At 36.7% G+C, this 101462-nt stretch overlaps 1 protein-coding gene across 4 annotated transcripts; it reads right to left on the minus strand.

Annotated features, from left to right (window-relative positions):
* Positions 1-28914: 28914 nt before the first annotated feature.
* On the minus strand, positions 28915-93325 carry r (carbamoyl-phosphate synthetase 2, aspartate transcarbamylase, and dihydroorotase rudimentary). Of its 4 annotated transcripts, none has more exons than XM_089234876.1 (46): positions 93258-93325; positions 90317-90434; positions 87983-88252; positions 86714-86775; positions 85421-85501; positions 84393-84534; positions 83254-83425; positions 81516-81701; positions 78143-78244; positions 77801-77954; positions 77574-77705; positions 74460-74693; positions 73101-73322; positions 72665-72853; positions 71790-72020; positions 71522-71659; positions 71209-71376; positions 67951-68048; positions 67438-67687; positions 67196-67294; positions 65913-66011; positions 65571-65693; positions 65220-65396; positions 64604-64822; positions 64200-64367; positions 63234-63416; positions 62657-62761; positions 60409-60654; positions 58494-58742; positions 56600-56764; positions 55923-56054; positions 54714-54918; positions 53476-53591; positions 52512-52727; positions 51002-51121; positions 48319-48427; positions 47357-47512; positions 44027-44244; positions 43307-43384; positions 41522-41663; positions 41306-41376; positions 38523-38648; positions 36687-36842; positions 35238-35339; positions 33827-33921; positions 29469-29707 (listed from the first exon to the last, which is right to left on the minus strand). In XM_089234876.1, the coding sequence occupies exons 2-46, from the start codon at positions 90399-90401 to the stop codon at positions 29611-29613; spliced, it is 6888 nt and encodes a 2295-aa protein (XP_089091002.1). In that variant the 5' UTR covers positions 90402-90434; positions 93258-93325; the 3' UTR covers positions 29469-29610. The 4 variants fall into 4 exon arrangements, with proteins under 4 accessions (XP_089091005.1, XP_089091002.1, XP_089091004.1 ...); XM_089234878.1 differs by lacking the exon at positions 93258-93325 and adding an exon at positions 92777-92896; XM_089234877.1 differs by lacking the exon at positions 93258-93325 and adding an exon at positions 92774-92879.
* Positions 93326-101462: the final 8137 nt, after the last annotated feature.

Consider the following 101462-nt stretch of genomic DNA (forward strand, 5'->3'; position numbering starts at 1 on the left):
TTAGTGCGCCACCCGGTTAATACGTCACTCCGCTTACCGGATCACTTTTTGGAAGTCCCTATTATCTTCAGACAGGAAATGGCACAGCTACGACTTACTCCGTTTAATGAGTCACTCCGCATATCAAGTCATATTTTTGCTCTCCCAAGAGTGACTCATTAACGAGGTTTGACTGTATATATGTTACCGTAAATGTGTGATAGTTGTAGAAAAAAATGCGAAAGAGAAGTATGTGTGTGACGTCATATCCGCTGTAAAAGGCAACGTGTGCAGTCAGCCATTCCACGGCGCGCATGCATGCCTCGATATGCGCGGGGGACATTTTGAACATGTTCCCATCCTGGTTGTCCAGGCTTTCGTACTTTTCGTATCTTCCCATGTAAATAAACATATGCAAATACCGATGTTCATGATATGACGCCATACTTTTCTCTCGCAATTTTCTCGAAACCTATGGGTCGTAGAGATACAGTTCTTTGAGCATTCTTTATGTATTCCAAGCGAGGAATCTGGCTGAGCAGAACTATATTCTTAATGGCAGTTTACTCGATGCGCCAAAAACGAGAAAAATCTCTCTAGTTTGTGAGCACCTGCACAAACATTCTCGATAATGATAAATCCCTCATATCCACTTCAGCTATCTCTAAATGTTTAACAGATCCTTCAAGTGCTCAGGAAATGTGTCCGGGACGCTTAAGTGCTCTGGAAATGTGCAACGCATCGCTCAGGTGATCCTTAATTATGCCACGGATCACGTAAGTAATCTGGGAATGTTCCGCGGGTAACTTGAGTGATGTAGAACCGTACTGAGGGCCGCTTAAGTGCTCTAAAATTGTGCCAAATGTCACTCAAGGGATCTCTAAATGTGCCACGGATCGTTTAAGTGTTCTGGAACTGTGTCGCGGGTTACTTAAATGATCTTTGAATGTGTCACGGGCCTACTTCAGTGATCTGAAAATATGCCACGGGCCATTTAAATGGTCTGGAATTGTGCCACGGGTCTTTTAAGCGATCTGTAAATGCGCCGCTTAGTTCATTTTTACAAATTTAGGTTTGAGGGGAATTGTTTGATTTGAATATTCAAATATTGATATTGTTTGTGGCAAGAAACTCGTGGTTTTTTAAACAAGTAATAACATTGAAGAGCTCATATACAGTGAATCCCACTTATAGCGTTTTCCAAAAAACTCATGGAAAAACGTTGTTGGCGGGAAAACGTTTTAAACGGGAAATTTCAATAAGTGTTAGTAAAAAGTTAGGATCACGAAAATAAGTCGTACTAAGCGAGAAAACTTTTTAAATGGGAACGTGTGTTAAGCGGAATATGCTCTGTAGTAATTTAAAATTAATCTACATTTCAAATGTAGTTCTAACGTGTTTCAAAATGTTTTTCTTTATTTTTGTGAATTGCACATCCCCCTCCCCACATCCTGGAGCAGGGCCCCTAGGCTGAGATCTTTAACGGGCCCTAAGCCAGACTTTTCACGGGCCCTTCTGTAATGAATTTATTGCGTGAAAAAGAAATGATGGTTATTGTCCCGGATCCCAAGGCTGGAGCCCTGTCAGCAGTGCCGTCTTAACGTATGGGCCCACCAGGGCAGGGCCTCAGAAAAATGAGAAGTAGTTGAATTTTTCGAGAATTTGCAGGTAGGGCCTCAGAAAAATTACTTGGCCGGGGGCCCGTGATGCTCTTAAGACGGCAGTGCGGCCTCACAAAAATGATATAGTTTGAAAAATGATAAATTTTCGAGGAGCATACATGTATATTTGCCTGGAAGGGCCTCAGAAAAATCACTTGGCTCGGGGGTCCATGGTGCTCTTAAGACGGCCCTGGCACCCGAATTGGTTGGAAATTCTCACCTAATAATTTGTATGAAAAATGCTCCGAAAAAAGTTCACCAAATCTTATTATTCTGAGCTCCCCCCGGGTGGACCCTGACCCGTAAAAGGGCTGGGGCAACCAGTCCTGCCTCGAGCAAATAGGAGGGGGCTTAAAAAAATATACACTTATTTTGCATGATAATAAATCTTTTCAATAGGTTCCAAGGAAGTCTGCCCCGGGGCACCGAGAAGGCACGCTACGTCCTGGGTGGACGTACCGTGCCCCTCCCCCCATAAGCTCCTTCCTACAAGCAGGGTCGATGCTTGGTCAGCCGGGCAAGAGCACATTTTGGCGCCCTTTGCCACGGATCAATGGTTGGTGCCCTCTCTGGTCCGGTGCCATAGGCACTGGAAACGCTTGCCCACCCGCATCAGTTGAGGCCCTTCCCACAAGAGTAAGCATGACTGCAACTAAATGTGTGTGTGCTTAGTCAGCCGGAGCAAGGACGCATTTTAGTGCCCAACCCTCTGATCCGACGCCCGGGTCACAAGACACGCTGCTCCCGAGAGCCGCAACTAGAGGGCAGCAGACCTGGGACGATAATTATCTTTTTTCGTGTGTATTTTCCCACATTATAAACTTACTACAGAGGGGAGGGCATGAAAAGATATCCGGTAAAAAAATCTGACGCAGCGGCCCTGCTTCTGGGGGGGGGGGGGGGCTGATGCACCAATATGCGTTAAGAACAGGGGTGGGTGACTCGAGAAGAAATCTGTACTTGTGCGGAACCTATTTTTGGTGTCCCCTGCCCCCGTTTTCTTGTTTTTTTTTTGACAAAGCTTCCCACTTTTTCTACTCGAATTTCGTACTCCTCTTATGGCCGTATTCACCGACAGAGTTTAAACTACAATCGCAGGTTAAAGGATTAGCGATCGACACGGATTGGTTAAAATCCTCAGTTTAACCAATCCGTGTGTTTCGATCTTCAATCTTTTCACCTGCGCGCTCCCCGTCTGGATCCGGACAATATGGGAGAAATATGTCTGTCCCGTGAAATACGGATGATTCAATGCACCTACACAGGAAATCGTTTCTCCGACACATAGCTCTGGATCCGCCTGCCTTCACTCCATTCGCAGCTAAAGATATGTCTCGGCTTCATTAGCAGCTGAAGATACCTGCCTCGGCTTTATTCGCAGCTAAGCGGATGCCTGTACCTCCGCTCTATTTGGAGCTGAATATTTCTGCCTCCACTCATTTCGCAATTTAAGATGTCTGTCTCAGCTTCTTTCCCAGCTGAATATTTCTGCCTCTGCTCCATTCGCAGCTGCTGAAGATGTCTGCTTTTGCTCAGGAACGGATCCAGGGCTGGGGGTGATAGGTAAGAACCGAATAATATTGGAAAATTTTTCCGTCCCGTAAGATACGGAACGATCCAACGAACTTACACAATTCGCTTCTCCCGACACATCCACCTGGTACGGGGCACCGCCAGGTGCGGTACCCCATACAGCCACGCAGGTCGCACAGCCAATGAACCGTCCCTAGTGAAGAACAACGATTATGGTTTCTTTTCGGAATTGTTTCCAACTCTGCTTCAACATCACAAGAGGATGCAAAAATGCTTGCTTGACACAGCTGACCAAACATCTAGTTGTGGCCCCGGGTGTACGATGGTCTTAAGGTGGCCTTGATGTGCCAATGGGTAGGGGCAGAAAAGGGAAAGGAATCTCTGCCCGTGCGGGATCTATTTTTGGTACCCCAAATGACGTTTGTCAACTCAACAATTTTTTTTTTACCTTCCAACTCGGATTTGGCACCCTTTCCTAGAGAGGTGCCCCATATGGCTGCACAGGTCGCACGGCCTCTGTTTGGGCTGAAAGGCTTCGGCCTAGTTTCTTATAAAATATTTGTTTTTTTACTACTATATAAATTCTTTATCGAGGGCCCGGTGAAAAATCTGACCTCTAAGGCCTTGGTCTGACCTCTAAGGTCATCAACAACCATCTTTTATGAAAATATGAAACATTTTTAATGGCATCTTAGGGGCTGTTCAAGTATTACGTAAACAAAGCCCTGCTGCAGGACGTGGGTGAGATAAATGCATACAGTCTTCCCGACTAGGCCAGTACGTCCTATACATATTATATCTAGAAAGTAATGAGTCCCGTATATATATACCGGGTGACTCGAAACGTTACGCCGTCCACCAATAGCAGTTTTCTTCCCTTGTAGCATTTGTCGCGAATTCACAATGGCACTAACAGATTTAAGGGAATTAAATTTAATTTAATACTCTACAATACTTTAAGACATTCATTTTTAAAAATATTGTTGGTGCTGCTACCTACTTTCAAAATCAGAAGTTCCTTATGTGGTGATGACGAGAGAGAAGCTCAAGTATAAAAAACTAAATTCTTCATTCAGCTTTGCTCCTTATAAACAAAGCTTATAAACTGACCTGAAAGATCAAACTTCCAGTTCAGTATTTTTTTTTTCAAGACCCAAGGAGGCATGCAATACAAAGGACCTCCACACAAGCAGACGACAGGTAAGGGGCCGTTCACGGGGCTAACGTAATCATCGATGGGGGGGGGGGGGGTCCGATTTGCTGACTTTTGATGACAAGGGGGGAGGGATGGGGGTGATAATGCTTACGTCATCAACAACCACCTTTTATGAAAATATGAAATATTTTTAATGGCATCTTAGGGGCTGTTCAAGTATTACGTAAGCAAATTTTTGCCATTTTTGCCTCCCCCCCCCCTTGTCAGCAAAATTTCCTCATCAGCTCTGTCCCTCTGAATCCAACTCATATTTTCATAAAGGGTGGTTGGTGACGTAAGCATTATCCAAACCCCCCCCCCTCCATCCTTGTCATCAAAAGTCAGCAAATCGGGAAACCCCCCCCCCCCCATCGATGATGACGTAATACTTGAACGGCCCTCACTCGGTGCGCCAAAAACGAGAAAAAAACTTTCGATAGTTTGTGGGCACTTGAAGTAACACCCCCCCCCCCCTATTGATAAGTGCCCTACAGAGCCACTTTAGTGATCTCTAAATGTTTCCAAGTGATCTGGAAATGTGTCCAGGCCGCTTAAGTGCTCTGGAACTGCGCCACGCATCACTTGAATAATCTGAGAACGTGCCGCGGGTAATTTGAGTGATGTAGAACCGCACTGGGGCCACTTAAGTGCTCTAAAACTACGTCACGTGTCACTCGAGGGATCTCTAAATGTGTCACGGATGACTTAAGTGTTCTGGAACTGTGTCTCGGGTCATTTACGTGATCTGAAAATATGCCACGGGCCACTTAAATGTTCTGGAATTGTACCACGGGACACTTAAGCGATTTGTAAATGTGCCGCTTAGTTCATTTTTACAAAATTAGGTTTGAGGAGGGCAGGCTGCATCAGATAACCCCCAGGGCCATATTTCGTCCGCGGGCCCATATGCGATTTATTATTATATGGCTTAAATATATATAGAGGGTGGGTCGCAATGAATTTATTAAAGATAAATTTTGAGTTCGTAACCTTCAAATAACATTTAAATTAACAGAAATTGATTGTAATAACATATAAAGGTATTTTCTTCCAAAATTTCAATTTTAAAAAAAAATATTTTTTTTGCATTAAAAAAATAAATTTTTGATCGTGGGAAGGGGGCACGAGAGAGCCCACCCCCCGTGTACATCTCTGATCCCACCAATATGCGTTAGGTTTCAGAGGGGCAGAGCTGATGACGAAATTTTGCTGACGAGGGGGGAAGGAGGTCAAAAATGGCTAAAAATTTGCTTAAGTAATACTTGAACGGCCCCCTAAGATCGTTAAAAGTGAATTTTTCCAAACTCCATTTTATAGTAATGTGCTGCCATCTAATATTAAATTTAAAAGGGACTCATGTGGTGATGATGAAGTAAAAAGTAAAAAAACTATATCATTTATTCCGCTTAGTTCCTCACAAACAAAGCTCGTGAACTGAACTGGAAATTTGAACTATAAGTTCGGTTATTTTATTTGAGCATAAGGAGACGTCCGAAACAAACAGCCTCTTAATGAGCAGACGACAGAGAAGAAGTCGGTTTGTTCGGTTCCCTACAAGCTTAAGCTCACAAACAGAACTGGAAGTTCGAACTACCAGTTCAGTAATTTTTTCGGGACACAAGGAGACGTCCAAAACAAGGAACCTGGAGAGAAGCAGACGACAGAGATTATATTACCGGAGGGAGCATCTCTATAGCCACCGCGACTGCAGCGACATCAAATGCAAGGGAATCACTTGCCTCGGTGAAAACAAACTTCCCGCCTGGCAATTCGGCCATAGAAATGTACAGTTCGGTCTCTAAATATTGGGTTTTAAAGATGGAAAAAAAGATAGAGAACTCATCTAAAAGGTGAAAAAGGATTAAGTTATTTCTTTCATTAATACTGGAATCATTCCTTTCATTAATGTGTGGAATAATTTCTTTCATCAATTCTGGATTTTCCTTCATTATTTCTTGAATATTCTTTCATCAATTCTAGAATTATTTCCTTTATTAGTTATTATTTCTTTCATTACTTCTGAAATAATTGCTTTCATCAATTCTGGATTTGTTTCTTTCATTAATGCTGAAATTATTTCTTCCATTAATGCTGAAATTATTTCTTCCATTAATGCTGAAATTATTTCTTTTATTAATGCAGAAATTATTTCTTTTATTAATGCTGAAATTATTTCTTTTATTAATGCTGAAATTATTTCTTTTATTAATGCTGAAATTATTTCTTTCATTGATTCTGAAATTATATCTCATTAATTCTAAAATTGTCTCTTTCATTAATTTTGGAATTATCTCTTTCCTTCATTCTGGAATTATCTTTCAATAATTTTATTATTATCGCTTTCATTAATGCTGAAATTATTTCTTTTATTAATGCTGGAATTATTTCTTTTATTAATGCTGGAATTATTTCTTTTATTAATGCTGGAATTATTTCTTTTATTAATGCTGGAATTATTTCTTTCATTGACTCTGAAATTATATCTCATTGATTCTGAAATTATATCTCATTGATTCTGAAATTATATCTCATTAATTCTAAAATTGTCTCTTTCATTAATTTTGGAATTATCTCTTTCCTTCATTCTGGAATTATCTTTCAATAATTTTATTATTATCGCTTTCATTAATGCTGAAATTATTTCTTTTATTAATGCTGGAATTATTTCTTTTATTAATGCTGGAATTATTTCTTTTATTAATGCTGGAATTATTTCTTTTATTAATGCTGGAATTATTTCTTTTATTAATGCTGGAATTATTTCTTTCATTGACTCTGAAATTATATCTCATTAATTCTAAAATTGTCTCTTTCATTAATTTTGGAATTGTCTCTTTCATTAATTTTGGAATTATCTCTTTCCTTCATTCTGGAATTATCTTTCAATAATTTTATTATTATCTTTTTCCTTCATTCTGGAATTATCTTTCAATAATTTTATTATTATCACTTTCATTAATTCTAAAATTATCTCTTTCATTAATTTTGGAATTATCTCACCGATGCTGAAATTATTTTTTCGTTTATTGTTTTAAACTCCTATTTATGCCATAAGAAAATAACGGGGGATTGTGTTTGTTTTCACCGAGTCACGTGGTCTTCCGACGAAAGATGGTTTCTCAGCACTGCCAAGGCGGAGACCGCTGATGTCATACTCTCTCCAGTAATATAAGCTCGATGGAGGAGCGATTTGTGATTTATATACTATAGGTGCTGCCATCTAATCTCGAAATTTCACGCAACTCATGCAATGATTGAAAAAAGGGAGAGATAGATAGATAGATAGATAGATATAGAGTTATTTGTTATTTTCTCCCCTGTTCAAACAAATTTCCCCTGTTCGTAACTCGAAAAGTTTGTAATTCGAGGAGCAACTAAATAAAAATTTTTTAGAGGGGCCGCAAAACTTTTTTTGCACTGGGCCGCGAAATTCTCCTAAGCCCGGACCTGTCTCCGATTTTTGAATTTAAATATTTCGGGGAATAATGCAGTTAAAAAGAAGTATTTGTGATCAGAAGAGAGAAAGAGCAACAACTGTCTAATTGGAAGCTACAGGACAGGGGGGGGGGGGGAAGAATGATTATATAAAATTTACATTTTTATTTTGCGTGCACTGTATTTTCATCCTCAAAACTCGTACAGGGTGATTTCTGGTCACATTTTGAGAATTTTTAAAATTAGAACCATACCACCACTACGACGACCGGTTGATGAGATAAAGGCCGTAACAAAACTCAAAGGAGAAACCATTGAAACTTAGAGAATGGCCATAATATTACCAATATAGGCAGGCGGTGCCCCGGACGCATCACAAAAAGGGAAGTGCAAATTTAACCATTTAACCTATCCTTCAGCATTACGAGGGGGGGGGGGGGTGCCTAAATGAGTAGTTGCCCCGGTTAACCAAGTATCCAGTTGCGGCCCTGCCAATAGGTATCTTATTTCACAGGTTATATAATATTGGGTATTTTTTCTTTTAGATACATTCTCAAGTTTGTGATTTACACCTGGTAGCATTTCTTTTACTTCTATAGATCAAACTACATAGTTGATCCACTATATTGACCCACAAAAATCATGTCCTCATTCTGTAGAACTTGGTTTACTGCATGGGCCCCATCTGGGCACTTCTCCGTGGTGTCAAATGACAATTAGATCTGGTTCCGATTTTCAAGAGTAAATATGTAAATAGGTAGGTAGGAATTTTTGGCTAGGTAGTAGTACCTCTCTCAGAAAAATCGCTTTGCATGTGGGCGTATGATAATGATAAGACAGCCCTGGGCGTACTTTATGAAAATTGTGAAAAACTAATCGAAAAACTCAGCAATAATAATGTGAAGTCTAGTTCGCAATATTATTAGTTTCTCATCTTTTGTGCCATCCTTGTGATAACGATCTTCAACTATACAATCAAGGGCTCTTGAAAAAAAAAATATCATTTGATATCTTTTTGTGGTGCCCCTTTTGTACTGATGTCCTAAGCACGTGCTTATTTTGCTTAATGGTTAATCCGGCCCTGGTGGTACGTAGAGAAGTCGTTGCTGGAATTTCCGAGCCTCTGGTCCGTCCTGATCAAAGCTGCATTAAGAGTTAACTTACAAGCGGCTTTGGTCCTGATGCAATGCCTGATGGCGAACCCCTTGGCGAAAAGAGAAATAAGACATCTCTTTCCCAGGAGGAGAAGAAAAGAGAGCCGAACTTGCCAAAGAGAGGGAAAAACAGGCAAAGAATAGCTCGCTCCCGAGCACAATAGGAGCAGGGATTACGGAGGCGGAGACCGCGAGAGCAGCAACAAAAAGGGCTGCCACGACGGTTAATCCCTCTAATCCAGCGGTTCTCAACCGGTGCTCCGTGTGCACTTCTTAGGGTCTCCGCGGTGACTTAAGGAAAATAAAATAAATAAGTAAATTTGATAGATATATATAAAATGCAAAAAAGAGGCCTACAGGGTTCCACCATAAAAATTATATACAAAAAGGGCTCCTCGAGTCAAACAGGGCTCCGATATAATAGTTATGTACTGAAAAGGGCTCCGCGAGTCAAAAAAGTTTGAGAACCGCTGGTCTATTCTATCTAAGTTGTTCCTGAAACGCGGATGTGTATCCCTTTCGAAGCACACGTTACAAAACATCTTAGGAAAAATAGCTTCCATAGAGTAATATGGCTAGAGAATCCATTCAAATGTCATTTCCCACGTTCTTTTTTGTTTTTTGCTAGGACATTGCACATTTGTGATTCTGGCATGACGTGGCCGATATATTGGTTATTGTACAAGCAGAATTTGACAAAATTACGTTACAAAACAAATTACAGTATGATACATGGTAATTAGCTCAGCTGAATAAAGGCATTCTTTAGTTCTGACATATTTTTTAATAAAAATTTCTTATTTGTAAGTTTTTATTTTGGAGAATCTCTCATGACCCCCGCCTCAGTTCATTCACACGGCCCACGGTTTGCACACCACTGTGATTCGCTCTTACCATAGTTGAATAACAATGTGTTCCAACAAATGAATTACTTTCTCGCTCATTATTGAGTAACGGAATCTCCTAAAAATACATTTTGGAGGTGTTGAAACGTCTGTTGAAAATCATTCGTGTTGGAGATTCCATTCCGGTAAGACGTGTTTGTGTCTAACCTCCAAGGAAGGCCTCTGTATTATGAGGCTTAATCTAGATTCAGGTAAGAATCACAGTTTTTAGGGCTTCGGTCGTGGGCATTGACACGGTTAGGTAGCTCTGGGAAGGGTTCCCAATGTCTTCGTTTGATGTTTTTGTGGTTCGTTGTTCTTTCTCCCCTGTTAGTTTGGCTTAGCTCTGTGGACCAGAGAGGTACCGGGCATCGTGACCCCCGGCAGTTTGAGTGAGCGAACCCTTTGCGTTCGTCCTCTCTGCATTTGGAGGTCAGTTGCTCAGCCACTTACACTGAACATCGTCGTGGCAATGGTATCACTGGCTCGTTGTTTCGAGTCACTGTGCCAATGGTGCCGGGTTTTGAGGTGGTGGGCTAAGGGTTCGCAGAGCTGAGCAGAAACCGTTTCATTCAAGACTACTGCAGTCAAACGTAGGTATGTACACTAAACCACTGTGGTGGTCGAATGCGAGAACCCGGGTTCAAACTCTACCGTCACCACAGTGGTGGTGAAGTTGGTTTTCTGTGGTTCCCGTAAAATTTTCATCGGGATGGATAGGATTGTCCACATGAGTTATCAATACACCGTCAATTGACTGCTTCGACAAGAGGACACTAGTACCGTTTGAATTGTCTGAGCGGAATGGGGTGCTCCACCCCTCTGTCATGTAATCCTTGATCGATCAAACTTCTGATTGCTCCTGTGATATGATTTTACACAACTTTCTATAATTTATTATTGGTGCCCGTTGCACTTTGACTTTCACTTGATTCTTCGATTAACATAATTATTACGATGCACTACTTTTAATCTTTGGCATATCCATAAATTCTGGTTTTACCTGAGATACCCGGTTTCCCCCTCCCCCTCGTGGGGGGGGGGGGAGTGCTTACGTTGATTTTTGCGTCAGTCTGGGGGTCTCTCTCGCGGTTTCTTCAGTTATAACCGAAGTGACTCCACGCTGATCCAAGGAAAGCCGCCCATTTGCTTAGCTTAAGAGATTTAGAAAGTATTAATTTGTTTACTAGTGTAATTAATGAGATGATTAAGTACAGTAAAACCTCTCTTTTGCGGTCACTGGTGGGACGAAAATAAAATTCGTCCGTAAAAAATGGGGATTTCAATGGTATACTTTTATTACACCAAGGTGAAAATATTATTTGGCCGTAAAAGAGGAGTGACTCCATCAGTGGAGTGTCCCCGTTAAGAGGGGTTTTACCGTACTACTTAACCGCACATGCATCTCGTAAACATTTCTCTGGGAAATTTCTAAGGAATTTGCGCATGCAGAACGTGTTGTGTGTGTATATGCGTGACTCCCAACGTACAGTCAAACTCGGTTATAACGACTTCGGTTGTAACGACACCTCGGCTGTAATTATTGACTGTTCGTACTCATTCCCATAAAGAATAATGTTAATGAACATTGCTTATAGCGTCGATAAAATGCAACCACCTCGGAGACAACGACGAATTAAATTATTAAATTAAATTTGCGATCCTTACGTATTCCCAAGGGATCAGCATGATCCGTCCAGGGACTTTGTTAGTAAACATTCATGCCCGAACCGGGATTCGAACCCAGACCTTGCACAGTGAGGGGCTAGCTTCCTAACGGCTCAAGTGCCAGGCGGCAAGCGTCACCATGTTTGTTTCCATGCTGATGACGTTTTCTCAAGAAATTGTTGAGATCAGAGCTGATTACATCCAGGGAATGTCCGTCTGTTTTTTATACCTAACGTAGGGGAAAAAGATCCATTGCATGCAAATCGTAAAATTTGTCAAACAGGCGTTTGTTATATCAAGGTCAGGTTTCAGAAATCGTCAAGTATGAGCTAATTATAATTGTTATTTCGAAGATGTTCGGAAAAATTCGCTAAATCAGAGTTTCTGATTCCGTTAGTCATCTGGATAATAAAATGTTATCACGGAAATGGGACCGATTTATCCCACTTACCAATACGAAATGTCGATTATGCATAATAACCGGCAAATGTGATGAATTTAGTATGATTCATCCTCTCATGGACGACGCTTGGGTATTATGCATAATCGACGGTAAAAGTGATAAATTTAGGGAAGTTTATCAAACTTACAAAAATGGTAGGTGATTACGCAAAATAAACGGATTTATCACATTTACCGTAACATGATCACCCTAATTATTATAAAGAACACTGATTAACGGGGGGGGGGGGAAAAACGAGTCGCTATAACCGCGGGGTCGTTGCATTTTCATTGACAATAATGTGGGATGGATATATTTATGTGATTATAATTAATTGTAGTCATACTGAGTCATAATTATCATGATATAATTTATAAGACATGTAAATAATCTTAATTATTGATTTCAAAACTTCAACTAAGCCTTGTTGAAAATAGAGAAAAATAAAAGGGGCAAGGTTCGGTAACATTATTCTTTATGAGAATTAGTTACAACCGCCACTTATTGACGTTATAACCGAGTTGTCGTAACAACCGTGGTCGTTCTAAGAAGGTCGTTGAGCGAAAATATTGAAGTAATATTGAAAAATTATGCAAATCAGTCATTATTGAAGAATATCTTATATCCTCGATTCATAGGAAAATTCGCCGACAGCAATTCATCTCGCCACGCAATTCACCAATTGGAAAATTTCAGTGAGTGAGTGAGTGAGTGATTGAGCGAGCGAGTGAATGTGTGATTGAGCGATTGAGCAAGTAAGTGAATATGTGAGCCAGTGAATGAATGTGTGAGCGAGTGATTGAGCAAGTGAGTGAATATGTGAGCGAGTGAGGGACCGAATGAGTTGGTGAATCAGCCAGTGAACAAGCTAGTAAGTCACTAAAGTGTTCATGTGCTCACCAGCTCACTCACTTGCTCACCTGCTCTTTCACACGCTCATCTATTTACTTACTTGCTCACCCACCCACTAACTCTCACTCACTCACCTACTTATTTTTCCACTCACTTGCTCAGCACTCCTTCACTTACTCTTATTTCTCATTAACCGTCACTCGCTCAACCGTCAGTTTATGTCATCCGTCATCGTTTTAAAAAAAAATGCGTGAGTATCAACACAAACATACATCTTTAAAATTGTTCACGGATTACTTTTACACTACTTTAACCCTACTGCAGCGGTTCTCAACCGGTGCTCCGCGGAAAATATAAAAAAACAGATATTTGGAAAAAAAAAATTACAATTACTTTAGAATAATAAAAATAAATCAGTAATTTTGCTAAATAAGTAAAAAATAGGTCTACGGGGGCTCCGCCATAGAAATTGTATGCCAAAAAGGGCTCCGCGAGTCAAAAAAGGTTGAGAACCGCTGCTCTAATCCTTTCTCCTCTCTTCTTTCCCTTCTCTCCCTTCGATCGCTCCCAGAGCATCTCCATGGCAACAGCCACGAAGCTCTGCGCTCCCAGTCGACCAATCAATCACAGGACAGCCCAGTCGTCGGAAATACCGACAGCGACGACGCAGCGACGTTTGTTGGCAAACAGACGAAAGGGGGTAACGCCCACCTCAACAACAACAACAGTAGCGGCGATGATTACTTCCCTCTGGGGGAACTTATGTCAATCGTTTCTGACTGCATTAACAAGATCATCCTTGCCAAAACAAGAGAAAAGAAGATAAATATCTTCTTTAATATCTTCATGAAGAAAATCCAAAACATTCTCATTAATGGCCAGTAATCGTCAACATTAAAAACTTGAGGATAATGTATTGGAATGCTAGAAGTATTTTTAGAGATCTAGCTGAACTAGCTGAGACGATAGAGGAGTCCTGTATTGACGTTCTTCTGGTTAATGAGACCTGGCTTAAGCCCTTCAGCACGCTTAGAATAGCTAATTCCGATGTTATCAAGAAAGATAGACTCTTCAGCCATGGGGGCGGGGTCCTGATTATCGTTAAGAGGCACCTTGCCTACAAAATTGTAGACTTGCCGGATTCGAGAGAGACGGAGGCAGTAGCAATTGATCTTTATTGCCGCAACAGCAAGGTGATACGACTAGAGGCTATCTATAAACCCCCACGTAACTGTATTGACTCCACACTACTCGATCGATTTTTCAACTGTAGGCACCCTGCCATTTTAGCTGGAGACTACAATTGTAAATCGCCACTCTGACACAGCCACTCATATAACAAAAACGGTAGACTCCTAGAGGCCAACTTCAATCTGGAGGACCCCCGTAAAAGAGCAGATACCATTGACATCGCTCTAACCAAAAACTGCTTTGTCGCGATGTCCCTGGAAGTGAAGCAAATATTAACTTCTGACCATGACCCAGTCTTCCTCGACGTTGACTTCACGATTCCGGACGGTCAAAAGCCGAAGAAGAATCGTGAATTGGGAAATTTTTAAGCACACACTTGCTGAATTCCCCACCCCGGATTGTTACTTTACCAACACAGATGACATTGACACAGCCATTGAGTCAGTTACCGAAAAGGTGCTGCCGAAATCTCCTCTCGGGTCGCGACCAATAGCAAAAATTCGCTCTCTCTTCCGAATTGGCTAAAGGCTAAAATCAGAGAGAAGAATAAAGTTAGAAGGACATGGCAGAGAACCAGAAATAGAAACATGTATGTAAATTACAAAAACATGAAAAACAGGGTATCAGCTGAAATCAGAAACTTCATTCAGGACAGGTATGAGAGACTCATTTATGACGCTAGCTGCGAAGATGGGTCACTCTACAAGATTTACAAGATGACAAAACCCAGGGCTGAAAACATGAGGGCTATTCACGGACCCAACGGAACCGTGGTCACTGACGAGGATAGAGCCGAGGTATTTGCAGACTCTCTGGAGCAGCAATTCTGTCCGAATGATAACACGCCGGCTCAACGAATAAACTACATTGACAGGAAAGCAGCCAGATACTTTTCGTCAACTCATTTCGAGTATTATACAACACTTGTGCCAACAGACGAAACTGAAGTGACGTCCATCATAAAGAAGCTGAAGAAGAACAAGGCACCCCGGCTTTGATGAAATGAACAACAGAGCAATAAAAGAGATGCCGCCCAACATGATCAAAATTCTAACAAGACTTTTTAAAGAGCTTATGAGACACCGAAAGATACCCAGGCCACATCGCCATATGGCAATATCGGCTCGATGACTTATGAGACACCAATACTTCCCAAAAATCTAGAAATTTGCTCATAAGGCTTCCAAAGGCTAGCCAGGATTAATCAATTGCCTCTAATTTGAGCCCGATCTCTCGCTGGGGGAAAGCTCTTAGCTCGCTGGGGGAAAGTATTTGAACGTGTGGTGGTCAAAAGAGTCCATGACTATAATGACTACCACCGAGTACTGATACCTGAACAACACGGCTTCGGAAATGGACATTCTACGACAACACAACTCCTGAGGGGTGATTGAATACTTTCAATGGGCTAGAGCCAACCGCGTAACAGTTGCAATGGTCCTCTACGATTTATCCAAAAGTTTCGATAAGGTCTGGCATAACGGGCTGTTGCATAAGCTAATTAGCATGAACTTGTCACACAGCTTAATAAATTTTGAAAAAAATTACCTTGAGGGCAGATCCTTGAGTCAAAATTAACGATACATTGTCTTCCGAGTGGCCCATAAGGGCCTCAATAGCCAAGGGAAGCGTTCTCGGACCGGCACTTCATAATTATCATGTGAACGACATCCCCGTGAGCCCTACAGGACTCGCGGCTCTTTACGCTGATGACAGCGCGGTAGCCCAGTGCCATCATAGCCCATTGCGCGCATTGGAGCGCCTTCAGGAAAATGCCAGAGATATAGAAAGATGGTGCCTTGACAGTAGAACGAGATTAGAACCGTATTTCTGTGGATTACTGGAGTTAGACCCTCCAACCTCCCTCCCCAGGCCTGCCTTGAGGTGGGGGGGATTTAGGATCGCACCAACCGACAGAGCCAAATACCTCGGCGTTATCCTCGACAAGCGACTCACGTTCACTCTACACTGCAAAGAAGTAGTAAGACGTATGGTGATAGCCGCCAACAACATGAGAAAATGTAGCCAGTACAGGACATCTCTCTCTGTCAAGAATAAAATTATCCTATACAAGCTTGTGCTCCGGCCCACACTAATGTATGGCGCCGTCACATGGTTCTACAGCAGAGACACGATAATCGTACGGCTCGAACGCGAGCGAAACAAATACATCAGAAGAGTTCTACGGGCTCCATGGTTCCTAAGGAACAGAAGTCCGAGACAAGATACAGGGGTCGAAACACTGTTTGCATTTAACCAACGGATCACAAGCAACTTCTATGTATGCATATATAGAAGACACGATCACCTCCGGCAAATCTCTAATTACGAGAGTGATGACTATTTATTCCGGAGGCGCCCCAAAAATATTCTGCATTTACAAACGCCCAACTTGCCAGGAACGCCTCACACACAAAACATCACATCACAACACAAGACAACACGCGCACCGCAAAACGAAACCACTTACACTAAACACCGAACTATGACGTCATAGTTACCTCTGGCCTATCAGTCGAGGGAAAGAAAAGATCAGCTGATGTCAACGGAGAAGGAGAAACTTTCTCCCCCTCCTAAGAGAGAGCAAAACCTACAATAGCCCTCCCTCCCTTCACAATAGGTAAAAGGGGGGGGAAAAAAGGAAGGACCGCAGCAGGTTACCATGGTAACACAGACGGAGGAAAAGAGATGGCAACAGTGGAGATTACGAGCCGTTGCCTAGCAACACGCAGCAGAGCGAAACAACCGCCCAGCTGATGTAAATAATTGTAAATAATCCCCTGATTTCCCCCTCCCCCCTTTTCTTTCTGGTGGTGATATTACTTATCGTTATATATTATTGTACAGATTATCTCTTGAATTCATAAGCACATGACTTCAGCATAAATATATGCTGACGGCCCTTAAGCCGGGTTTTCCTAGAAATAGGTGTTTTGCGCCGCGTGAACCAAACAGTATAAATTTACGTCGGCAGCAACGTGTTACATAATCACGCTACGCGTTTGTGTTTTTTTTACAGTGGCGCATCAGATCCAGGCAGCTATATTATAGTGTATGGCCCTGGCTTCAGCTGCTCTGTCGTATGCATGCTCCGGTTTGAAGGGAAGGAAAAGAAAACACACGAGAGTATATATAGCAGCAAAACCGCGGCGCTCGACGCATTTGACTCCTCCAGAAGCAGTCGGCCAATCAAGCCCGACGTAAAACGCTGTCGTGAGGCGTATTGCGCTCTGTAGGAAAACAGCCATGCTGCTTTACTTATTGGTGAGTGGACGGCGTGTCGCGCTGGGCGAATCACGTTGCGCGTGGCACAGGAAACCTGCTCTTGGGAAAACCCGGCTTTAGAAGATTCCGTTTTGACAATCCCCCTGCTCCTTCACGCCCTGGGCTCGCGCTTCCCCCCACCCCCCCCCCCCCCCACGAAAAGCTCAGCTCCAGGCAATCGATCGAAATCTGAAAAAAGGTGGCAAAACAAACTCCGATTTAGGCAGTCCGCGTTCTACACTATCCTCCGAATTAATGATTGATGAATGTAATATGAGTAGCACTTGACCATTAAAGTTTAACTTCTTATGCCCTCTGGGCGCTAGAGCTTTTAACGAAAAGCACTCTTGATTTTAATAAATCTGCACAACTGTCATATGGCTTCACGCAACTCGCAAAGCAGATGGCGAAAATAGATGAAGGGGGGTATGGGCCGCTAACACAGCGACGATTGAGACCCCGGCACACCAATTATGGTCATGCGATGCCCACGTTGACACCGGTGTCGATGACCATCTCGCCTCTGACGTGGAGTCCGTGGTCTCCTCCTAGCAGGTTTTTTTTTTTTTCAAACCGAGCACGACTCAGGTGTATTGCCATAGGCAATTTACTATATGTTGATGGCTTTACTACGATTGAAAAATGATCATTACCTTTTCAATTTGCGAATTACAATTTAACTTTATTCATTCATTGAAATTACTTCGACACTGTGAATTACACTAAACTCGATACAATTTATATGAAACATTGGACACACTCACTCCACCAAATTAAACACACAATAATTATTTATATAATTTGAATCACTCACCGTCATCTCGGGGCAAGGTTTCTTGCGTCCCCTACATTGAGGGATCTCGACCCGGGGTTAGGATAAATTCAGGACTCTTCAAGCGCGACATGTTGGACGTACAACCTTCAGCAATACCTCTCTGTCTCTCTGGCTAAAGCCTCGTGTGTTCCCAAACCAAGTTGGTGAAGACCACTGCTATTGGTCAAAGGCAATCGCCTGATTTCTGTGAGGGGTTTCATTGGCCCAGAGGCACAATGTCTGTCTGCAGAGTTGTGATGATGTTATGTAATACATACTTATTCGGTGCTCAAGTGCGTCTTAGAAATACCTGGTGAGGGAAAGGAGAGCACACGTGTTGCATCCCATGTATGTATGTATGATGTGTGGTTTCTCTATGAGAAGACGAGAGGGTGAGAGAGTGTGTGTGTAAGATGCAATCGTAACATATTGCCATAGGCAATTTACTACCTAGTGAGTTGTGCCGGAAATGTAAGTGCGTGTACGTGCGTGTACCTGACAGTCTGAGTGCGTATCTAGTGTTGTGTATGATTTTTCAATGCTGCCATCTATATCTCGGAAGTGAAGTGAGGGATGTGTAGTGACTGAATATTTGTACTGTTTGTAGGACTGTTGCTCTCTGTGGCGAGGCTTTTTAACGGGGAGATCGGCTCGCATTTGCGCCTCGAAGTTGGGAACCACAGAAAACCAACTTCAGCCGACCACCACTGTGGTGACGGTGGGGCTCGAACCCGGGTCTCCGAGATGCGAGTCCGTCACTATGACCACTCGACCACCACAGCGGCGACTCCTCCTAGCAGCTGTGAGACGTGGTACACTCAGCATGGCGCATCTTCCGTAACGGTAGCTGAGACTGAGCATGCGCTCTGCAGGTGGCCTTTTTCGTGGCGTTTCCAGCTTCTCAACTACTTGTCTTTCTGGGTCCCACGATTGCTCTTGACACTCCTCAGAAGTTCAGCTCTATCATGATTTCCGCCATAGCGTCCTTTGCAGCAGCGCCGCGGACCACTCGTCGCTCTCGTCTCGCAGCTTGATGGGCTGCTTCGAACTTCATATATAACTTCATTCTTCGAAACCCGTAGACGAGGGCACTTTTCACGTCGTTGTATACGCCCAGACGCAGCGCCTGCCGGATGTCGGGGTCCATGACGGAATCGACGAAGGCTTGTAGGGTCAATCCGTTCCAGATGTCCGGCGGGCAATCGGGATATGCCAGCTGCGAGAGTCTTGCGATGTCCATGGCCAGTTCTTGTAATGTCTCTCCCGCTTTCTGCTGCAGGGTCTTCAGTTGCAGCCTGTGGAAGTCCTTGAGGTAATTTTCTCCGAACCTCGGGTCGAGTGCGATCGTCAGAGCTTCATAGCTGGTCGGTCCTCGGCGGCGAGTGTCTGGAGCACTTCTTCAGCTTCACCTCGGAGAGTGACGGCTAGGTGGCAGGCCTTGAGTACACAGTCCCATACGTTCGCTGAGGCGATCATCTCGAACTGGGTCCTGAAGATCGACCACGATGTCCTTCCGTCATATGTCGAGGGCTCGATGTTCGGCCGACTGACATCAGCTATGTCTGGCAGAACCTAGTGAGCGTACACGGAGAACGAAGGCTCCTGAATTTTCTTTTCAAGGTCCTTGTATTCTCTTTGAGAGAGCTTCTCATCGATAGCAATCACTTGTTCCGTGATGGAACTTATTTCTTGAGAGAGTTCTTTTACTCCAGTGACAGTAGTGACGATGTCATGCTTCACTCCAGCTATGGCAATGCGATGTCTCGCTTCACAGTGGTCACATCCTCTCTAATTTCAGCGATGGAGGAGTTGACGACGGTAACATCCTCTTTGACATCGGCGATACAGGAGTTGACGGCAGCGATGGACATGTTTATCTCGTTCAAAATGCCCATTTTCATCTGTCAAATCACAGACATCAGTTATTTTAGATGTTCTCGCATCTCGTCCATGTCCGTCATTCCCTTTTCCACCATTCACGTCCTTGAATGATCCCTCTTCTGACACCAAATTGTTCCGAAGAATTTCCACAAGACTTCGAAATTGCAAAACAAGAAGCGATTCAACGGACAAACACAGATTTATTTACAGAACATCAATTTACACGTATTTACAAGCTAATCAGAGAGCTAACAAATTTCTCGCTAAGTTCAATCACAACTGAACTGTTCATAGAGTATCTCCTCTTGTGACCGCCTCACTATTTATAGCTCTGGTCGAGAAAAAGAATATTCCACAAATTTCTATTTCATAGTACCAGGTTTGTGGCGACACTGTCTGGAGGGGGCGGAACCTTCCGCCAATCGCACGTCTTTGCGCTAAACCGAAACCGGTATCAACTGCTGTTGCCAACACATTTCGATATTTTTGAGAGCCATCGGACAAATCGTGCCATCTGCCATCTTATAGATAGTAACAATATGGATCTACCGCCAACAGAATGGGGTTGGAAGCTAGATAAAATGGTAAATTTCTCCCTGTTCCAACAACGAGAGAGGTTGTTCCAGAAAACATTCTGAAATTGGTTACGTGTAACTGCAACACTTCATGTGAAAAAACTGTGAATGCAAAAAAAAAGTGGGCTTGAATGTTCATCTATGTGTGATAAATCTGATGGTTCCGGGTGCAGTTATAGCTTACGAACAATTGATGAGTACGAATATGTTGCTGATGAACCAACTTGCGATGCTCCCGACATAACAGATCTCGAATATATCACTATATGCATCGCAAGCGCTCATTTTTTGTTAGTAGAAGTATCAGTTTATGCCAGTTCTGTTATACTTTTCATACTCTATACAAGTTTTGTTTTATATGAGTTTTTTAAAACATTTCGTGGTTTAAATGTTATTGAAGAACAACTTTGCTTTCAGAACCAAATAAAGTAGCAAAATTACAATTTCAGCTCCAAAAAGTTACAAACCAAAACTTGTCACAATGCATTTAAAACACATCATTTTACAAGCATTTTAATAAAAGGGCCTTCGCCTGTAGGAGCAGTTTTTGTTGACCGTGGCAAAAATGCAATATGGCCGACTTCTTTTCAAAATGGCGGAAAACCCGCAATAGGACTTTGTGGGATTTTTATGTTAGACCTCCATAAACACAGGCACGGGCTTAAGTATTTTGCGGTCCGGTGCAAGAAAAAAATTGTGGCCCCCCTGTGAACAGGGATTTTCCAATACTCCAGTGTGTCCATGGGTACTCTGGTGCTCGAGAATGACTGTAAAACTCCTTCGTAGTCATAAAAAATCCCGTTTGGCAATAAATATGGACATGGTGTCCGCTTCCCCAGTGAAAAAAATTGCAAGTGCGACCCCAAGCACTTGAAGATTTGGGGCTCTCAGAGCTAGAAAACCTATTATTTACCCAGGCCCTCAACTTTAGAGGTTCTCTATCTTGGACTGAATTTTAAACTATTGCTTTGTTAAGAAGTCCAAATGTAATCAAAACATTTTTATCCCCTTTTGCGACCCCCAAAAAGTTAGCGGCCTGGTGCGGCCGCATCCTTCGCACCTGCTTAAGTCCAGACCTGCATAAACACATCCCATTTCGGTCCCGGCTTGTTATTTTGAATGTATACCTCAAACCCTATTTGACTGTACTAATAACAAACATTAATACAGTGTTCCACAATCGACTCCACAATCATCTTTCAAAATGGGCATATAGCAAGAAAATGGTGACAGATATTAAAGTCATTGTTGCGGAATATAAATGTGTGAACTCAAAAACTTAAGATACGTCATTCATGTTGCAAGGATTGTAAAGTTATTAAAATTAAAATAAAAAAATTACTTCTTTTAATACAGACACCCTGCGCCCAAACACCCAATTAGAAATTTGATGTCCTGTCTCTATCGATGCCAACAAAAAATTTCCGTTTTTATAATATTGCGGTATATATATATATATATATATATATATATATATATATATATATATATATATATATATTCGTGAGATATTTAAATTCATAAATTCGAAGGAAAGTTGGGAAAGAACAACAAAAACTAATGGCAACGCTTCTCTACAAGAACAACTTTCTAATTAGGTTTTTGGACTTATAAAATGTTAATTTTTAATAACTATGCAAACCCCTTGCAACATGAATGACGTATCTGAAATTCCTGACTTCGCACATTCGTGTTCCGCAAGAATTATTTTAATAGCTGTCACCGTTTCCTTGTTATCCCATTTTGAGGGCAGTCGATTATGGGACACTATGTACTTCACGTTAAGTTCACAACACACTCACGCACAACTTCCGTCATAGCCCAGGTATTCTTCGACCACCTGCTTGTATCCTCTTCATTGAGACAGAGCGGCAATCCCGTTAGGAGGAGGAGGAGGTGGTTTATAATGATGTGCAAAATGGCGATGTTAGTAGCCGCTCTTAGAAGAATGAAAATAAGTAACGTAGTTGAGAGAGAGAGAAATTAAATTCAAGACGATTTTTTTGAGAGAAATACAGTCGATGTCCGCTATAACGTCCCCAAGTAATAGAGACCATTCCATTACAACGACCGGTAGGATGAGTCCAAAATGTTTTCATAGAACGAGTATCACGTTTTATTTCCGATATAACGACCCTCCCAATATAACGTCCATTTTCGGTGGGACGAAGAGGGGGTCGTTATATCGAGCGTCAACTGTATAAAAAAAATCGTTGTAGCACTTTCAAAATCCCTTAAAAAATATCGTTATAGAGGTATTACAATAATACTCAATATAACGACTTTTTTTTCAAATCTTGTTTGGAATTGGCGATAGTCTAATGCAGTGTTTCCCAAAATGGGCAATATCGCCCTCGGTGGGCGATGGAATGGTCCAGGGCGGCGATAGAAGAAGCTAGGATCCTATGGGTTCACTTGAGTTGGGGGGCGATGAGAGGAAAAAATTGCTGATGAAAGGGGCGATGGAATGCAAAGTTTGGGAATCTATGGTCTAATGTGTGTGTGTGTGTTGAACACCTCGATATATACAACGATATTCTTACTACGTTATAGAGGTATTATTCTAATACCTCATAGTAGGGTATTACCTCTATATACATATACTTACTTTGAAAAAAAAAGTCGTTATATCGAATATCGATGTTTCACGGTATTTTGCCTCCTCAATGGTCGTGACATTAAAGGAACGAGATGATTTGAAACATCTCGCGAACTTTTAGGGTGCAACTAATGTAGAGCGACATTTCGCTTGGAGATCACTGTCGTGATTGCCCATTGGATATAATTTTCATTCCCAAAATACATAGCAGCTAACAGACTGGTCACGAAGCAAAAGTTTTTAACAGCTGGCTGATGCGAAGATATATTTTGGAAAGAGAAAATTCAACTGCCCCTGCGGCGAATCGAATATATACGTCCTTTCATTTTCCGGGTGAACGCACTAGACCACTAGATGCAACGACAATCTGGTGGCATCGTCAGCAATTGTGTGCCTTGGCCAGAGTTAGGTCCGACCGTCCATGTACGGTCCCGTTCAGTGCACACGAGCTCCAAGGAAAGATTGTGATATTCGTTGCCTCTATAGTCTAGTGCAGTGGTCGGCAAACTCATTAGTCAACAGAGCCAAATATCAACAGTGCAACGATTGAAATTTGTTTTGAGAGCCAAATTTTTCAAACTTAAACTATATAGGTAGGTAGGTACATTGTTATTAACTTAATTAGAGTACTCCTAAGCTGGCCTTTGCTAAAAACGCCCTCGATCTGATTGAGATACCTTCGCTGAGGTCGACCCCTTTCGAACTCTCCCATCCACACTCGTCTTTTATACTTGTTTCGCCTATCTCGTTTCGTTCATCCTCTCCGTATATCCAAACCATCTCAACATACCCTTTTCAATCCTCGACATTACATCTTCTTTCACTCCACAACGCTCCCTCTACAATTAACTTAATAAACTTTACTTAAGGTTTATTAAGTTATTATTTTACTTGTTGTCTTACGGATATCTGGCTCCCTTCTCTGGGAAATGTGCGGAAGACGGGTTCACTGTAAGCTCGTCCGACGAGATGTTAGCCGGAGGACGTCTTCGATGAAAGCCCAAGGCGGGCCGTCTTGTGGGGCAGAGGAACCAGGAGCATCGTCTTCGGATGGTCGCCCCTGGTGGATTGCTTCAGCAGTGTTGGCCGATGTTGGATGAGGATGGAAACAAGTGGCCACGGGAGAGGTGGTAAGGTGGTGGTCCAGGAGCGTCGTCTTCGGATATGTGGCCTCTGGTGGATCGCTTCTAGCAGTGTTGACCGATGTTGGATGGAGAGAGGAAGCCTCGGGAGAGCCGTCATGAGAGGTGGTGCTGGGCCACCCAGGAGCCCTGGGCCTTCTACGATCTGGCAGGGTAGAGGTTGACGTTCCTTAGTATGGAAAACATTGCATGTTCCCCATGTTCTGAGAGGAGACGCGTCTATCTACCCCGAGTACCTTAGGAGAAAAAAAAGCCTCGTTTTCGACAACTTTTTCCCGAACTTCCCAGTTTCGACCCAAAATCCAGTTTTGATTGGTCGCGGAAGTGTCGCGTGATAGCAGCGTTTCACTGTTTTTTTTTTCGGCAAAAACCCGTGAAAAAGATGACTCAATTGGGAGGGGAAGAACGGAGAACAAAATGACTAAAATGCGTGTCTAAACATGATTTTGCAAGAAGCTGGAATTTTTGTGCGCCCGCACGTGGTATTTTGTGGAAGAGCCACACTCAAGGGGCCAAAGATCCGCTTGTGGCTCGGGAGCCGCGGTTTGCCGACCACTGGTCTAGTGCGTCCGTTTACCCGGAAAGTTAAAGGATATGGGTTCGATTCTTCGCAGGGGCAGTTGAATTTTCTTTCCAAAATATATCTTTGCATCAGCCAGCTGTTAAAAACCTTTGTATGGATAATGGAGAGTGACATTATCCTTGGTCACGAAGCACCTAAAGTGCACAGGCACACAGTATGGGAATAACTGGAAGAAACCCACTGAAACCAAATCAACAATTATGTGCATTCATTTCTATCGTGAGCAGTTTCGGGTTTAAAATCAGTTAACTCTGGTTGATTTACAATCAGAGCGGTTTCAACGCATGGGCATCCTCTATGATTGTTAACCATACTGACATCAAGCTGCCCTGTGTTACTCAATTTTATAACAGCACTACAATATTCTAAATTATCGGCATATTCTGAATCATCGGTTCGCTCTAAATTATCGTTGACTGGCAATTCAAGTCCCCTAGTGGAGATGCTTGAAAATAAAAAAACTAATTGGAATCTCAGTCAAATGGCTCTCTCAGAGCTATCTTTAACTCGGTCGGGAGGGAGGGGGGGGGGGTTCTCGAGCATTTCCCCCACGAAGATGGGGGCTGGCTCAGGGGCCCAGGACAATTTTTATCTTTTTTTCACATAAATTCACCATGGAAATGCCCTTGAAAAGTCTAGCTTAAGCCAGGGCCGTGTACAGGGCCGTTATTTCAACGTTTTCGGGGGGGGGGGGGGAAATGTACTCAATGTACACTGCTGGCCACCGTAAATGCAACACCCTGAAGGAAGCATGCAAATAATATGAAATTTACAACATGCATTAGCGGAGGTGAGATATGCAAATGATTAGAATTTCAGCGCAGACGCACATCACGCGCGCCTGTGGCGCCACTTCAAAGCGCTATTTAAGGCTTGGAGATTTGGACGATTTGAAGTACGGCAATTGTGTTTTTCTTGTGGTTTTTTCAAAAAAACGATCAATTATGCCTCGTAGAAAACAGCGATCATCTTTTGATCAAGTATCCGAGTTCGACAGAGGAAGGATAGTGGCCTACCGAGATTGTGGATTATCTTTCAGGGAAATCGGTAGTCGTGTTGGACGAAACCAAACAACTGTAATGCGGATATGTGATCGTTGGATGCAGGAGGGTACGACGTGTTCGATCGCATCCACCTCAGTGCACCACTTCTCGTGATGACAGGCGTATTGTGCGTGTGGCAATGACGGATCGCTCAGCCACATCACGAACCATAGCACAGCACATTCAGTCTGTACCGCATCATCCAGTGTCTGTGCGTACCATTCGACGCCGTTTACAGCAGAGTGGTCTGTCCGCAAGACGTCCATTGCTTCGTCTACCCTTGACGCAGAACCACAGACGTCTCCGCCGCCAATGGTGCGATGAAAGAAGGATGTGGACGGCACAATGGAATGAAATTGTCTTTACTGACGAGTCACGCTTCTGTCTGCAACACCTCGATGGTCGGATTCGAGTCTGGAGACACCGTGGAGAGAGGATGCTGAACAGCTGCGTTATGCACCGCCACACTGGTCCTGCACCGGGTATCATGGTATGGGGCGGTATTGGATATCACTCTCGCACTCCTATAGTACGTATTGCCGGTACTTTAAAAAGCCAGCGCTACATCTCCGAGGTGTTGGAGCCAGTTGTCCTCCTTACCTTCAGGGCTTGCCCACAGCCATATTTCAACAGGATAATGCGCGACCACACGTGGCACGCATTGTCCAAAGGTTCTTCGTCAATCGCCAGATTGAATTGCTTCCCTGGCCAGCTCGCTCTCCGGATCTTTCGCCGATAGAAAACATGTGGTCCATGGTTGCTCAACGATTGACCCAGATTACATCCCCAGCTGCCACACCAGATCAACTTTGGCAACGCGTGGAAGCTGCTTGGTCTGCTGTACCCCAAGAACACATCCAAAGTCTCTTTGAAACAATGCCGAGGCGTGTGGCAGCGGTGATCTCCAACAATGGCGGCTACTCTGGCTACTGATTTTGGCAGGAACCACACTTCACAGAAGTCTATAAATTTAATCATTTGATGTTTGGTCAACATGTTATCTACAAAATAAATATTGTTGCGATATCTCGTCTTTCTTGGTGTTGCAATTTGGGTGGCCAGCAGTGTATATATGCCATTTTTAGTGTATTTTCAAAAGCCGGGGGCCTTGGTCCAGTAATCGAGTGACGTGGTGGTAAAATGCTCGTCTACCGCCGTCAAGGTTGCCGTAAGGTCTCAGGTTCGAACCGGGGAGATAAATATAGATAACAAGCATGGGTCCAAGCACCAGAATATTTTTCTTAGAAAACAGGGTTGCATTCATTTTGACCAGGGGTGGTTTTAGCCATGCGTGGATCCTGTTTCAACTGCTCTGGTCGATATCAGTTTCGATCATTTTGAATGGTTTACCATAGGCGTGTTCAAATGCACAAAAAAACAGCAACCAATTTTTCTATTATATATTTAACATTTCTTTATAATTTCACTGTATTTTTTATCTATACTATTTTAGCTTAACATGTTATATTTTATGTATAGTTACGATTAGGTTTTTGACAGCTTAGGATACAAGGGGTTTGGGCAATATGGTGAAAACATGGTAAATACTCTGGTTTTTACTGTAATGTAAGAAACCTTGCCAACCCTGATTTGCGCATTGACTATACTCCGATTTTTCACAGGTTTTTTTTTATGGCTTGAATTCAATTTTATTCAAGTCAAAAGTAACAAAGTGGAATTGAGGAGTATCTCGCCCTTACTCTAGCATTGACAAGCCCAGATATTTTGCAAACCCTATTTTTCTATGAAACACTTTTCCCTGTACTCTTAGTTCACACCTGCTGAAAACCGGAAGTCAACTTCATTAAAAAAAGTAAAGCATTTTAGATTAGACATTAAGGGGAGTTTAGTGATTTTATACTCTGCCTTTTAAAGAGGCTTAAATTTGGTTATTAAGGCAGTCTTGTATACCTACTTTTTAAGAATTAATAAGAAAAAATTTGAAGCTTGAGTTTTGATTGGTTGAAACTGTTCAACCGGTTAAGACCATCCCTGGTCAAAACTGATATACTGTTATCCTGATTGCATTGATACACTAGCTATTAAAGGCGACGACAATGAGAAGATGTAAATTTCATTTTTAAAGACATGAACATTTTATTTACACACACGGACAAGTTATACACGACATCCATACTCTACGACGAAATACAACCAACTCACTAAAACGTTCGAAAACTCTGTGGCGATCCGTTGCTAGGTTACCATTGTAAGGTGAAAAATGCTACAACCGGAAAACGTGACATCGTGACGTCACAGAGCATCATTTATGATCGGTCACTACACTATAATGCCCAGCGCTGCCTTGGTATCACTTCATATACTGACAGAATTGAAGAAATGGCAAACCATTATGGGATAAATATACCTCAACAGCATTCGGGCGCATTTTCTTCAATTTCGGGCATTGGCCCAGCTCGGACAAACTTTTAACCTCTTTATGATCACAGGCATAATATTACGTCCAAACGCGAGTTGAATGAATTCACACAAGTTCTCTGTGTTTTCTTTCCTCTCTTCGCTATCAGGAAGCTATATAGTAACCCTATCAACTGAAGTTGCTTTTTAATTTCCTTCTTTTTTTTCTATACAATGATTTTTTTCCCCCACACATAATGTATCTTTCTACTGTATACATGTAAAAGAAGAGCGAAAGAGAACTCTTATCTACCTTATCTTTATAATTTTTTCTTCTTCCCCCCCCCCCTTCTTTTTCTTATATGCAGTTAGGTTAGGACGAACTAACCAATCCATCAAATAGAGATGATCCGAATTTCTTGACAAAAGTGTGTATGTGAATTGGTTAAAGTAGCCTATCATTTAATCTGGGTCCTGTTTGATACAAATGCAAAATTTGGCGACAATCAGTCTAAAATTGTAGCGGTTGTGGTGGCCGAAGATTCACTATACACACATTCCAACATGTACCGATTCGTTAGAAGTTCCGCAGAGGAATATGGACGAGGTGCATGTCTGGTTTATTAGAAACAAAAATTTTAACATAATAAAACACAAAACATTGTAATTTGTATTCAAAGAATTTATTGATCATTCAAATACCGTATTTTTTTGCATTAAAAAAATACACATGCAATGCCTACATCTCTAAAACCCTTTATTCCATATATTTCTTCCCCCTTATTATTATCACAGTTTGAGATTCGAGACCAAAATATACATTTAGTTTGATTCTTGAAAACCAAAATATACAAATACTGAAATCATAAATGAGAAACATGGAATAAAAAAAATATATTTTGATAACATCATAAAAATCTGGATTATGATCAAGTTTGATAATTGTTGGATCAATATTACACTTTACTAATCAATACTGATTAAAATAACTCAATTTGACAAATTTGTGATATTTTCACAAAAATTAATGCTGTTGCATCTGCAATAACCTTTTTACTAATTTCGCACCGAGGAACAATTTTATTGAGATTCTCCAATTGTGTTATTATAGAATCCTGATGCATCAAATGAACGAGTGTGAGAAATTTCCGTTTGTCAGAAAAAATTATGCTCTATGAAATTATAATAATCAGGCAGAAAAATCAAATATAATATTGGCACTAAAGAACTAAATATTTCATGATATAACACAAATCTCTCGATTGTGGTTATTATATATATATATTTTTTAAAGAGAACTTTAGCACTCTCTGTTTTGCAAGTCACTCTTAAATTATCACAGATCTTTCCCGCAGTGTTACAGAACAACAGATGCGAGCAATGCCATCCTTATGTACATGCCATATTCCGCCTGCCTGAAATATGCAGCTCTGGGATCATCATCAAACTCTGGGCTATAACAAAACAAAAGCAACATTTTTTTTTTTTTTTTTGTAATTACTTATAGCAATGACTTATGCCAGGGGTTCTCAAACCGTGAACCAAGGCGCTGCACCTTCAACCGTTTTTAGGGGTGCCCCGGAGCGGCGCCTCTGACAAAAGTTCCTCAAAGAGATTCTTTGTTGTACAACTCTGGGGAGCCGGCAGATCTCGTGGATAAGCATTTAGTAGGGGAAAATGCCACAGAGGGTGGAAAATATTTGAGAACCCCTGACTTCTGCTATAGACACAAGGTATGTTTGTGAAATAAGCAGTATTTTGGTATAAAACATTAGGCACAAAATAAGCTTATTTTCAAAAGGGAACATTTCCACTTTTCCATAATTTGTAGCAGAAGAATAAATTTTTTCTTTGGAATGGACTGCTTTACAAAAGTAGAAAATAGCCCAACAGGTAGCATAAGGGAGTTTTATAAGAATATTTAAATATGTTACGTTTCTTGATAAACATTCAAGGGAATTGTCTACATTCAAATTTTTGGAAATGAAATTTTGAAAGAAAATTAGTGGAAATGTTAAATTTTGATCAAAATTAGAAATTTCCAGGCCACCTGTTGATTCCAAAAGGTTTCATCTAGCCAAGTAAGGTGCCCTTACTTCTCTCTTGTGAATATAAACATAAAAAAACACAATCATTCTACAATGGAACCTCCTATAACAGACTTTCCCGTTAGTGAACAAATGACACATTTTTGAATTACATCGATAGAGGTCAATGTATTTTGCTATCCAATAACACACACTCCTCATTAGCGAACAAAATTTTCTGTCCTATGGGTATCTGAGAGGTTCTACTATAGAATGTGACTTTGAAAGTGCTTCTGAAAAATGTGCTGTTTTGAAAAAAAAAATCCCTTAACCCTAATAGGACAACCACTCTTACAGTACAGTGTTTGAATTTTCAGTGCTGCCTGCCATCTATATTTCAAATTGTAAGCAAAAGGTAATGATTGTTAAGTGTACCGTTGTAAGTCTGCTGCTCTCTGTGACAAGACTTTACAACAGGGAGATTGGCTTGCATTCGCTCTCGAAGTTGAAAAACACAGAAAACAAACTTCAGCTGACCACCTCACGATGCAGATCACTTTGGTGACCACTACAGTGGCAGGGATTTTGAGCTATGGCTGATGACTCAAACTTGATTCTCAGGGACTTCCGACATGGGTCATACAAATACACTTACAGTCCTGTTATAAATGCACTTATTGCATCACTGGTTCCACTAATTTCAAAAGACAAACTCTCCCACAGGTCACGAAGGTAATCTTTTTGATGATTTTTGGTCACAAATGTGAGAAAGGTTAATAACCCTTCATAGAGCAGTGATAACACTTGGTTTTAGCAAAATCTGCGAAACCCTGACTAAAACTTCAGAACAAAAAAAATATAATCCAAAATCTCAACCTTTTAAATTAAAAATTTTCGTTCTCGAGTTTGTTTTCTTTCCTTTCACAAGAACTTTCCCATGACTTTTATCAAATATTTGCACATTTTCCTGACTTTTGCCAAATATTTTACATTTTCCTTGACCAATTTTTATTTCTAACTTTTCCAGATTTGCCTTTACTTTCTAAGTCACTAGGAACCCTGTAATAACAGGTGATACACATCATCTTTGTCACATCAAAGTGCTGACCAGCCAGAATTTCTACATGTGGAGGAATAAGAGGTGGCGCCAGTCTGGGCAGTGATTTTGCAGCTTTGAGGCAACAACTTATCCCTATGTCTTGTTTGAGTTTTGATGATGCCAAAAAGTTGTGTTTTGCTTTCCATCACTCTAACAGCAAAAATATAACTACTGAAGCCCTGTTTAGACCAGTCGACACATAGAGAACAATCAGTAGAAGCAACAGATACACATGACCTAACCTGTCTCTCAAATGACCAGGTGATAAAAGATTTAAATGTGTCACATCTATGCTCATATAAGGGTACTGCCAAATTACGTTGGAAGAGGCCTGTATCACTGGTGTCCTCCTAGAGATTTCCATCACAATACACAATTTTTTGAGGGGGGGGGGGGGCAACCTCAAACACTGACAGCACTGCTCTATGAGGAGAGAATTGATAATTTAATTTCTGATGTAGCAAGTGCTTATATAGAATATTTTACTTTCAGTTTTTGCACCAAATCGGTACTTACTTTCTAAACACACTTCAAATAATATATATATATATATATATATTTTAATTAATCATTGTTACACAAGTTGATTCCATAATTCCCTTTACAACCCATGACTGACAAACCATCCATCCTAGAGGCATATCTCCAATTAGGAAAAGCATCCAAATAAAGTATAGACCTCAGATATGTCATTCATGTTGCACAGGGGGTGTTGTATAGTTATTAAAACAAAAAAGTCAACATTTTAATATGGACACCTTGTTCACAAAACCCTATTAGAAAGTTGTTCCAAAGTCTTTCTTGCAGCCAGCAAATAAAATTCCACATTTCTAAGTGCAATATTCACTGAAATATTTGAATTAAAAAATTGGAGGAAGTTGGGAAAGGACAGCTTAAATAAGGGAAAGAAGTATCTGTTAGTTTTTGCTGTTTCTTCCAATTTTTTTCTCCAATTTTCAATTCAAATATCTCAGCAAATATTGCACTTAGAAACATAGAATTTTTTTTGTTCGTATCAGGAGAGGACACAAGGCTACAACTTTCTAGTTGGGTTTGTGGCGACAGGGTGCCTGTATAAAAAGTTAATTTTTGCATTTTAATAACTATGCAGCCCCTTGCAACATGAATGCCGTATTCAAGTTCTATATGTTACCTGTAAACTTTTTTCTAATTTGGAGTATGCCTCTGGCATGGGCGGAGATAGGTGTGGGTACCCTCTCCCCAGCGTCAAAGGTGGAGTTGACTGATCTAACGTATATGTGTATATATGAATTGAGATTATCTCCACATAGCTGCCAACTTTTGAAAATGAAAATTCAGGAGATTTTCGCATGGACCCATATTTTATAGTAAAACCACTCCCTAATAAATACAAAAGGGATTTTCCCAAATAAAATAGGGATTTTCCACACATGGAAGTTAAACCCTCTGGAATAAAATTCCTAAGCAAAAAACAAGTGAAATTGGAGGCCAAAACTTCAATTGTGATTTAAAATATTTATATATTGTGTTCAATCAGAAACGATGTGAACAAACATTCTGCGCGAATGACTCCAAAATCATCGGAAGATGAAGGGAAAAAGCGTCAATTTTTGAAGAACACTGACTTTTTGTGATGCTTGATGTTTTTTTGATTTCACATGGGTGATGATGGCAATCTTTCCACCATGGCCGATGTTTACATCCTTAACACAACACAGCTTGTACAAAAAGAAAAAGTCTGCCTTTTTCTGGAACGTTTGATGAAAGGAAATTCATCGGTATAAGTATCTTTAAAATTGATAAAATATTTTTTTTGCTTACCGATATTCATATGTTTTGTTATTGCACGTACGTTACTTGCTTACTCTTAACAAAAGAGGAAATTTTGACTGCATGCATGTCACTATAACCTTTAATTATTATCCAGGACTATCGGCTGCTAAGCTATTTCCCTGCACGATAAGACAAACAACTTTTCTTGTTACCATCAGAGGGTTTGTAAAACTTCCTTAAAATAAGGAATTTCCTACAATTCCCCCATTTACGACGCATGACATTTCGAAAGGGAAAAAAAGAGGCAAAAGACTTTTTGCCCCACAAAAAATTAAAAAGCTGGGATTCTTTTTAAATGAAGTACAGAATTTTTAGGGACAATTAGGGATTTTTTGTGATTTTCGTAAAAATTTGGGAGATTTAAGAACTTGTCGAGAGATGAAGATAAAATTTGGGAGACTTGGCAGCTATAGCTATGTCTTCCTTGTGCCCCCCCCCCACCCTCCCGACTTTCAAGTCTATCTCCACCTATGGCCTTAAAAACTTACTAATAAAGGTTCAGCAAGGGGAATTATAAAATCTCCTTGTATATTAATTAATAGCTATATTGCTGGGAAGCTTTTAAAAGAAAATATGATGTATATAAAACAAAGGTAAAAATTAAATTCAGAATCAAATAATATAATACTGACCTGATCTCATCAACTCTTGGCAATGGATGCATGACAATCATTTTCTTCTTTGCTTTGGTCATCACCTGTGGAGTCACCACATAATGGCCACATGCCTAGGAGAAAAAAGAATTTTATGTATAGCAGAAACTTTGTTGTCCGACCCCGTTTATCTGTAATTCTCAAATTAGTCTACGTTAGACACATTAATTTTGCATGACTCTCATTCTTTAAAAGTTTGAATTGTCCACCTTCATTTCTTTCTGAGATTAACACTAATTTGGTTTTTAACCCTTAGACTAGAAAAATAAGCAGGTGCACCCAGGGGTGGGATTCAGCTGGTGTGCACAAGTTCGGTGGAACTAATACCAAACTTGTTCTTTGAGTTTAGCATAACCAGATGTTGACACCTGTAACTAAGTAAGTGAGTGACTCACCCTGCCTAGTAAGTTGGCAAGTGAAAAGATTTTAACAGCTGATTTGCTAACTATACAGTGGATCTCACCTATAGTTTTTCACAGAAGTGTCATGAAAAAGCATTGTAAGTGGGGAAACGCTTTAAATGGGAAACAAGAGAATTATATACTTAGAGACCACACACGAAAATAAGTTGTACTATGTGGGAAAATGTTATAAGTGGGAACATTATAAGTGGGATCGACTGTAGTTGTTAACTCTGGTGTTTCTAAAACTTTTTCTACCCGTGACTCTCTTGCTATAACATTTATCTGTGACTTCGCATAATAGTCTAAAAAAACTACTTCAAAGCACTAAATAGGCAACTGTCGACGTTGATAGCTTACTGCAATGCTTTCGGCTGGGAAGTGTGATCCACACTTTGAGAAACACTGAATTACTTAAATCCCACCACTAGATACACATAAGAGGAACTTTTGTTTCCACTAATTGTGATTCTGTGGCTTACCAATTTTTTACTCTGCAGAGAGCATGCAGGTCAACAACAAGATACTTACATAACACAGAAAATTCAAGTGTTTACCAGCTTTACTTCAAAATATAGAAGACAAATAGCAGCACAAGTAAGAGCAAGAAACGAGTATTATTCTGACAACATAAATACGTTAAGGCCATACATAAACTCAGAACACACATCTCGGCATGTACCATTTCATTAGAAATTCCATAGAGGAATGCACATGAGGTGCGTGTATGGTTAAGTAGTAGCAGTAGATCAATTTTATCATCTATGAGTAATGGGAGCAATTTGAAGGTAGAACCAAAAAGTTAGAATTTCATTTCGTTCTTTTGATAGCCTCACCAGAATAAAACACCTAACAAGTAACCTACTGCTCTCAATTGCACATTATGCATTAAAAACAAAAAAATTTACGAAAAAAGAAATTACGTGACATGATCACTAATGAGAAGAATATAGGATTAAAGTGATGTTCCAGACTTTTGGCTTACAGACCTTCTTGTACTCTTCTTCATTGTCGAATCTCTCTCGTTGGATCCTTGTCATATACAGTACATCAGTATGTAATAAGGCTTCTTCTAAGGATGAAAACTCCACCTACATAAAAAAAAAATTGTTTCATCATAAGTAAAACATTCTAGCAAATAACTTATACTGAAGGACATGCTCAATATCACCAATCCATACATCCGCAAAGTTTTTATAACTACCATAAATTCTCCGTTATAGAGCTGCAGCTTACATACTTGAATTTCTTTTTTGGTTTTATGGCCTATTTCATAACTATTTCTTCTCTCATTGCCATTTTCCAACTACAGAACAGTCTCAATAATTTGAGTCTCTTTAAGGTTCTTGATAATCTGAGGTGCTGGAATTTTTCAAAATTCCTTCCACCAAGAACGAGTTTTGTTTAATTTTGTCTCATTGTTCATCCTACGAACACGAGTAGTTCCAGTTTGAAGGGATCTTGACAGGGATTGAAAGGGTCTTAATACATAGAAGAGTTGATCCACTTTGCCCAAGAATATTTAGAAGACACCAACGAATAAGGCAAATACACAAAAAAAAAAAAAAAATCTTAATACATAGACTAAAGTCTTCAATATATTGGGATCCGGGATCTTTGAGGCATCAAACTTCAACCCCACCCTGAGCTGGAGCCTCCCTTATAAAGGAGATATGAGCCTTGGAAGTTTTTAAATGAATTAAGCGGTTGAATTAAGAGCAACTGGATGGAAACATCTCAAGACGTTCAATCAGCAACTGTGGTAAACGCCCCCCCCCCCATGAGTAGAAGAAAATTATTTGAATATATCAATAGACAAAAAATGAGTTTTTGTCTACCTGAGCTCGATACTTATTTTATGTTTTAACTTGGCAACAATTAACTCCAAATGTTCACTGATTTGCGTTAAAAACTCCGCTTTTTTTTTCCCAAGGCGGCTTTCTTTGGATTTTTTGCACATGCAACTGCTTTTATATATATATGAGATATTTGAATTTGGAAATCACTGAAAATGAAGAAAAGAACTGCACATAATGGGCAAGTTCATTTTATGCTTCATATGCTGTTCTTTTCTTCATGTTCAACGATTTTTGAAATCAAATATGTTAACGAATATTGCACTTAAAAACATGGGATATTTTGTGGGCGAAGGAGAGACAGGGCAACAATTTTTTAATTGGGTTTTTTGAGGACAGGGTGCATATAAGAAGTAAATTCTCCTATTTTAATAACTATACAAACCCTTGCAATATGAATGACAAATCTGAAGTCTACACATTATTTAGATACTTTTTCCAATTTAATGTATGCTTCTAGGATCAATGGTTCGCAAGTTATCTCTGAATAAAGGTACTTTCCTATGCACCCTGTATATACTTGTACATATATTCTTTCACTACCTTGACAGGAGGGGGAGGGGAAAAAATGCATTTTCGAACCTGTTGAATTCCTTTGGAATGAACATACTTCACCAGATATTCAGGCATCTTGAGATTCGAAGGAGAAACATAGAAAAGGCGAACTTCATAATGGGTAAGCAGACGTGCCAAAGAATGTGCAGTTCTTCCATGCTTAAGATCACCAACCAGGGTAATCTACAAAAAACATAAGTTAAAATTAGAATGTAATCAAACTGTAAAGAATTTGTGGGCAGTGTATTATATATTTAGTTATTTTTGACATACAGTCAGACCCCCATATAACAAACTCTAATTTAATGAATTTTTCTCTGGAATTCTGATGAAAATAAAGATCAAACCCCTATTTAATGAATAAAACCTTGATACAACACATTTTTTTGCTAACTGTCCTTAATTTTCTTTTCTGTTTCTTGTCACCTAAAACCACAATCCAAAATAAGGGAGAGAAGGAGTTGGTTTCTTTTTGAGTAAAGGAGGTCATAAAGTCATTTAGAGTGTGCTTGGGAAGGTTTCAGTGGCCAATTGGTGTACACCAATACCATGAAACATTGTACTGTCTGCATCTTTAGGTTTCAGAAAGCTACTTCAAGTTTGTGCTCTGTCTTGACATGCAAAGAATGTCAGGTCATCTAAAGAGAACGTGTTTTCGGTAAGAGAAAAATTGGCATTTGTGACAAAATTTCATAAAAGTGTTGGACATGCCAAACAAACTATCCATCAAGCAGTGTTTTCATGCATCCTGACTTTATTCTCAAGTTTATATATACATAGTTTCAATTGTTGTTCGAAATAAGTTGTAGGAGCAGCTCCAAAGTAAGCAGCTTTAAAAATTTTATATTTTTAATGTCAGTTTTTATATTTTTATATTATATATTGGGTTGCTGTATTAAAATTATATTTGGCATCCATATATTTTTTTATGGGCATCTTTGTATCAGCCATATCAGGCAATTTGCCTGTAGTGGTATTTGTATTCGAAGAATTCAAATCCAACCAAAAATGTTTCACATTCAAATTCATTCATCTATTATATTTTTATGTATGTATGTTTGAATGACCGAATACACCCCACTTCACATCTCAGGCAGTGCTCTTGAAGGATGAGTTTTAACCGGAAATTTATTAGATTAACCACAACACAAGGTCACATTTTATACAATTATAAATAATAAACCTCAATCATAAATCACTATGAAACTATAAAAAGTCATCACTATAAAAGTTTCTATAAACTAATCCTCAAAACATTGAGCTCATGAAAACAGTGTCTTCACTGTCATCAAATATATATATACAGGGTACTGCAGTACCTACTCCACCAAACACCAACTCTGGCCATATCGCTATATTGCAATTTACTGCCATTAGTGAGATGGGTTGGAAGTGAAGGCGATGTCTATCTGTGGTCGCCTCGAGTTCGTTAGGGAAAATATCTTATCGATATCCTTCCTTGGGTTCGAACCCGGGACCCAGACAACAACCTTCACGATGGTAGACGAGCATCTTACCACACATGCCACTCGGGCACGGTACTGCAGTACCTATCAACTGATTTGAATTGACAACCAAATCAGAATGACGTGATCATGCGTGGTACACCTGAGAGCTAGAAGTACCAATATCAACTCCACACTGAGCAAAGACAGCCACAGAAAAAATAAAAGCAGAAGTACCAATATGTGCCAACCAAATAATAGAATACTCTCATTCTCCAAATTCAACGTATCTTTTAAAAATTATAATAATTAGACATTACAATAAGTATAAATTTTCATGTGAGATTGCATGATCATGAAACATTGAGATTAGATTTATTCTCTACAAAAAAAGATAAAATAATATAAAACTTCCTACCGTGAGTTTATTGACAGAACCAAGTTCTTCCCTGATGGTGAAAACATCGAGTAGAGCTTGCGTTGGGTGCTCTCCAGTCCCATCGCCACCATTTATAACAGGTTTGGTGGAAACTTTACTAGCAAGCTAAGCGATAATGGAAGTTAAAAAAAAATGCATAGGTTAGGAAATATGCACACTCCAATTTTTTTTTTCAATAATAAGAAAAAATTATTACTGTATTTACTAGAATCTAACATATATGCCCCCTCAATTTAATACCTTTTTTTTTTTCTCTCAGCAGAGGAACATTCTTCATATTTCTCAGTAATATTACCCCTTGCCTAATCTGCACCTAAACATTTCAGTATAAGTAAAATTATATTTAAGTAAGTACAGTACTTGGTCTCAGAGAAATTCGAAATATCCCCCCCCCCCCATTCATTATATAATTCCTTTAAGGAATCTCAATTTTCATGACAATTAAAGGGTGAATTTTGCACTCTCTCAAGTCCAGCGCTGGGGCAACAGATGTGTCTGTTCCTCCCTAGTTGTAGCTCTGACCACATGTTCCGTTGATTCTGTATGTCTCATTTTGGGTCAATGGTGATTTTATTGTTGGCAAGATTTGAGAGTAGTAATGACAGGTAATTTAACATACTGGTTGACGGTGATTGGTGACTTGGCACTAATCGTGATGGCTTGCATGATGTCATATTTGCCTCATACAGAAAAAATATTTACAATGTTTCTCAAACATCCCTTTTATATATATAATTTTTTTTTTTCGTACTCAATTTGGATCCACACAAAAAAAAATCCCTAATTCTCGTTCTCCAAAGTTGAAAGCTATGGACCTTGTATAGCAATTAACATCAACTGTGACAGACTTGTGAGAGGGTCCCCTTTGCATTGCTTGGCCCTGGGGGCTCACAATGCTGTTGAAGTGTGACTGGAATGATTTGATTGGCTATTAGGAGGAGGAAAGCTGCAACTTGATTTTCTATATAAAGTAGATTTAATAATTCAATGGTAGAATATTTCACATTTGACCTAAGGTTGGTTTTAACTACATACTTTAAATTTTCATAAATTTTAGTGTTTAAATGTACATGTGAGTGTAGGTAAGCAGTAAAATATTTTGAAATATAACATTTTTTTCAAATAAAATTACATTCAATTTTATTTTAAATTTCAAAAAACTTCTCCTGCATAACCAGTAAAAAATATTTATGTTCTGAACATTATCACTACAGTTGCATTTGCACATCACACTTTTTATATTTTTCATTACCTCCATTACATAACAAATACCATTTCTACTTACAGATGTACCCCGTGGAAATGTACCACTTGTTACATTATTCCATGGCAAAATCTGACATACGCCGTCTTTTCCCTAATACCGTGATGATTGTTATTATTCTTAGCAAAAAAAAAAAAAAAATTCTGATTTCTGAAAAAATAAGGTTCTATAAGCTTTCCAGCTAATTTCAACAAAAAGTAAATTTTGGTTTTATGCATTTTTTCCACAAATCGACCAAGCATTCATTGATGTTGAGTAGAATGTTGTAGAAAATGTGCACTGGCAAATAAGTGATACTCGAATGAATTGCTTTCTAGCCATCTCATCAACACCACACTTTGTTTCGTTGTAAGACTCAATGGTTTCAGGAAATTTTTCCACACTTTAAGAATATATATATATATCCCAACATCCTAATGCACTGAACTTTGAAGAATATTTTCCTTTTTTCTCCACTCTAGAAAAAACTCAATGTAATGTCTCTCTTTATGTGTTATCAATTTTTTTTTCTTGTAAAAGGATCCTTGTGTTTCGAACTTCTCACAATATTTCTTTTTGATCTTATATTATTACAGACCAAGTAATTCTACACCTACCAGGGTAATATTATTCCGTTTCAGTTTTTCAGCAAGTACTGGTGAAGTAAAACAGTCATTAAGTGGTCACATTTCAACAGCTTAGAGATAAGATTCACAGTGATTTGCATTGCTACATTTTTGCCAGACTAGTATTTTTATTTCATTATTCGTTGGTCAGTAAGAGTGCTTTCAATTAGTCAAAGTGAGAGCATCTATTTTTGATGAAATTTGAGGTCATGATTCAAAAGAATATTTGCTGTGCATGCAATGAAAGTGTCTAGAACATAGCCAGTTAAACTGGCAGGTCAGGGTCCTTTTAGGTATAGCTAAAAATATATCAGCCCATTTTTTTTCAAGTTGATAGTTGGACAGTATAATGTTTCAGTAATTTTAGGAAAACTCATGAAATTTCAGCAATCTAAACAATCTGGTTCATTACAAAATTTGAATAAGAAGATTGTAAACTGTCAGAATGACTGGTGTGATCCTTCTAGTGTTAAACCATATAGTTATTTCCTATATTATAAATAAATTGTTCGAGAATTTTAATTGTTGTTTTTTTTTCGGCTAGACCAATCCAGTAATTCTGTAATTGTTAGGAAAGCTATGTTTAGAAATGGGTAGCCATGGAAAATGGCTACCTGTTTCTAAACATAGCCTTCTAAATGGAACACATTTTGTATTTGATACACAAAATGTGTTCTGAACTGAAAAAATTTAGGAAATCACTGCATTGGATCATATAAAAACTGTCATTTTATACCGCAACTTTGACAGTTATAAATTTTGCTCTTTTTTTTTTCTAACTATTAACACAAGTGATTTTAAACTGATGTAAAAATAATTCAATAATGTAGTTGAAAAGTAAAGCTATAATTGCTATTTCCCGAATGTGTATTCAAACTAATACAGGTACAAACCTTGGCTGCTCCAGACTTTGGATGCCTCAACACCAGAACATCACTATAACCAGACATCATAGTAATGGAGTCTGCAATTTAGAGATGGAGCAGAAAAAAATTCAATTATAATTTTTTTAAAATATTTGAAGGATATAAGAAATAAGTTACCAATACAGAGAACATCCAACAATAAATACTGGTTCAATCGAAAAATAAGTATCATGTAATAGATACCTTCCAGAGATTCCCCTTTTTTCACAGATGATGATGATTCATTCATGTAAATGACACCACCACCCAGTCGCTGCATTGCAGCTGCAAACGAGCAACTGGTGCGAGTGCTCACCTCATAAAAAATTAAAGCCATGACTTTGTCCTGAAATAGACAAATATTTAATAAGAATAAAAATTAATTGATGTTTTATAAATCGGGTTTACAACAAAATCTGTTTGATCGTTTCCCAGAACAAAACTCAAAAAATTTCTCTGGCTTTTTCTGATATGAAAGAACCATACGGTAAACTCCCACTAATCTGGCATATATCAGACAAGGGTGTGCTGGATTACAGAAATCGCTGGAAGTAGGAAAAAACATGTCTAAAAATAATATAAATTTCTACAGACATGCAGTGACATGTTTTTCTACATTCTACACTCAGCAAGAAGCTTGCCTAAAAATGTCAAATTCGATGGGCTGGAATAGCATATGGTCAGATTACAGAGAGAGTCTACTTGCAATTCAAAATACAAGTACAGTAAAACCCCTAAGTTGAACACCCACAATTCCATCAAAATAGGGGTCTTTAACATGTGGCCCTAAGAGCTATTTTTCATGGCCCGCCGATCATTTTCCAAAAATGGTTGAAAACATTGACAGACTATTCTAAAATTGATGAAAGAAATAATTCTAAAACTAATGAAAGAAATAATTCCAGAATAAATGAAAGAAATAATTTTGCAGAATTAATGAACGATTTTTTTAATTTGTGATAGAAATTGTTTCGCAATTGAAAAATGTATAATTATGTAATTGCATAACTATTGAAAGAGAGAAATCATTTCAAAATACATTAAGAAGGAAAATGGTTTCACAATTATTGAAATAAATAATTACAGAACCATTTGAAGTGATTTCAAATCAGAATTAATTAATTAATTAATTTTTAATCAGAAACTTTTTTCAGAATAGATGAAAAAAATGATTTTAGAACTAATCAAAATTGGTAACTAATAAAATAAATAATTTCAGAATAAATAAAAGTCTTCAATTATTTTTGCGGCTCTTTAACTCAAGGCTCTCATTGGCCCCCTTCTATTAAAATGCCAGCTGTAAATTACATGAGTAAACTTACTGAAAGTGTATGTGTGTGTATTTTCCTTACAATTATAAATAACTCAGTTTAAATTGACGGCCTGCGGTCATCGTGGAAAATTTCGATTTAGCACCAATGTCTGAAAGGTTGAAAATCCCTAGACTCTGTCCAAGTTGGAGGTGTGTCCAAGACATAGAGACACATAGTATGGACATTGTGTCATGAGATTATGATTGGCTTCATTGGAAACAATCCAATATACGGACGTGTCGAAACTGACAGGTTCTACTGTATTAACCCAGGACTGTAACTAGGATTTTTGCCGCCTGGGGCAAACATTAGTTTGCTACCCCAACAACTTAAATTAAATAATTATAAAATAGTGTTCTATGTTCCCACCTAAAACTACCACCCTCCTAAATTTTGCCACCCAAGACAGTTGCCCCCCCCCCTCTCCCGCCCCACCAATTACAACCATGTATTTTGGCCTTAAAATTTAATTTTTTAGAGATATTCTGTTTTCCCTCATCAAAGAATTTTTCAAATGTTCGCTAAATATTTTACATTTTCCAGGATCATTTTCCATCCTCCTAATTTTTGAAGTAATTTTTTGTTGCATTTCAAAAGAAAAAATTTGTGAACACAAAACTTAATTCATAAGATTAAAAATTAAATGAGCAAAACAGTAAATAAATGAATGACTCACCTTCAGTATGTGACTTAGCGACACGTTATATTTCACCATATCCCTGTACTTTTTGGCCAGTTGGAATATCTTATGCAGCTGTAAATAACAGAACAAGTTTCCACGTTAAAATACATCAAAGTATGAGAATCAAGTGGTCAAATTATTACATGCACCCAACTTTTGTAATCCAGAAATCTGTAGATTTCCTCAGGATGGGGTCAGACAAGTGCTGCACGATTTCTGCCATAGATACACAATCATCTGGCAACTCAAATTTCTTCTTCATCATGCAAAGCATATGTCAAAAATGACACACGGGCAGTTAACATTCGTAATTTTCCCGCTAATATTGAGAGGAAATCTATAATTTGTGGCTAAAATCGGGGTAAATTTATATTGATTCCAGAGAGTTGGCAGGTCTGCTTTTTACTTCAATACTTAGTATTTTGCAAACAATACATTAAAATACAAAAAACGCATTGAAAACCATTGAACGTGAGCAGAAACAGAAAATTGGTTTAATATACAACAGTTTGTTTAAAAGGTTATTCTGGTCATAATATATTTATTTACAATGCTAGACAAGCTTATTAACACTGTACACATATACACTGTATCACATGTAGGTAAATCAGCTCAATTAAAAGCTTATTGATTTAGCAACCTACTAAGCTCAATTATAAAATTGAATGAATCATTTCATTTGAAAATCATCAACAGGAAAGAAATACAATTCACCTCATTTCTAGAGAACTTATCAACTGTTATTATATGTTCTCCATGCATCTCGGGAACTGGATTAAGAACAGTTCTGAATGCAGAATTTCCATTCGCTGCAGCATAAGTAACTGAATGGATGCCTGGTTCGCCACTTTGGTTTGACAGTTTCAGCTCTTCATTTTTATGTTTTGTGACACCTGCCAGATCCAAATCATTGAATGTCTGTAAATGCATTTCTGAAAAAGACAGAGTATGTGAAAATTCCTTTGAAAAAGAACTACGTTTCTCATAGCATTAAAAAATGATTGCAAATGCTTAGAAAAAATGTTCAAGCAATTTTTAGTGGCATCAAGTTTTATTTCATTGTATGTGATGCTAAAAAACTTTTCTAGGCAAAATTCCATCGATGATAACTGAATTTTGTGACTGAAGGGATTTAAACTATTCCAGCAACATCTCCATCAGAAAGGTAATCGGGATGGCATATGCAGCACATATATAGACATGACCGCCCAGAGAGACCATCTTGGGATGGTTTGCGCTCTTTCCCAAAGGGATGGACGGTCTCGGAGAGCAGTACATATACAGTGTTTCTCAACCTTTCTGAAAACAAAGACCAGTAAAATGTCTGAAACAATATGACATGCCACTTGTGTCCCTATTCCAGGACATACTTGTAATTTTCATTGATCTGAATTTTATTCATACATTTGTCTGGTTTTTTCAACGATACTTATTTGAATGTGTAATTACTAAAGTTAAAGTAATTAATTACTAAGTTACTTTGTACTTATTAAAGCTGTAATACACACAGAATTTTCATAATATAAATTAAAATATGATAATTATGGCAAAAAACATATTCATCTTACATATTTGTCATGTTTAATATTTTTTCCGCAATTTTGATTATAATTGGTGATTGTTACTACATTTGGCAGTGTTTTTTTTTATCACAATTGAGACAATGTCCTGTATTATACAAATTATAATTTAAGGTCCTAGTTTACCATATTTTTCTCAATGAATTATGGTCCTCAGATCATTTGTATATTTTTTTTTCGTGAGATACGATACGTTTCTGTTCATTAAGATTTGCAGATAACTGCGATTTGTAGCAGCCCTTTATTTCTGCACCCCTTCAGCAATTTTAGCAGTAACAAGCAAATTGCATTTTAAGCAATAATTGAAATTTTTGGAAAAATTTAGTGATACCCCTTATATTTAAGATAGCATTACCTGCATTCTCCCAAATGATGAACCTGAATATGTTGGTATAATTCTATTTGAACCCATATGAATATTACCAATATCAATTATAAATAAATGAAGCAAAGAATTTTATCAAGTCTGCCTTCAGACCATAGGTTGAGAAACGCTGCGATAACACAATTAAAACTTTTTATTTGACCAAAGATAAAATCTCAAAACAAAAACAATCAGAATTTCTTTCAGACTTCAAAATTTTTGGTAGATTTGTTGGATAGTCTATGATACAATACCCCGATATAACAAAAACTCAGATTAAATTTAAATAAAACTCAAACCCCTATTAAACAAATAAAAATCCTCCATATAATGAATTATTTTCGAACTATACCAAATTTTTTTCTTATTACTCAAACCACAATCCAAAGATTTTTCTTTCCAGGATTTCACCTTTTCTTTCACTTCAAACCAGCGAGCTGATTCCCAAAATAATGATAAGGAATGATGTCTTTCAGATATGATTGGGGTTTCAGTTTATTCTTGGTAGACCACCAAATAGAAAGCATGGTTCAAAACCCAAGGTGGATATATTGAGCATGAATAGGATGATTCATCTAGCAAAGGTACCACATGCCACTGAACTTTCATAAATTGTTTTTCTCTAAAATTTAATACATAGGAAAAGCATATGATGAATTATGAAGAGTCTGAAGTGTGAACTTCAGCGTTTTTTGAGCCATGAGAAATCTCTCTACAACTCTCTGACTTAGAAAACTTTAATATTGATAGTCATGTACAAAAAAATACATGGAATTTAAAGAAAGGGCCAAATGGTCAATCAAACCTATGGTCTACGAAATAGAGGTGATCTACAAAGATAAGAAAGATGATTCGGATGTAGACTAAAAAATATTATCCTAATTATGTAAAAATTATTCACAGACGTAAACAATATTAACATGGGTGCAAATGAAACAAACCCAAATACTGTATGTTGTTGATTCATCAAATTATTTGATATTTTACTAGTCTTTGGGATCTGTACATTGAAAATATTTATCAGATATTTGTACATAGATTTTGCATTATATTGTTGAAATAGTGATGAAATGGAATGTGTAAGTAGTAATTAAATTTCAGAGTTCATTAGATGCAATTCATGCATAATGTAATATTATAAATACTGTATGTGTTAAATTTCAAGCCACAGACAAAACCATAATGTAATGTAAGTTAAATGTTAACATGTATACAAACAAAGCAACTGTGCAGTACAGTACAATAGCATGAACAAAACAAACACGTGCACAATAACATTGAATAAGAAATCAAAGCTCCAGGATGAGGAGTTATATACATACACAAATATAGTACTACTACACTTTGACCTTAGCCAAAAGGTCAGGAAGCGATAATATATAGTAGTACTGGGTTTGTATGAAATTAACCAGGTATTTAAAGCTATGATACAAAAATATCAGATTGCAGGTAATAAATGAACAAATAAAGCAAAAAATATATATATATTCTGCACAATCTAAACATATTTTTTTAAACCATGAAATATAACATTATAATTGACAACCAAAATCATGATTATACTAGATGCGAACACCATGATACAAAGTTTATTCCCAAAAATCATCAGCAAAATGTCTGAAAATTTTTTGCAAAATTGTGCTTTAAAATAAACACCAGCAGCCTACTGAAATTCAAATTTCATCCCAGTTTCAATTTGTCATTATCTTTATAAAACGTTGAATAATTTTTAAAAACTGCTGAGCAGTTACTAAAATTTATAAATAAATTAAAAATCTAGGTTCCCAGTTTGATTCACAGTAAAAGAAATTCAAAAAAGATCAAAACTTGAAAGTTCAAAAGTTAGTGATTCACTTCCAGCAACTGAAAAAACTGTAGTATTAGTAATCTTCTCATGTGCAATAAATAATTAGAAATAAAAAAGCAGCAATCACTGGAGAACGTTAGCAAGAAGCATGCCAGGGTTAAACTTGTCACAATGAACGAGTATAAAAATTAGTAATTTCTCTCGTCCATGGGCAATAGCATGAACAACCAACACGAGTGCATGCACAGTCGGACAGCAGAGTGCAAGTATCTGCAGACAATTCGGAGACTTACTGTTGCCCCATTTAACACGAAAGTCTCCACCACCACCATACATAAGAACTTTACCACCATCCATGCAAGTTGAAGTCTCATTGTCATACTGTGCAACAGAAGACATCTGGTTAGGTACAAGTCCACCAGCATTGCGTATGTGATTAGAAATCCCAGCTTGTAATAATGAGAAAATACTCTGTTATCAAAACATTGAAAATAAAAAGAAACGAAAGAGCATATGATGTATACAGAGGGATAAGCAAAACTACAATGAATTCTTTTTTCATTATTATTACAGTCAGACCCATCGAAGACGAACACTGTATGAGACGAAACTTGTCTTCAACGGAATCAAAGATAGTCCCATCAATAATTAGTGCTTTGATGCGCACTTTTACAAAAAAGAAACTTGTCTAAAATTAAATACATTTTATTACCAGATGTGTCCTATTCCCCATCCAAGACAGACATCAGAATGGTAAAACGAAATACAGCAAAACCACTCTTAATGGTCACCATTGTTTTCCAACCAAAATATTACTTTTTTTATTTCAACACTCTTCAAAAACAAATCCTCCCCTCCTTTGAAGTTTTTTTTTTTTTTTTTTGCCCCAGAAGTTTTGTTGTATTATTTTGGTCTTTTGATGTTCCGTTTCATACAGGTTTCACTTTATTAAACAGATCTATACTTATCAGACATACTTTTATGTGCTTATTAATAGACATCATAATACAGTTGAAGCTCAATTTTACAAACCCCAGGTCCATTTATGAACTGCACGGTTTCACAAACCAATCTTCTGGTCCCAAACAATATACTAATCCTTTAAACATCTTTCTCATCTATGAACTTATGATTTTAAGAACTGTTTTTCACGGCCATGCAGGTTCGTAACAATAAGTGCAAATGTAATAGTAAGCTGAGCCAATATAAAAAAAATTCCCATTTGGTATGGGCCAAAAGAACACAAATATTTTACCTGAGCTTGCAACTGGGACTACAATATCGGCACTGGGAACTTGCAAACTCACATGGTCATCTGTGAATATTATAGGTCCAGGTGTGAGCCTGTTCATAATAGGTGATGACTGAAAAAAGACAACAGATACAAGTGATGAAGTGGTAATTAAAATACCAGCCACAGCATAATTAAACAGCATGCTCCAATCAACAAAATATTGGAAATTTATTTTTAGAAAATTTTTTATTTGCAGTAAAGTTTTTCATAAAAATGACTAATCATTACCTCTAACTTCTTTCTAAATAAAAGTTTATAACTCAAATAAAGCTGCACTAAAAAAAGAAAATTCCTTTATGCTAGATATTGATGTAGCACCATCATCTGGTTGCAGCTACTGTGCAGGCTTTTCTGTGCCCCACCGCATACCAATTAGACAATACTTTGATGACTCAGCTAATGAAGATGATTCATTCCAGAATCATGTTCATTAGCCATTTTGATTTTATGAAAAATTGTTTAACCTATTTCAGGTACTATCCAAAATTTAAAGATAAGTTTCTCTTTAAAATACCAAGGAGCACTATAAAAAAAAAATAAAGATTAAAATTAACAGCTTCAAAATTGGGTAATTGAAATTTACAGGAAGATTAAATATTGAAGGTGTCTTTTTATTTTGCACTATAAAATATAACCTAGTTGAATTTGAAGGTTCCTGAAATCCATTTGTGATTTGGTCAGCTCATTTCTGTATCTGGTACATGCAGATAGAAAAGATGAGCTCCTAGAATACCCAGACTGTTCAGTTTGATGCTAAGAGTCTTGCACTGAGAAAATGCGTGCCTTGAAAACATAGGCAATTCTATTCTTTTTCTTTTAATGCATTTACTATTAGCTGAATCTTTCATTTTACAGGAAGCAGTTCAAAAACTTTCAGAGAGAACTAAAGTATATCTGGATAAAGATTCTGAAGTAGACATGAGTTAATCAGGCTACTACAGTAATTCTGATGATGATTGGCAATAAAATTAAGCTCACGACATGACTTTTATGTTAGCATGTGCATCCATGTCAACAAAAATGTTCAGTAGCCGATCTGCATTCATTAGCTGAGGCAGAAATATCATTAGCCAAAAAATTTGTAAGCTGAGACATTCATTAGCTAAGTAATAAAAATTTAAAATAAAAATTAACTTCACATTCAAATTCACATATAATTAAGATTGTCTTTCTATTTTTAGTTCTTTTAATGCATAGCTTCCATGAATGAATTGTAGTCACACACACACACACACATTTTGTATCACCTATATATAAAAAATAACATGTCATGAATGATTCATCATCTCGCTGAAGCTATAATTATGATATTTAAGCAGTAGTTTCATTTCATTATGTAAAGACTCACTAGGAAGGGATTTTTCAAAAATTTACACTTAATGGGGTTCAAAGATTTCAGAGAGATATCATGCTGAGCCGAAACCATTGAAGCTAAAAAATATGAAATTTGGTTAGTAGTTTTATTTTGTAATGTAGAAACTCACTAATTAGGGATTTTTCAAAATTCAACATCCAAGGGGAATATAAGTTGGAGGGGGGGGGGATTGTTCAAAGGTTATACGGGGTATATTGTCGCTGAACCCAAATCACTGAAGCTATAAATATTAAATTTGGTCAGTATTTATGTTTCATGATATATATATACTATTAGTACCAAACCATACATGCACCTCACTCACATTCCTCTGCAGAACTTCTAATGAATTGGTACATTTTGAAATGTGTGTATGTGTCGCAAACGTATGTGAAGTTTGTTTCTGTTTAATGCTTGTTATGTGTAGTGCTGAAATTGGTCATCAATTTTTTTAACTCTGAGTGAAGTGTAGTGATTGAGTAACTTTATCGTTGTAGACCAGTTGCTCTCCGTGGTGAGACTTTTTGATAGGGAGATCAACTCTCGTTCATACCTCAAAGTTGGGAACCACAGAAAACCAACTTCAGCTGACCACAACTGTGGCAACAGCAGGGTTCGAACCTGGTTCCTCACAATGAGAGTCTGTCCCCATGACCACTCAACCATCATAGCAGCTCTATACAAATACAACGCCACAACAGGCAAAATGCCCAACGAGGTGGCTGAGAACTCTAATATTGAGACTCACCAAGATGGGATTTCTGAAAATTCAACACTCCGTCTCAAGGGGGTTTAAATGATGTATGGGGTAAATCATCGCCTAGAAATTTTTAGATTGACACATCCATGCGAGCAAAGCAGTAAGTAACAGCCAGTTCCATATAAAGTTTGACTGTCCATTTTCTAGAATTTGCCATAGAAACAAATGTCACTACTAGAAAATTAGCCAAACTGAGTTCAATTGAATGCATTGTACTATGCTTATTGATTGTTGTATGAGTATTAATATTGTAAAAGTTTAGAAGAAATTATAGATTACTTTCAAATGAGAAAGTTTGCTTCCAGATAATATTTTTTTATGATGCGATTAACTTTCAGAAACAAATCAAACTCAGTGGTCGAAACACTGCTGCATCTTTGCATTTTCGTAAACAATAACTCAATAACAAAAGAAAAAACTGTTTGAGTGTCGAACAAGCATTAAATTGATAAGGATTTCACAAAAAGCATTTTTGAATGCCTTTCAAAAATTTAAGTCAAAGTCATAATTTTTTGCTGGAATGTTTTTACCGCAGACATCTGAAGAATTCCTGGTGAAGTTGATGCGAAACGTAAAGGAGAGCCAGCAACTTCTTTGCTTTCCAGATGTAGTGGTATAATATTTTGCCCAAAGCCTGGAGGTGCCAAAACCTAAAGCAACATAAGTTATATACATTAGAAAAATAAACATGGTAAAAAAATTTTGTTCTCAAAATTGTAACACAAAAAATTACATTGATATTGATATTTGAAGGACCGGACACACCCCTTCCCATTTCAAGGAGATATCAAAGCATTCCCAAAAGATGGGTGCATCAGGAATTTTATTAAACGAGTATAAGGAATTCTATAAAAATTTGTATAACAGAATAACAAGTCCGATTACAGGAGTATAAATCAATGAAATAATTATGATGAATTGTGGCCTAAGAATCGAAGCCTAAATTGATATTGTAGCGTCCTTGGCACGTCTGAACTCGATAACTAAAGTTCCGTTGGTGGCAGTCCGTTCGCGTTTGTTGGATGTCACAAGTTATAGTTGTGTAAGCTGTACAATGACAAATTGATGTCATGTTTGTGTCACATGGAGTCCTGGTTCAAGTCAGCCAATATTCGGACACCCAGGTGTTTTAGCTCGTTCTAGGCACACATTTCTGTTCCATAAGTATCCTACATCTTAATTCTCTTGGGCAAATAGGAGAATTTCATCATTTCCGAAGCTACATTGACTCAACTACTCATGTGGCTTTTACATAGACAAAAAAAATTACATTAAAACGTGTCTTTAACGGAACCTGTATCAAGCAGAAACCAGTCTTCAATGGAAAAAAAATCTGTCTAGTGATTGTGATGCCAAAATAGACATTTAAAAACCTGGATTAAACGGAACCTGCCTAATGTGGAAACAGAAAGGAAAATTGGACCCTGTTAATGGAAAATTTCATGCAATCACTAGTGTTTCGCAACCAATAGACCAAGGGATCATACAAAATGTTAAAAAGTGCTCTACGAAAACTTTTTTATGCAATCTCTGCTTGGCAATCTGAGTTCTACATCATCCTCTCTTAGATTAGCAAAAACTGTTTCCGTACTTGATGCTGTGGTTTTAAAAATGCCATACGTAGTGAAGAAGTGTATGCAGCAGAATGTATAATATATCATAATATATGCATGTATATGTTGCTTAAAAGACTATTTCACGTACAGTATTTATACTATTTATACATACACAATCAAATGTTAGTTATAAAAACTTCCAAGGAATCAAGAATTTGTTTCATCTATAATCTGGAGGTTCAATTAACCAGAGATCTAATTAAAAGAACATCCTGTAGAGCAGGACGAAAACATTTTGTTATATCTAAATGGTTTGCAAAAAGCCCTAAGTTTGCTATAGTAAGTTTTAGCTGTAATTCAAAACTTTTACACAGAAAAATGCTACTAATCATCTCATTCATCTGCCAATTATGATTATTCTACATACCTTTACTCCAATGAGTGTTTTAAATAATCATTGATGCTGGGAACAAAGTCTACTTACTTGGCCATCTACAAATGCAGTTTCTCCTCTTAGAACAACTCTTCTAACTTGACCTTTCACTTTCTGACCAGCAAATGGAGTCCAGCCTGCCTTGGAAAATGGTAGAGCAGATGGAATTACCCACTCTTCATCCATGTCTACCTCAATGTAAGTATCTTTTTGCTCTGGTAAACCAAATATTTTTCTTGGGTTTTCATACAGCTTCGCAACAAGATCCTAGATTAAAAAGAAAAATATATACTTGTATATCAAAATTACTATGAACTGAATAATATTCTGTTCATAAGAGAACTTCCCCACAGATCTACTAATGCACCTAATAAATTCACACAAGCACAACTTTTAAAGCATCCTGGCAATTTATAATCAGTGAATCAACTCTTACCTTTAAAATAAGATGCACAATAGTAAGTAGAAAACACACACACAATGAAAAGAGTGGACAAAATCAGCTGGGCAAAAAAAAAAAAAGGCTTATTATGCTTAATTATACAAGCAAGCATAAAAAAATGCATGATTATAAGATTGTGCGTATAAAGTAATACATGCCCTAGGCATGTATTACTTTAAGATGGGCATGTAAAATTTTGGAGATTCTTCCTGCAACAGCCAAACCTTTAATAAACCATTCTTTCTGCCCAACTAATTTATTTCCACTTTGTGTTCCACTACCTACTGTTAAGGAACAAAATTTTTGGTCTCATGGGTACTCATTATCGAGAAGTTCTACTGTAAATGAGACAGATCAATTTGGGTTTGTGAAACCATTCACACAGAATGTATGAACATGAATCAAATGAACAACAAATTTATAAAACATCTGGTGTTTTCATATGGAGTGATTTCACTGCAAGCAAACTCCAGTTTAAGCCAAGTTATATAGGTGATATGGGATTTGATGAATCAAAAACAAAAGTTCAAAATTTACATCAGAAAAAAAAAAGAACAAAATAATTGTATTTACTTTAATGGTGAGCTTTCCTTCATTCACTGCCGTGAGCAATAAAGGCAGCATTGTCTCTAACCCTGGGAAACCTGGAGGTGCATTTTCACCCATTTTTTCCTCCAAGGTATGAGGAGCTATGAATGAATTGCATGTAATTAACAACATTATTTTAATATAAAATCAATAATGACAAAAGCTAAATTAAGTGTTATTAAGTTATGTCTTTTTTATATTCTCAATTTTCTGAGAATTATAGACAAATATAAGGGAAGTCATGTTTTGACATCAACAGCATAAACTTGTAATAAAAAATAGCTAAAATTAATAAATTGAAAAAAGAAACACACTAATGATGAATGATGCATTTTTGAAAGACTGAAATGAGATATGCCAATATTTTGTCATGGCAACACATAGTCAAATCTCAATAAGTTTAATGTGGAGCATCCGACAAAAAACTTAGTGTTGTCGTTAGTTTGACTTATCGGAAATTCTGAATTCAGAATAGGGAAAAGATTTATTAAAATAACAGTGCTGTTTACAAATATCACATTAGTAATATGTGTCAAACTGATGAGGAAATTTGAAAAAATAAATTTAATCATGTATAATTATTAAATGAGCAATATTTAGTAATAAGCTGAATGTGTGCATACTATATTATGGAAACAAATGCATGCATTCATGATACTCATATAAATGAAAAGGATTTTAAATTCAAAAGTTTATACAAAATTATTTTCTATCAAAAAAAAAAGTAATTTTTAGTTGTCCTTCTTTCGTGAGAAAGTCATTCACTTTCTGCAAGTAGGAATCCATTAAATAAATCTGCTAAATTTTATTGTTAAATGCTATTTTTTATATTTCTCTCATTCACGAAAACTTTGATTCAAAGGAAAAAAAGACTTCAAGTCAAGGAAAAATTTTAACACTAAAAATACGGGAAAAGTTCTAGAGCAGAGTGAAAACTTAGACTTGAGACAGAGTGAAAACAGATATTTGAGTTATCAGAGTTCGGCTTATTGCAAATTGACTGTTCTTTTATTTCACTGATTTTAGAGACAAACAAAAATGAATTATGATAATATATAAATAGATAAACACCCTGAAACTATTCCCAAACAAGATTTTATGCATTGCATATCATGACATAGATAGCAATGCTATAAATGAGAATGAAGTTACTTTTTAATAATCATTAAATTAAACAATTCTAAGCAATCTCTTGAAATTATTGCACAAAACTATTATTTCACCATGATCGGTAGCAAAACAATCAATGATATCCAGGTTATCCCAAAGAGCTTTCTGGTCTGTAGACAAAGCTAAAGGAGGTTTAACTCTGTATTTAGTTTCACAGCTCGATCCTTCTAGAGCATCTGCATTCAGAAACAAATGATGTGGACATACTTCACAAGTCACAGGAAGATGGTTTTCTTTAGCTGTTTTCACCAACATTATCTACAATTTAAAATATGTAATACAATGAAGTTGTGTGATAATACAAAACGTGCTGATGTTACTACAGTAAATGCGATAAATCAGTTATTATGCATACTCATCAATCACCTTGGTAAATTTGATAAATTTATCACTTTTACTGATTCTGCATAATATCCAAGCATTGTTAGTAAATTTGATAAATACTTGAAATTCATCACCCTTGTCTATGACTATGCATAATACCCTAGTGTAGTTGTTGAATTTGATAAATATGAAGAAAATTCCAAACGAGTCCAGTATGTATAATGTATATAGTTTGACCCTGATATAATGATATAATACATGTATGAATTATTATATAGTAGGATTTATGTTTACAAACAACGTGACGCTTGGGTGTTATGCATAATCGCCGGTAAAAGTGATTTAGGGAAATTTATCAAACTTAGCAAAATGCTCAACAATTATGCATAATAACTACATTCATCACATTTACTGTAACACAGACATAAAAAAAAATACCTCCTTCCTTCTCACAAATTACACAACTATTGTTCTACAACATGTACAGCTCAGTGTCCTCCCAAAAATTTTCTCACAAGAAACATCCAGGTTACCACCTGGATGTTTCTTGTGAGAACGTTCTACACACGTTTTCCTCCTACCTACATGATAGGAAGAGACATCTGTATAAAGAACTATAAAAAGTATTTTTTAGAGCTGGTGCAAAATGCATAGGTACATATTGCAATTAATTAATTTTACAATGAAATCTTAGCCAGATGTTTCATTCAGTGAAATGGCTTTGGGGAAAATACTTCAATTAAGTCCTAGTTCATATTATTTTTCAATACAAAATTAATTTTTTTTTCCACAATCAACTAAGATAAGACCCAAACCTAATTTAGGTATTTGAAAGCCTATACAAAAATTCCCATGCCTAAACTACAATTGACATTTCAATCTGCACAGATTAAGGTTGGGCAGCTAAACAGCCACACACATGAATATCTTAAAAGTACCTCTTCTTGCTTAGCTATGTGGCAAATATGCACAGGACGTCTATACAAGGATGAGAAGAGAATGGCAGCAGCTGCAGTTTCTCCTTCAGCATGGACACATAATGGCACTTGGTGAGGCAAACACTGGAAGTGCTGACAGAGGAAAAAAAAAAACTTTTTATTACTGTTTGCAATGTATTGCCTTAAATAAAGTTGAATGAAATAACATGTTAATGCATACCCACTTATAATGAAATTATAGTTAATGCACAAAAGGCGTTTTCAGTCTCATCAATTTCCCGATTTGGTATTAAATATTATGCTGAAATTATGAATTTCTGTTTAAAATGTCAAATTATTGCAAGAGATAATGCCAAAAATATTTTTTTTATTAGAAAAGTTTTGTTTGTGATATATATAAAATCAGAATGTGAAATTTGCTTTAAGCAAAAAATCTAGAAGTTCACTCAAGTTTCATATTAACCAGGTTTAACTCTGTTCAAAATTCTTAATATTTATTTACACATACAAATGTAGGTGTGAGTCAACAATATGTGATATATAAATATGAATCCCAAGAATTTTCATTCGTTTGGTTGAAAAAAAAAACACACATGGAATTTCAACTCAAGCAATAATCATCTACAGTATAAATTGCAATAGCGCAAAAAAGAATGCAATGATGAATAGTGTCTGACCTTCATCCAGTCTGTAATGCAGTTCAATTTCAATGGCCCATATGTTTCATTCAAATACATTTTCACACCCACAAACGATTTCTGAAAATTCTGCAAGGCTTCTGAATTCTCTGATGTTGCTCCAACAAATAAAGCATAGTCACACCTTGCACCATTCTTTGCAAGCTAATTAAAATGATTAAAATTACATAAAATACAAAATTTTTGAAATTTTCATTTAGTAATAAAATTATAAATTTTTAAGAAATAATTATTCCTGATCTGATAAATTTCAAATTAATGATTCTCTATGTAAATCATTTTTTGTGAAAAGATTAGTTTGAAAATTATATTGAGGAAATAATAGAAATGACGTGAAAAATACTTTTCCATGATATAGAGACCTACACAATGTGGACAAGATGAAAAGTTACAAGATAAGCAATGAGTCTGTGTAACTTGAGAGGATATACCTGGTATCAGTACATCTAAGAGACTTGTGTCAGTGCCTCCTAAATCATGTAGAATAGAAAACTGACTCTGGTCACCAGTTTGCTCAATGCACATATTGGTTACATAAATGATATAACCACAGAGGCTCAAAATTAGCAATATTGGGAGCAATGAATACCTCACACCTATGTTGCAGTAATTTATGGACATGGGCAGACAGATCAACTGCTTCAGAGATGTTGGCAATTCTGGCTACAAGATTAATTTGAGAAATAGCAGTTGTTTTGTACAACATTGATTTGAAGGTCCCTCACAGAAAGAAATCAAAGCTTAATAAATCTTTGTGACTATGAGAGCCATCCAGCAGTTAGTCTATGCTAGTGAACAGCACCATTTATCACTTTCCAATAGAATTTTCAGTCATATGTTTCTAACAACATTTAAAATTTACACATAATACCTGTTCATATGGGCAATAACTTGCTGATTTGTTGCATCCAAATTTTGAAGGTACCTGACAACACTTCTTAACCTTTGACTGGCCAGTGAAATTAAAAAGAAAAAAAATTTTTTTTGTTCATGAAAGCACTTGATTTTTTTTCTTTTTTTTTGAAGGTGTGAGATTCCAAACTTAATTTACAAAACAAAAACTCTAATCACATTAATGCATATGCTATAAATTTCTTTAAATAACCTATTTTTAAGAAAAAATAAAATTTAATTTATTTTTTAATTTTAATATTGTTCCTGTTGACATGGGCATGTCCAGAAAATATACAGGGAATTTTTTTTCATGAAATTTTTTTATTGAAAACTGAAGAATCAGAAAGGGAAATATTTAATCTAAATCTGAATTTAGCCGATAAAAGGTTAAACACACAACACACATTTCCTCACAACACCAGATTCACACTATCTATGATAAAAATCAAATACTGTGGAACCTGTACGAAACTGAACATCAATAGACTGAAATAATATTCCGTTTTAGACAGATTACCACGTTATAAAGGTGCAAATCAAAGCACTAATCATTGAACAGACTTTACTTTGATCTCGTTTTAAAGAGGTTTCCTTCTCATACAATGTCTGTCTTAGACAGTTTCACTAAGAGACTTATATAAAAGACTTGGAATATAAGCATTTTAACTCTCAATAAGCAATTCCATTCTCCAGAAATATGGATTTTTAGAAAAACCCCTTATCATGAAACCATCTTAGAACATTGAAAAATTATTTCAACACAAATTTTACGATGAAAAATTATGAAATTTAGCCTTAAATAAAAAAATGCATTCACATTCTTCAAATTCACATTTGTGTTAATATCAGGCTGCAAAATTGCAGGCTCACACTGCCATCTTTATTTAATCTTTCTTATGGTAGAAAAAAATCTGTAAATATACACAGAAATCCCCTGTTGAAAATAATAACCAAAACAAAATTGAAAAAAAACCCATACATTTAGCACATTTTCAAAAGAGTCCTTATCAGTCACAGGAGGATTGGTGTTCGGCATAGCACAGACAAGAGTGACTCCACCAGCCAATGCAGCAGCTGTACCAGATGCAAAGTCTTCCTTATGTGTGGCACCAGGTTCTCTTAAATGCACATGGATATCTATCAACCCTGGAAGTCGTAGCATTCGGCTCGATGTCAAACAGTCAATATGTGTCTTAATAGGAGGTGCACCTTTCAATTTACGGAGACTCTGGAAAATATGGAACAAAATTTTCTCATCCAGCAAATGGAAATTTTCAATGTTTCTGAAAATAAGTGTCACCACATTTTTAAAAAACATAATTTTAGAGAACATAGAGCACTTTTGCTGATGTACCACACAAGTTTTTTTTTTTTTTTTTTTGAAGTAATTTTTAAAAAATTGACAAAATGTATGTCTAATTTAGCCATGAGTTTACAATAAAAATTTGAGACAATTATTTTTTAACAAATGTTAGTTTGAAAAATACAAGAAAAAATAAGTAGAGAGTAAAAATTTATCCTAAATATGTGTGGTACAAGATACTGTATTAGTTGGCATGCCTTAAAAATCGGGGGATACCAGCTTTTGGAATGTTAGGAGTCTGGTCCATTCCCGGCATATTGGGAAAAATGAGGTTCAATAAGAATCATATGATACACTGAGAAGACTGATATTAATCTATATTAAACACCAAAACAAATATGTTAATCTGAATAAAATAGTAGTTTTTACTGTAACAAGCATGTTTTGTCCAGGAATTTAATAACAATAATGAAAAATGAGAATTTACCTTTGCTCTAAATTAATTATGGCCAGCCTAATATGAAATATAAATACTGTGTTTTTGCATGGTTTTTTCCCCCCTTTTTTTTTTTGCATGTTCAGAGATTGAAGAAACACATTGTTGCTTTTGTGTTATAGTATCCTGTTTCGCAGTACAATTTTTTAATTTTTTGCCCTGCTTATTCAAATCCTAAACACGATTGAAGAATGCAAAAATACTTTGCAGTCTATTAATTTTTCCATTTTGCTCATCTAATCCACGAGAACAAATATGCTTAGTATGACATTAGCAATAAACCAGAATTTATGGTAGCAAAAAGCAAACATAAATTCATACAATCCCAATGTAGTTCTAAAACCTAATGGATCCTAAATTACAGAGAACAAACAAGCTTCAAGCCAGCTAATTCAATTGATTTGTAGCAATAATATTACATAGAAACCAAAAGCCAGCTGATGGCATTAGCCATCCATGATTGTCGCTAAATGCTGGAAATATATATTTTTATATGTATATGTGTATCACTGGCAAAGAAAGAGTCGAAACTTCTAAATGTTTGGATGTGTTCTTCCTTGACTGCAATGTAAATAGTTAAATTTTAAAAAAATTAATACTAATTTTAATAGTGATAAATATATAATAAAGTCTTTTATAAGTCAACATATGCAATACAGCAAATTCTTACACTATAGATTCTTAGAATGCTGGTATTTAAAAATTTTTTTGGAATATATGACTCAAATTTCCCGACATGCCAGTCTCGTCCTAGTATGCCTGCTTATGCGGGAATACGTTGAGCTCACAAATTTGCGTTTTCAATGTGTTTTCATACAGTGGCACACATGTTATCACATTAAACTTATTTTAAGAAATGCTACTACTGGATTAAATTGAGACAGGTTACAGCTTCAAATTTAATATGAATGCCTTTTGGTAAAACTAATATACTATGTTCCGATATTTAAGATCAAGCTACATGTTTATTTCATGAAACTACATTATTCAACCAAGCTTCAAAATTTCAGAACAAGCTCTTTAAAAATTAGGGAGAAAGATCGTTTGAATCGGAAAGGGAAAAACAAAAATATAGATAGGAAAAATTAGAATTACTTCAACCAGCAACTTGGCACATTTCACATCTGTAATCAATGGTATGGCATAATCTACAGCCATTCTTCGAGTTCTATATCCTTGAGTGAAAAATGAAGAAACTCTGGTAGTTCCTCCACTATGCATCGGCAGATTTATAACTACATCAAATTCTTTTTGCGCGAGATAGTCTGCTATACTTTTCAGCTGATTCTTTGTTGTATTATTCAGGCCAATATCACCAAAGGGCCATTCAACTGCCTCCACCTGTGGGTGTATAAAAACAATAATAAAAAAATTTTATACCCTGAGATACCAGTTTACTTTCAAAACCTTCAATTGCCTTTATAAAAATAATACATAATATGAGAGATTACCATTGAAAAAATAGGGTCTTATAGGTATAGTTTTATTCAGATATATACAGGGTGATCCAGAAAGAATCACCTGATTTCAAAATCATGTATTTTTAAAAATTAAAAAAACAATGATAATGCATACATGAATATAAAGGAGAACTACCTATAATTTATAGATCATGAACTGGTACTAGAGTGTTATTTATAATGTTCTTATGGTGAAGAAATAAAATTGAACCTAGTTAGAAAAAAGTTTTCAGTGTTCTTTCGTTTGCACGATGTCAGTCGACAATCACCATTCAGCATGCTGCTCAGCCTATTGTTTGGTACTTTTAATTCGTTTTAGAAGTTCCACAGAGGAATATGGACAAGGTACATGTGTGGTTTAGTAGCCTATTGTTTTGTTTGTGTGTGTTGAAAAAGCCAATGTGTTACAAGCTATACAAATTGCATCAAAACCTAGTGATAAATTAAAATGACTAAATATATGACTTTACTTACTATATGGAGGTGGACAATCTTTACATCTGCCTTACATTAGAATATGTTGTGCAAGAATTTTGATATCTTTCGCCATGATATTACACGTACGACTAAAGAAAGTTACATTGAGCATTTTTGCCCCTTAGATTTATGTATTTATTATTTTGTGTCAATAATTAAAAAAAACATTTTGAAATTGGATAAGTCTTTCTGAACTACCACATATAATGTTAAACTAAACAAATTTCAATTGTCAGAATAATAAATTGTAAATTTTTTATTGAAGTTTCCTGATTTCATTACAGTAATATCCCCAACTTTATGCCATCTAAAGCAGTGCGATTACAGAATTAATCATTTTTTCTGTGAAAAATGCATATTTCTGAAATTCAAGCATAATCACTGAATTATTGCTAACATAGTAGAGATCATTAAGCAATAATCAAGCAAGAGTACTGTTGTATTTGATCAGAACACCATATTTGATCTGTATAAAAAAGTTGATGTAATCAGTGTATCAATTGCCTTTTTTGATGCTCTGATTTTTGAAAGGTTACATTACATAAATAAAGGTGAAAACTTTACCATGATATAGAAATGGAATCCCAAAGCTTGTATGGTATATGTGACATTTTTACAGAGGTCAAAATTTCATATACCTGAAGTCCACCATTATTACCAAGCTTAAAAAAAAAACTTGTTTAATGTGATGCTCTTCTACGGCAAATTGGTAATGCTTAGCATCTGTTAATTAATTTTAACCCACTGGTGAACAGTTTTTTCTTGACTCCACAAAGCAACAAACAAGCCTTTTTTGGACAAAATAGAGTGTTATTTATAGAGTGAAACATGCAAAGTGTTGTCAAGCAACTTCAATCATTAGCACAGATTTTTGGGAATAGATTTTTTATTGAAGGATCGGATTGCCATCACAAGTCAAGCTAAATTTTATGAATTCATGGGAAAATATCATAATGGTAGTGGACATCCACAGTGAGAAAGAAAAAAACAGTTTTCCTAAATTTTGGTCCCAATTAACTAATGTTTATATGTACTGTATTTGTATTATTGTGCCAAATCATATTTTGCCTTAAGCGGTTACCATCAGTAAGTACTTAACTTTAGGGTATTGCTGTGACTTATCAGACAATTTCAAGCTATATTGAATAGGTAAAAAATAATTGAGCAACAGTAGAAGAAATTTAACTTATGAGAAAAAAGATAAGAAAATAAAACAAATTAGAAAACAAAAAGGCAATTATAGCATTTATACTGCTTTGAAAAACTGGAAGAGTAGTGTGATGACTGAAATGAAGAATTGCACAATCTTATTATATGGATGCCAGCTCATTTTATTTGTATGTGTAGAATTTACATTTCTCCATTTGCATTCAAAACAGCATGATGTTGAGTGATATAACACTTACGTGAATGCCCTTTTCTGTGTAAAAATCAGCAGTTCCCATACTGGCATATAATTTCAAAGACATCTTCGACAGATCTTTAACATAAGGCAGCAACTCTTCCTTGTGCTAAAATCAATAAAAACACAGAAGTGAAAAATTTGCATAATGAATCTATAGCTTATCAAATATTCTCTGTAATGTGATGAGCCTACCAGTTTTCAATTAATTTATATTTTCTTTTGCAATTTTTCCTCTCTTGCTAAGTTGCAATTTAATTTAACAAATCTAACATTCAGAAGAAAAAAAATTTAAATTTTTTCAAATTATTTATTTAAAAAACATTATTTTACTAAGCCTTTAATTTAGAATTACAATATTTTGATTCATTGCAAATTTGAACGATTTGTTGCAACGAAGACACTTTCTTTCAAACCATACATGACTCTGGCTCTATCAAAAATTGTCAATGTTAGCCATTGTGTCCATTGGGGAGGATGAGACTGTCTGTGATGCAATATAGACTGACACTGAACAAACAAAATGTAATTCAAGAAAAAATATGCCCCAATGTACGTTTGTATAATTTTTCAGAACCTACCTTTGACCGCCCAATGGACAAGAGTATGGAATTCCTTGGAATGCTGAATCCAGTACTAATCAATGCCTTGAGATAAGCTTCATATCTGTTCTCACCAAAACATGCAACTTCACCTGTGCTTGCCATTTCAACTCCTAGAGTTACTTCTGCACCTTCAAGTCGCGAGAAAGAAAATTGTGGTACCTGTAAAGAAAAGGAGCAAACAAGGTGAAACTATGCATACCATAAAAATACTTCTACTGTTAATATCATACCTTTAAGTCACATTTTAGTGGTTAAAATAGATCGAATTCATCATTTATACAAATACAAATACAACGTCACAACAGGCAAATTGCCCAACGAGGTGGCTGACTTAAGAACATCATGGATCCCCGAGCCCCTACCTACTACTGCTACACCACACATGCACCCTCCCCCCCGCGGAACCCCCCAACGAATCGGTACATGCGGGAATGTGCGTGTACGTGTAGTGCAACCTGACGTAAAGTTTGTTTCTGTGTAATGCTTGTTATGTGTAGTGCTGTAATCTGCCCCCAGTTTTACTAACTATGAGTGAAGTGTTATGGTTGAATGATTTACTGTTGTAGGGCTGTTGCTCTCTGTGGCGAGACTTTTTAACGGGGAGATCGGCTCGCATTTGCGCCTTGAAGTTGGGAACCACACAAAACCAACTTCAGCCGACCACCACTGTGGGGTTCGAACCCGGATCCTCGCATCACGAGTCTGGCACTATAACCACTCGACCACCACAGCGGCCATTATGTATGTAAATAATAAAAAATTATTTTGCCACTCCAAAAATGTCAGAATGTTGATGTAGAATTGATTTTGTATTGCTTATACAAGAAAATGTCAAGGATTGGTAGCAGTAGTGGAATGAAATGAAAAAGTACTATACAAATGTCCAAATTAAAATAAGAATGTGGATATTAGATTCATGAACTCATTGTATAGCTTGCTTACCTTCACTCCTACTCGTCCACAACCAGTAAGCAACCCATTTGATTCTGGTTTCATTCCCATGATGGCCTGCGTTGCTAAAGCAACAAAATCACAATCAAGTGTTTTTGATACAAAAGGAAAGGACCGAGAAACTCTCAGGTTGCATTCTATAACCTTTAGCTGATTATCCTGAATTAGAAAATAAAAAGCCAATATTTATTTTGCTATAAACTATGAATTATGCATTCAATATTCTACACTCGCCTTTAGAAATAAAAAATTAGCAGATATACTTTTTTAATTAGTTGTACTTTCATCATAAGTAATAAATGATAAGCAGCTTGCCTTACCTAATTGAGACAAATTTTTCTGCAAGAAACACTAAAGTATACGATACCAATATAATAAATCTGCAAAAAACTAACCTTTGCAATGAGCTGTATGTTATATGGGCCATTCACTTCCAGTGCTTTCCCAATGTCACGACAAATGGATTCAATGTTTTGAAGCGTTTCTTTGTTGAGATCCTGCGGTGGAGTAACCAGTGTTGCATCTCCAGAATGGACACCAGCATTTTCAACATGCTCAGACACAGCCATGCATATCAGTTTACCTTTTACAGCAACTGCATCAATATCTATTTCCTGTAAATATATAAATTTCAGACAAATATAATAAGTGGAAAATTTCATTCTCATTTTGAATTATGAGGAAATTAATTTTTAGACTACATAAAAAGGAAATTTGCCTGACTTGATTGCAAACATGATTGCAAACATGATTGCAAAAATTTCATTCACAGAGTAGAAATTAAGATTCACAACCAATTTATCTTAATGCTAGAAAGAAAATTGCAGATGTTAGTGATTGTATTTACTTTCAATAGATCATGGCACCAGTTCATGTTTTCAAAAACAAAAGACTTTATATCATGGACATTATGAAGGGGGAAAATTAAACTTCAGAAAATTAATTCGTGGAAATAAGTATGCTGACAGATATTTGGAAGAAAAAGTTCAAAATAACATTATGATTGATTACTTTAGCATCTAGAAGAAATTTTGATATGACTACAGTAGTTCCGACTGCTGTGGCTTCTTCAAGGTATGTTTCTAGATCATGGTCAGAGTGTGCAACGTTCATGGCAGCTCCACTAAGAACATATGATGGACGAACTAAGCAAGGATAGCCGACTTCTTTACAGAATTCCTTTGCACTCTAAAAAAGGATGAAAAAAAATCAAGAATTGGACACATTAAGTAAAACTGTAATTAACTGCCACTATCTAATAGCATGAATAAATGAAATTTTACTCTTATTTTAAGATTCCCTAACTTCTACTGAAATTTTGGTATATGCTCAACAACAGTTGCCATCGCTGGCGAAGCTTACTTCAACATTCTCCAATTTTTTCCACCTAGGTTGAGATATTCCCATTTCATCCAACATTCTTGAAAACTTAAAACGATTTTCCGCTCTGTCTATTTGTTCTGGTGATGTTCCCAAGATGTTTGCCTTAAACAATTCAAAATATAATGCTCATAAAGTAAATAGCATTAAATGAAATGATAATTTTTCACAAAAATCAAAAACTTATCAAACCTAAATGTATAGTAATAATGTGATATATATATATATATATATACATATAAGAAATTTATTAAAACTACATGGAATTGTTAACTATTATCATTATGGCATCACAAGCTATACTGAAGTTGTGGATTAACTTACTTTATGCCATAAGTCCATGGCTATGTTATTTGGCAACTGCCCTCCCATGCTCAATATGATTCCCTCTGGTTGTTCCATATGATATATATCCAATACAGTCTATAAATAAATTTAAAAAAAAAAATGAAGTCATTTTTTGAATCATAAATGTGTCATAATAATAAGTCACAATCGCAAGAAACAAAATGTGTAATTTTTTTTAAGACCATACCAATGATTGCGAGGGTATGGAAAATCGTGTTTCATTTTAAAAAATCAGATTTTTGTTATTTAAATTGACTCACTGCTTATTAATTAAAACAAATCTTGTTAATCATTGAGAACGAAAAAATTTACCTAATCTCACAAATTTAACTTATTAGTTAATGAATAAACTAACATACAAACAATATAAACAAACTACAAGAAATATGAACACCAAAAATTCACGTTCATGTTGCATGACAGGTCGTTGAGCCTTGAATTAACTTCATGGATTAGCATTTTCTTGTAGAGAAAATGTGCTGTCATTTATGATGATTCCTGCCTAAAGTAAATGCCTGGTTGCAACTCGGTATCAAATATGGTGCAGGTGTCTCGATTTACTAGATGTAAAACCAAAGGGTTGTTAAGCATCAGTGAAAACATTCTATTGACCAGGTTGTTTCTTACGTGATTGGTGCATGCACTTATTATGATGTGTTTATATCTTGCATAATGTTGCTTAATAATTTACACATTTGGTAAAAATGAGCAAACTCTAGATTTTCCCACTTTTCATATTAAAATTTCAAGTCCAATGGTATTTACAACAAATAATATTGTACAACATCTATCATTATTTTAAATCAGCAATTAGGGCACAGAATTCAAGGCTTTACACAAAAACTAAATTTCTGTTTCTTAATCGGGGGAACCCTAGTGCATATTGTAATGCATTGCAAATGCTTAGTTCCGTTACGTCTACAAGTTTAGCTATCAATATTTTTCTGTAATTTTTCCACGCACGAAATCTAGAAATAGAACAGCTATCTTTCTGCACTGCATCCAGAGATTATGGGTTAAAGTCTATATTTACCAGATCTTCTATATATCTTTTAAATCAGCCATTCGCTCATTTATTGAGTCAAAATTTGTGTAAAATTTCTCTCCCGTCTTGTGAAACACTCATAAACTGAACTACTCATAATCCAAAATAGACATAGCATCAAGGGAAAACATATGGCTGTTACATAGGAATGAAATCGTATTCAATCCAGTTACAGTCATGAAGAGATGAGGGGGAGAAAAAAAATGTTACTTACTTCAAAAGATATTTCATCAAAGTAGAGTCTATCACAGACATCATAATCAGTACTAACTGTTTCTGGATTGTAATTCACCATAATAGTTTGTCGATTCATCTGATACAAAAAATAGTAAAAAAATTTAGCATGTAAACTCTCTTTCTCGACAACAAATAATATATATATAATTATAAAAAAGGTGTACCTTAAATCATAGATTTTCTTGGTTCATTCTAACAAAAGATAAAGATTTAGCATACCTTACGTAACTCCTTGACACAATTAACAGCACACCAATCAAACTCTACAGAACTTCCTATACGATACACACCAGAACCTAGAACCATAACAGCACCACCCTGGAACTGTACATCGTGAGAAGCCCCATTATAGGTCAGATATAAGTAGTTCATTTCTGCGGGCCATTCAGCAGCTACAGTATCAATCTGTTTGACGAATGGGGTGATGCCAAGGCTATTCTCTCTATGCTTCCTGATTATGTGATCCAAACTTGAATGATAATAAAGAAAATAAGTTTCTAAAATATCTTTGAAACAAATTTCATTGATTATTATCACAAAAACAATTTTCAAAACATACAATTTTCAATCACAATTCTATGATGGTTTTGACTAATTCTAAGTAAAATGATTAAACAATTAGACAGCCCGTGTTGAAAAAGATTGACTATAATATAATAGAATCGGTTACATATAATCTGATGGAGCTGTATAGTAATTTAAATCAATAGAGAAAACAAAATTAATACTAACCTTTGAACACAACCAGCAATATGCTTGTCAGAGAATCCTAGCTGCTTCGCATTCAGCATGACATCTCTTGTAATAACCGATATCTCATGTTCTTTAACCTGAAAATAGAGACGTGACACAATAAGATAAAAGTTATCAACAAAATAAAGCTACACACTTAAATTATGAAGACGATTCATTAAAAACGAATTATGGATATGATGTATTAAATGATAAACATTCATAAAGATATTTTATTGACAGTCAATTCACACAGTGGTTTTTTTTCATCATGTGCTGGAAGTCCTTGAAAAGGTTTTATCAAAATAACTCTTCATTTTGATTAACAGTACAGAGGTAAAAACATAAAAATTTGATTTTTTGTGCCATTAGTATAGGATGCAAACCAAAGCTAGTTTATATTACTAAATTTAGATGCAAATATATCATAAATAATATATATACCTTTCTTAATTTTTTACTACTAGTAGTACAAAATGCACAGATTTCAAAATATAAAGTTAAATTTCTTCACACTTTGTGCTCAGAAACCAATAAATCACTTTTCTATTCAATGAAAGTTCATTGAGCAAAGCAAACTGATTCAGTTTAATACTTCATTATAAAAATTAACTTCAAGTTTATCACGTCCAGAGTTATAAGTGAAGTATGACTGACTGAATGGCAAGCAGAGATGAACATGCATTTTTGAAAGAAAATTCATGCGCCTCTACAGGAAATAGAACCTCCAACCACTCACAGACTGCTATAAGATATGCTCTAACATTGGCATGTGCTATGTTCCCTATCCTGTGAACCACACATGCTTTACTTACAGAACATGACACTGCAGGGTTGGTAAAAAAACCGGTTTTTTTGGTTTAAACCGTTTTTTTTTTGTCTTAAATAGTATTAACATTAAAAAAATAAAATTTCTGAAAAATCATTCAAACATCTAATAATTAATTAAAATAAAATGTTTATTAATATAATTAACACTATTCCCATATTTAATTAATCAATAAATATTTCTTATATTTTAACAAAAACCAACTTTTGCAATTTAATTATTTTTTGCTTAACTCAATGGATTACTTCGTGTTTGAAAATTCTTTTAATGTTATTATTAATCATATAATATAAAGATGTTTTGTCCAGTTACTTTCAATATGTTTAATTAGGAAGCTATTTTGCAAAAACTATAATAAAAATTAGGTGAATATAATGTATTTAATGAAGCATAAATAATACAGTTTAATTAATGATGATTTACAATATACAGGTTGATTATAACTAAGGTTCTGATTTCAAAACACTGTAAAAAAGAACGATTGCCAGAATGACTTGAAAATTGACATGAATATTCCTGAAGAAATATAATTTTATTAAGTAAAGGGGGAAAAAAGACTAAAATGTAAAATTAATGACATCATCAAACACATGGGAAATTTGCTTGCAGAATGGAAACAATAGCCAGTCATGGCAAAATGATAATTATAGCATTATACGATTTCATAATTCATGGAAACATCACAAAAAGTGAAGTAATTGAACAAATAACTACAACTTACTCAAGAAATGTTAAATATGCTATCCACCGTGTTCTGGCTATGAGGTGAAAGCACAAAAATTCTTGTTCAACAACAGATCAGAGTATACCATGGTCATGATGTAGATGCGCTTGCAATTCGCCTTTATTAAACCAAACGCGCCTGCACGTTAATATTCCTGAGGAACTTCTAACATATAGGGGATGCGCTGGAGTTTGTCCAGCTTGTTGTTCACCAATTTCATCACAACATTTTGAGGTGCCCCCCACAGCCAGAAGTTGCAAGGATTAAGATGCATCCTGTTGTAGTCAAAATGGGTCTTCAGCAGCTGCTTTGCTGATATTGCAATGTGCATCTTGATAGAAGTTGTTGTATTCACACACTGATGCTGTGGAAGTGCTTGCACAAAATAGATTATACTGCTGGCCAAGTACAGCATCATCTACTTGCACATATTGCATTACTTGCACTTTTTTCTTTTGCCAAATTTCCATTGCTTCAGGAGTATCCATGCAAATTTTCAATTCATTCTGACTAGTAGTTGTATATATTGTATAGTTTTGGAATCAAAACTGTAATTATAATCACTCTATAGCTCTGATTATTTTTCCTAAATCTGTTACTACTGTACAGTAGAACCTTGATTAACTGGGCTTAACCATGAAAGTATTAAAAAAAACTGTTGAATATTAAGGCTGGATGATAGGCCTATACAGTGTGAGATATGCTACTTATGGGAAAGAAAATTAAAATGTCTGAGGTAATGTAACTACTAGTACACTAGTCTTTGTCCTTTAGGGACAGCTGGTGTTTTTATTGGATTATAGGACCACCTGCCCCTAGCATGATGGTGTCACTACTGTTGCTGCTTCTTTGTGAAGGGAAAAAGAAATCCTGTGAGATAATACACCACTACATTCAGATGTGTGATGCAATCCTTATTCATGAATTTGCTAAAGATAGAGCATCAGAATGTAGCCAAAGGTTAGAAAATGTGGTAAGAATGAGAAATTTTGGCTTCTGTATATAACTTTAAATAACTAAAATATTTCATATGAAAAAATATATATATTCAGGTCACTTTCATGAGACTTTTTGAAAAAAACCACTTATACCATCTTATGCCATTTAAAGATATACCATCAGAATGTATCCGAGAATATAAAATGTGGTAAGAATGAAAATTTTTGGCTAATAATAAACTAATATGATATTTTTCATGGGAAAAAATTATATTTAGGCCACTTTTATTTGATTTTTTGAAAAAAACCAAACTGGTTTTTAAAAAAAAAACCACTTGGTTTAAACCAAACAACCCTGTGAGCCAAATGTGGTTTAAAGGACAGGAAAGGTGTTAAGCTACAGGTATTTTCTTCCCTTAGATCATATGTGTACACTAAATGAAATTTGCTTTATATAAACAGCAGAGTACATCATTTCTCTTCTTATTTTGCCATTCACTGCTATCGTCATTAAGAGCTATTATCTGATGAGCTAAGAGGCTTTTCATGCACGATCCCATTCAGCATATGTATGCTGGTAAAAAGATGCCAGTCCTCTGTCGCTTAATGGCAGAGCACGTGCCCAGCTCGGATGAATGTCAATGATAAGATATTACTTTAATGTAATGGATCACAATTATGTGAAGTTTATAAAATAACGTAAAATACTTGTGCAGAATTAAGAACCAAGAAATGACAATTTTACACAAAGTAAAAAAAATTCATACTTCATTTTTAAGGCTCTCTAAATGTATATGGTTATCGATGATCTTCTTCAGCTTATGAAGGAACCATAGGTCAATGTTTGTAAGTTCATGAACTTTTTCAACTGAATATTTATTCTTAAAAGCTGCAGCAATAACAAAGATTCGTTTGTCAGTAGGAAATTTGAGGTCCTGAAATGAAATTTTAAAAAAAGGCACAAAAATTAACGAATACACAAATTAATGCACCAAAATATTTAAAGCTAAAGTAGACGGGGCCATAAAAAAACTTTTTGAAGAATATGAAACAGTTGCTGGTATTGAGTAATTTGCTTACTTCTTCATCCACTGTTTCTACATCTGGATCAAAGCCAGTGACATTTTCATCAACCATTCTTAAAGCTTTCTGAAACGCTTCTTCAAATCGCCTGCCTATGGCCATAACTTCACCCACACTTTTCATTGAACTGCCTATCTGTATTTAAAAAAGATTATAAAGGCTTCACTTTATTTACTTTATTGAATTGAAATTAATTTCACAATAATTTAAAGGTCACAAAGCTATATTCCATGGTGGAAGTTGCATCAGAAATAAGAGTTCTTACCTTTGTGCTAACATGTGGAAATTTCCCCAAGTCCCATCGAGGGATTTTAACAACACAATAATCAAGACTGGGTTCAAAGCAGGCAGTTGTTCCAGTGACTGAATTGCGAAGTTCTAACAGTGATCTTCCTAGAGCAAGCTTTGCAGCAAAATAAGCAAGTGGATATCCCGTTGCTTTACTAGCTAATGCTGAACTCCTGGATAATCTTGCGTTTACTTCCACAATATAGTACTGCAAAAACAAAATATTTATTTAATGCTTGGTAAACACTTAGGTTAAAAAAGAAACAGAGGTTCTGAAAAGTTTAAAAGAATTATAGAACACTTAATTGGAGATTTCGTTTTCACCTAGCCACCTGGCTGTTGAGTGGTTAGGGAGCTAGATTGACTGTGCAGTTCTGGGTTCGAATCCCAGCTTGGGCATGGATGTCTACTAACACTAACAAATTTGCTGCATAGATCATGCATATCTCTTGTGTATACAAGAGGATCTAATTATTGAAAGAAAAATTATCAAAAATGAAGCCCACAATCTATTAACCTCTTCATAACTGAGCCAAAACTGATTAAAAAACAATTTTTTGATTTATTTCTGTCTATTGTGTCAAAATGTCCATTAAAAAGAAAAAAAAATCAATTAATTTGGGTTGATATCTTTACCAGGACCATTTGAGTTTGGTACACATGTGTACCTCAGGTCTTAACCTGAAAAAAAAAATCATTAAAACCGTTGAAAATGAATATGCATATGTATACCTCTGGAGCAAGAGTATAATGGATATATAAGGCTTTGGATGATCATCAACCTGCATGTATCAATTCATTATAAATTTTGCAGAGGAATATGTACGGCAAGAAATATGATCAATATCTCACCTCTTGGTTCTCTGGGTTCAATGCATATTGTATATTGCATTCTCCAACAATGCCCAAATGCCTGATGAACTTGATAGCTGTGCTTCTCAATGTGTTGTACTCCTTATTGGTAAGCGTCTGGCTGGGTGCTACCACAATAGATTCACCTGTGTGTATACCGAGAGGGTCAATATTTTCCATATTGCAAACCTGGAAAATAACACAATCAAAATTGAGCACCGAATGAAAGTTTCATAATTGCATTAGAAATGTTTTCAATAAAATTCTAAAATGCATTTGAAAATTTCTTAGTTCTAAAAATCCAAACTGCAATAAACTTAACTTCTAGGATAAAACATCGAAAGATGGTTTTAGTGGTTAGAAAACATTCAGCAGAGGAAAAAAATTGAATAATTAAAATGGATATGATTACTAAAAGCGAAATTTGTAAACTTACTGTAATGCAGTTGTCATATGCGTCTCGCATCACTTCATACTCGACTTCTTTCCATCCTTTCAGAGACTTGTCAAGTAGAACCTGGGAAGACCTAGCCAGAGCATGAGTTACGAGTGCCCTCAGCTCTTCTTCAGAATGTGCGAATCCCGAACCCAATCCTCCGAGGGCAAAAGCACTTCTAACAAGCACAGGGTATCCAAGTTTTTCTGCTGCTTCTACAGCCTGTAATAAAAATCAAAGAAAAAATAACTCAAACACAGAACATTTAAGAACCCTGTGAAATTCATTGGTTATGTAAGGGTATGTATAACTCAAAATTTTCAGAACAATTTAGAAATCTCTCTCTCTCTCTCTCTCTGCGTGCGTGCGTGTGCGTGTCCCTAAATAAGTTTCAGCTTGAATTATGTTGGATTTCGAATCAGAAACCAGTTCTTGACTTATGATGGGATTACACTGTAAAATTTTTGTAAAAGTGCTTTTATAAAACTTGAAAAATACAACCAATAAGCTGATCGATTACATTTGGGCAAATGCAATCAATCTATTTATTGGTTTGTGGTGATGCTAGTGCTGGTGGATGTCTCGTTCTTTTGGAAACATACTGAGTCATGACTCCTTTTCTTTCTTAAGTTATTTAATAGAAGAAATAGAAGAGAGATTTTTACAACATGTTCGGTCGACAGTTGGAGCCAGACTGAACTCCAATACAAGACGACACTAGATAATACCTAGCTAGTGAGTGGCGTAAAAAACATAATAAAAATATAAAAATTGCACAAGACAAGCAGCGCCACAGGTTGTATTTTTCAAGTTTTATAAATGCACGTTTACAAAACTTTTGTAGTGTAATCCCGGTCTTATTCACATCATACTTAAATACTTTGACCAAGAAATTTGATTTGAATCACATAGCATTATCATTGATGATATGACCTTGGTATAGGTGCTTTATGTTTATTATACAAAATACAAATGATATAGATGAGAAAATATTAGAAGAATGAATATGGAGCAGGGCTTGTCATATAATTTATGACAAGCTTAATTTTAGCCATTCACTAACTTTAAACGGGAGGAAAATATAAAAGTCTCACTGGATTTTATTTAACAATAGGTAAGATTTGATTATGCAAAGGTAATAAGGATAAACATCCATAAAAAAAAATGCATGAATAATAACAATGCCTGACAAATTTATTTTTGAGTTTTTGGCTGAAGCATTTTTCAAACTGATTTCATGTCTCGAACTATTCAATTAATTTTGATAACATTTTTTTATTTTAACATAAATGTACTTAGTTTTCTCAAAAAATTTCTTACATGAATTTATATCAATACTTTAAAAAAATTCATGTTTACCTCATCTACAGAATAAACTGCAGCATTTGGAACAACTTTCTCGCCAACTTCAGCCACCTGTTCATTAAATAATTTCCTATCTTCTGTATGAACAATTGTTCGGATGGGCGTTCCCAAAACCTTTACATTGTACTGCTCAAGAATACCTTTCCTTTCTAGCTCTACACCACAGTTCAGAGCAGTCTGGCCCCCAAATGTCAAAAGGACACCATCAGGTCGCTCTGATTTTATCACCTGAAAAATTGATACATTGAACAAAACTTTTAAGTACATAAATCAGAATGTAAAAACAAAAGCACAGTTTTAAATGTTTTCTTATGCAGTGCTCATCGCTTAATGTGATCAAACCGTGACTCAGAGTTTCTGATAACTATATCTGGAAAAAAAACCAAAAATATGACCACCATAAAGCCTGTTAGGTGAAACAGGACATACGAAAATAGGTCAACTCAGTTTTTCCTTCCCACCATGACTGGCTGAAAAATGTTCAATCATGCAGAGGAGGAGGGCGTTTTCATTTTTTGGGATATTTCTCCTTTAAGCTAAAATCCTGCATTATTATTATTATTCAGTCATTGTGAGGCAGAATGGAACTGTCTAATTGTGCATCACAAATTATGATAGTTTTCTTAATTCACAGTATGTTCCATCGATCCTTTGAGAAAGTAGTCTTTCAGCTGAGTAACTATTAATCTGAGGTCAACTGAAAGAAACTGATCACAAACGGAAGAAATTTTTTTATAGTAATCCAAGTACGAGATGGGACTTGGCCACATCCCTTCAGACAATTCTAGTCTTTTCTAGAAGGATATGCCAAAGTGAAAGAATTAAATAAAATTATCTAACACAATGTAGCCAAGTCTCGTCTTATGGTTGGAAAACTAAACCTTTGCATTAGCTTCCGCTATAGGAAATTTATTGCGAAAAGCAGTGTTCTAGGTAAATAGATTATAGTAGTTACTATGACCTGAACAGGACATGGTGAACAGAGTACAGAAATGTTTGTAATTTGCAAATAAACGCGGGGGGGGGAGGGACATAGTCTTCTAGGTTCATAACAATAACTTGTGAAAGAAAAAATAAAGATTCGAAATGAGCACAAAAAAAATTGATAATGTAAATCAAAAAATCTTGAAAACTAATTTTTTTTTCCCAAGTCATGATACTGGCTCATCCCATAGTTTGAAAAAGTGATATAAATACAGAAATGATAACATTATTCATGATTCTAGTAAATGGTGTCTACTGCATTATGTTTGCTAAAAGTGTGAATCTGATAACAATAGCATGAGTTACTGAATTTCTAGGAATAATTGTATCAATTAAGACAACTTTTAAAGAAAAATTTCAAACAGCACCAATAAGTTAATTCACCATCAAACTGAAGTTCAAAGGAAAGTCAAAGAGAGCCTTGTTTGTGGCTCTGTGACTGAAGTTTCTATGGGACGGTCGCATAGAACCGACAAAATAGCTGTGTCAGACACAGGCCTATGTCTGGCAGCTATTTTCATTGGTGATGAAATAGAATGACTTGAAGCTTTGAAGCTTGATCATGCCAAATTAAAAAAAGGTGAAAAAAAAAAACAAGTCATGAATATGATGTTTGTCTCTGTATGGAGTTTTGTTTTAAACAATAAAAAAAACCTATGATTTTATACTTTCTCTGTGCATGTTTTTACAGAAATCTTTTTACATTTGAATAATATAACTTTTCTTAAAAACACCATCAATAATATAATACAAATACAATATAGTCAAACCTCTTGTTCTCGAAAACTCTATAAATGAAAAAAAAAAATTCTACACATATACTAATATTACACATGTACTAAATCAATGCCTTTTTACCTTAAGTAATTTTTAAAAACTCTCTATCTTGAAGGCCAAGTTCAATGATAGTAAAAAAGAAAACACAGAAATTCCTTTTTTTACCTAAAATCTGGCTTTTCTCCAGAGGCGAAAGAAAATGATCAGAAAATTATTTGTAATACAACCCATTGCGTTAATGATTCGTCAATCATAGGTGGATAATATAATCGACAAGAGGTGGATGCCATGTGAATGGCTTGTTCAGCATAGCAAAAAAGTCAGCCAACAGACAATTCAAAATTTTTTCAAGAAAGCTGAGGGCAAAGCCATTGAAAGTGCCTAATGATTGAAAGACTCAGTGCAGATTTGGCTGCTGGTTTGGAACCAGTCATTTCAGCTATGAAGGATAAGATCTGGTGGTTGATTCAAATGATGAAATTCCAGAAAATTGAGGAATTACTAAAAAACATTTGAAGCTTCTAATTTCATTTTCAGATTTTGTAGAAATGGACAGTTCATTGCGAACCTGCAGCACCTTGACCGATACCAAAATTATTGCTGAATGTGAGTGACAGAAATGCAGCAGAATATGCTTCAGAGAAATTAGAAAAAAAATAAGTGTGAAAAATGCTGAGCATATGCTGTAAGAACACTGCACCATTTTCTGGAGCAAACTGAGAAGATAGGGTCCGAAATATATGCAGCTCTTGCTAGTATAGATGAAATGGTGAAAGAACAAAAAGTATGCATCAATCTAAGCTTATGGATTATTTTAAATAAAGTATGTACATAAGATTGAATATAACGGAAACAAAAATTTAAACATTTTAGTGCATTTGAATAATAATGTGATTAAACACTAATTCTGTAACTTAACCAATAAATTTAAATTTCATTAGTATATAGTAAAATAAAGTAATGTATTTTTTGTTTTATCAGTCAAATTTTGAACCATTTTGGCATGGTTTTCCTTTCTTACTAAAAAAAAACTATATTTCTCAAAAACTCCCTATCTCATTTTTTTTCGATCCTGTAAGTTTCGAGATAGAGATTTGACTGTATTTATAGTTTTGTTGTGAAATATACAACAGTGCAATACAGTAATTGTATTAAACTTGGCAATTAAAATTAGTGAAAGTTTGTTGAATGCAAATATTTTTTACAAGTTTTTAGCATCTTCCGAAAAGCATATTTAAAAAACGAGGAAAAAACATACTCTAACAAAAACCAAACAACTCTTGCAAACTCACTTGTTAAAATGGGAAAAAAAACAAAAGTTAAAAAACACATATAAACAGTGAATACCTCTGTTACATAATCTGCAGTTATCGGCAGAAAATACACTTTATCAGCTAATCCGGGTGACGTCTGCACAGTGGCAATATTGGGATTGATCAAGAGAGTTTTGATAGATTCCTCTTTGAGAGCTTTGATTGCCTGAAACAAGAAATTCACAGAAATTATTAATTTATCAGCATAAAGAAAAACATTTGATTTTGAAAAAAAAATATATCAATAGAGAATTCATTCACCTGAGAACCAGAATAATCAAATTCACCAGCCTGACCAATGGACAATCCACCTGATCCAAGAATTAGAACTTTGGTGGGCTTATGGAACTTATCATCATAGCTTCCAACTTTATCCAGTCCAAAACGCTTCCTAATGCGATCTTCCATGGGTATCCTAATATTAAAGAGAAGCAGTGAACATTAAATAGTGGTTGAAAGAAAAAAAAATAATAATCCCTTTTTGAAGGGAAATATATTTTAATTGAATTTCGTCCTTCCCAATAACATTAATGAGCAAATGTATGAGCACTTAGTTTATAAACAAAACTAAAGGAAACAGACATGAATGGTCAAAAAACAAACCTAAATGAACTATTTTTGCAATCTATTACAGCATCAATGAATATATCGAAAAGAAACTCAAGATCTTGAGGACCAGCGCAGTGCTCTGGATGGAATTGTACACTGGGAAACAAAATAGAATTACAAATAAGCTTTATAAAATAAATAAAAAACAATGCAAATGTTCAAAATATCACTCAATAAAATTTCATGTAATACAATATCATATCAATTGTTCTCTCGATAACAACAATGATGTTAAATTTTGCGCCTTATGATTTCTATTATGAAACTGTTTCATGTGTGCACTACTTATAAGCAAGATTCACCATCAACAGAAGGACAGAAAAATCTTGGAGATTAAATCATGGACCAAAAGTGAAGTGCAGTTCTAAAAGTATCAATTCCAATTACCCCCTACCATTCCCCCCATTCACAGTAACTATAATACTCAAATCAGAAGCGAGCATTAAAAAGCCACTTCACACTGTCTTACGTTAGTCATACTCTTGTCTAAAGTGAGTTCAGATATAAATAGCCTTGAATTTTATTAGACTATATATAGCCTTTTTTATTAGACTTGAATTATTCTGACATCTGAAGAATTAAAGGCTTAAATCAAAGGAATCATATCCTAAATGTCAAATCAAATCAATGGACAGCAGAGAATTCAAAAGCATCCCTATTCAATCTAAATCCATCAATTGGTTCTCCTTAATGAAAAACCTATTTTTATGTTAACTTGTTTGGGCAGATAAAAATCCCCTTTATGAAACATAGTTAGCAACTATGCATCGCTAATGTAGACACTCTATTTTCGAAATTAAGTTCATTAGTATTGAAGACATGTCATCACTGAGGATGACTCATTGTTGGCAATAAAGTTTATTAATCAATGGATATAATTAAGTTTAAATAAAATGAATAGAGCCCGTATATGAATGTATATGTGCATTATATTCATAATCACATAAGCTGCAGCTTACTTGATTATGAAGTATAACATGCCTATGTGATATGCCAACATGATTATGAAGTGTGATATACTTACGTGATTATGAATGCAAACAAAATTTAGAGAGAAGAGTATTTTTAGTGAATTACTAAAGATATTTGTAACTGTCTGACTTAAAAAACTATCTTATTTCTTATCATTAGTTGTAGTACAGTAGAACTTTGATTATCCAGGCATTGATTAACCGGGAAGTGGATTAACCATGCTATGAAAATTTCAATTTTATTTATAGTTCTTTGTGGTGTTGTTGGTTTTTTCTTCATTGGTTATGCAAGATTTTGTGAAGGCCTGTGATGGAAACAAATATTTCTATTTCTTAGAACTGCTGGATTTTGTCATTTCTTTTACCGAATCACCCCTTCTATCACACTCTTTGTCGTCAGAGCTAAACTCCCATGGGTGATCAGCATTTGAAGATTTACCGCCAGTTACAGGAAATGCCGGCAAATTAGTCAAAATATATTGCTTTTTTGCATCTGAAAGTTAAAAGACACGAATGGTGTAACTTTGAATGCGGCCACGTGAATGCCTGGTTTATTGGCTGGACCAGCGCTATTTCTTGTTTGTCATTCTCATATCACATTTTATAAGCATGCAGAATGGCTGACAGGAAAAAAGTAACCATGTTTTCTGGTTATCCATGATCACCTTCCCGAAAACTAGCTCAAATAATCGAGGTTCTACTACATTTCTGCCATCAATGAAACCCAGTGTATAAGTAGTGTGGCTATCCTTCAATGCGGTAATTTTTTATTAGATTTTTTTGCACAGATACAAATGTATAAAGTGGATAATCATGTTAAACAGGTTAAAATACATAAACACTTACTTTTTCCAATTTTACTATTTTAAATCTTTTTCTTTACTCCCAGCAGTTTATCTGTGTTCACCTTTCCACACTATTAGCCTGGATAATCAAGGTTCTACTATATAAAATTTTATGCAACTTTTTTTTAAATTAATTTAAGACAAACCAATTACTGTACATGAAAATAATGAATGGTAATGAGCACCACTACTAGAGAGTAGCAAATCCACCCTTACTTCCCAACAAATCTCACATTTTAGCCAATTTTAAAACCAGCATTACACTAATGTCATCAAAATTTAGATATAATAATTATGTAAGCATAGAAAATTTGGTATTTAGAAGAATAATATTATGAATGCGATGAGCTGTAGTATAGCTGATTCAACTCTCAGCAAATTTTGGCTACATTGAGGCATGTCTGAACACCGGTACTTGATTGTTTTAGTCAAATTTTAAATCATGTGAAGAATTGGTTACTTTCGACATTATTTCTCCATCTATGACATTGATATTCATATTATACTTCATTTCTCTTTAGACAATTTTTTTTCCAATTACTGGGCAGCTACAGGTAATCAAAAACTTCTGAATAAAAAACATTTAGACATTATTAGAATGAGAATTTTTTGTTTTTGTTTTGCGAATGAATATGCACTAAGAAATAGAAAATATGCATTTTAAAAACATAATTGCTTTTTTGAGGGTTATTTCATTCTTCAATGAATATTTTATTAGTTCAAGGCAGTAAAGGCATGAGTCTAAGAATGAATATAGCTTTTGATCCTTGTAGTTGGTTGTAAGCACTGACACAATATTGAGCCCCAAAGCAGAATGTGCCGAAATCTGTGACATACGTTGCAGAACAATTTGGAAGAATTTTAAGAAAAAGTGCAAAAAACACTATTATATGTATGGGGACTTTTACCGCAGAACGTTTCCAGTCGGCCGAGGGCTCGTCGCAGAACAGTACTAAACATTCTGCTTTGGGGATATTGAGCATGGATTGCACTAGTTTGGCTGTGAAGATGAGTGGATGTGTGGGTTGCTTGGTTGTGTAGACATGTTTTGTAGCAATTTAGTTCATAATTCTGCTACACTCTGAATGACAGTAGCAATTCAGAAAAAAAATATTTTGTTTCTAATATGGTATTGACTTAAGACTCACAGTGACTTGCTAGAATCTTTAGTGTCAATAAAAGGTGGATATAAACAGATGTCAATTAATACATTTTTAAGATCAAAGCTGCAGTTTCCAAAGCAGAATATGCCGAAATTTGTGACATACATCGCAAAACAATCTGAAAGAGATTTATGAAAAGTGTAAAAAACATTATTATAGGGATTTTTACAGCAGAACATTTTCTTACACAGAACATTCCCAGTCAGCTGAGGGCTCATTGCAAAAAATGCAAAACCTTGTTTTGGCAACTGCAGTCACGAAAAGCAAACATGACCAACTTTTTCTTAATCATTCTTCATTTACAGACAAGTTATTCTCTCAGGTAGACTTAATATAGTGAAAGGTATCAATAGTACATTAAAAAAATAGATATTTAGAAAATAATCACCTGAAGAATGGCAGATGAGCATGAACAATTCCTTCATTCGTGTGATCATTCGCATTAGTAAATAAGGGCTTCCATCCGTTCGGGAGAGTTTCAGTATCAACAGCAAAGCCATGATTCTGTGATGTTATGCAGCAGAGCTTTGTGTCCAGTAACACACAGGGTTGGTTGTGGCCCCTATTTCCATACCTAAATTTAAAAAATCATGGATTACGTCAAAAAACTGAAAAAGACCTCAATTTGATTTTTTTATACATCAATTGCAGTGATACAGTAAAAAGCAGCAATAACATTAACATATATTTCTCATTACATAAAAAAGTACCTTATGATTAAAATACACAGAATTTCATGGAAGACCCTTAGTTTTATTCTTGATGAATATTTATTCTAAATGATAAACCAATAGCCCGCACGCAAAATGTGGCACTCAGAGTCATCTGATGTGGCCCCTAACCTTAAACCTAATTTTGTAAAAATGAACTGAGTGACTAATTACCAGATCACTTAACACGTTCACTGCTGGGCCTAAATTGCTTGTCAAGTCCGTGGGGTGCATTTTTTTTTTCAAGATCAAAACTAATTTTGAGCCCCCTAGTACAAGTCTTTCAGCCGCTGTGGTGGTCGAGTGGTCATAGTGACCGACTCGCATAGCGAGGATCCGGGTTTGAACCCCACCGGCGCCACAGTGGTGGTCGGCTGAAGTTGGTTTTCTGTGGTTTCCAACTTAAGGCGCGAATGCGAGCCGATCTCCCCGTTAAAAAGTCTCGCCACAGAGAGCAACAGGCCTACAACATTACAAATATTCAATCATTACACTTCACTCGCAATTTGAAGTATAGATGGCAGCACTGAAATATCAAACACAACACTAGCTACCCATTCAGATTGTTAGGTGCACTCACTTTGTCCCAGACTCTGCCATGAAGCTGGGCTGGAAGAGATCTCGGCAATGGGATAAGTCCGGTAGCAGAGCCCCTGGCGTTCATTCAGTACAAGTCTTTCACGACGTCACCATAGCCTCATTAGCAGTGAACGTGTTAAGTGACCTGCAGTGCAGTTCCGCATCACTCAAGTGGTTCGTGGCACATTTCAAGATCACTTGTGCAACCCACAGCAGATTTACAGATCACAAGTGATTTGAGACACAGTTCCAGATCCCTTAAACAGCCTGCAGCACATTTCCAGATCCCTTTTTAGTTTCCTACACTCGGAAGGGAACAGTTTTTAATCCATATTTTAAGCATACCAGTAATTGTACATGCTGTTTATTTCCATGACCCAAAATGTAATCTGTAGGTGCTATTTAAAAGACTGACTTGAAAAATCTGTAGTTTATCATGTGATGAAATATTTCACACCAAAGAAAACATGTCATGCAAATAAAAGGGAAAATTGGGGATTTTTTGAGATCACATAAAACGTCATGCAAATAAAAGGGGGAAAATAAGGGAGTTTTTTTTCACTATATATATAACACGACCATGCAATCTTTTTTCCCCCATAATGCTTCCACATTTTTCGTCAATCAAAATTTTTTTCCCTATGAAACTTTCCTGTTTTCTCTGTATTTTCAATGAAGCTTACATTTTCAAAGATCTGCGAAGATATGAAAAATCATACGAATCTGGTTTCCAAACAGAAGATTTTAATAAGGCTGAAAAGTCTGAAGGCTTCTGGGTAAATCGGAAGCACTGGCATCTATGGTAGTGTCTTTCTACTAAATCAGTAACGTACTTACTCCATTTTATAAGTTTTTGCGCCAGCAGCAATAGACAGCAACTGATGTCCAAGACATATACCAAAAATAGGCTTGGGTTTTGGTGCAGATAATAACTTCCTTAAGTTTTCTATTGTTTTGGAGCACATTTCTGGGTTTCCTGGCCCGTTGCTAATGAAGAGGCCATCATAGTCTGCAAAATAAAACACGTGTAAAAATGAGAATTCTATAACTTGCAGAATGCGAATGTTTCCATGGGTAAGTGACTGTGTAACAAATGCGTGCCTATAAAACAAATGTATTTGAAATGAAATTCCATCTTGATTTTTTTTCAGACACATTCATATAACAATTTATTTTCAAGCAAACAGTACTCATGTTATATGTATATATGCCAATTCCTGGACTTAAAAAATCTGTAGTCTGTCATGTGATGTGATATTTCGCTGCCAATAAAAAAATGTCATACAAATAAAAGGCGGAAAACACGAGATTTTTTTATGGACCTCATATAGGGTGACCATATAACCTGTTTTAGTAGGAAATTCCTGTATTTTCCTTAATTCAGGCAGTTCTGACTTTTTAGAATGTCCTGTTTTTCATCAATTTTCAACGAAACCCACTTGAATTTTCATTTTTTTCCCATTAAAATCAAGGATTGAAATTATTTTGCAAATTATGAATTCTATGATAATTAAGATTATAAAATATGAATATTTATCTAATATATTTCGTCTTTATTTTTTGTAGAATTCATTATAATCCACATTGATTTGCAGTAGTATTTCTTGCCATTGTCGTTTTTAGGAATGATTGGCAACTCATATATTTTTGACATCATATTTGGCAACAATCGGAGATTTCCAATTTTTGAAATCCTAATTTCCCATACTTGAGTCGAGGAAACATGGTCAGCCTCAGCCTAAGATTGCAAGGACTGAGGTATTTTTTTAGGGGATTCTTCATTGCTAAGCAGAATATGAGGATTTTTAGGGACTTTTCTATAAAGATGCAAAAAATCCAGATGTTAGTGGCTTCCAACTGGAAGAGTTTAATAAGGCTAAAAAATCAAAAGGCTTCCATGCGAATCAGAAGCATTGGCACCTATGTATGTCTCCCCTGCTTTGTTAAATGTATACTGTTTTTTCAGTCATGCTCACTTTCTAAATCCAGTGAATGGTCCCAAGGAACTACATAAACAGATGTGTCTCTTTTGATCAGGCACCTTAGCTGATTGTTCTTCAAGCCACAGTCAATTACCAGAATTTTCACACTGGCGTCGCTGTTCAAAAGCCTTGGAGCCTACAATCACCAAGAAGTAATAATTAACATCAAAAAGAATAATATAGTCAACAATCATACTTTATCGCATTAGCAGAATAATGCCGTAAGATAAAGAATTTAATATGCAAATTTCAATAAAACTATTGATAATGCCTTTTCAACTTCTCAAAATGAGTAAAGGCACAAAGGTAAAATGCAGGACGTCACAGATTTATTTACGGAGCAATAAAATTACACGAATTCAAGCAGTGACTCAAATAAATACAGCAATACAATATGCTAATATAGAGGGAAGTAGGAAAGTTCTCTTTTTGCTTCATTTTCTTCTTGGTGCCCTTTTATTTACATGGGGAATTTTTTCGACACGTTGAGTAAAATCCTCATCCCTCCTGTTAGTTCTGTATAAACATTCCCATGTCATGACGGCATCAAAGCATCGTTGTCACCAAACTCATCAAGTTTGTCGCCAACTTGCTACAATTCACAGAAAAATATATATTTTGACCCTAATCATTGGTTTCACATTGCACAAATGCTATATAAATTATTTAGAGGGGAAATTTGTACTATTTACGGAAGTTTTGTAACAATATTCAAATGAAATTTTATTACTTTGTGAGAAAGAATTTTTGGTTGATGTCAATCCTTTGTATAGTTGCCTACACCATGTTGACAAGTTTCCAGCCTATATAATTAGAGGCGATGTCCAAAATGTCAAAAGATGGAAGTACAGAAAAATTATAGTCAACCGTAATGATATAAACTTTGTGGTTTGAGAAAATCTGCTAACCTTATTTACATTAACGTCATGATTGACACTGAGATACAAGTAATCCAGGATGGTTGTTCAAATTTCATTCTGACAATCATTGTTCTTCAAATAAGTAAATGTTCAAAAGCATACCTTTGTCGATACTTCAGCAACCAAATTTCTCAAATTCGGATCAACAAACTGCAACTCTCTAGGAACAGAGTCTATGACAATCTAGAGAGAGAGTTAATAATATGAAGTTAGTTAAGGAATAAAAAAAAACATTTATCATTTAAACAACACTCACAGTGTCACCAAAAATAATGTCTCTGTATATTTTACTGTCTTAGAAAGAAGTGTTGAGGTCAGGGGCTGTTTCTATTTGGCTGATTTAGGATCACCAATACTGAACAACAGTGACAAAATCAATTCAATTGAGCATTTCAGCACGTGATCACCAACTTAATTTACCAATGTAATAGATGGATCACAGTAGAAAAACTATATCGAAAAAATCACATTAGTTTTGAGGTTCTTATGTGTTTGCATTTCAAGATGATATGTTCATGTCTTAATCGAACTTGAACTCTGAAATATTGGCTGAAAGAACGCTGATCATCATTTGGATGGGCACCTATCATTTGCAGATCTGTATTCAATAGAATGCCTATGAGAGGAATGTGAGGTGTCATTCAACTCTGCCTTGACCCACAAAATTATAAGTGTTGATAAAAATTGATAAAAATCTGGCTAAGCATGAATGTCAACTTTTTCCCTAAGCAGTTTATAAAATTCCACTGATCCGCATTAAATAACTACCAGAGTGGAAATCACTAAGACCTATATAAAATGTCCCACTTTTTTAAGAATAATAGTTTCCAATTTTGTGCAATGATACTGCTCTCCCCCACCCCCAACTCTGATAATAATAAACAACTAAGGAAGAGAAATACTCTGACTTTTCCTATAGTGTATGGATATTCTTATACTAACTTTAAAAGAAGGTGAAAAACCACTATCTCTTTAATTTCTGTTATCGAACTTTGAACAAAATCTGACTCTGCCCACTTGCAGATGTTCTGACAGGTTAGCAGGATGGGAAAACCTGTTAGTGAACAAACTGCATAGATAACTGGGCTTGTCATTGACAAAATAAGAAAGTTTTAAGAAAAGCGTAAATGCCAAAATACAAGGCATCAAGTTAGGCTATGTATCTCGATACTGTCGCTGAGAGGGTTAAGATACGGCCTGAGCTAACTAACTTATCCTCACGACGAATTCATGCTGAAAGCAATCCAGCAAAATGTTAGAATACACTACTTTTAAGGCCAGGCCTATATGATGGAAAATATGATTTTTATAAAATATACAAAAATAGTTTCACTGCCAAAACATTTTTAGCCGATGAAACAACCATCTGTTTTTCCTCCCACACCTAGGACTTACCTTTCCTAAAATCCCTTTTTTACTTTGCCTGATGGTCTTCGTCAAATGTCTCGTGTCAATACCTAAAGAAATATCAGAATCAAAACCACAACAAATTTGGTACTTGTTAGACACAAAATACATTTTTGTGATTTCAATTTTATTCCACAGAAATAGCATTTTCCTTATTTAAAATTTCTTAATTCTCCTCCCTCCCGATAAAATGGGATTATGCACAAGCACAGTTATAACGACCCCCTTGGGTATAATATACATAAGCATCATGTCTATCAGAAGCACCAACATGATGAAAACATTGGGAGGCTGAAAGTTGTAAGTCATCCTGTATGACTAGAGCCCATGCGCACAAAGAGAAAGGTTGCGCTGTATGTATTAATTATTGGGGGGAGGGGTCATATATTCTCCGTCCTTAGGTTTTGATGCCAATGGTGTCCAACCGATTCCCATGCACAATAATGCTGACAAACTTCCCTTTTAATGTCAATGGAACAACCCCAGATATGACTCATTTTGGAATATGTTTCATTTTCTAGGGATCTCTGAAAAGAATTAAACATTTTTATTTGATGAATATGAAAATAAAAACGTTATTTGCTGTATGATTACCCCATCCAGAGATCATTCAAGTAATCTGAGGCGGTGCTCCAGATCACTTAATTAAGTAACCTACAGCACATTTTCAAATCAATGAAGTGCCCGCACTCTCCTAAATGTTGAACATCCTTGCTTTAAAGATTTTTGATCTTTGATCATTTTTGTCGCACCACGGTCATTTTCTGCACACGAGGGCTAATTAGACCCCCCCCCCGGGACCTACAATTTATTGCCGATTCCGAACGGCAGGCTTGTTTTTTATACTCATAGAGAGGTTGATGCACTAACCCCTCGATGGGCGAACTCCCTGCGGTAGCAATTTTTTGCTGCGTTCAAGTCGCCATTTTTTGTTGTACCCCCCGTGTCAGGAAAGTTTTCTGACAAGGATGAACCGGGTATCGAACTCGCGAAACCTCTAAACATCCTTTGGTACTTTAGGTGAGTATCTTATTGACTGCGCTTCCGCGCCCCTTAAAGCTTTTTAATTCAAGAGAAGCATAATTTGCAGTTTTTTATGGATTTTTTCTATGAAGAGATGAAAAATTGGAAGAATCTAGTTTCTGATCAGAGGATTTTAATAAGGCCAAACAATAGGAAGCATTAGCACCTGTGATACCTTGAAGCTTTTAATTTTTCTGAAAGATAAAACAGAAAAAAATTACTCGTTATACTGACCTGAAATGCCAGGCACATCGTTCTTCTTCAGCCAATCCGACAGTGACTCTACTGCATTCCAATGGCTATAGAACTCGCTGACTTCAGCTACCACCAGTCCCGTAGCCCATACTTTGTGTGATTCAAACCATTTGGGGAGTCCATGCTCATCTGTCTCTGGACCAGCGATGCCATAATTACCAATCAGAGGATACGTGAGAACGAGTATCTGAGCATGGTATGAGGGATCAGTAAGGGACTCTGGGTAACCGACCATACCAGTTTGGAACACTAGGAATAAAAAACAAAATCTTTAATCAGATAAAACAAGTTTTACCGTTATCAGGTTTTCACAGTAGATCCCACTTATGTTTTTCAAAAAAAAAATGCATGGAAAAACGTTTTAAGCAGGAAAATGTTTTAAATGAAAAATGCTTTCTGATGCCAGAGATGTTATGAAAAACATAACATGTTATGGCTTGACGACTTTATGCCATGTGAATGATTTCATATATTGGTGTCAATGTTGTTAATGGATGAAAGCAATTTATATCCGATATAAATAAAATGAATACATTGGGAGACTTCCTATCATGGGAAAGAATGTAGGAACATGTTAACTTCTAATTGAATACTTTAAAGGGGGGAATCACAATCATGACTATTTCAGCGTGTTGGCAAGAGAAGTGAGCGGCCTTAAACTTGAAGATTGATAGAATGATAAAAGGAAAGCAGGATTTGGATAGCATGCAGGCAGTAAAATTACAAATTCCACTTTTGCCTAGAGAGTGAGAAACTAGGTCAGTGAGTGACCTGGAGAGTTTGCAAACATGTAAGTGAACAAAAGTATATTGTGCATGCAAGAGTGACCAAAAAGGTGACCTAGAGCAGGGGTTCTCAAACTTTTTCATAAATGATGCCCCTTTCCCCTAATCAATGCTTATCCGTGACTCCCCAAAACAGTTTAACAAAAAAAATCACTCGGAAAAATGTGGCTATGAAGTGGCGGCTTTGACAAAGATGGCAGTGTACCAGAAGGCCACTCTGCACAATTTGAGAATCCCTGACCTAGAGCATGGGCAAGGATATGATTGAACAAATGAATCACCTTGCAAGCAAAAGACGAGGTCAGTAAATGACTATAAGAGTGACCCAAAGAGTTCACAAGCATGTGAGTGACCAAGTCAATAAACAATATGTTAGAATATGCTATGGAGTGCCCAAGTGGTGCAGTGTAAGATGCTTGTCTTCCACCATGAAGGTTATTATCAAGGTCCACTATGATATATAGAGTATGTGACAGGGTTTAAGCTACGGTTGCATTTTGCGAAAAATGCGAAAGAAAATCGCAGAATGTGAAAAAAGTAGCCGCCACTTTCACAAAAATGTGTACCTGCGCGAGTAGACATCCAACCATCAATCATAACATTAGGGGTCATTCAAGTATTACGTCAGCATAGGGGGGAGGGGATTTTGGATTTGCGGACTTTTGGATGACAAGGGGGGAGGGGTTTGAAGGTTGCTGACATCATCAACCACCCTTTTTGAAGGTATGAAATATTCTAAGCTGCTGACGAAATTTTGCCTACAAGGGGTGGAGGGGTCAAAAATGGCTAAAAATCTGCTGATGTAATACTTGAATGGCCCCTTAGCATTGTTATTGTAGCATTTTGCTAAAGCTTTTCCCCTCATTTTCGCTTTTTTGCGAAAGGAATTTTTTATCCAGCTTAAACCTTGGTATGTGAACATAGAGTTGACTAAAAGGCTAACCTAGAGAGTGCTTACGCATGGGAGTTACCAAAATTGTGTGAGCATGGAAGTGACTAAGAAAGTGTGCAAGCATGTGAATGATAAAAAGCGTAAGTCAGAGACAGAGGCATAGCTACGGGGCGGGGAACTAAGCCAGTTATAGCCTAGGACACAGGGTCTCAAACTTTTTTCACCCACTGCTCCCTTTACTTAATCAACACTTATCTGTGGCTCCCCAACGCAAGTCTAACAAAGAATCTCTTCAAAGAACCTTTGTCAGGGCTGCGTTTCTATGGCACCACTGACAAAGGTTGGCGGTGTACAGTTTGAGAACCCCTGGCCTATAGGGGGGCTATTTTGAGAAATGAGTTGGTTAATAAAATTTGATTATAATGGAAGAACAGCAAAATTTATGCGGCCCACAGGCGGCAAAACCATAAATTCTACATCTGATTAATATTATATAGCTTATAATTACAGTCTTGCAGTTGCGAGTGATATTATGAAGATACATGCAAATCAGAGAGAACATTGATGGTAAACTAAAAAATGTTCAATGTTATCAAAAAATAAATGCAATGTTTCATCAAAAATATAAATACTAACCAATTTCTCCAGCCACTGGTTTGGCAGCTCCAAATACTGTACCATGGTAGATGGAGCCATCACTCAAGATAAGAGAACCAGACATGATTTTCTTTTATTTCTCTGAAGCCGATATGATCTGGGGGGGAAAAAACACTCCGTTAGGACTGGTGAAGAAACAGAAAATTATATCAGAGAAAATATGAAGATATGCCAAAAATTTACAACTCGTTAATATTATATTTCAGTTCTCTAAAGCCCCGAAGCAGAATATTCTGAAACCTGCAATGTAGGTCATGGGATACTCAGTTACTACTACGATCAGTTACTACTTGTACTAAAACACACATGCACCTCGTCTATATAGATCCCTCCACGGAATTTCTGATGAATTGGTACTTGTTGGAATGTGCATATGTGTTGTGAACCTAAAACTAATTGTGACCGAATAAACATAAATATTTCTCTCCCCCCCCCCCCCCCGCAAGGGGTCATATGTCAAAGGGTCAGCATGAATTGTGTACTGGAATCCAGTTCGAGTGATCACGAGTGTTCAGAGTCCATTGTTTACCAATCTGTCTGCATCCAGCGTCGGCCCACATACAGGGCCACCTGGCCTGGCTGCATGGGTTTAGTATTCATTCAGCCTGGTGCTATTCTATCCTTCCATTCACATGCAGGGCCCCCAAAGCAGAACTTAAAAAAAAAAAAATTATGTATATCGCAGAACAATCAATGCTGCTGAAGCATAATCGCGGGAAAAATCTTAAAAGATGGAAAAGAACTCTTTTGCATGCAAAACGCTATAGATTTTTTTTATGCAGAACATTTTCAGTCAGCTGAGGGCTCGTTGCAAAGCAAGTCAAAGCATTCAGCTTCAAGGTGCAGGACCTCCCGGCTAGGCTGCATGGGTGTTGTCCCCATCACGAGTCTTAGTCTGATTATTCGGCTCTTGGCCTCTTTTCTGTTAGGTGGGCTTTGTGCCTCTTTTTATTTTCACTCCTGTAGGCTCTCTCTGTATACATATGCATGTCATTTATAGTGAAGTGTTGCATATGTTACATCAGAATAGAAAATATTCAACGGAGACCAGTGGATCAGGGTTTAAGCCACGGTTGCATTTTTTGCAAAATGCAAAAGAAAATCTTAGAATGCGAAAGAAGTAAAAGTTACTTTTGCAAAGAATCATAGGCGCGATAGACTTGGAAGTCTGGGGGGGGCAAGATGATGATGATGTCGATTCAACTATACATATATGCATTAGATCAGTTGACTTCACCTTTGATGCTGGGGGGGGGGGGAAACAATGCGCCCCCCCTTCCTCCGCCCATGCAAAGAATGTGTACAGGAGTTATGAAATGAGTCGACAGAACCAGTCAGTTTAATAAGTAGACACATCCAACAATCAATCATTAACATTGTAGCATTTTGTAAAAGCTCCCCCCCCCCGCCCCCGATTTCCACTTTTTTGATAAATGAATTTTTTATCTAGCTTAAACCCTGCAGTGGATATCACAGTACAAGAGAGACACTGCAGGCATCAAGAAGGCAAAGAGACAATACAAAATACAGAATATGACAGACATGATGCATTGGGTGCAAAAAAATCCAAAAAATGAACGGGTTTTGCTGTATAGAGGTGGTTCCTTTCTATAAACATGCGATGCAAAACAAGGAGAAGGACATAATTTATTCATCATTAATGTTAGTCAGGCTGATACAATGATAAACCATCTCATTAAAATGTTTGGCTTGAACATAGTTGAGATGGTTGATCATAAAGACTCATGCATTTGCCACATGTTGCAGACAGCACTTGACGTTTGCAACACATTTGACAGCATTGTAGCCAACACTGCTGCACACCACACAGATCGTAAATTGATGACTGTTGAACAGGGCAGCACCAGAGATTATTTGTGTACATGCAGTACAGGAATTATTTAAAACACTCAAAATTAACATATGCACCAGTTCTAAATGATGTAGAAAAAAAAATCTATACAATGTGTGGGACCCAAACCCTAAGGCACCTCTGAAGCCTTTCTCTGCATGCAGCGGACCATTTCATAACAGACTGTTGCAGCCAAGTTCAATATATTTGAGAGCGCAGTATTATTATCATAATACGAAGGGAAGATGTAACACGGTACAGAAAAATTTGGTGCAAAAACAATAGCAAATGGTACAAATACAGAAGAGCATGTTGCGGCAACATACAAGTGCATTCAAGAGGGCAAGTGGGTATTATTACACAACAGCAGGACATGATGAGGTACAGAATCATTTGCGCCAAAAAAAAAAAGGCATATGCAATCGTACGAATAAAGGACCAATGGCCTGTTGAATACTGCATTGATTACATTTCAGTCTCACTGCAATAAAACATCACTCAAATGGGTATTTACAACTGTTCCTATTCAGTAACGGGAACGTAAAAAAATTTTAAAAAATTGATTAAAAATTTGAAAAACTTACAACCTATAGAAATAACTCAATTTAGTCACTCCTGAACACTGAGTACCAATAAGAGAAATGAGCACTTCCTATTGGTATATATAATAGTAAGTTTAAAACTAAGTTATCTTAGGGGGAAAGATAAGATTCGAGAGGGGGCGCCCAATTCAGTTTAATCATGGGTGTGCGAGTCTTATCAACCCCTCCCTCCCCGTTTTTAAATTGCTCATGGCCTTGGACCAAACTCCCAAGGTCGCACCTGTGTAGTCTCGCACGAATTGAAGGACCGGTTCTTCAAATCTTTTCTCTGTTTGTTTGTTTATTTCTTTTCCTTGAAGCACTAGGGGTTAGTGCACTCATCCCAAGTGACTACGTCTGTGGTGATTATCGTCGCTATCGTTAATAATTGTGATAATCTTGATAATTATTCATAACGATAACATCGAAATTGTTGTGTCCCCCTGTACATCGGTGAAATCAAGCGAAAATTTCTAACTAAACATACCATTAACAGTCATGTACCGGGTACCGGCACACGTGCATTGAAAATCAAAACAGGTGCGTGCGTGATAATGGACTGTTTCCAGATTTCTGTACGGTAAGTGGGATAATCGAATGGGATACAAATTCAGCCGAATAGCACATATTGTGCTTGATAAATACATCAACCATACGTCCTACGTCCCGTATTTTTTGTTAATTCAAGTCACTAAGCTATAAGGAAGGTTTTTACTTATAGCTCAGTGATTCAAGTATGAGGCGTTTTTGATTATTTGATTATTTCCCATTAAAAAGAAGAAAAAACGATTCATTTCTATGTTTCTTTAATTTAGATTTGTTTCTTTCATAAATCGCACAGGAAGTTGCCACATATTGGTTACCTTGTATGTCCATAAAAAAAAGAGGAAATATCACGTGATCCAAAAAGCCTCATTATGCTTGTCTAGTATAGTGGTGCGTAAACTTTTTGAAACACAAACCCCTTTTTGACCGAAATATTTTTCGGTGACCCCTTACATAGAACATTCCGATTTTTTTGCCAATGAATGTGCTGTCCCGAAAGCACTTTTCGGAACGCTTGTTTCGATTTTAATTAGGTGATATCGACCTGCAAAGACATTAAAAAGAATTTTAATATCATACGAATATTTCCTTTGTTTTTTTTATGTACCCCGTTCGCATGCGAAATATAGAAAGCGGGTTTTAAACCCGCTTCTCTATTTCCCATAAAAAAGTCAAGCGAGTGCTAGAACTCCCAATGCTACCGCAATATTTGCACATGTGAACGAGGGCTTTACGGTCCCTTATGCAAGATAGAGATGTAGCGAGGTGTATGGTCCTTGATTTTCGTATGCAGGGTGATTGAGAAAGAATCATCCGATTTCAAAATGATACACTTGAAATCGGACATTAACAAAAATTGTTCATAAAACGTAGACACGTTTCCCCACGTATATTCACATATTACTTATCATTCTATTCTGTGTTTTCAATTTTTAAGAAATATACAATTTTGAAATCGGGTGACTCTCCCTGTAAATGTACTAACATGATATCGTCCGCCGCATGCCAAAAGCACGAATGTACAAATTTACTTTTTTTTTCCTTATCAGCTGTTAGAATACCTTGTTTTGCCATCTCAGTTGTGTCTGAAACGCGAATGTGTATCCCTATCGAAACACACGTTACAAAGCATTTTTAGGAAAATAAATTCCATAGAAAACATTCAAACGTCATTTCCCAAGTTCTTTTTTTTTTTTTTTTGCAAGGACATTACGCATTTGTGATTCTGGAACGTCGGAGCCGATATATTAATTATTGTACAAGTAGAATTTGACAAAATATTTGGCACTTATTGTGTTGTTTTGCTGCTCATTGCGGTGCGTTGCGTATTTATACTGCATCGCGTGCTGTATTGCTTGTTGTAATGAAGCGCTTATTTATTGCGCATTGTGATGCATTGCTTATTGAGCTGCATTGCTCATTGTAATGCAGTTCTTACTGATTGTTGTGGTGCACTGCATATAGTGGTGCATTGCTTATTTTTTTGTGTATTTCCGATGGTGGTTCATTGCATATTGTTCTGTATTGCTTATTGTAATGCAGTGTTTGTTGCGTATTGTGGTGTACATAAATACATTTTATGGCCATGGTATAATATTTTATCATGTGTATATATATATATATATTGTTTATAGTTTTTGTAATTGCATTTTTTTAATTGGGTTCCAGTATTCAGAAATACAGTCGAATCCCGTTCTAACGAATACCGTTATCGCGAAAATCTCTTTTTATAACGAACATTTCTCTAATTCCTCCCGATAAATTAACATAGGAACAATACAAAACCTTTCGTTGTAACGAAGTGATTTCTCCGATGTCATACAGTCGAATCCCGTTATAACGAACTCCAAGAGACCGGAGAAATCACTTCGTTACAACGAAAGGTTTTGTATTGTTCCTATGTGAATTTATCTGGGGGAATTTTTTTTCAGCCATCTCGTTTGGCATTTTGCCTGTTGTGGCCTTGCATTTCTATATATTACGTATTGTGCTAAATTGCTTATTGTGGTGCCCTGCAAATATTGGTGCATTGCTGACTGTAGTGGATTGCATGCTGTATGGTTTATTGTAATACATTGGTTATGGCGTATTGTGGTGCTTATCGCGATGCTGCGCGCGTATTGTGCAGTATTGCGTATTGTGGTGCATTGCGTATTGACCTGAATTGCGTATTGTGGTACATTGCGTATTGACCTGAATTGCGTATTGTGGTGCATCGATGATCGTGGTGCGTTTCGTATTGCTATACATTACGTGCTGTATTGCTTATTATAATGCAGTGCATATTATGCTGTATTGCTTATTATGGTGCATTGCGTGTTGTGCTGTATTGCTTATTATGGTGCATTGCGTGTTGTGCTGCATTACTTATAGTTGTGCATCTCTGATTGTGGTACACTGCTGATTTTCGTATATTGCGTATTGTTGCATTACGTATTGTAGTGTATCGAATGCTGTATTGATTACTGTGTTGCATGCTGATTGTGGTGCATTGCGCATTGTCATGCATTACGTACTGTAGTGCATCGCTTATTCTAATGCAGCATTAGAATTATCGTATAATAGTACTGCGTATTGTACTGTATTGGTTATAGCGGTGCACTGGAATGTGACGCATTGCTGATTGTGGTGTGTTGCGTGTTATCACGCATTACGTATTGTAGTGCATCGCTCGCTGTATTGCTTATTATAATGCAGTGCATACTGTGTATGGTGCTGTACTGCTTATTATAATGCCGTGCATACTGCGTATGGTGCTGTACTACTTATTATGGTGCATCACATGATATGGTGAGCGAACCCATGAGCGCATTCAGCGATCAACTGATATCCACCTTTCGTCTCCTCTGGACTTGGAGCCTGCGTGCGTTTTTCGCGATTTTCACGCCCTCAACGTGGTTTGCGACATCATGTTCCATTGCAATTTTTGTTCCTCTTGATGCCTACTAACAACCCTCTGAGTTTGTAGGTCCATTAACAGAACACCCTGTATTTCCTGTCGGGTTCACGATATAGATCTATGTTATGTTCAGGATGTAGATCTATGTTTTTTATGATAGATCTATATCAGGTCTATATCGTCAACCGGACAAAGATATACAGTAGAACCTCTCGATAACTGACACTCATGAGACCAAAACTTTTGCCCGCTAACGGAGTGTCCACTATTGGGGGTGTACAATATACAGTAGAACCACGTTTATACGACATGATACGTGCACTGCACAGTATTTTGCAACAAAAATTAAATTAAACTAAAATAGTGTGAAGATAAAAACATTCATAACAACATTATCAGTCTTGTAATGTTGGCTTTCTTCACACGTACCAACATGTGCAAACAAAACCAACATTACCATTCGGAATCGGCATCCTGGACCATAGTTATGTTCAGTTAATCAAGTAATTAATTGACGGATTATCATATCTACCAATACGAGCTTGGGATTACACATAATCACCGTTGAATATGATAAATTCTCGATTTATGAACAAAAATTCACAAATTTAAGTTTTGCCTGTGGTTTTACTGTCTGCTATCGAGAGTTTCCGCTGACGATGAGTGAAATACATTAAAGCCCTATTCCACGGGACAGGGGATCAGAAAAGTTAACGGGAGGGTCTGCTAACGGGGAGTGTCGTTAACGGGAGGGTCTGCTAACGGGGAGTGTCCGTTAACGGGAGGTTTCACTGTACATAAAATTCACGATATAGATCTATATGAGATCTAGGATATAGATTTATGTCAGATCCAGGATATAAATCTGTCTCCTAAGATAGATCTATATCGGAATGGGATATAGATCTTTGTCAGGTTCACGATATACACATCTATGTATTTCAAACTATATTAAAATAATTAATTGTCCCAAGTTGTTGTCCTTCAAATTAAAGATTATTCACATGGAATCAAATAGATATTCAACTGAAAAATGAAAGACTTGATCAATTAATATTATAAATAATTTGCACAGGACGAGATCGTTCCATATCATAGTTATGACACCTGATATTCCTCTGACATTTCAATATAAATACAACGATATGGTTCAGACATTCTACCATGTCGTTGTGCTACTGGAGAAGTTATAGCAAACTATTTTTGAAAAATTGAAACTTAAATGAACAGAGCAAAGCAACTGCGTCACTGCAAGTAGTCAACTGAATGGTTCTCAAGTGCAACTATGTACATGCAAATTAGAAAGGGTGGGACGAACTTAGGGCGGGGGACAGATTTCGGACATTTTCCCTTGTATTTGTTGGAATTAAAGGGTTAAGAATGAAGGCTGATCATTTGATTTACTTTTTTGACCACCGCGCAACAATGTTCAGAAAAAACCAAGCTGCTCATCAGCGAAACTAAATTTTTTTTTGAAATGCATACATGTTGTCATATATCATGTGAGAAGGGGGAGGGGCGTTGATATGTTTAATGCATAGCCTTGTTTGAAATCGTCATTATCTTCGCAAAAATGACCACCGAAAAATAGTCATACAATAGCCATTCCGTTTTTCCACTCGACTCATTCATGTTCCCTAAATACAGATCGCACCCGTGAAGCTCTTGAAGTGATCGATCACTTCACTTCACTTCCCCATCACTCACGAGTGCGATTTTGATGCAATGGTTTGGGATAAACGTCTCTACTCGAGGAATAAAATTCCGTCGAATAAGAAGACAATATTCCCTCCTCCGCATCATAACACTATCAAATCCTTTCAAGCGTCGATTGATCGCACGGTAATCTTCGAGGAGACATCCTCAGACCCACTGAGCGTACCTGTCTCAAATTCCCGTGTAATGCTGTTCGATCAGAGTCTGAGCGAACTGACAGCCAAAAGTAGAATGAGAAAAGACCTCGAAGGTCAATACACATTGATCCCATCCTCCCTTCCGACACCTCTGTTGTCGCATTTACAAATAAAAAAGTGACGCTTGAAATCCCTCTATCCGTTATACCCTCTGTACTATAGTGTCGGTGCAACTTCCCATGGAGAATCGACTCACGCCACTTTGCCCCCTTCACCGCACATGGTACTTTTGCACTAGCTCTGAAGTATTCAATTTATTTGGAATTGAAACTGATTCAAAAGAGAAGGAATCTCTGTAATCTTTCAAAGCCTCCCGTCCCTCTAAATCCACCCAGCTTATTGAAAATTAATGTACCCGGCACTAATAAATACGGTACTTATATACTGCTCGCGAACGATTTTTGTCAAACAAGAATGAAAATTTTTAACTGTTGATATTTTTTTTATACATTGTTATCTCTCCCAACAGTATACAGGGTGGATACTATCGAGCACCCAATAATTATATACGTGATTCCTTGTGAAGAACTAATATGGATAAGGGATTTCCTCGTTTTTGATTTGACAAATAATTATAGCGCTTTATAAATTGATTACGTCACCTCATAAACCTGCCGAATTCACCGAGTTAACGTGATTAAACACCAGGTTATACCGAACGTATAAGCCAGAGGAGGTTCCACACGATATTAGTTGTCAGTAGCAGGGTATTCCTAATTTTTTGACCACTGGGTGTATGTGCATCGTGTTGATGTTTTCGATGGGATCAATGTCAGATGGACTTCTGAGACCAGTCAAACAGCTCCCTAGCCCGAGTACCGTGGTGGTAAGATGCTCGTCTACCACCTTGAAGGTTGCAATCAGTCCCTAGGTTCGAACAGGAGGAAGGACATGGATAAGGAAAAGTCCCCTAAAGAACTGGAGGCGACCACCGATAGATGGTGCCTTCATCTATAACCCGAACTCTTTAATGACAGTAAGCATATAGCATCCACCTTCTGTCAATCATAGTACCCGGCCACGATTGGCAAGATGTCATACCCATAAACACCATGGACTTTCGGAGTCACTGTTTTCAGAATAAACATTTATTACGACGACACATAATAATTACCTTGGTTAGTAAAAAGAAAGACAGACATTGAAATTTTTGAACCTCACGCTTTCGTGTGTAGTGACGCTCTGCTGTTTTCCAGATGGTCATCTCCAGTACTCGAGATCACGCGACACTCTCGAGGTTGTTGACCCGACTCTTGGGGGTCGTATGCGTGGGACACCACACACTCCCTCCCCAGTGATCACGAGTAGTAAGAAGTGATCGCGTACTATGGATTAGCATCACTGATCACGAGCATTATAGACGATCTGGAAAATGGACAGTACGTCCAGAACGAGTGTTTCTGACTTGATCAGCAGAATCAGTTGTGAGTCTGTCAGTCGGAACTGCAGTTGGTGCGTTTGGAGATACCAGTACCGGCTCCACCGTCGGATTGACGAGAAATGCCGGTTTAAGCCGATCGAGTGACACTGGCACTGTTTTTTCCTCTTATATCCACGTTAAACACTTTATCGGTCCGGCTGATCACTCTGTATGGCCCTTCAAATGGCTGTTCCAGAGGATGTTTTACCCTATTAGTTTTTACGAAAACGTGGGAAGTAGCTTTCAAATCATGGTGAACAAATGTAGGATGTCCTCCATGCTGTTTGATTGGTCATGGTTGGAAAGCTTGGACGTGAGTTCTCAGCATTTGCAGAAACACGGAAGCGTCAGTTGAGTTGGAATTAGCTCGTGCTTGGAAAAACTCACCAGGTAAATCGTAAAGTTTCTCTGTATAGTACCCCAAATCTTGTTTCAGAGAGGACTTGTTCAATTCATTTGTGGGTTTGATGGCATTTAAATGCGGCTTTGAGAAGGCGATGCCATTCCTCCAACATACTGTTCGCCTGTGAATGGTATCCAGTTGTCCTCACCCGTTTTGCTCTGATGAATTTGGACAGCTCACGGAATAGTTGCGGTGACCTTGATCATCTGTTAAAGGTGTTACATATTTGATTAAGGTGATTAAGTTATTGTTATAATAAGATTAAGGTCTTACTGTTATAGGTGTGCCGTATCGAGAAATCCAGGTGGAAAGAAAAGCTGCAGCTACCGTGGTTGCCGTGATATCGTGGAGAGGTAGCGCGTCTAGCCATAGTGTAAACCAGTCTATCATTGTTAGGCAATAATAATATCCATCGAAAATTGGCAGTGGGCCAATAATATCTAGATGAATATGTTGAAACCGTTAGGAAGGTTCCACAAACGATTGTAGTGTGGGATCTTTTGTGTGCTTTTTGTACTTTGGATCTTTGGCATGAGTATGCACAGTTTTGTCTATTTAGCGCAGTCTTTAGCTAGACATGGCCAAATGAATTGTTTTCGAACCAAATTAACAGTACGTCTAATTCCTGGGTGTGACAGTTTACGCATATTCCAAAACACGTCATATTTTTCAGGAATATAAGGTCGAACTGCACCTGTTGATAAATCGCAGTAAAGCGCTTTAGCTGAGTCCGGAAGAAATACTTTCTTCAGTTGTAAAGCTGATTTGCTCTTTAGAAGTTCCTCTCTAGTTTTTTATCCCCCCTCTTATTGCTCAGCGACGGCAGTAAAATTGAGAGGACCAGGAACTGAAATTGCTTTATGCGTGATAAGATATCAGCGGAAATATTTTGCGATTCAGGAATATCGCAAATATTCGTTGTGAACTGCGATATATAATCTAAATGCTTTAGCTGTCTAGGTGAATATTTTTCACTTTTTTGTCTAAACGCATAGCACAGTGATTTATGATCACCGAAAAGTATAAACCAAGCGGTATTTTCTCACGTTCCAGGTCACGGATAAGACCATTGTCCGTCACCACGGACCAGGGCCACAATTAGGGGGGGGGGCAGGTGGGTCTCGTGACCCGGACGCTGGACCAGAGGGGGCGCAAATTTTATTCTCAAACCTCTCCTTCAACATTTCAAAGGGGTGCCAAAACCTATGCGGCGCAGCTTTTGCCCTCTCATATAAGGCAGTTTCGGTTTCAGTGCAGTACAGGGTAGATGTATACCCTTATTCAGACTTTGCATGCCGGCGCTGGACCGGCCAAATGAGCTTTGTTTACATCAGTGACCCCAGGTGGGCCCTCTGTGGTCTCTGAGTAAATTATCTCATCAAATTGTATTTTATTACTTGAATGCTTTAATCATTGCGAGAAAAACCAATATTACTTAAACTTAACTTTGTGGCGGTACGCTAATTCTGTCACTGCTAACCTACGTCATCGCTTCGGGGATGTTCTACTTG

Source organism: Pholcus phalangioides, unplaced genomic scaffold (assembly GCF_987345545.1).
Source record: "Pholcus phalangioides strain wild (caught in Gottingen) unplaced genomic scaffold, Ppha-v1.0 ptg000008l_1, whole genome shotgun sequence".
Lineage (NCBI taxonomy): Eukaryota > Metazoa > Arthropoda > Arachnida > Araneae > Pholcidae > Pholcus > Pholcus phalangioides.

Excerpts from the sequence above, each read along its gene's own strand:
- r (XM_089234876.1), bottom strand. The coding sequence starts at position 90,401 with ATGTCTGGTTCTCTTATCTTGAGTGATGGCTCCATCTACCATGGTACA. Across the intron at positions 72,854-73,100 it reads CATATGACAACTGCATTACA|GTTTGCAATATGGAAAATAT; the intron begins GTAAGTTTACAA and ends GTTATTTTCCAG. Across the intron at positions 52,728-53,475 it reads AAGGAAAGCTCACCATTAAA|GATCTTGTTGCGAAGCTGTA; the intron begins GTAAATACAATT and ends TTTTTAATCTAG.